Source organism: Podarcis cretensis (assembly GCF_951804945.1).
Source record: "Podarcis cretensis genome assembly, chromosome: 7".
Classification (NCBI taxonomy): Eukaryota; Metazoa; Chordata; class Lepidosauria; order Squamata; family Lacertidae; genus Podarcis; species Podarcis cretensis.
The window spans coordinates 66,688,224-66,832,402 of record NC_137176.1 but is presented as its reverse complement, the minus strand read 5'-3'; the positions used below and the strand labels follow the sequence as shown (position 1 = coordinate 66,832,402).

General features: G+C 43.7%; 1 protein-coding gene across 5 annotated transcripts; it reads right to left on the bottom strand.

Moving 5' to 3' along the window:
* Positions 1–55,664: 55,664 nt before the first annotated feature.
* On the bottom strand, positions 55,665–143,901 carry SLC26A7 (solute carrier family 26 member 7). Of its 5 annotated transcripts, none has more exons than XM_079983099.1 (19): positions 143,741–143,900; positions 128,382–128,616; positions 111,106–111,216; positions 106,367–106,539; positions 98,494–98,658; positions 90,024–90,176; positions 88,668–88,750; positions 86,923–87,070; positions 85,018–85,131; positions 82,203–82,280; positions 81,360–81,455; positions 77,631–77,737; positions 76,574–76,640; positions 75,609–75,749; positions 71,819–71,867; positions 66,204–66,307; positions 63,168–63,222; positions 62,967–63,070; positions 55,665–59,047 (listed from the first exon to the last, which is right to left on the bottom strand). In XM_079983099.1, exons 2-19 carry the CDS (start codon positions 128,572–128,574, stop codon positions 59,012–59,014), a joined length of 1,977 nt encoding a protein of 658 aa, XP_079839225.1. In that variant the 5' UTR covers positions 128,575–128,616; positions 143,741–143,900; the 3' UTR covers positions 55,665–59,011. The 5 variants fall into 5 exon arrangements, with proteins under 5 accessions (XP_079839225.1, XP_079839226.1, XP_079839227.1 ...); XM_079983100.1 differs by having other exon boundaries at positions 128,382–128,613; XM_079983101.1 differs by lacking the exon at positions 143,741–143,900 and adding an exon at positions 126,401–126,444 and having other exon boundaries at positions 128,382–128,483.
* Positions 143,902–144,179: the final 278 nt, after the last annotated feature.

Here is a 144,179-nt window from a genome sequence, read left to right as displayed (position 1 = left end):
CTCTCTTATTGTTAAATAAAGTGGGTGATTTATAAATTGTCAGTTTTCAGACTGGATTCCCTATCTGCACCAAGCATCGGAGCTGGATTTATTTGGGGAAAATGCTCAATAGCAGAAGGCTTTATGCGTTGCTGTTGTTCTCCTTGTAAGCATTAAGGAGAGACAGAGTATGTTATAAATCACGTGCTGCATATAAAGTGCCGTTTACATGCATTCAGCAATTTGCTAAACTAGTGCAAAAAAGCAAACAAACCCCACCACCCAATAAAGATTTTTAAATATAGATTTTGGAGGAAGGAAAGTGATGCTTTTCCTTTGAGGAGCATATTCATTAATATTTTTTGTGGTGGGAGACTTCTTGCCATCTTTGTTAGCTGATATCCAAAGCATGGCACAATTGTTCTCTTAATCTTTGGTGGCATTGTTCAGTTGTGGCAACAGTTGAAACTGCTCCCTTTAATTTTCTTGACTCTTCTTCCTGTCCTTTCCTAAAATTCAGCAGAACTCCCACACTTACAGACTCACTGGACTGGGGCAAATGATTAATTTATTTAAGAGGGGGAAATGAATAATCAAATCCACTTTCAGAATACTAGATATGAGTCTTCTTCCTGGGACTCTGCCCCCCGCCATCCCCATATCAGGTAAAGGTGTCTACTGAATCTTAACATCTTCACTCTGTTTCCTAGGGATAAATTATAGATCCATTCATAATGATTAAAAAACTAGAGGCCTCTTGGATTCAAAGCACCGATCATCTCTCCCTCCCAGTGTCTTGAATGCCATGAACTCCTTTCGGGAAGCTCTCTGTTATCCATTCCCTAGCTACATGCCTGGAAAGTGGAATCATAATTAAATGTGCATGTGGTATTCCTCCAACCCCATGATATGTTGTGTTGTGGTTTTAATCAATACCATATTTAATCCATGCTTCAGCACGTGAAAGCTCTTATCTGCTGGAAGGTTTCAGTTTGGTAACATACAAAGGTTTAGGTACTGTATATGGAAATTATTTGAGCTGGTCCTGGGTTTTTTGTGGGCTGGGTGGCGCTGTGGTCTAAACCACTGAGCCTCTTGGGCTTGCTGATCAGAAGGTCGGCGATTCGAATCTCCACGACAGGGTGAGCTCCTGTTGCTCGGTCCCAGCTCCTGCCAACCTAGCAGTTTGAAAGCACACCGAAAAGTTCAAGTAGATAAATAGGTACCGCTCTGGCAGGAAGGTAAAAGGGCATTTCCGTGCGCTGGTTTTGCCAGAAGTGGCTTAGTCATGCTGGTCACATGACCCGGAAAAACTGTCTGTGGACAAATGCCAGCTCCCTTACCATAGACATAGAGCATCTAAAAATGATCCAATCACTTTCCATGTCATGATGACATTTTTTCAAGAACGTTAATACCGTTTCGATTAATTTCCAAGTGCATTTGTCAGGGACTGCATTTGCATGGTGTTTTATCCCATTGCCCCCATCATTTTTCCTAAGTGTTAATTTCTCCAATAATAATCTAGAAAACAGATACCTATATAAGTAAGAAAAATTAGCATTTCCATAGTGCTCAAAGTACTTCAAATACAGTAACTGAGTAATGCTTATAAAAACGCTGCTTGGTAGATCACCATTATTATTTTATGCAGATGGGGGGGGGGGCTGATATTCAAAGACACAGTGGCTTCACACAGGATTACCAGCTATATATGACATTAGTACCTGGACAAGCAAATAGTGCCTCCAGGAGCAAATAGCTGTGCTGGGGGGGGGGGCAGTTTGCATCCTAATTTATGTTTGTAGTTAAGAAATTCTTTATATGTTGTAAGCTGCCTTGAGTGTGGTTTTAACTTTGGAAAGGCGGCATGCAAATAAAATGATTGATTGGTTGAAAACAGAATGTGGAGGAAAGCTTTAAGAAAAAAACACCATTTCCCCATACTACGGTGCCAGTCCAGATTCTTTGGCTGCCTTTTGTGAAAGAAAGAAATTAGGTAGTTGTTAGCACATGCTTGACCTGAGTTTATTGTCCAACTGAGTTTAAACTGGATGCTTTAGCCACCAGACACTTTGCCAACTTTTAAAGCAGATATCAAAGTAGGAGAACCTCAAATTTTACATAGATTGTGAAATCTGCATATAATATTGAAGCTCCCATATTCTAGAGTTTAGACCTATGTTCCATTGTGTAGCAGAAGAGACGAAAGGCAGGAATAGGTCATCTCTAGACAGTGATGACGTGGTAGGATAGAAGCAGAGAAAGAAACAGGTGTGCTGTCTTCTCTTCTCCTATGGCGACGCAGGTGGCACTGTGGTCTAAACCACTGAGCCTCTTGGGCTTGCCAATCAGAAAGTCGGTGGTTCGAATCCCCGCAACAGGATGAGCTCCCCCTTGCTCTGTCCCAGCTCCTGCCAACCTAGCAGTTTGAAAGCACACCAGTGCAAGTAGATAAATAGGTACCACTGTGGTGGCAAGAAAGTAAACGGCGTTTCCGTGTGCTCTGGTTTCCATCATGATGTTCCATTGCGCCAGAAGCAGTTTAGTCATGTTGGCCACATGACCCAGAAAGCTGTCTGTGGACAAACGCCTGCTCCCTCAGCCTGAAAATGAGATGAGCGCCGCAACCCCATAGTCACCTTTGACGGGACTTAACTGTCCAGGGGTCCTTTACCTTCTATAGTGCAATGAGCAGTGGCGTAGCGTGGGTTGTCAGCACCCGGGGCAAGGCAAGTAATTTGCACCCCCTAACCCGTGGATTTGCGCCCCCTAACCCGTGGATTTGCGCCCCCTAACCCTAACCCCCAGATGTTGCGCCCAGAGCGGCCGGCCCCCCCTGCACCCCCCACGCTATGCCACTGGCAATGAGTCAGTGTGTCTGGCTGTTAACCAGAAGTTTGGTGGTTCAAGCCCACTCAGGGCTGACTGTGGGCAGGATTCATGCATAGCAGGTGACTGGGCTAGATGAACCTCTGGGTCTCCATCCATCACCACTGCTGCCCCAAATATGCACATGTGCTCAGCAGACTGTGTCAAATCATGTTAAAGGTAAAGAGGGCCTTGACCCTTAGGTCCAGTCCTGGCTGACTCTGGGGTTGCGGCACTCATCTCACTTTATTGGCCGAGGGAGCCGGCATACAGCTTCTGGGTCATGTGGCCAGCAGGACTAAGCCACTTCTGGCAAACCAGAGCAGCACACGGAAATGCCGTTTACCTTCCCGCCAGAGCAGTACCTATTTATCTACTTGCACTTTGACATGCTTTCGAACTGCTAGGTTGGCAGGAGCAGGGACCGAGCAACGGGAGCTCACCCCGTCGCGGGGATTTGAACCGCCAACATTCTGATCGGCAAGTCCTAGGCTCTGTGGTTTAACCCACAGCCACACCTGCGTCCCAAATCATGTTAGGTTTCTTTTTTTAAAAGGGAGGGGTCCTTGCTTTTTTAAAGGAGAGGAGTTTAAACACAAGTGGTAACACAAAGATCTGACCTGTGGCCAGGTAACAAAATGATTTCCAGAATCCATTGCTCTACCCCATCAGCCGCACATCTAGAATCATTTCCAGACATCCAGTCAATGCATAGGGGAGGAAAATAGGATAATGCTCTCTGCTCCCTCTTCTGAGTTCCATGCGCCCATCCAAAGATCACAGCAGAGCCTATGCATGTACGACTGTCAGGGAATGTCTTCATACACTGACTTCTGTAAGGTCCCCAACTGCATGGAGAAAGCCCACTGTGCATATGCAACTTGTACACATGTGGGCTCTATTCAGCCCTTCAGATGAAAACTTTGAGGCCAGGTAGCAGGAGAGGCAGTACAATTCTGAATCAGTAAACCAGGCATTTGGATCATGGCTTAGACTGTTTGGGGGGTGACTTGTTATGTAGATATTTATTGCTGCCGCTTGGTTGCATTTTTATTCTGGTTTTGTGAATTTACTGATATTGTACCGTAACGGTTGTCCTAGCTTTTTGTTTATGCTAAGCTGCCCTCTGTGCCAGAACAGAGGGTGACTGGGATGTAAGAACATCACATAAATGAATTAATAAGCACAGGGAGCTACAGTTCCCAGAGTGGTTTAAGAATCAATCCCTCTTCGCATGGAGCTCTGGGAACTGTAGTTCTGGGAGGGGCATAAGAGTCTCCAAACAACTCTTCACATTTAACAAACTACACTTCCCATAGTTCTTTGGGGGGGGAGCCACACCTGTCTAAAGTGGCAGCATAGTGCTTTAAATGAATGGTGTGAATGTGGCTTGTGTTGTTGTTGTGTTTCCTTGCTGAACAAGGGGCCAGGCCACTTCAGCTGTAAGAGGTGGAGTGGAAAAAACAGTCAAGTTCCATGTGCCTCTCACAATGCAGCGCAAATAATGTTTCTGGCACTTGGGCAGGCAGTTTTGTTGTGAATTTAAGTATGCCAAGCTTCAGACACATGAGCCTCAGAAAATAAGAGCTTCTGTTTGAAGTGCTGGCACTATCTGAGGCATAGTGATGCATTGATAAATGATGCATCTAAGACACAGAAACTAAATTCCTTTGGTGTTATTAGTGAGCTACTGCCTGGTCTGAAGGCATGAACGAGAACAATATTGTTACTTATAATTCAAAGCTAGCCTGTGTAAAGGGGGGTGGGGGAGAGACATGTGGTATGAAGAAAATGTAATTAATTTGGTGGTGTAAGCCTTCATAAATTATCAAGTATTCCCAATAGCAGTCCTGAAAAACTTACAGAGAACATGAGCTGCCTTTCAATTACTCAGTTTGCCTGCTACTGGAATTCTTTTAAGGTGGGGAGATGCTGACTGTATTCAAGATGTTGAAACCATCATCACAGTTGACATATTGCTCCACCTTTAATTAAGACCGTAATGTTCCTCTGGGCCATACAGAAGCCAGTAATCTGCGTCCAGAGGCTGTCACTCTCTTCTCTAATGGACTGCAGCACACAAAAATTAATTATAGAGGAAAGGTTGCCGTTCCAGCTGGGACTGAAGTCTCTAGATTCCAGAGCAAATGTTTTGCTGCTGATCAAAATGAGAAGCTCTACTTGCTACTGTGCGATTCACATTCTCAAATCCAGTGTTTAAAAAGCCTCTCAAAAAATGAATTTCTATGAGTGGTTTGTCAGTGTGTTTGAACAACTGGAGTTTCTCTTTCCTCCCATAGGTGAGCAAAGTTCTTTCCGGGGTCTTTTCTTCTTTCACTAAAGGGTACCTTGGGATCTTATGCAAGGTATGATCTGAACACAGGTTCTCTCTCTGTTTCACTTAATGAACTATAGTTTCCAGGATTCTCTGGGGAAAGCCATAAATGTTAAAGTGGTATAAGAGTGCTTTAACTGTTTAGTGTCAGAGGCACCAGCTTGCAAGGGCAACTGGGGAACCAACATTGTGTGTGTGGTGTCAGGATGTCTGGAGGAGCCGGGGTGGAGCCAAGCACAACGGCAACACGGCTTCAGTGGCCAGCAGCTCTGCCTCCTGCTCCTCCTCCTGAAGCCACCATCAGTAGGAGGTTGCTTCTATCCTCCTTTCCCTCTGACTTACAACATGAAGAAAAAAATCACGCAATTACAAACATAACAAAAGTTGTTGTTGTTTAGTCGTTCAGTCGTGTCCAACTCTTCATGACCCCATGGACCAGAGCACGCCAGGCATTCCTGTCTTCCACTGCCTCCCGCAGTTTGGGCAAACTCATGCTGGTAGCTTCAAGAACACTGTCCCACCATCTCGTCCTCTGTCGTCCCCATCTCCTTGTGCCCTCCATCTTTCCCAACATCAGGGTCTTTTCCAGGGAGTCTTCTCTTCTCATGAGGTGGCCAAAGTATTGGAGTCTCAGCTACAGGATCTGCCCTTCCAGTGAGCACTCAGGGCTGATTTCCTTAAGAATGGATAGGTTTGATCTTCTTGCAGTCCATGGGACTCTCAAGAGTCTTCTCCAGCACCATAATTCAAAAGCATCAATTCTTCGGCAATCAGCCTTCTTGATGGTCCAGCTCTCAGTTCCATACTTCACTACTGGGAAAACCATAGCTTTAACAATATGGACCTTTGTCGGCAAGGTGACGTCTCTGCTTTTTAAGATGCTGTCTAAAAAAAAGTAGACATAAATAAAACATCAAAAGCACACAACCAAATTAAGCAATTTCCATAGAAATCATGTTGTTGTTGTTTAGTCGTTTAGTCGTGTCCGACTCTTCGTGACCCCATGGACCAGAGAACGCCAGGCACTCCTGTCCTCCACTGCCCCCCGCAGCTTGGTCAGACTCATGCTGGTAACCTCAAAAACACTATCCAACCATCTCGTCCTCTGTCGCCCCCTTCTCCTTGTGCCCTCCATCTTTCCCAACATCAGGGTCTTCTCCAGGGAGTCTTCTCTTCTCATGAGGTGGCCAAAGTACTGGAGCCTCAGCTTCACAATCTGTCCTTCCAGTGAGCACTCAGGGCTGATTCCTTCAGAATGGAGAGGTTTGATCTTCTTGCAGTCCATGGGACTCTCAAGAGTCTCCTCCAGCACCATAATTCAAAAGCATCAATTCTTCGGCGATCAGCCTTCTTTATGGTCCAGCTCTCACTTCCATACATCACTACTGGGAAAACCATAGCTTTAACTATACGGACCTTTGTTGGCAAGGTGATGTCTCTACTTCTCAAGATGCTGTCTAGGCCTGTCATTGCCCTTCTCCCAAGAAGCAGGCGTCTTTTAATTTCGTGGCTGCTGTCACCATCTGCAGTGATCATGGAGCCCAAGAAAGTAAAATCTCTCACTGCCTCCATTTCTTCCCCTTCTATTTGCCAGGAGGTGATGGGACCAGTAGCCATGATCTTCGTTTTTTTGATGTTGAGCTTCAGACCATATTTTGCACTCTCCTCTTTCACCCTCAATAAAAGGTTCTTTAATTCCTCCTCACTTTCTGCCATCAAGGTTGTGTCATCTGCATATCTAAGGTTGTTGATATTTCTTCCGGCAATCTTAATTCCGGCTAGGGATTCATCCAGCCCAGCCTTTCGCATGATGAATTCTGCATATAAGTTAAATAAGCAGGGAGACAAAATGCAGCCTTGTCGTACTCCTTTCCCAATTTTGAACCAGTCAGTTGTTCCATATCCAGTTCTAACTGTAGCTTCTTGTCCCACATAGAGATTTCTCAGGAGACAGATGAGGTGATCAGGCACTCCCATTTCTTTAAGAACTTGCCATAGTTTGCCATGGTCGACACAATCAAAGGCTTTTGCATAGTCAATGAAGCAGAAGTAAATGTCTTTCTGGAACTCTCTAGCTTTCTCCATAATCCAGCGCATGTTTGCAATTTGGTCTCTGGTTCCTCTGCCTCTTCTAAATCCAGCTTGCACTTCTGGGAGTTCTCGGTCCACATACTGCTTGAGCCTTCCTTGTAGAATTTTAAGCATAACCTTGCTAGCGTGAGAAATTAGTGCAATTGTGCGATAGTTGGAGCATTCTTTGGCACTGCCCTTCTTTGGGATTGGGATGTAGACTGATCTTCTCCAATCTTCTGGCCACTGCTGAGTTTTCCAAACTTGCTGGCATATTGAGTGTAGCACCTTAACAGCATCATCTTTTAAAATTTTAAATAGTTCAGCTGGAATACCATCACTTCCACTGGCCTTGTTATTTGCAGTGCTTTCTAAGGCCCATTTGACTTCACTCTCCAGGATGTCTGGCTCAAGGTCAGCAACCACACTACCTGGGGTATATGAGACATCCGTTTCTTTCTGGTATAATTCCTCTGTGTATTCTTGCCACCTCTTCTTGATGTCTTCTGCTTCTGTTAGGTCCTTTCCACTTTTGTCCTTTATTATGGAAATCTTTGTACGAAATGTTCCTTTCATATCTCCAATTTTCTTGAACAGATCTCTGGTTCTTCCCATTCTATTGCTTTCCTCTATTTCTTTGCATTGCTTGTTTAAGAAGGTCTTCTTGTCTCTCCTTGCTATTCTTTGGAAATCTGCATTCAATTTCCTGTATGTTTCACGATCTCCCTTGCATTTTGCTTGCCTTCTCTCCCCCGCTATTTGTAAGGCCTCATTGGACAGCCACTTTGCTTTCTTGCATTTCCTTTTCATTGGGATGGTTTTCGTTGCTGCCTCCTGTATAATGTTACGAGCCTCCATCCATAGTTCTTCAGGCACTCTGTCCACCAAATCTAAATCCTTAAACCTGTTCCTCACTTCCACTGTGTATTCATAAGGGATTTGACTTAGATTGTATCTTACCAGCCCAGTGGTTTTTCCTACTTTCTTCAGTTTAAGCTTGAATTTTGCTATAAGAAGCTGATGATCTGAGCCACAGTCAGCTCCAGGTCTTGTTTTTGCTGACTGTATAGAGCTTCTCCATCTTTGGCTGCAGAGAATATAATCAATCTGATTTCGATGCTGCCCATCTGGTGATGTCCATGTGTAGAGTCGTCTCTTGTGTTGTTGGAAAAGCGTGTTTGTGATGACCAGCTTGTTCTCTTGACAGAACTCAATTAGCCTTTGCCCTGCTTCGTTTTGATCTCCAAGGCCAAACTTGCCAGTTGTTCCTTTTATCTCTTGACTCCCTACTTTAGCATTCCAATCCCCTATAATGAGAAGAACATCCTTCTTTGGTGTCACTTCTATAAGGTGTTGTAAGTCTTCATAGAATTGGTCAATTTCAGTTTCTTCAGCACCAGTAGTTGGTGCATAAACTTGGATTACTGTGATGTTAAAAGGTCTGCCTTGGATTCGTATCGAGATCATTCTATCATTTTTGAGATTGCATCCCAGTACAGCTTTTGCCACTCTTTTGTTGACTATGAGGGCCACTCCATTTCTTTTACGGGTTTCTTGCCCACAGTAGTAGATATGATGGTCATCCGAACTGAATTCACCCATTCCCGTCCATTTTAGTTCACTGATGCCCAGGATGTCAATATTTATTCTTGCCATCTCATTTTTGACCACCTCCAACTTACCCATGTTCATGGTTCTTACATTCCAGGTTCCTATGCAATATTTTTCTTTACAGCATTGGACTTTCCTTTCGCTTCCAGGCATATCCGCAACTGAGCGTCCTTTCGGCTTTGGCCCAGCCGCTTCATCAGCTCTGGATCTACTTGTACTTGCCCTCCGCTCTTCCCCAGTAGCATGTTGGACGCCTTCCGACCTGAGGGGCTCATCTTCCAGCGTCATAACTTTTATATGCCTGTTGTCTTTGTCCATGGAGTTTTCTTGGCAGGGATACTGGAGTGGCTTGCCGATTCCTCCTCCAGGTGGATCACGTTTGGTCAAAACTCTCCACTATGACCTGTTCTTCTTGGGTGCCCTGCTCGGCATAGTTCATAGCTTCTCTGAGTTCTTCAAGCCCCTTCGCCACGGCAAGGCAGTGATCCATGAAGGGGATAGAAATCATAAGAACTATCATAAATGTGCAAACATTAAAATCAGTAACAGCAACAACCCACCCCCAGAAAAACCCACTAAACAATACCCAGTCCAAGAGTCTGTTCAGCAGCCTCAGCTTTTGTAGCTGGAGTCAGTCCAGTCCCAGCCTTCCCAGGCCAGGTGGGAAAAGGCCAGCAGGTCATGGAGCAGGTCTTTGAGAACCCACAGCCAAAATGGTTCAGTTGTTATAATACTTTGGTCCATATAGTATTGTGATGATGCTGAAAAGAACTAATAAACAAGCTGAACCTCGTTTAAAATGTGTTGCTTGGCACAAGAAATATGTGTAGATTATTTACATGACCACGGATTAAAAAAAAAAGATTGAAAACCCACAAAGATATGTGGGGATTAATTCATTAGCTGATTAGTCGTGCAAGCTAATTGGTTAATGCTTACAATCCTCATGAAACAAATATCAAGGCTTGTTCCTGAGTGCCCACTCTGCAAGTCTGATTCTAGATTTGCTCTAATCAGGGAAGGAGAAATGTAATATGTGCCTCTGTGTTGTTGATGTCATTAAGGTAATTGATTCCCCACCCTCACCCTGGGGAAACACATGTCCCTAGATGCCTTGTCATGAAGATGGGGCCAGGAGAGAGGGTGGAAGGTCTTACAATTAGTGTTGTGATCCTGGCTAGGGAAGAAACTTAATTTCCCATTGATCACATTTGCTTCTTCTCATAGTTTGTGCTTTGTGATTAGTCAGGCCTGTTAATTGCCATTGTGTTTCATAGAATCATAGACTCGTAGAGTTGGAAGGGATCCCAAGGGTAATCTAGTCCAACCCCATGAAATGCAGGAATCACAGTTAAAGAAACACACCACTGGAACAGTTGGAGCAGCACCATCGCTTTGTAATTCTGTAAAGTATCTAGAGCTATTTCGTATGTGAAGCTGTCACCCAGCAAAAGTGAGAGGGGTAAGATCTTTTGATGGAGGTAAATAAATCTAATAAATAAAATAAAAATTCCGCAGATCAAAGCAGTGGTCATATATAGGGTAAGGTGATATCACAGGTAAACTGGTCCCAAGTTGTTAAGGTATATTAATCGTAACACCTGAAACCTGGCCCACAGTAAATCAGCAGCTGGTGCAGATTTCTGAGCACACGTGTCATATGCCCATAAGGTCCCAATCCTGTCTGCAATCATGCTGCAGCCTTCTTCACTAACTGCAGCTTCCGGATCAGGTGCAAGGTGAAGCCCCACAGAGAGGGCACAGCGGTAATCCAGTGCACGCCCCCCCCCCCATCTTTCATTGGTTGACAAATACATTTTAGATTTTATTACGCTTTGCTAAGTAGCCACTGCTTTTTAAATCTGTGGACTTCCTCCCTTGTATTTTTGTTGAATGTTTTTATGGAATTGCAATTTTAAATGGCCAGAAGTCCCTCTGATGGGCACAGGAAGTGTGGGGCAGAAATCTTTACTCAAACGAAAAAGCAGCGTACGTAAGAAACAGAGTTACAGATGAAATGCCTCATATAGTGGGCCCTCATATCGCCTCACCCTCAATCTATGACATTTTCAGTAGATGCATTTTGCATAGCCAGGGTTGGCGCACATGCTATGAATCATGCCGCTGAAAATGGCCTCCCCAAGGCAAGTGACTCTAGCATTAGCTACAGCATTTGGAAGAGTTTGCGAGACGTATATTTGTAACCCCATTAAGAATCTCGGCACCCCTGACAGAGAGCTGCTGATAGGGGAATAAGGACTCTTAATGTTCACTGGTACATCCAGTGGAAACAGTTCACCTGGAGGGTGTTTTTAGTGGCATCCCCACATTAAGGATGATCTATGCATCATCCCTCAGCTGTGAAATGTCTAGTGATGCTCTGGTGATGAAATATACTGGAGGGGAATGCGTCTGCCTCATGAGGGAATCAGTCTTACCTGCTCATCTGTTGCTTTCCAACTCACTCCCATGCCTCTTGTCTTCATTTTGCATTGTGAAGCCATTGATTTCACATAAAAAAGGATGAAAAGAATGAAGGTTTCCAAGAGGAAAGAGGAATCCAAAGACTTGTAATGTCCCCCGTAGTAAATTTGCAAGGAACCTTAAGCCAATAGCATGTGGTCGTATAAAAGAGCCCATTCCACAAAGTGATGACTGCCAAAAGTTCTGATCATTTGTTCAAGAAGAAACAAAAGAGTCTTTTGGACAGGGTCAGCCCTACCATTAGGCAGAGTGAGGCAGCTGCCTCAGGTGGCAGAAGATGAGGAGTGGGGAGAAGACAGATCTGTATGTGCCACCTGGTCTACTCTGCACTCACTTAAGCTTATCGGAGTTCCTTTGGGAAGATGGGCAGGACATAAATTTAGGGTTAAATCCCACATATGGTTAAGTAACTCAATTCACTAGCGCAAGGAATAATGCTTGTGCAACAGAGCTCCCCCTAAATCTGTTCTGGGTCTGTCCGTCCCCCCAACATTCCAGAGCATATTTTGGGAGGCATGGGGCACACAGCGGGGAGGTAGAGAAAGTTCCATTGTGCAAGCATAAATCCTTGCGCTAACAAAATAAGTGCATTGGACATAACCCTTAACAAATAAATAAGATGATAAAGCAATAAGCTAGGCTGCTGCCATCATGCACAATGAAGGGTGTTGTCCCATTGCCTGTGTTGAAGTAACATTTTGTTTTCCCCACCAGTCTTATGTGGCCCCTAGGGCGCTGTGGTCTAAACCACTGAGCCTCTTAGACTTGCCAATCAGAAGGTCAGCGGTTCAAATCCCTGCAACGGGATGAGCTGCTGTTGCTCTTTCGCAACTCCTGTCAACCTAGCAGTTAGAAAGCAACTCTGGTGCAAGTAAATAAATAGGTACCACTGTGGTGGGAAGCTAAATGGCGTTTCCATGCGCTCTGGTTTCTGTCATGGTGTTCCATTGCACCAGAAGTGGTTTAGTCATGCTGGCCACATGACCTGGAAAAGCTGTCTGTGGACAAATGCTGGGTCTCTCCATAGTAACCTTTGACTGGACTTAACCGTCCAGGGATCCTTTACTTTTATGTGGCCTGTGTAAAGTTGTCTAGAAGGGAAAGTGGCTGAATATAGCTCTGCACCTCTGATGTAGCCAGAAAGGCATTAAAAGGGTGCTATCATTCTGAAAGATCAATAGTGAATGAAACTATTTCTTTTACTCTGCAAATAATAGAAAGGGGGGGATTTTGAGACTGATAGATATAGATATAAAATTCTTTCATGTGCAACCATTTTCCAATGCAAATTATTTCCTGCGCTGCATAGCGTTGGTGCTAAGATGATCTTTATCTCTCCCTGTTTTAAATTTCTGGGGGTCTCCTACTCCTGCCACTCAACAGCAGCAGCCCTACCCATTAAATCATGGCAGCACCTGAGATAATAATTAGACAAAGAAGCACAGCTGTAAGTGTTCAGCAAGGATGCAGTTTGCAATTTGAATAGTCTTAAGAAGAAATTAAATAGCAATGGAAGCAGCGCTCACAAGGAGAATGCAAATCAGATGCAAATTGACTCCTACTTTATTTGTCTGTTCTTTGTTTCTGTCTAATACAAGCAGAGGTAATTGATCATGTGTACCACACTACCTTTTAAAGCTCAGTGCCCCCATTATGCAAGGTGATTTCCTGGGGGAGGGAGGAGTGAAAAGTTCCCGAGAACAAAACAACCTCATTTCTCTTGGTGTGAAAAGGATTTGAGAAAATTACAAAGCAGGAATCAAGTGCATCACCATGAAACTATGGAAGTATCCATTTTATTAAGCTTCTCAGAAATGAGTCGCCCCTAAGTGTCTTCTCCAAGATGGCGTGGGGAGTCATCCTACCAAAGAAACCTGGGCATGAGTTGCATTTTGAGCAAATCAATATGTGATAGACTTTATCCATGTGTAAAGTGATTTCAAACATCTGGAACGAGATATTGTTGTTATTTTTTCTCTAACACCTTTAAAGTATGCCATCTTACACATAGGGATGGATGGATCTGTCGCTATTGGTTCCTTTGGTTTCTCTTTTTTTCAGCCTTTAATGCATTTAATGTGCAGTGCACACAAAATAAGTTCTCCACATTTCTGCTGCAATTTGTGTTTTGTTTTTTTGTTTTTTTTAAAGCATTTTAACATAAATTTATCCTAATATACAAATATTTGTACATAATTTTGCGTAATTGTGGATTTTTCCAAAACAGTTTCCTGAAATATGATGCATCTTAGTATGTTACATTTTCCAATATATGCATTTTAATGCAAGCTTTACCCTAGTGTACAATTTCCATCCGCATTATTTGGCTGAAGAACTACACTGCAAAATTCAGAGAAGTACAGATTTCAAAGGATAGATGTGTGTCTATTTGCTTATTGCTTTGGTAGATTCACCTTTAAATGTGAAGTGGATCAAATTCCTCCCCCATCCCTTCTTGCAGTTGACCAATGTTGTAGTAGAGGAGGAATGCAGGCTAACACAATTCTGGGACTCTCTTTCTTCATAGTTTCCAGTCTTGGAGCTGGACTGGGGAGAGAATACAGTGGTACCTGGGTACTCAAACGTCGGAAACCCGGAAGTAAGTGCTCCAGTTTTCTAATGTTTTTCGGAAGCCGAACATTCAATGTGGTTGTCGGCTATTGTTTCCGGGGCACCTGCACCAAACAGAAGCTGCGCCTTGGTTTTTGAACATTTCAAAAGTCAAACAGACTTCCAGAACGGATTAAGTTTGGCGCTTTTGTTTTTGCTATTTATTTTGCGTTTTTGTTTTTGATACTTTTTCGGTTAATTTGTTTTTGTGACTGTATGGAACCTAGTTCAGCTACTGGAACGAGGTAGCTCGTTCCAGTGTGACTGCGGAAATGGATAAAAGCCCCCCCCCCCGCTCCAAACAATGACTATCATCAGTACAGGTAAGAAAAAAGTTAATTTTAATTTTTATCATCCACAAAACTGTCTTATTTATTTTATAGTACAGTACATTGATTATTGCTTTCATTTTATGGATCAGTGGTCTCATTAGATAGTAAAATTCATGTTAAATTGCTGTTTTATGAGTTGTTTTTAAATGTGTGGAACGGATTAATCCATTTTGCATTACTTTCTATGAGAAAGTGCACCTTGGTTTTGGAATGGACTTCCGGAATGGATTAAGTTTGAGAAACAAGGTACCACTGTAATTTAAAGCAGCAGAACATGGTTAGGTGATACCATGTTTTGTGTATGTGTGTGTGTGTGTGTGTGTGTGTGTGTGATATGCAGGTATTGTTCCCACCTTTGTGTGCTCTATGTTGTATAAAATATAGAATCTCCAACTCCACTTTATTGCCCGATGGGCACACACATGTTTCATAAACAAGCAAATCTCTACTTTGGCTCTGAGATTCCCTCAGCTTCCAGCTCTGAGTTCTTGCTTTACATTTTGAATTACTAAGCACAACTGATCTGACTGTTCTAATTATCAAAAGGGCTGATGGGAAATGTTGTGTGGCTGTGCTTAGACAGCATTACCTATGAGTAAAAAACCATGCTCCTCATATCAACAACAGAGGATTTTGTTCACAACTCCAGTTGTGACATTCATGCAAGATGCTCCCAATTTAAATCCAAGCCAGCTGCTCTCAGACATGAGGTCAGCATGGCAGCAGAATCAGCCATCCACCCCACCAACATTCTGTTTCATTGACACTATCTCTTAATTGACTTTTCTTGTTTAGTTAAGGAACAAGATAATTAAGAGACATTGTCAATGGAACAGAACATTGGCAGAGGCGGACAGTCTCTGCTGCTAGATAAATGCCAAGGCATTTATCAAGTGAGCAAACAAACATCAGTGCAGTTGTTCCAGTGTTTGTTTATACCCATGTGCAGGAGAGTGATTCGATGGCAATGGTTTTTAGGCTACTTTTATCAATGGATGTTTTGAATGGCCGTGGCCAGAGTGATTGTGTGTGTGGCAGGCACATATAACTTTGTTGGTTGCTAATCGTTCTCCAGACCCAATTCAACATGCTTACACTTAACATTTAAAGCCCTGGATGACCTGGGGCCCAAATATTAAAAAGGACACAATCTCCTGTGACCACCTTAAAGTCAGTGTGTGATGCCAACTAGTGGTCCTTGTGAAGGATGAAGCTCATAATGTTAAGGCATGTGAAAGGGCCTTGTCAGTGGTGGCCCCAGGACTTTTTTTCCAGCCAGAACTCCCTGGAACGCAATTCCAGCACCTCTCAGGTGGGCGCCATTGCCATTCTAAGAGAACGAGGAAGGTGTTCATGGTGAGTTCCACTACCTCTTTTTCTAGAAAAATAGCATGGGGTGGTCCTAGTGGCGTAGCGTGGGGGTGCAGGGGGGCCCGGCCACACCGGGCACAACATCTGGGGGGCGCTCGCACTCGCAGCTCTCTGCCCCTACCTGGCCCACTCACTCTCTCTCACGGGTTAGGGGGCGCAAATTACGTGCCTTGCCCCGGGTGCTGACAACCCACGGTACGCCACTGGGTGGTCCCACACCTGTGGAACACTCTCCACACTGAGGTGTGCTAACCACGTCATTGTTAGGGGGAGGTTGGCCAAACTGCATGACTAGATGCAGCTCTTCTGGGTTTTGGAAGAGGGAAATTGTGACTGTAGGAATATACATCGCTTGACACTGATGCTTCAATTATCAGTTGCATTTAAATAATTGTTTTAAAGTTCTCGTATTGTATAGTTTTTATGTTGTAAACTGCCTTGTGATCTTTTGGTGAAGGGCAGTATATAAATTCCTCAACAAACAAACAAACATAAAATAAATATACTTATTTGTTAGACAGTTCCCTGCATTTTTGGACTCTCCATAGTTGTGTGGTTATGAGGGTTGTTGTGATGAGCTCTCACTTTTCAAAATTTACTACTGCCTCTTTTTTGTGTCTATTAAATTGTAAGCCATAATTTTAAACCCTGAGTGCACTGGCAGAAAAGGTGTCATTGAAGTGCAGTTAGAAAGCAAGTGAATAAGATTGATTGACACTTTTATAGTAAGAAACTCTGACATCTGGGATTTCTATTGGCCACAACAGTCCCTTTACTAGATAATGCATGTCATATTTTGAATGTATAAAAACCTTTAGCATTTGGACATATATAATAGGAGTCAGAATGATATTATTGTGCAAAAGTGGACATTATAAAAAATATTAACTTTGCTTTTATGAAAGCAACCTTGATATTGACTAAGTTTGATTTTTTTAAAAAAATTCAACAACCTTGACATTCTTGTTTGAAAGCATTTGAAACTCACATATACTACCTAATGCACTTGTATACTGCCGCAAGCCTATACAAACAGTTGCCAATGCCAAGAATGAGATGGAATTATGTTCTGCATTTATCTCATCAGCATTTCTGTTCAGCATAATAATGGACACTTGTCAATAACACATTGTTGTTACACCAGTCAGGATCCTCTCCAGCATGAAAGAAGAAAACACCTTGCAGAAAGGGGGCTTCTAGCATTTGACACCATTCAGAATAAATGTGCATTCACCTGGGAGCCATATTGTGGCTGCCTTATGGCTGAAGGAAAGCAAATGAACAATTTTCAAATGAACATAAAAATCATACTTAAAAGACTTCAAATGGAAAATATATATGTATTTTGCAGCCTCCATCTATAAATTAACATGTACCATCTGGGTTACATCTGGTGAAATAAAAGTGTTGTCTCATGAGTGGTTGAGGTGCGAGAACCATGAAGCAAGGCTGAGTTGTGCTGGCATCATTTATGCTACAAAGGCAACACTGCTCTCATATATATATATAGTAAATCACAGAACCATAGCACCAGGAGCATGAAAATAATAGGAACAACAACAATACTGAACATTTGTACGGCATTTTTAAATACTTCACTTGCATTATTCAGATGCAATCCTTACAACAACCCAGTAAGGTAAGCCAATATAATTGTGTCCTGTCGCTGGATTTTCTCTCGCTAGATGTTGGAGGTGCCGTGTCTTCATTGCTATTGGGTCTGCATCAATGTGTTCCCTGGTGGCTACAATGCAAGCATAGGGCAGGCTAGTGGACTGCCTGCCACCAGAAAGATGATCAACAGAAGAGCAGCGAAGAATCACACTACTTTTGGGTGTCCATCCACACACACAAAATTCTCATTGCATCTAACAGTGCAATCCAAGCCCAATATCCAGTGGGATGAGAGAGTTTGGATTTGAAAGGAACCAAACGCTGTATACATTTCCCAATTCTGGAATTAATTTTGGAAGTTCGCCTAACTCAACCAAAGGTTGGGAGGTCTAGAAAGTGAACTCATGGAAAAATAAGGGAATTGTCCTGAGAAAATAATATCTTTTCCCTCTTTCTAGATACTTCCCCCTTCCCCACTCCCATGGTAAACCAGTTGCCATCCCTGACCATAGGCCATGCTAGCTGAAACTGATGGGAGTTGTGGTCTGAACATCTGGAGGTCTCCATATTGTCTATCCCTGCCGTAGGCGATAGGATTGATAAAGTAGCTTCTGTAAGCAGACTTGGAACGTATTCACACATGCAGCTATGATGACTCACTTTCCCTGTTCATTTCATGTGAACAGCACAATGACCTCACTAATTCTCATCTTGTTCAAATTTAAATACCTTTGGTTTAATGGAAAATAATACAGAGCAGATTAATATGCCAATCAAAGATGAGTCCAAGCATTTCCCCCTATCAGATTTGAAAATATCCCAGCCCAAATCTGCTCTTCAGAAAAGCTAACAACATGGGCAGAGCTGTCTATTATTTTATATGGAGGAAGTAATTCCGCACAAGGAGGAATTCGAATTAATATACTAGAATTAAGTAACAGCAAAATGTGCAATTTATCTACTTAGGGAAGTTCAAGTCAGAAGGAGCATCTGGCTTTCATTGGGATCCTGGGTTTTATTTATACCAGTTTTCCAGATGGATTTATAGAGACTCTGGAAGGGCAGCTGGCTGGAGCAAGTGAGACAGTGACAGGAATAGGATCAAAAGAGCATCCTACAAGTATTCATTTTAATGGCAAATTAATCTCAGTGTTTCAAATACTTTAGTGTCGTTGTTTTAAAAAAAATAAAATGTGTTTATCCTGAACTTTCGGGCACAGAGATGGGTTAAACATCAGCCATGCATTCTTCATTTTTCAAATCATTTGGTATGGCACAGTAGTTCCTCTGCTACTTGTCAATCACGTTTTTGTAATTTGCAGTAAGACCTTGTCCACATCCACACCATGCTTTTCAAACGTCATGATACCACTTTAAACAGCCATGGCTTCCCAGAGAGTTCTAGGTGCCGTAATTCATTAAGAATGCTGTGAGTTGCTAGGTAAAGGTAAAGGTACCCCTGCCCGTACGGGCCAGTCTTGACAGACTCTGGGGTTGTGCGCCCATCTCACTTAAGAGGCCAGGGGCCAGCGCTGTCCGGAGACACTTCCGGGTCACGTGGCCAGCGTGACATCGCTGCTCTGGCGAGCCAGAGCTGCACACGGAAACGCCATTTACCTTCCCGCTGGTAAGCGGTCCCTATTTATCTACTTGCACCCGGAGGTGCTTTCGAACTGCTAGGTTGGCAGGCGCTGGGACCGAGCAGCGGGAGCGCACTCCGCCGCAGGGATTCGAACCGCCGACCTTTCGATCGGCAAGCCCTAGGCGCTGAGGCTTTTACCCACAGCGCCACCTGCGTCCCATAGGAGACCACTATTCCCCCCACAGAGCTACAATTCCTAGAGTTCCCTTTGAAGAGGGATTGACTCACCCACCTCTACCCTTCGAAACAGTCTTTCCCAATCACCCCCTCTCTCTACCAGATGGACGGACCGGGCTCTCTCACTCTAAGCCCCACCACCGCCCCCCTGCCCACCCAAGACTCCTCCATAGCAGGCTCATGCACTGCAAGCCCCTTCTCTAGCTCTCCACAACCCATCCTTTGTGCATGCAAAAACGCTTCTTCCCAAACTCCTCCTCCTGGCCCCATCCCACTCTGCCCATGCCCCATGATAACTCTCACTCACAAACTCCTGCTCAGGCTCTCCCTCTCTTCCTCCTCCCACTGGACTCACCCTCTGCCCACACAGTTTGGAGGAGGAGGAGCTTTAAAAGAGGGGAAAGGGAATCCCATTTGAAGTCCAAACAGGACAGGGGACACTTTACTCAGGAAAAAACAAAATTATCCCATTTTCCTAGGGACGGGTGGCAACCCTAGACGTGCTTCAGAACAAATTTGCAATAAAATGGATTTGCCATTCAGTAAAATCTCACCTTTACCTGTAAAGAAAGGAGAAAGAGTTTTAGAACAGTGGGAGAAGCAGGAATATTTTGGAGAAAGTATTGGAAAGACTTGGGAGGCGAAAGTGTTCCAGAACTAGAAGAGGAAGGACTAGAGTAGTGTGGGAGAGCAATAGAAAAGTGTAAGGAGTAATCAGATTGAAAGAGCTATCTGAAAATTTGTTTTGATAGGGTGAATTGGTTTATCTGAAATAAAAATTTATGGAACCAAGATGTCTTTCCTGGAATGTGAATGGTTTAAACGATAAACTTAAATAAAATTGAACAAATATTAAAGGGTGGGGGGAATGGGACATCATCTGACTGCAGGAAACCCATGTAGCCAGGAAACACAAAAGAGTTTTGAGCAACAAAAAATTATGTATGGAATTTATCGCCTCGGGTTTGTCAAAAAAGGGGGGGGGGAATTGTGGTGTATGCAAAACTGAATTTAGAACCTAAAATACTGTTTAAGGATGAAAACAGTAGAATCATGGGGGTGGAAATAACATATGAAAGGGGGAAATTAATTATTATTTGAATATATGCACCTAATGATAAAAAAGCAGAGTTTTACAAAAAGTTAGAGGAAAAGACGTGGGATTACAGTAATGAGAGTATAATACTTATGGGCGACTTCAGTGGGGTGACCTCAGTAGAAATGGATAGAAATGGATAGAACAATTAGAGAAGACATATCAAAGGAAGGAAAGTTATCCCTCTCCTTCTTCCAAATGGTTGAAAACTTTAATTTACATGACACATGGAGATTGAAGCATCCAAACGAAAAAGATTTCACCTATTTTTCAGAGGCTAAAAAAATCAGAAGGCAGAATCAATGGGATTTGAGTATCCAAAAAACTAACATTTAAAATGTTTTTTTTAAAGTGTATGGGTTTGAAGAGAATAATTTCCAAATAAATAAAAGCCCTTACAATGAATAATGAAATGCCTTGCTTTCAAAGAGAGACAAAAGACACATGCATCCTCAATGAGTGACATGGGAGGCATTTTGATTTTCAGTGTAGCTGCTTTGTTCATATGGGCCTGTCTTTCTTTATCCGGAGTCAGCACAGGCCAACTGATGGTTCCAGCAGATGGTTTTTCTCATTGTATTCAACTCATACCTGTATTTTTACAAATGTGATTTTAATTATATTACAAGTTGTTTTCTTTTCTAAAAGGGGGGGGGGAGCTTTTAGAGTTGTTTTCTTTTCTTTACTAAAAGGGGGGGGAGCTTTTAGTTCAACATAATGTGACAGAAGAAGCATGTCATGAGAAGCAGGTCCCCACCCTGCACCCAGCTCTCACCTGTGGCTCCTAAAAACTGTCAGCATGTGACAGCAACCACACTCCAGGAGACGGCTTTGGCTGGCCAGCTAAACCAAGTGAGGACAGTCAGTGGGTCTCAGACCCTCAGTGAGTTGGTGACTTCCCCTGTGTGCAAATACAGGCTAGGGTGGATTGCGTGGACGAAACCAATAGTGGGTCCAACAGTCAATAAAGCAGTTTCTACACATGCTGTAGAGCGAAATGAGGGGAAGGAGGAGAAAACCGCTGTTCCTAAACCTCCTCTGCCTTGCAGTATAGACTCATTCATGAAAGAAAGGCTTTGGGAGTAAACCCTGAGGGAAAATCCATACCAGCTGCCTTGTGGGACGTCTTTGGGAAAAGAAAGGCTAAACAAATCCAGAGAAGAGCCTGGATGGTGTCTTGTATTCCTCTTTCCAACAACTCCTGCAGCCAAGCTGGTGCCAAATGTATTGCTTTGATTTCTTTTGGACCACATCAGAAAGGCTGAGAGGGGGGTCCATTGTCCCTTGAGACAGAGTGAACAGTCCTAACTCCCCAGTCTGCACTCCTGGAGGTGGTCAAGTTTGGGTGGAGGTTATTTGGGCTCTGCCTGTAGGGGAGTTCAGGTGTTGTGGAACTTCCACTGTTCCTACTGAAGGCTGCTGCTGCTGCTACTGATGGCATTTATACTGGCAGTAGCCAGCACAAGGTGCCCAAACTGAGCATGGCCAGCCAAGAATCGCTGGATCCTAAACCAGCCCGTTACCAGGCGAGGCACCTGATCTGGCACAGCAAAAAGAGAAATGCAGAAACTTGATCTGTAAGTTGAAGTTAATGCAGAATACTGCAGCATGATTACTGACAGGAGCGAGGCCTTGTCAGCATATAACACCTGCACTCAGACATCTCTACTGCCTGCCAGTTTCAAGGTGTTACTTTTAATATATAAAGCCCTTAACAACTAGGGATCTGTTTACCTGTGAAATCGTCTTGCCCCATAGAGCTTTTAATTCTTGTCTTGTATTTGAGCTAAGCACTGAGAGTCACTGGAATTCACATTTCTCAACAAATAATTCCAAAATTTGGCAACACAGTTTCAGACTCACCTAGCTGCAGGTCTTCATTAGCTGATTAAATTCATATGTTATGTGCTTGCAAGCTTATATATCCCCCTGGTATGGAAATGGTTAGATATAATTTTATGCTGGGAATGATATATACAATGTATTTTTACAAACCATCTCCCTATCCTTGGGTATTGCCCAAACATCTGGTGGCCTAGTTCAGAAGGTTTCCACTGAATGCCCGAAGGCTAGTTCTGCAGGCTTTGAAAGCCAAAACCTCTCCAAGTATAAAGGCCTGGCTTGAAGATGCAATAGACTTGGCAGCAAAGAGAGAGTGAGATAGGACATATATTTATAAGACAGTCTAGTTCCCCTTTGCAGAATATTTTTTCTCTATGAATTCCATCTCATGCTGATCCTCAACAAACTGCCAGGTAATTCCAGCCACTCTCGGGAATATACGTTTTCCTTCTCTTTGTTCTCAGTCTCTCCATCCTTCTCTCTGACTGCATTCACATGGCAGTATATTCTGCTTCCCCAATGTTTCCCTGTTAAATTCCACATTATATTCAGACCTTCACACAATGTAACAGTCACTTCGGGAAATCTAGCAGAATATAGTAGTAGTCTAGTGCTCATTTCTGTGTTAACTGCTTTAAAAAAAATCCATTTGCAACCCCATGAACCCAGAAAATTGAGGGTGTAAACTGATTAAATTTTGGGCAGGGATGACATCACTGAAGACAAACACAAGCCATTACACTAAATGGGAGAGAAAGTGGGAAAATGCACCCCAGTTGTCCAGTGAGCCCTTGGCATGGATACCTCTGTTTGTTGCCCTCATGGTGGTGGGGCCCCCATGGCAGCAGGCAACCCCCTCCTCCTATTTCTTCTATCTAAGCACTTGGAGGCTAACGGGAAGAGGAAGGAAAAAGGTGGTAGTAGCGGTGCTCCTTGAATGAATGGCAGGCACTCACCATAATAATTGGTCAAAATGACCCTAGAAATATGTGTTGTTCCTGTTGGTGTTGTTGGGTTTATGAGCTGTGGAAGCTCAGTCAAATAGTTAAGCTCACCACAGAAAACAGTTGTTTACCAGATTTGTCTTTACTAGGCCAACACCAACATACACACGTGATTTACAGATGTTACAAGTGGTCTCTCTCTCTCTGAGCCCGGAGAGGGTTATTTGCTTCAAAGTCCTTGCTGTGTTAAAGTCCACAGCTAAGTCTTATTTCAGTTGCTTGCAAAGTCCTGCAACTGACAGAGTTCTCAAAGTTCTGAAGTCTTTTCCAACTCCTTCCTCAGATGATCTCTTCAAAAAGTCGAATCCACAGTTCTACCAGCCAGCCTCCAACAATTCCTGCCATTTCCTACCCCAACCCACGCAGCATCCTGTAACTAGAGTTACTTGCCAAATCTGTCGAGTCACACAGGTAAGAGAGTCACAAGATGCCTGCAAGTGCATTGTGGGGAATAAACCATCTCTGCTGACTCATAGAGAATTTTCCCATTAACTTCATTCTTTAACAGTTCCAGGTCATTCTGGGTACTTACAATGTTAGTTTCTCAGTACTTAGTGGAATGCCAGAAAAGGACCGCCGCCCCCCCCCCCCCGGCCCCAGTAGTAGATATTCTGAATTTTCCTGAGGATACTACCTGAAGAGGTGGAACTGCTCCTGTTACAAACAGTTTCTCATTCTTTCACAAAAAAATATGAGGGAGGCATCACCGAAAAGGAAATATGCAACTTATACATGCAGTCAAGCAATGAGCCTCATTTCAACTGAACATTACCATTAATGGCTAGAAGAATAGGTGGATGAGATTGTGCATGAATTTCTGTGCAACTGTTTCAATCTGAGCAAACCTTGGTCCAGGCTTCATATAGCTTTCTGGTGCTGTGAGCTAGAGAACATAGCGAAAACCTCTGAATCCAGATGCTCTCAGAACTGTTCTGAATGGCAAATAGTTGTTTGCCATAGATAGTATATTCCATGGGTTGACTTGCACATACAAAAGGAGATGATTTACTTTATATCTGTGCTTTTAGATCATTTTAAACAGCATCTGCACGGATTCTTCCAGCATTCTGGTCATTCTCTGTGAAAGAGAAACAGTGACATCTTGTGGAAGAGGCATTATTTGTCTGTATATGATTACTCCGCTGAAATATAATAATTTTATATATTAAGTGTATTCCACTGGATTTATTGGGTGATTTGACTGTACTTGGGTTTCGTTGTCATTTTTAATGAAACTCATTTCTGGATCAACCATGAATCTAGTATGAATCTATGGGAGGAATTCAACAAAGTGCTAAGAAGATTGTGACATCAGTGCAAACATCTTTGCTTGCCTGATAGAATGATCTCCCCTCTCCTCATATGCTGCTTTGGGGGTTGTCCTGACATCCTCCTCACAAGCCAATTGGGGGGACATTGGGCAGGGGGAAGTCCTTGTGGGGGCATCCACGAGTAGGACCCGTTGCCTAAACCCAACCCTATATTTCCTTTTAAAATAAATAAATAAATCCAGCTTTGATTTCCTGAAATGCAATCTCTGTTGGCTTTCATGGGGCATGAGATTGCAGCCAGAACCAGCAGTCTAGAGAAGCATCTATGTACATTTATTTATGTGCCGTATATTTACCCTGTTTTCAGGTAATTATTATCTCCCACAGCAGCTCTCATCAACCCTCCATGAGTCAGCAGCAGAGAGTGGGCTAAAACTGGATTCAGTTCACATTTAAAGGTGAATCTACCAAATATGCAGATTCCAAAACAATATGCATACCGAAACATAGCCACCCTTCAAAAATTTGCACTTCTCCAAATTTCACAGTCCAGTTCTGCAGCCAAGTAATGTGTTTAAAAATGCTTATACTAGGGGGAAGTGTGTGTAAAAATGCACATATTAGTGGAAATAGCATACAAAAATGCATTCTATTAAGGGAAATTGCTTTGCAAAAAATGAATAGTAAAAGAAATTCTCACTAAAATGCAGATGAATTTTCATGACTTTTTTTTAAAAAAACACGACCACTGATGTGGAAAAGTGGAGAACTGAACTCAAGATGAGGAAAATGAGTGTAGCGGGGTCCCTCCTGCACATGGCTCTAAATTGTTTAGGGGGGCTCCATGAGTACAGGGGGCTCCCTGCTTCACAGTGTCTCCACATTTCAAGTTGGGTTTGTTTGATTGGTTTTCAACTTCTGCATTAGGTGTTTGGTTTGGTTTTGGAACATAGGACAAGTGAATATGGAATTCTGGCTGAACGGAATACAAAAATACTGTGCTTTAAAGGCACAAATAAATAAAAGCTAGTTATCTTTCTTGATAGAAAAGAAATCTATTTGAACAGAATGGAGACAGCAGCTTGAAATATACGCCACTATTTGACCAGTATAGTGTAGGGGCTGCAATGCCATAAAATTTAGTGCTTCCCAACCTTTTTTGTATGCAGCATATATTATGCAACACATAATTCCTGATTTGAAGAATATGTACATCGCATTCATATTCGTTGTCAGATTGTTTCTTCAGTAGCTACAGTTGCAGAAACCAGAATTTCTGCTTATGTGATTTGTTTCTTCTGGCTAGGATATAAAATGCAAGATGGAAAACATGCCATTTTGCAGCTCCCATTAATTTTGGCAGAACTTACGCTGAACTCATTCCTGATGCGTTGTTCTCTGTTAATTGGCAGGCCCTGTAGAGTCATCCCCACCTTTCAGTAATTTAGCCAGACCCTAACCATGTAACTGCTGTCTTGCACATGTGCTTACTGCTTTTTTATGTACTGAAATGCGCGGAAGAACACTTTGGCATGCCTGCGCCGTCTCAATTCCACATCCTCTCTGTCAATGAAAATGACACATGGTGCCCTTGGAATCCCACATCACATCCTGTGAATTGTCACTGACTGGTACTCCACTTCCTGTTTTAATTCATAAAAGTTAGCATCTCATCAGACATATGCTGGTGGTCAAATCATACACGCTTGTAGCATGGTGCAAAAATCTCCTTAGCATAAATGCTTCTCACACAATGGCTATATTGGATTCCATTGACATCTAGAAATAGTAAGGGAGGACAACTGTCAACCAGGAGGCTTCTCTTAAAATGGAAAAAGCAGCTTAAGGGAGTGTCTTTATATAAAAAAAAAAAAACCTGTCAAGACCATAGAGGGAAGGGTTAAACTTCCCCTCCCCAGCCCTTGGCTGCTCAAGTTTTCCTATGTATGTCAAAACAATGCATGCTAATCACATTCATTCATTTAAGTCATACTTAGTTTGGTCCTCAGGATCTGATGCACCCTTTTAAAAGAAATGCATTTGGAGCAGCACATCTATAAAGTAAAATAAAATGAGTCTGTGCCCTAACTTGTGGGATTTTCAAGAAGAATTTGCTGTGAGACATTCCTGCCTTTATGTGGCTGGCATGCAGAGATCCATGGTCTTGCTACTTATATGCATAGATAGTGGGCTTTCATTACATTTTAAAGAAACAGGTAGGTAGCCATGTTGGTCTTCCATAGTTGAAACAAAATTTTAAAAATTCCTTCCAGTAGCACCTTAGAGACCAACTAAGCTTGTTATTGGTAAGAAGTGTGCATGCACACAAAAGCTCAAACCAATAACAAACTTAGTTGCTCTCTAAAATAAATTTTAAAAATCCTTCCAATAGCACCTTAAAGAAAGACCCTTATGTCTCTGCCCTAAATTAATTATAATCTAGTCTACTAAACTAATGAGAGGAAGGATATCGCTTCCCTGTATAATGCTTGTGGCGGAACCAAAAATATTGAACACATTGGAAGTCATTACCTCACCACTGCAATGCATTGAAAAACTGAAATGGATGGAGGTTGTGAGTTTTTAAACCTATAGCCAAGGATTCCCTACAGAAAGCTGAAACTGAGATACGCCGCAATGCAAAACCACAGAACACGTTGTTGTCAATTAGCTTTGACTCGGAGGGAGTCTGAAAATTAAGATTTTCATTTCTGTTTACCCCTGCCATTAAATCTGTCAGACTGTGAGCTGAGAAACCAAGAGAGGAAAATCAAGACTCTGTTAAACAAGGGCTTTAAAAATCCCCCAAGGTCACGGCGCATGTTATAAAAGGGAATGAAGTGCTGGTTCCTGGGCAACAGAGCAAACATCTGCATCCCACATCAGGCCAGGTGTTCCGAATCAGGACGAACCAAACCAAAGCCAGGCCAAGCATTAATAAAAGAAAGAAAGCGGCAGAAGCCAAGCGTAACTCTTCTGCTTCCTGCTTGCCTGCGTCCCCTGCTGCGCCCGCATCTGCAGCCACCTCTCAGCTGACTAAGCCACACCTGGAGTCGCTGATGGGCAGCAGCAGCTGCCTGACACCCACAGATGAATCCCCAGGAGACATCAGGTGTTTGCATTCCCCTGCCCAGGGGAAGAGGGTGCTTGTTCACTGCACAAACGTACAACATGTCAGGGTGAATTTGTGTGTCAGTTCATGGTGCTTAGGCATTGCATTGAAGCAGTTTGCAGAAAGGAAACATCAGGAACTAAAGCAACATGACATAGACAAAGGTTTCCGTTTTCTTCCCAGGTCATGTTTAAGAGAATTACACTATTTTCCGCATACCTAGGTAAGGAAAAACAGACCCTGATGTCTTAGGAAAATTTAAATGCATTGGGTGATTTATCCAATTAAAGAAGAAGTGTGTTTCCATCAGTGAGTTGCAACTGGAAATTCTCTGTTTGCTCATCAGCTACTAAAATTACCGTATTTTTCGCTCTATAACACGCACCAGACCATAACACGCACGTAGTTTTTAGAGGAGGAAAACAAGAAAAAAAATATTCTAAACGAAATAGTGGATATATGATCTTTATGCTTCATGCTGTGGCCACAGACATGTGATCTGACAGTGAGTTTGGAGTAGCCCAGTGCAAAAATCCTGAGGATCCATGTGGATCCATGCTTTGTAACCACGGAGGAGGGAAGGAAGGGGAACCATGGATCCTCTGCTCACGACTGCAGCAGATCCCCCCCGCCACCCGCAGGCATTCGCTCCATAACACGCACAGACATTTCCCCTTACTTTCTAGGAGGAAAAAAGTGAGTGTTATGGTGCAAAAAATACGGTAATTGAAGCATTGTTCCCTAGCATATTTGGGTCTAAGGATTGCTTGTGGTTTCATAATTGGAACTCACTGTGGTTTTTTAGCCCTCCATATACCCAAATACAGCAAAAACTGAGTCACTAGTACAGGCCTGCCAAGTGCCCTGGAAAAATGAGACATCCCGTTTCTTCTTGGGGGCCATTTTGGGTGCCCTGAACCCACATGCTCTCAGGCCATGCTCTAGCCCCGGAAAAGTGCTTTTTCAAGGTTAGAGCATGGCGTAGGTCACATGCTATGCCCAGGAACACGTCCCAGAAGTTAGACGGGATGCTAGCAACTTGTGCAAAGGTCCACACCCAAGTTTCTAATCAACTCACCTTGTATTACTACAAATTATGCTTTACAACCACAAAAGAACCGTTGGGATATTTGTGAGTAAAGCACAGTAGGCCAGCAAAGTTATGCCAGCAAAATGCTCCCATACAGGCTATGAAGCAAATCCTAGAGCTGCCAACAACATCTGAAGTGAATTAAAAGTTCCTACCCAAGTGAGACAGATGTAGAAATTTCAAGGGGAAGCTATGAAATCTTCAGAATCCTTTTAAAAACGGAAACAGACTTTGCAGCTCTGGAGAGAAGATTGTGCCAACATTAGGGGATACCCCAATAGACCTAATCAGAACTGGAGATGTTCCATGAATGTAATGTGTGCTTATTGTTCTTAGAGAAACTGCATGTACCTTCTTTTCACATGAACTGCCTTTACTCACCTGGAGATACTTACCCAAGGATTCACAACACCGTCTTTTCCATACATGTGACAGAAGCAATACTTCGTGTTTGGAATCCTTTGCAAAAGCCCATCAGGGAGGCAGCAATTATAACATCACGCAGTGCCTTTATGAAAGTGGGTCATGCAAACTGCTGAGCTTTATTCTGAATTTTACGCTGTTGGGCGCTACCTCGTGATGCCTCAGCTGGCTGCACACCTCTCCCTTCAAATGATTTGGTTCTCAGCTTGGCTTAGGACCTTTGTGCTAGAACCTCTGTTACTGCATCACATGAATTACACATTTCCCTCTCGCTCTGTAGTGAGGTAAAAGAGATGTTTCTGCCTCAGGGTCAATTCTTTCCCTGGTGGGGGAAAGCAGAAGATTGCCACTTGGGATGGAACTTGCTGCAAATGTAAATGTCTGAGGTTTTCCACAGCTTTGCCTTCTCATTCCGCCTCAGACAGAGCCTTAGCTAGGTGGGAGAATATTTGCTTTGTGTGAACGAAGCCTAAAGATAAAGGATTGTTGATTAAAATGGGCTATGGATCAGCAGCTGCCTTGCTGTGGCCTGCTGGGCTCCATGGGCGCTTAATTAAGTCCTTAGAAAAATGGCTGGAAGGATGTGGAAGGAGAACAGGTGGTAAAGGCAGGTAGCTGACTGTTAGTGTGCAGGTAGAAAAATCTTAGTTGAAAGCAGCTCCACCATACAATGGGGAGCAGACAGGTTGAGCCAACAAACTGTAGAGCTCAAATGAGCCTTGATGTTGTGGGTGAGGTGTTGGTGACTGTTCCAGATCCCACCTCCTGTGCAACGTAAACAAGGCTTAGTGGGCTGGTGCTCTGCTGTGGAGCCTGGCACACCCTGGGCCTGCTTACCAAATAGGCACAGTAGGCACAAGCCTATGGGCCCCACGTCTTTTTGGGGGGGCACAACAATGGATCAAAATAGTATTGATACAATATTGATTCATTCTTGAAATAAAATGACAATCAAGCTTTCTCAGTTCAATGTTTTGTGTAATAAAATTGGTTTATTAAAATTATTGGTTGGTAAAATCAAAAACGTATTAGGAGATCATTTGCAAGGCACCCCCCCCCCCAATATTTTGACTGTCTGGGGGCCTCTACAGGATTTAATCCAGAACTGAGCACATCTCTAGCTCTCTAATGGGTCTTTTGAGTACATAGATTCATTGAAGAGGATGTGTTTTGGTGTAGTTGTCAGAGAAGGTGTTTTCTTAAGGGAACTTGGATGAAGTGAACTACTGCTTTTAGAACCCCAGTCGAATGGGGAATATTTTTCAGTCCAGGGCTCTGTGGTCTGCTTCCCCTGAGATGGAGCTACTGTTCACTTAGGACATGTAAGTTCCCTAAAACCACCTTCTCTGGATCTGGGTGTAAGTCGCTGCTTACAACTGGTGACAACTGCCTCTCACGGGGAAACAAATACCTAGAGACTTGCTAGAACATTTGACTCATAGATAAATCCACTGGGATCTAGGCTGACAGGTCGCCATTACTACCTCTAACCTCCATGACCTTGGGATATAAGAAACACCTTTTTTTAACTTTTCTGTCTATGTCTGTGTGGCATCTGTGTGATGCTGAGTGTACGTGTTTTTGATAAAAACTTTTGTTAAACTTTTTAACTCAATGTCTTAACTGCGCCAGTGTAGCCATGACTCTTATAAGCTATATTGGGTGACTGATCCTGCCCCACAAGGTTGTTGTGAAGGTAAAATGGGGGGATGGGGAGAGAACCATGTACTTTGCCTTGTGCGCCACTGTAAGAAACAAAGGCCAAAAAATAGCTAGAGAAACTGTAAGTGAAATCGTATACCAGTCAAAACGATGCATAAAAGTCTGGATGCTGGTCATTCAGAGCAGAATTTTAAAGTGTCTTAAGCCACATTCCACCATCTGTTGAGTTTTCCAGGGCAATCTTGGGCAGCTAGCAACAGCCAGGATGGAGGCCAGGAAATTTCAGGGTATCTTAGACTCTCAGCTTTTAACTCTAGCAAAATCCAGAACAACTTTGCCACAATTCTTTTGAAATTCAAGCATTTTGTCATGGGAATGTTCACCTAAAGGTTCAGTGAATTAATAAAAATAAGCATAGAGAGCTCCCTGCCTCTCCCCCCCCCCCCTCTTATTCCTCCTTCCTCCTTTTTTCTGTTTGTGTTTTGCTTGGTGCCATTCCAAGTCCTCAACTTACACTCCCCAACATAGGAAGGGTATCTGTATACTCATTATGGACAGATGATTCTGTCACACAGCCCTTTCCTTCCCTAAGAGTGTTTTTTATAATGCAGAATTTATGGGCTTTGGGTGACGGGAAGAAAAATTTCCAGATGGTTTACTTGGTTATCTTACATATGACCTAACCGTTACCAGAGTAGTTAATAGTTTAGACGTTTGCAGTTAGAATGTTTGGCTTCACAATTTACTCAGCTTAATTAACATGTTTTTCTTTAGGGTAACAAACTATGCACTTGCTGGGGAAATTCAGAGAAGGCAGGTTTAGATTTGGATGTGTACCCCCTAGGCAACTTGGAAGGTTTTATTTGAAACTATATTTTCACATAATTACAAGCGGGGGGGTGGGATTGTTACAGTCTAGATAAAGTCTGGGGATATTAAATGGGACGTTGCAATAAGAAAACACAATAAATTTCTGAACATAAGGAGATCCCTGCTGGATCAGGCCAGAGACCCATCTTAGCTCAGCATCTAGTTCTCACAGTGGCCAACCAGACGCCTCTGGGAAACCTGCAAACAGGATCTGAGCACAACACCACACTCCCATCCTGTGGCTTCCAGCAACTGGTACTTAGAAACATCACCCTACTGTTGACGCAGAACATAGCCATTGTGGCTAGTAGCCACTGATAGTCTGATGAGATGAAAGTCGTACAAACAAGGCTGGCTCCTGACATTTTTTTTCTGCCTGAAGCAAAGAACAAGACCTCCCTCCATTCCATGTATAGAAGCTGACTGGACAGTGTCCTCCAACACACTTAAGGGCATTGGGTGGCTGTAGAGGATGCCTGACAGGCCATGGATGACGCACAAAGCTCAGAACAACCACCATCCCACAGCATCTGCTGCCTCAGGCAGTCGCCTCACTCTGCCTCTACCTGGCACCCTCTTGCTATCCAGAAGATACAATTTTATCCTTTTGTTTACACCACACATTTTGTGAATGGGATATTACCAATGCATGAAAATTCATGGGTGCATTGGTACACACTGACCAAAAAGAATCCTACTGGAATGCGATCAAATTGAGATTTGCATCTTTTTCTAGTGTTCTTTAAAATGGGTATGTCTTTACCAGTAACATGCAAGAGAGCGGGAAAGATGCAAAACACAACAAGGAAACCCCAAAGGGACTAAAAGCTTCAGCAAGCAACATGTGTGCCAATTCTGGAATTAATTTTTCCTGATTAAATTAGAATTCAGGAGGAGCAGAACTTGGGGCAGAGCAAAGCCATCGAGAAGTAAAAGAACAGAGATGTGTGGAAGCCTCTCTCACTCTTGCATCACAGCTGGACTGGTGTTTAGCCTGTTTCTTAGGGTGCTCAAAGATTTCATCTGGCCCACCTTTTAAAGTAAGCCAACCTGATCTGTCCCTGGACCAATGCACAGATCAGAACACAGTGATCTTTGGTTACAGTACTCTCCCACCCCCACCCACCCCAATACAGTTCTTAGCTCAAAAAGTATAGCTCAAAAATGTGTATTTGAGGGACAAAATGCATACAAAACCAATATTTTAAGAACATAACAAAAGCCTGCTTGATCAGGACAACGGTCCATCTGATCCAGAATCCTGTTCTCACAGTGGGTAATCAGATGTCTATGGGACCCTGCAGTTTCCCCACAACTGTTATTCAGAAGCATTACTGCCTTCAACCATGGAGAAAGAGTACAGCCATAGATACCTTAGGGCTTTCTAAGGTATCTAACTGTTGGAGATGTAATAGGGGTAATGCTTCCCTAAAACGTACGTTTTTTCATTGTCCTATATTGAAAGACTTTTGGCAGAATGGAACTGAAACCATCAACAGAACTGTACAGAACAGCCTTACTTTTACAGAGCAAAATATCTTCTTGAATTATATACGCAGCACCTGGAACCTTACAAAATGACAATATGAGTGGACTCTCCGTGTCTTTACCACAGCAAAAAGACTGATACTGATGAACTGGAAAAATAAAAACGCGGCTCCCTTCTTTGATTGGAATGAAGACTTACACAAACTCGCAACATATGAACAACTTGCATATAAATGCAGGCTTGCCATGGACCAATTCAATGATATTTGGAATCCATTCTTCCAAATACTGTAATAGGTTAAGATCTGGTCAAGTACAATAACAACTTTGTAAAATATACAGTTTTGGTTTGTTTGTTTTTCCCGCCCCCCCCCCCTTTATTTTCCCTTCTGCATGGGTTCTGTTTCTCTTCATATTTTTCTCTCTCACCATATTTAGTGCATATATAATTATGTACTTTTTGAATTTTCAATAAAGATGTTTTTTTTAAAATGGCTAGCAGCCATTGATAGCCTCCTCTTCCATGAATTTGTCTAATCCTCTTTTAAAGCCATCTAAGTTGGTGGCCATCATTGCATCCTGTGGGAGCAAAGTTGTGCTGCATGAAGAAGAGGTTTCTTTTCTCTCTCCTGAATTTTCCAACATTCAGCTTCATTGGCTGTCCCCAAATTCTAGCATTATGGGAGATGGAGGAAAAAACTTTTCTCTGCCGACTTTCTCCATGCCATTCCACTTCTAGGATAAAATGCATACCAAAGCAATGCAAATCTTGTGCAGTTTTTTTTTTTGAAATTGCAGATTGATGCAGAAAGAGAACAAAACACACCTATGAATGAATAAATGTGTATGACATTGACTACAGACTGGGAACAGACTGATCTACTTTTCCCTTGTCTTTGTTTTCTGCCCTTCTCATCACCTGTGTTGGAGTAAAAGGTTCCTGGCATTCGATTGTGGGTTTTTGCTTCCAGAAGAAATGAAATGGGAAGATTTCACTTCATTACAGTGGAGCATTTTTTTCCAAAGCTCAGTAATGTTTTGCCAGCACCAATCCCCAGATGTGTTTCTATCCAGATGATGACATGGATCACAAGTGAATTACAGGCGTCTCCTATCAGCAATGGCCCATGGTGATCAGCTCATGCATACGAAGCTTATGAGACTAATCTTATTGCTCAGTTCTGGTGCCAACCTAGGTGACTTATTCTGAACACGTCGGATGGCTGAGGAGTCTCAACTGTTGTTTTTTTTAAAAAAAAGAGGTGATAAGGTCAGGAAGGCAAAGAGAACCAGGACCCTTTGCAAATTTTATAGGTCAGTAAAAGGGATTTTCGAGCCATATGTTGCTTAACAGGAAAGCCGCATCAAGGGAACATGAGACTGGAGAAATATGATCTTGCAGCTCAAATCATGGTAACAATTCTGGCAGCGGCAGCGTTCGAAACCATCTGCAGCCAGTTTAGCAAACAATCTGGAATGTCACCAGGAACAAATTAAAATAGTCAATCCTGGAAGCAATGAAAGTCTACATGGGGGGAAGCATGTGGCTGGATGGAATGGTGTTCGGGGGATTTCTGGTCTCAAGCAGCCGTGCAGCAGATTTGAAAGCATTGCTAGGATTTTTCACCAGAGCTTTGTTATGAAGATGGAAAGCAAAAGCACCGGGCCAATGAGGGGAGAGGCTGAGAGAAGAGTTCCCACCGCTTGCCCGCTTGTGAGCCCTGAAAGTCAATCAGCCTCTTACGGCGCTTGTTGACAGTCCCGCCGTTAATGCAGGGAAGCGTATGCCGCCTCCAGCTGACTTTGACCCATCTATTCTCCTGCATTCTGCTCCACATATGGAGCAGGAGCACTTGGAAGGAAGTGTGCTGATAAATCCCACTGCGAGGAACGTGTGTTTAAAAAACACTGTACAGCGTTAAGGGCATGTGTAACACCTGTAATCCCAAGGCAGAGGGCTGCTGCAAGCATTAAGTCAGAGGTGGGAAAAGGCAGCCCACCAGGTAATTACAGGGTGGAAACTGGGTGTGTGGGTGGATGCATTCATTTATCGCTGTGCAGTAAATGGCTCCAGCGTGGCTGCTGCCTGGAAGCGTGTCTTGTACTGGCCATCGGACACAAGGGGTTTTATGCAAGTTGTCAGCATGGGCTTCACATCTATCTGTTGCCTATTCTGACCATGATGAGACAGGTTGCTCATCTTAATCCAACAGGGGAAGCAAAGTGTTGTGTGAAAGAGAGGTTGTGCGGGAGTTGTCGGTTCAGTCCTCAGCATCTGTAGATAAGGCTGAGAAATACCCTTGCGGGAAACCTTGGGGAGGCACTGCCAGCCAGTGTGAACATTACTGAGCTAGATGGACCAGGAATGAAGCAGCTTCCTATGAAATCAGATAAAACATTATGACTGAAACTCCCCATGTCCTGAAAATATGGATTCAGTCAGCAGATAGTGTTGTACAACAGTGTGACAGGACACAAGTCAAATTCAGTAAGGTGCTTCCTCAAAAAAAAAATCATCACCTTGTAGAGTCTTCACCACTTCAGTCATCAACTGGTAGTTGTTGCCGGACTCAGCGCTGGTGTCAGAATGAGGCTGTAGTGCCTGAAAAGGAATCTGCAGCCCTGCGTTCTGAAGTCCATTAACAGCCTTACACCGTATTTTTCCCTTTGTACAAGTGTCTTTGAAAACTACTTTCAAAGGCATCACATTGCATCAAGATAATTGAGATGAAAAAGAGATAAAAGTTTTTAAAAGAAAATAACAACAGTACTAGTCCCATGACACCCCTTTTTCTGAGTAACAACCCATTTCACGTCCGGAAGAAACAAGCAAGAGATGAACATAACATGGAGCTGGATGGTACTGTAGTGAAGCGTTGGGTCTCTGGGGAGCTTAGAGTTACCAAGAAGCTTTGAATTAAAAACCCAAAACCTGCCCTCGGACATGGAGTGCTGCCTGACATCAGAACAACTCTAATTGATTTCAGTGGGAGTTGCATTCATGTATCCAAAGGCAGAATTTAGCATTCTGTGTGGTTAAAATGCAATGCTCGATGCAATCTAGTGGGTTTTTTAAAAAGAAAGAAAGAAAGAAAAAAGAAAAAGAAAATGAATACGATGACTATAGGAGTCAGGTACAAAAGTGCCTATTGCTTCAGGATATTTTTCTCAAGAGCTAGCTTGATAGAAATGGTGGGTTGCATAATGTTTGGCATTTCTGAGCTAGGGAAAAATATCTTAAATATATATTGGAAATAGAGAACAGAAAGCACTGGAGGTTGATAAATAGGTTTCACTCCAATAAGCCCTGAAGGATGCAAGTACAGGGAACAAATAGCCTGCACCAATTAGGTGGCAAGGACACAGTGAGCTCCAGCCACTTGTCTCCATGCTAGTGATGGGGAAGACATTTGACTGGGTTCACATTTAAAGGCAAATCCACCTAATTTGCACTTTCTGAAACCATACGTAAACTGAAACACAGCCATTCATTGAAATTTGCACTTTTCTGAATTTTTGCAAAGTAGTTCTCCATCCAATCAATGTGTTTGCAAAAATGCATATACTAATAATAATAATAATTTATTATTTGTACCCCGCCCATCTGGCTGGGTCTCCCCAGCCACTCTGGGCGGCTTCCATAAAAACCAAAAATACACTAAAATATCACAGATTAAAAACTTCCCTGAACAGGGCTGCCTTAAGATGTCTTCTGAATGTCAGGTAGTTATTTATTGCTTTGACATCTGATGGGAGGGCGTTCCACAGGGCAGGCGCCACGACCGAGAAGGCCCTCTGCCTGGTTCCCTGTAGCTTTGCTTCTCGCAATGAGGGAACCGCCAGAAGGCCCTCGGCACTGGACCTCAGCGTCCGGGCAGAACGATGGAGGTGGAGATGCTCCTTCAGGTATACTGGGCCAAGGCTGTTTAGGGCTTTAAAGGTCAACACCAGCACTTTGAATTGTGCTCGGAAACGTACTGGGAGCCAATGTAGGTCTTTCAAGACCGGTGTTATGTGGTCTCGGCGGCCGCCCCCAGTCACCAGTCTGGCTGCCGCATTCTGGATTAGTTGTAGTTTCCGAGTCACCTTCAAAGGTAGCCCCACGTAGAGCGCATTGCAGTAGTCCAAGCGGGAGATAACTAGAGCATGCACCACTCTGGCGAGACAGTCCGCAGGCAGGTAGGGTCTCAGCCTGCGTACCAGGTGGAGTTGGTAGACAGCTGCCCTGGATACAGAATTGACCTGCGCCTCCATGGACAGCTGTGAGTCCAAAATGACTCCCAGGCTGCGCACCTGGTCCTTCAGGGGCACAATTACCCCATTCAGGACCAGGGAGTCCTCCACACCAGCCCGCCCCCTGTCCCCCAAAAACAGTACTTCTGTCTTGTCAGGATTCAACCTCAATCCATTAGCCGCCATCCATCCTCCAACCGCCTCCAGGCACTCACACAGGACCTTCACCGCCTTCACTGGTTCTGATTTGAAAGAGAGGTAGAGCTGGGTATCATCTGCATATTGATGAACACCCAGTCCAAACCCCCTGATGATCTCTCCCAGCGGCTTCATATAGATGTTAAAAAGCATGGGGGAGAGGACGGAACCTTGAGGCACCCCACAAGTGAGGGCCCAGGGGTCTGAACACTCATCCCCCACCACCACTTTCTGAACACGGCCCAGGAGGAAGGAGCGAAACCACTGTATAACAGTGCCCCCAGCTCCCAGCCCCTCTAGACGGTCCAGAAGGATGTTATGGTCGATTGTATCAAAGGCCGCTGAGAGATCCAGCAGAACTAGGAAACAACTCTCACCTTTGTCCCTAGCTCGCCGGAGGTCATCAACCAGCGCGACCAAGGCAGTTTCAGTCCCATGATGAGGCCTGAATCCCGATTGGAAGGGATCCAAATGGTCCGCATCCTCCAGGCGTGCCTGGAGTTGTTCAGCAACCACGCGCTCAATCACCTTGCCCAAGAAAGGAAGATTTGAGACTGGGCGATAGTTGGCCATACTGGCCGGGTCTAAAGATGTTTTTTTAAGAAGCGGTTTAATGACCGCCTCTTTCAGCGGATCTGGGAATGTTCCCTCACAGAGGGAAGCATTCACCACCCCGCAGAGCCCATCGCCCAGCCCTTCCCGGCTTGCTTTTATTAGCCAGGATGGGCAAGGATCCAGGAGACAGGTGGTTGGTTTCACGCGTCCAAGCAGCCTGTCCACATCCTCGGGGGTAACGGATTGAAATTGATTCCATGCAACTTGACCAGACAGAGCTCTAGCACTCTCCTGCCCCGGCACTGCTCCCACGGTGGTGTCTAGCTCCCTCCGAATATGAGTGATTTTATCTGCAAAAAACTTTGCAAAATCGTTGCAGGAGATCTTGGGGTCTTTACAAGGCCCCGGTGGTAAAGGTGGTTCCGTTAAATTACGAACCACCTGAAAAAGTCTCCTGCTACTATTTTCTGCAGATGCAATAGAGGCGGTGAAGAAAGTCTTCTTCGCCGTCGCTATCGCCACTTGGTAGGCTCGACGTTGAGCTCTAACCTGTGTCCGGTCAGATTCAGAGTGAGTTTTTTGCCACCGACGCTCTAGCCGTCTCAGCGATTGTTTCATCGCCCTCAGCTCCGAAGAAAACCACGGAGCTGTCCGGGCTCCATGCAATCGGAGAGGGCGCTTCGGAGCCAGACAGTCGATAGCCCTGGTTAACTCCGCATTCCAGCGGGCCACCAGGGAATCAGCTGAAAGGCCATCAACATGGGATAAAGCATCCCCTACCACTCTCTGGAAACCATTTGGATCCATTAAGTGGCGGGGGCGGACCATCCGAATTGGTCCCACCTCCCTGCAGAGGGGAAGGGTCGCGGAGAAGTCCAGTTGCACCAGGAAGTGATCTGACCATGGCACTTCTTTTGTTTCACTTTTACTTAGTGTCAGATCACCCACGTCACTAGAGGTGAACACCAGGTCTAAGGCATGTCCATGACTATGAGTTGGGCCAAACTTATTCAGGGACAGCCCCATGGAGGCCATGCTTTCCACGAAGTCCCGAGCAGCCCCTTGTAAGGTCGTGTCGGCATGGATGTTAAAATCTCCTAGGACAACCAAACTAGGTGTCTCCAGGAGAAAATCCGCCACGACCTGAAGCAGCTCAGACAGGGAATCCTTGGTGCAGCGGGGAGGTCGGTACACCAAAAGGAATCCTGTACTGCCCCTATTGCCCAACTTCCAGAACATGCACTCAGAAAACTGGATCTTCCCAGTAGGACGCCTGGTGCAAGCTAGTGACTTCTTAAAAATCAATGCAACCCCCCCCTCCCCGCCCACATGACCTGGGTTGCTGTGCGTAAGAGAAACCTGGTGGGCAAGCAGCGGCAAGGACAGGCCCATCTGCTTCCTCCAACCAGGTCTCTGTCACACATGCCAGGTCAAATCCTCCATCCACAATCAGGTCGTGGATGGCAGTGGTTTTATTCATCATTGACCTGGCATTACACAGCAACACCTTCAGGTCATGTAGGTTTCCCCTGTTGATTCCAGTATCCATCTGGTCAAGGCCAGACCCGGAGGCAGGGATAGTCTTCAAACAACGACTAAACCTGCCTCCTCGGTAATGACATGGTCTGGTCTTAGCGTAACTCCGCCTCCTGCCCATGATCACCGAGATCGGATGTCCCAGTGCTTCCCCCCCTGTGGAACTTGTCCCAGCCATCGTGTTGGCTGGGGCCCCACTCCCAGGCAGCCCTGATCCCGCCCCTTAAAAACAAAACACAAACTATACAGAACCAATAAAACAACAACAACAAAAAGAAACAAAACAATTATACTAAAATTAATCCCCAACTAAATATCCATCCCATCCACCCCCAACAATGGAAAAAAGGGGGGAAAAAAATAAAAATTTAAATTTAAATTTAAATTGCCACCGACTGCTTGAGGACATTTTAAAGCACATTAACCACCTGGAACAGGGAAGAATGGCAGAACACTTCCCACCCTTCCCAAAAAGTTTGTTCCAAATAAGTGCCTGGGCCACGCCCCCTGGGCCAGTTGGAAAAGGCCCTGGAAGGGAGCAGGCCCTGCAGTCCTCACCCAGCCGATGTTCCGAGGCCTCACTGCAGCAGGAGTCCCTTTATAGCCGGGAGAGAGGTCCTGGGCCACGCCCCCTGGGCCAGTTGGAAAAGGCCCTGGAAGGGAGCAGGCCCTGCAGTCCTCACCCAGCCGATGGTCCGAGGCCTCACTGCAGCATATACTAGGGTGACACGTGTATAAAAATGCATATATTCCAACCATTCTGTGATTCTATGTTAGGGAACATAATATGCAATTATTACTAGGTGGACTTGATTGGCAAAAATGTGTGCATTTTGGCAAAATTGCATACCAAAATGTTTATATTAGGAGAACAACACACTGAAATGCTGTTGAATGTGCACAATCTAAGATTAGAAAACTGAGAGGAAAGGAGAGAAGCTTGAATTGACAAAATTGTCTATCCTTACTCCAGGCTTGGGACCAGGTGGCCATATGCTGCTAGTAATCAGTGGAGAGATTGTACAGGCTCCTGAGTTGTTCGCTGTGTAGGAGGGGGAGTTTCAAAATATATTCTTCAGAACCTTCCTTGATCATCTTTCATAATGTGTAGGACACATAACTAGGCATTTCCTCAGCTGCAAGCAACATGGCCCATAAGGATGTGAATGATGATTGGGTCCTGATGGTGGGAATTTGTTTTACTTTCAAAGGTTAGGCAATACGCTATATGTGGTTATGTTTATTTTCTTTGATTGGTATCAGATGCTGAGTCAATAGGTACCAAATGCAACAAGAAGTCCTGTTTACTTCCTGTTTACATGCTGCTTTTTAGCATCCCTCGCAGGCAGTAAATTTCAAGCTTGCAAATGCCAGCTGTGAGTTTGGCCCATACAACTGTCTGTTGCTTCTCCTTGTGGTTTTGGCATGTCTGTTGTGCGTTAACTGAATCAAATGACTCACAGCTCCGTTTCCCCCCACAAACCTGTCACAAAAGCCCTCGTTTTATTTTAACTTTTAAGAAAAAATATTCTGCTGAAGAATCACTTGATGAAAATGCTCAAGCACCTTTGTGGAATGGGATCGAGACTGTTCCATTTGTACTCTGACTATACTCATCAGATGGACTGTCACAGAATCACCTTTGGGCAATAGGAGCATGTAGGTAAGACCTCAAATATATGAATTCAGTTGTTTAACTAGATGGCACTAATGCATTTTGGCAGGACCAGTTGTTAGTGGTTTGTAGCTATGAGGCAGCTCATCTTATGAAAATTTAGAGTTCCCGATAAGTGCCAAGAGTAGGGGAGGGAAAGAAACCATCTCATTCTTTGGTGAACCGCTATTCGTATTCAGAAACATATCCCCAAAATATTTTTCATCTCCCCAACAGGTAATCATTGACTGAAAGAATCTCAACCTGCATATCAGATTAAAAACAGATGGCCATAGATCTCTTTTTCGGAATAGTCTTCAGCCACAAAATAAACTTAAGAGAATGTGAGAGCATGTGATCAGGCACCATTGCAATCAGAATCAGTGAATGAATGGTTTGGGTTGTTCTTTTGTTCCTTTTCCCCAGCCCACGTTACACGAAATCACTTCTGTTAAAGCATTACGCTTTGAATGAAAATATTGCGTTAACTAAGATAACACATGTGAGGATAATGGAAGGAGGGGACCTTATAGACTGGGCACCGGTTAATATCTTTACTTTCAATGGCCACCATCCAACTAGCTCCATCTGTCCCAGAGAGTCTGGATTTGCATTTCTGGAACAGCAAGATCAGCACATGCTCACATGCCCATTTTGAAACTTGGAGGAGTTTCAGAAGTAGTTCATTACGTGGCAAGGGTGGGTGGCTGTTCAAAGGGTGGGAGGCATTTCAACACCAGATTTGGGGGCACAAAGTCTACCATTGCTCTAGGGCTGGATCTTGACAGTGGTTACAAATAAATGGGTGTCAATTGTAAGGATGCAAATTTTCACTAAATCACTAACAATGGTTTGATAGCAGAACAGACTGCCTCAGGTCCTCCCCTTTTCTGGGGGGGGAGGGTGGACATCCGCCAGGGATCCTTTGTTTGCAAGGTTCCTGTATTCAACAGGGGGTGGACCAGAAGATCTTAAGTTCCTACACATTCCTACACATTTTTGTAGTTACTATTCACAGGACAAAAACAATTCTCTTTTCACTTTGATTGATCACATAAGTTGACAGTTTAACAGATGTAAACAGAGAGAGGGCAGCTAGCTGAGCTGGCCAGTTTCCCAGGTATGGAAAATAACTGGTTCATATACACCAAAACTCCACCCTCATTCCAGCATGTTGGCTGGAACTGATGGGAGTTGTAGTCCAAAACATCTAGAGGGCAGAAAGTTGAGGAAAGGCTGGTATGTAGTATCCCGTTGAGTTCTGTACTGGCAAAAAAAAAAAAGGTCCTTGTCTTTCAGCGCTGAAGAGAAGATAGCTTGGAACTGATGAACAGAGCACATAGTTTTTGAACTCTTGTTTAGGAGCTGGACAACAATGAAGGCCTTTCATGGAATCAACGGTTGAGCCAAGTTCACAATGCTTCTTTGATTAGACAAAATGATTTTTGTATGTTATGCCTTGGGATGTTTCTTCAAATTCTTCTCTTCCTTTTCATTCCTCCAGTCTCCCCCTCCACCCCGAAATCCCTTTCTGTTATTTGGCTTCAATAATACCTTATGTGCTGGCTTTTATTTCAAATAATGAATTGTATGGTTTGAATAGATAAAGAGCCTGATAAATATTTGTGACGCTATGGTGCTGAGGCTGGAGGTAGGCACAGCAGCCTGAAGGCTTCATTGATCGTTTCCCCCTCTTTCAACTGTAGAGCGATTCTACATGTCTGTTACGGATAAGGAAATCTCATCATGGAAGGAAATCTTACCAGAATCACCTCCATGTTGTGATACAAACAGCTGGCCACCTCAAAACCCCTCTGCTGAACTCTAACAGTGTTTGATTCTATATTTACTTGCAATGAAAGGTCACAGAAGAAAATAAGAGGAGCTCTGCTAGATCAAACCCAAGGCTTTTCTGTTGGGTTCTGTTCTTACCATGGCAACCCAGATGCCCACAGGAAGCCTGCAAGCCCAGCATGAGCACAATAACACTCTCCTTCTCGTGAACTCCAGAAACTGGTACTGCCTCTGATACTGAGGTTTGGCAGGTGGGTTGCTCTGCCCACCTGTCAAAATCCCTTGCACTTGCAAAGCTCACCTGCCACTAATCCTTTCAACCTCTAAACCAGGCATAGGCAAACTTGGCCCTCCAGATGTTTTGGGACTACAACTCCCATGATCCCTAGCTAACAGGACCACTGGTCAGGGTTGATGGGAATTGTAGTCCCAAAACATCTGGAGGGCCGAGTTTGCCTATGCGTGCTCCAAACTGAAGATTGAAAGGGTCGGTGCAGGCAGGTTTTCCAAGCCTCAAACACCCCTCTTTTCAAGTTTTGCAGGGAGTCTGCCATGCACTGATCCAGTTTGAAAGCACCAGTGCAGGCTTTCTTCCATTGTTTACTCCAGCAGCAGCACTGGGAGGAGGGCGAAGGGGAGCAATAATTATTTCTGCCACTGGTTAACATGTTGAGAGGGAGAAGTTTCCCCCTCCTTGAGTGTTCTCCTACTGTCCATCACATACCCTCCAAGTGTCCTGCTTTTCCAGGGACCATCAGGAATTGTGAAAGCCATCCTGGCTTCTGATTTGATCCCAGAATGTCCCTATTTTCCCCACCAGTGCTGCCAGGGTAAAGCTCGGGGAGGAGGATGAAGTGACGCTTGTTTTCCAAGCGACGGCGATGGCAGCTGTGAGAAAGCATCCTGTTCCACATATAAGAGATGAACAAAGGAAGATTCTTAACAGCCAGATAACAGTTCAAGAATTACTAGAGGCGACAAAAAGTTCTAAAAATGGCAAGTCACCAGGCCCGGATGGACTCAAGGCAAAATATTATAAAAAAATTAAGTGAACAATTAGTGAACCCACTGAAAGATGTCATGAATGAAATACTGAACACAGGTGAAATTCCAGAAACATGGAAAGAGTCTTACATTACAGTGATTCCAAAACAAGATGCAGATTTGCGGCAAATTAAAATTTACAGGCCTATTTCTCTGTTAAACAATCATTACAAACTGTTTGCAAATATATTAGGTAGCAGATTAAAAAATATACTGAATGAGTATATACATCAAGACCAGGAAGGATTCCTTCCAGGTAGACAAATGAAGGAGAATAGAGGGGGAGGGAATATAAGGGGGGGAGTATTATATAAATTTAATAAATAGAATAAATAAGTAAAAAAGAGAGAGAGAGAGAGAGAGAGAGAGAGAGAGAGAGGGAGAGAGCATCCTATTGTCTCTCCATGCCGCTGCTGCTGGCCTTCTCCCTTGGGCAGCTCATAGCAGCTGCTGGAGAGCGGACGAGGAGGAGGAGAGGCTACCACAGACACCGTGGCTCAGTCTCACGTGACATGCTGGTTCTGAGGGGCAGGCAGAGGGCAGCGCCATCCCGGGCAGGAAGAAAGAAGTGGAGCAGAGCGCAAGTAGTCTTGCTTTATTTTGTTTTGTCTTGCTTTTTTAATGCTTTGTGCCTTCTTGTCTAATCTTGCCCCCTACTAAAATTTTATTATTGGTGCAATTTTTTTTTCCTTTTTGTAAATCTACCGAAGAATAAAATAAAATCAAGATTAAGGAGTTTTCTCAGGACAGTATAGGTGTGCTGTGCCGCACTGGTATAGTGATGGTGGCTTTCTTCTGATGTGAAATGCTTTGTGGGGTGAAGGACAAAAATGGCGAGCGTCAAGGAGGCTCAGTCAGAAAGGAGTGAGAAATTTCCCTATCCAAGGAATTTTGAAGGGTATGCCATCAGCTGATGGGTGGCTGGGAGAAAGCCTTGTTCCAGCACAAAGGAGAAATCAGGAGTCCATTTTGAGCTTGCATTTGTTCTGTGGATACCCCACCCTTAACTGCCCCATATGTGTATGATGCCAAGTGTGGGGAAGGGTAGGTGGGGCTCCCCAGAACAGCTTCATGGACTAAATGGGGAGGCCTGGCAGGCCATCTTTGGGCCACAGGCTGGAGGTGTCCGACCCCTGATTTAGAGTAAACTTTGTTTTCCTAAGCAAAATGTTTCATAAATTGTGCCTGGGCTAACAGTGCCTGTTGGGGGAAACTTATTCCCTGAGGGAACTGCTAATTATTAGTTTGGAATCCTTTCCCAGTATCAGCTATGGCTTGCAATCTCTGGAGTCAGGAAGTCTGCTCTCACATTTTATGTCACAAACAAGAGTGAGGGTCACGGAGGAGCTAACACCATAATGCAACGTAAGCAAGACGGATGCCTTGAGCCATCAAAACGAACCAAAGAAGAGTCAGGTCAATAGTTTCCTCACCACACTGTTTCCTAACGATCCCCAGTATGGAATCCTTAGCATGGATTCATAGCCGTGGTGTTTACAAGGACAAGTAAAGACAAAAACTGGACTTGCTGCATGGTAAGATCTCAGTTTTCCAGAGTCTGGAAACCTTTGTTGAGTTGAGCAGGCCTCCTTGATATGGGCAGTCACACTGTACACCAGTTGGAAAGGGCTCAATTAAATTGCCTGCTTTTGATGCCTACATGTTGTTGTTGTTTAGTCATTTAGTGACCCCATGGACCAGAGCACGCCAGGCAGATGCCTGTTGTCTTTGTCCATGGAGTTTTCTTGGCAGGGATACTGGAGTGGCTTGCCAGTTCCTGCTCCAGATGGATCACGTTTGGTCAAAACTCTCCACCATGACCTGGCCATCTTGGGTGGCCCTGCACGGCATAGCTCATAGCTTCTCTGAGTTATTCAAGCCCCTTCGCCACGGCAAGGCAGTGATCCATGAAGGGGGATGCCTACATAGGATGACCAAAACAGGGAACAGCCAGAACTCACTGGAACTGAATTCTGGTTCCTCTTTGGTGGGTGCTATTGCCTTTATAAGAGAATAAGGGAGGCATTCATTGTGAGTTCCAGCACATCTTTTTCTAGAAAAATAGCATGGGGGGGTACTGAATAGGTCACAAATAGGGATAGGCAAATCTGTCAGTTTTGATTCTCTTTGTTTCTTATTTTTCCAAACTTAAATTGTGTACCTTTTGCAGCAATTTGCGACTAAAAAAAATAAAATCCTCATAAACATTCATTGCTATTTCGCCTAACATATCTTTAATGCAGTTTTGGCTAATAAACATATTTTTGCAAGCAATTTCCACTAATATAATGCATTTGTGTATGTCATTTTCACAAATTTGTGCATTTCTCCCTAATAATTGTATATTTCTTTGGTTGGAGAACTGCACTGCAAAATTTGGAAATGTGCGTATTTTGAATGATAGCAGTGATTTGGCTTGCACATTAGTTTAAGAAGAGCAAATTAGGTAGTTTCTCATTACAATTCAAACAGAATTGAATTTCACCTACATTGCAATACAAGCAACAACCATTGTGGTGGGGTTGCGTTCCTGACCCCCGCACATGTCAGCGGAGCCCCGCTCCAGCCCCTTTTGTGGCCACTTCTGGGTTGTGGCACTGTACCTGGTTGCACATCAATTGGATGTGCATATATTGGTCATTGCCTGTATGTGGCTGTTGGTCAGGGTTTCATGCCAAAGGTCACAAATTATGGAAGCCCCAGCTAGGAGGTAGTGAGCCATAATTCTTTCAATCTCAGGATATACACTTTTATGCACAGGAGTTTGATGATGAAAAATCACACATGATTTAATTGTGTTTAGCAGTATGTAGTGCACTTAGGACTGCATGGTGAAGGATAAGCTATAAATGCACAAAAATAAATAACCTTCGGTGACCCTGGGTTCTAGCAATACAAGATGGGGGGAGGGGAACATTCCTCTATCCATTTTTTCTCAGCATGCATTATCTTACACTCCTCCAGCGGCATAACCTTGTGTGACAAAGACCTGAAAGTATTTTTTAAATAATCGGGGTTGCTAATTGGTATGCAGCCCAGTATGAATAAGATGGGGTTTAGGACTTGGATGGAAGAAAACATAGAATCAAAATACAGTGGTACCTCGGGTTACATACGCTTCAGGTTAAAGACTCCGCTAACCCAGAAATATTGCTTCAGGTTAAGAACTTTGCTTCAGGATGAGAACAGAAATTGTGCTCCGGTGGCACGGCGGCAGCAGGAGGCCCCATTAGCTAAAGTGGTGCTTCAGGTTAAGAACATTTACAGGTTAAATACGGACCTCCAGAACGAATTAAGTACTTAACCCAAGGTACCACTGTATGTTTATTGAGTGCATGCCCTCTCTGATATGGGTAGCAAGATTAAGACTGTGTGTCTCTCTGCATCTGATGACCACACATTCTCCCTGTTTGATACACCATCTGCCTGCAGGTGGAACTATCCCATTTTGGCCTGGAACTCCCTTCTGGTCATTGGAACAAAATGCAGGGCCTATCCTTAGGCTCACCTTTTCTCTGTGGTACAAAATGCAGCTAAAACTCACTCACGTTAAACAAAAGAGCTGTTAAGCAAACTCAAACGTGGATGCTGAAGTCATACTTGTAGGGTGATGAAAACCTGCAATCTAAATATCTGGCAGGAGGACAGATCACAATTGAAAAGCCCATTGCACTGCCAACTAAGAACACGAAACAACGGCCACTATTTATCTATGATCTTGTATGTTTTATACTCTCCGGAGCCAATCAGCCAGCCGAGAAAACACAAATTAGCTAACAAACCCTGTCCCTAGGGATTTATTGACATCACTGATGATGCAGGCGAACCGAAGACGGAAGTTGGCAAATCAGGACAAATAGAAATCATTAGCTTCAGTGTCACTGAAAACATGGGCTGGATAAAAAGGCTGGACACAGTTTTTTTAAAAAAACAAACAAACAAAAACTCCAACGTTTGACAAATGGAAAATGGACAAACACTGGAAAGGGAGAAAAATCTCCTAGATCACTAGTTTTTCAAGCTGTATTCTAGGGAACTGTGGGGTTCTTCAGAAGTTTATTAGGGGTTCCTTATACAAAGTCTAAGTCATTGCTAGACAATCTTTCCTAAAAGGAAACTTTTCTACCATTATATTTATTAAGTGCCTCTATCACTCATCTTTATTTTGTCATAGAACTGAAGGAAACATATATGAGCCAGTGTGGTGTAGTGGTTAAGAGCGGTAAACTCGTAATCTGGTGAACTGGGTTCGCTTCCCTGCTCCTCCACATGCAGCTGCTGGGTGACCTTGGGCTAGTCACACTTCTCTGAAGTCTCTCAGCCCCATTCAACTCACAGAGTGTTTGTCGTGGGGGAGGAAGGGAAAGGAGAATGTTAGCCGCTTTGAGACTCCCTTGGGTAGTGATAAAGCGGGATATCAAATCCAAACTCTTCTTCTTCTTCTTCTCTCACTGTTTCCTATCCAGCTCCTCCTTACCTACTTCAGATCTGCTTAGCCACAGCAAGGTGTCTGTATCATGTGTCCTCAGACTGTGCCCTCAGACCCTTACTACTCAAAACATTAAAATGGCACAGCTTCCGGGTAGTGCTAAGTGTTCTTGGGTCCCCAAACATTGTTGGACTACAATTTCCATCATCCCTGACCATTGGCCATGCTGGCTGGGGCTGATGGGAGTTGCAGTTCAACACCATCTAGGGGTCAAAAGTTGGGAAATGTTGCCCTAAGGTCTATTCCCAGTTTGGTGAAAACTGTGGTGCAGCCTGACAGACCTGCACAATAGGACCTGTGCTGGTCCCGGGGGGGGGGTGTTACCTTGCGGCGTGGTCCATGTCCGTGTCCGGTCCGAGGCTGAAGCGGGGTCCAAAGCAGGGAGTCGGTCGTTGTCAGGAACTCTGGCAGAAAACAGGACAGGGTGCCGGCAGGAACAGGTAACCAATGATGTTGCTCCTGCAACCTGGGACTGGGCGGGCTGGCCTTTATCTCTTCTGAGGCATAGGGCGGCCCCGGTCCACAGGTGACTCGCCACTCCTGGCCTGGAGGTGAGCACTCCTCCTGCGAGATCTTAGTTCCCTCCGCCTCTCTGCCCTGAGCCTCTGCAGCTCAGGAGAGGCTGGAGGGTTACTGGACCCAGAGGCAACCTCACCTTCCCTTGACAGGGCTGGGAGAGGAGCACCTGCAGGCAATGGGTCCTTGATCACCTCCGGAGCCAGAGCGGATTCAGCTGGTGTCTGCTCCTGAGGATCCGGCACAGGTGAGGGCCCTTCAGGTTCAAGCCCCTGCCCTGGCTCAGCCGGCCCTGGAGGCGGGGACTCCTGTGCAGGCTGTGATTCCTCAGGTTCAGCCTCTGAATCAGATTCCACAGCACCCAACCTAGACTGAGTGTGGGGCCCACCATAGTTCCCAGAATTCTTGGCAGAAGCTTCCTGAGCCGATGCACTGATGTGAGAACAGTTTGTTGGAAGGGAGGAGAAGGTTCTCAGGGGCTACCAACTCTGATGGGTATGTTCTACCTCTATGGTGAAAGACCATAGATATGCTTCTCAATACCAGCTGCTGGAAACCACAGGGAGGAAGAGTGCTGTTGAGTGAAGCCTGCTTACAGGCTTCTCACAGGCATCTGATCGTCCACTCAGGTTGCCTCAGTGGCATGGAATGCCTTCCACCAGCTTTGGCTGGTGGCCCAGCTGCGCTCCTATCTAGACAAAGCCTCACTACTGTTGTCTATGCTCTCGTAACCGCTAGGTTAGATTACTGTGACATGAAGGGCTGCCTCTAAATACAGGGGCCATTGGTTTGTTTTGGCTTTCTTCTTGTTTTTGTTATGCATTTTGTGTTTTTATCTTGTCTTCTTATGCTGTGAAGCATCCTGAGATCTACTCATCATCATCATCAATAATAAAAATAATGATATAATATACTGAGTCAGGTCAGCTGAGATACCTCAGTCGGTAGAGCATAAGACTCTTAATCGTAGGGTCGTAGGTCATTCCTCTGTGTAGCTCAGTATTTTCAGTATTGACTCAGTTGATTAGAGTGTGGTGCTGATAATGCCAAGGTTGCAGGTTTGATCCCCGTATGGGACAGCTGCATATTCTTGCCTTGTAGGGGGTTGGACTAGATGATCCTCAGGGTCCCTTCCAATACTAGGATTCTATTACTCTATTCCATGGGTAGGCAAACTAAGGCCTGGGGGCCGGATCTGGCCCAATTGCCTTCTAAATCCGGCCTGTGGACGGTCCTGGAATCAGCGTGTTTTTTACATGAGTAGAATGTGTCCTTTTATTTAAAATGCATCTCTGGGTTATTTGTGGGGCATAGGAATTCGTTCATTTCCCCCCCCCCCCAAAAAAAAAAAAATATAGTCTGGTCCTCCACAAGGTCTGAGGGACAGTGGTCCGGACCCCTTGCGGTCTATTCTGATTCTGCAAGGAGAGGCAGCAGCTCTCCAGGGTTTTAGACAGGGCTCTTTCCCAGCTCTCCCTGGAAATGTAGGCAATTAATCCTGAGACTTACTCCCTGTAAAGCAGAGGAACAGTCTCTGCATAACCTGTGCTCTTGTCTATTGATATTAGGCTGATACCCATGCTATATTATTTTATATGCCTGTGATTTATCCTCCCTCCACTTAGCCTAGCCAAATATGTAATTTAGTCACCTATGTTCATTTTGAAAAGTGTATAGATTTTAATTTGTGGTTTAGTGACAATTATTTTATGTAATTTTAAATAGTTTTGTGGATTTGGGCAGGGGTTTATCTACAAAGTGCAAGTAGTTAAATAGCTACCACTCCGGCGGGAAGATAAACAGCATTTCTGTGTACTGTTCTGGTTCGCCAGAAGCGGCTTAGTCATGCTGTCCACATGACCCGGAAGCTGTACGCCGGCTCCTTCGGCTAATAAACCGAGATGAGCGCCGCAACCGCAGAGTCGGTCACGACTGGACCTAATGGTCAGGGGTCCCTTTACCTTTACTTTACTTAACTACAATTTTATTACGCACATCATGACCTGCCCAAGCCCACTTTACAACTGAGAGGAGAGCAGGCCTGGATTTCTGACATGAAAAGCCAACCCCCTTGGAGCAATGGGAGTGTTGTATTCCACCATATTGCATTTTGCAGAGAAGTGATAATCATTAAACTTCCATCAGGAATCCTTAGCCTTGCAAATGCCAACTGGAAGACCCCCTCGAAGCGATGGTGAAGGAAGGGCTTCAAGAGATGTGGAATGGATGCTACTTCTTCTGGTTTTTGTTTAAATTTAATTGAGGCAGACGGTATAATGTGAAGCTTTCAACTAACGGCAATTTCAGCCTATGGATCTTTGCGATGTGGCTGATCGATCACGGGCAATAGCAGCATATGCTGCTTTCAGGCTCGAGTTTCCGAAATGCCATGAGAAGCATCCTCAATTAGCAACCAAGGCCATTTAACACATTAACTAAACTGCTAACTGGCACACATCAAGGCTCATTGTGTAGACAGAAGACCTACAAAGAAATCAGCACAATTCAGCATGTGGCAGGGAATGACGAAAAGGCAAAATAGTAAGGGTTTTAAAAATATATATGTGTAAGAAAATGTGCCTGTGGTTCTCTCTTTAAATGTCGAATCGGCATGTTTGTTGTCTGTCTCGCTCTTGCTGGCTTTGCCTTGGAGAACTGAGAGAGGCATTTGGCCTTTTGTGAGTCTGTGTCAGAACTTGTATGTCCTGAGGAGAAAAGTAGCTGTTTTGAGAAACTATAAAGCAGCAATGAACAGACAAATGGTTGGAATGGCTGAGTTAAATTTTATGGAACAGATGTTATGTCCCAGAGCAGCCCCGGGCTTTGTCTGGTGTCAGCCCTTTGGTAAATGGGTTTTCATAATGAATTTAGCTGCTAATTCGCACATAAAAATCTATGTTAAAGTAATGCTAAGGGACTGTCTCTTAAACCTACAAAAGCCAGACGGTTCAGGATGCATGGCTTCACCTGTCTCTGCAGGGCTCTTTCTTTCTGAAGGTAGGCCAAACACCTCATATATACGGATGATTTTGGGGGGTATTACAGAATGCATCTTCACCTGTAACGGTAAGATGAGCGAGCGAGCTTAAAGTCATTTTTAACCAACAAAGCTTAAAGCAGTGTTTAAAGCTTCAGTCCACGCGATTGTGATGACTAGGGTGTCCTTTTTATTGTGCGTTCCTGATCGGTGCACACAATGGTATTGGCGCAGTTATACACAATCCTGCGTTCAGCATACCCCCTAACCAATGTCCTTATTTTCCAGAGACAGTCCTGGAATTATGAACACCATCTGGGCTTCTGATTTGATCCCAGAATGTACCTATTTCCTCTGCCGCCACCGAGCTCGGGGAGAAGGATGAGCTGGCTCTTTGTCCTGAGCGGCTGTGGCTATGAGAGAGAATCCTGTTGCCTTTCCATGGCTGCCGTTGCTGGCATTCTTCACTGGGCATCTCATAGTGGCTACTGGAGAGGTGAGGAGGGGAAGAGGCTGTCACCCCTGAAAGCCAACCTCACATGATGCGCCGGCTCTGCAGGACAAGGCTGTCCCCTGTGCAGAAAGAAAGGGGGAGTGGCGTACAAGGAGCCTTGATTATTATTTTTTAATGAAAAACATGCTTTGTGTGTCCATGTCTAATCTTGCCCCTTTCTAAAATTCATTTATTGGTGCGTGTTTTTCTTCTAGTAAATCTACCAAAGAATGGAATGGAATGGAATGGAATGGAATAGAATAGAATAGAATAGAATAGAATAGAATAGAATAGAATAGAATAGAATAGGGATAAAGGGATTTTCTCAGGACAGTGAAGGGTGTGTGTGCTGTGACTTCAGATCAAGCTTTGTTGGCAGTAAACAAACCAAATCTAAGCTGCTGGACACAATGGCAAGTCATGGTTTACTAAGTCAGTTTAGTAAACCATAGTCTAGTATTATATGCAAACCAGGCAGGGCTGGATTTAGGTTTGATGAGGCCCTAAGCTACTGAAGGAAATGGGGCCCTTTATATGTCCAGCTGTCCTTTGTCAATAGCAAATTGTCACTGTTTTTTGTGTTGAATGTCTGCTATATGGTAATTTATGGACCTAATAGGTATCTAAAGCCATTTGCACATGTTGCCATGCAACCCGCCCATGCAGAATGTAGGCACCCTATATATAGAAATGAGAAAACCAGTGATATTTTAGGGAGCAGGCTAGCAGGCGGGGCCCATTACTTACATCGTAGGAGCCTACACAACACAAAACATTGTTGCTGTATGTAGGTTTTATTTTATTTGTTTTTTATTTTATATTTTGGAAATGTACATCCAGTTTTTTCCCCTTTAATTTTTTTTGGGGTCCCCAAGAGAGTGGGGCCCTAAGCTATAGCTTGTTTAGCTTATACATAAATCCAGCACTGGCTGTGACTTCAGTTCAAGCTTTGTTGGCAGTAAACAAACCAAACCTAAGCTGCTGGACACAATGGCAAGCCATGGTTTACTAAGTCATAGTTTAGTAAACCATGGTCTAGTATTATATGCAAACCAGGCCTACATCAACCCAAGTGAACTATATACTTAAAACCATGCTGAGAGTCAACATTCCTTTTTTGTGGAGTGGGTGACAAAGTAGCAGAAGGAATGTTTATACAAGATATGACATCCTAGCCTCTGGATGCAATCCAATGCTTTTATATTGCATCATCACTAAATTGTTAAAAACTCAGGACTGTTTAGCACAGGACATTATTTTTTTTAGCAGTGAAAGAGAGAACAACCAATTCCTCCTCCAACATAGAAATTATCTACATGCCAGTTTATTTCCATATAAATTTATTGTTACATATGCTAATAACAAACAAGGGAAAACAAACAAAAGAGAAATGCATTGTTAAACATACAGAAACGAGCAGATTGTCTGATCCTTGCTAAAATCCATCAGATGGATGAAAGCACCATTTCACATCCAGTCTGGAAATGCACTTATTTATGAGAAACATTTTATTATTATTATTATTCTTTTGGCAGACAGAAGGAAGTACTCCTCCCAGGAAGTGCATTCTTTTCTAAACAACTCGTTAGTATTATTTTGCTAGCCAGTAAATGTCAAACAATCTTAACAAATGCTTTTTGGCACATTAAGGTTTTCATTAAACAAGGAAGGTATCTTACACGGTAGATTTATACCATCCAGCTCTGTCCCAGCCTTCAATAAATTATAACAAGGTAGCTAAAGCCAGACTTTGTGGCACTTAATATAGGGATTTAGGGGGAAATAACCTTTAAAAGGGAAAGCACAGGATGAACATTAGGGACATTTAATTTGCATAGCAATGATCCTAGCAAGTCTCCCTTATTATGTATTTATGTCTAATTTATCATTTTCACTAAGTTTCTTTTTAAATACTTTATTGACATTCTCTCTGTGTGTGCGCGCACACACGTACAAGAGTTCATAAAAACAGAGGTTGTAGCAGTGCAGGTTTGTACAGTCTGTGCGGCTTAATTTGCAGGACTGCAGAGAATTTATGGGACCCTGGGCAATAATGAATGAGGTCCCCATTAATGTATGTCAGTGTGCTTTTCTCTCCCAGAGCTGATTGGGTGAACTTGTGGGGCTCCCAGCTTGTTTTTGTCACATTTTATGAGTTTTGGAACTCAGGGCATCACCAGGTCCTTATTTTGGCACATCCAAATGCACAATGTGTTCCCAATAATTCCAGTCAATCAACACAGAAGCCTGGAGAACCAGATCTATCCTTAGGAAACTGATTTGAGGTGCCATGAAAGGTTGATGTTGATCATACTGATCTGGGAGGGATCAAATGGTCTGACTCTGAATAAGGGAACTCCTTATGTTCCTATGCCAAAAATAACTTTGCTGGCCTTGAGTACTCTGGGGTGTATCTTGTGCTAGTCCTACTCAGAGGAGACCTGTTGAAATGAATGAACATGACTAATATAGGCCCATTCATTCCAGTAGGTCTGTCCTAAATTAAGCTTAGCAGGATACAACCCAGGACCAGCCACAAAATGCTTGGCCTGACTCTGCACACAGGTATCTTTTTTAGAGCACCAAAAACCTCCAAAATCCTGAAATCCTGAGCTATTGCTTCACTGAGTTCACCAACTTTTGGCACACTGTGCTTAAAAGAAAAGGGTGGGAACCCTCTGGAAAATTCTGCTTAAGGTAAAGAGAATCAATGCCAGCTGCATTGTTCCTATGGCTTCAAAGGTACATTAAAACAAGGGTTACCAATCTTTTTTGGACCAGTGGTCACATTTTGAATTTTGAGAGTATCCTGGGAGTGCCAGCCACAAAATGACTGCTATAGGGCAGCATAAAAGGTAAAGGTAAAGGTACCCCTGCCCGTACGGGCCAGTCTTGACAGACTCTGGGGTTGTGCGCCCATCTCACTTAAGAGGCCAGGGGCCAGCGCTGTCCGGAGACACTTCCGGGTCACGTGGCCAGCGTGACATCGCTGCTCTGGCGAGCCAGAGCCGCACACGGAAACGCCGTTTACCTTCCCGCTGGTAAGCGGTCCCTATTTATCTACTTGCACCCGGAGGTGCTTTCGAACTGCTAGGTTGGCAGGCGCTGGGACCGAGCAGCGGGAGCGCACCCCGCCGCAGGGATTCGAACCGCCGACCTTTCGATCGGCAAGCCCTAGGCGCTGAGGCTTTTAACCCACAGCGCCACCTGCGTCCCTATAGGGCAGCATGGCATAACACAAAATTAGACAAGACAGCCACCCCTGACAACTGTCGTGGGAATTCAGCTATGTCCTATTAGTCCCAACTATGGAGCTAATTCAATATTGATTTTATGCACACACTGAAGCTGTCTAATAGCAACAGGGAGCATTCCTCACAACACTCACTTTCATTTCACAGAAGTCACTTAGAAGTTACCTGCACATTTTGCCTTATAACTTTCTTTCTAGATGGACTAGGGGCTGACTTTTTTAAAAAGGCACCAGGGTGTTCTTTTGGGCACCAGGGTTGGCAACCTCTGTGTTAAAAAAAAAACAGTTTTTGCCCAAGTGGATTCTTAAAAGTTGTGTGTGTGTGTGTGTGTGTGTGTGTGTGTGTGTCAAATTTTTTTATGAAACATTCATCACATATTAGTTTTCTCCAGAACAGCTGACTTTTTTTCTCCCAAACCCTGATGGCATACAATGAAGATATTCTGCACACCCAATTTTTAGCACAAACATTGGTGCACATCTCTTAAAGTCAGATTTTTTAGGACTGCTGCTAGATTTCCTCAGAGAAGATAGCTTGATTCTCGCCTTAGTCCTGGAGTGGCTACCTTTGTCCACCCACACCCACCCTCACATCCCTTGCAGCAGGGCCAGTTGCACGGGATGGTGGGAGTTGTAATTCAGATACATCTGCACAGCCACAAGTTAGTCACCCTTGCTGCCATACCCCCCTTTGCAAGTTATCCTAGCTACATTTTTACTCCAGTTAAAACCCACTTCCCCACAGAGTCAACGAAAGCTTGTAGCAGATTGAGACCCAATAGTTTTCCTCCATATTTCTTTTTTAAATACACAAATGTATAATTTAAATGACCCCTTCAAACTTATTGCTTCAAAGATCTGCCAATTTGGAAAGTGAACCCAATGTTCTGCAGACATCATCATAAACAACCAGCATAATCCAACATAACATGAGGCAATTATTTAAGTGTGATTGCTTGGAGCTCTCGGGGCACAGCGCAGATCTCCTGCATTCTTTGCAAATAAGCAAATCATAACCACAATAAGTGCTAGCAGCAGAAAATGGTAACACTGCACATTGCAAAATTATCAACCTAACATGTCCTCCTATTCTACAAAAGTTTGTGAACCGTGTGATTTTAATAAAGGATTGCCAGCCATTCATAATTGTTATGGATTGCTTCTATTTATTTTTTTTAGAGCCAAGTCCATAATGTGTAGAAAGCTTGCTCATTTCTTTTGGGGAGGTGGGGGGTGAGGAGAGAGAATAACAATAAATTTTGCATGAATGATGAATTCACCACTTTGATAGAGATGCCATGAATATCAACCCCTGAAGCAAAAATTGTGTACTCGCTGTTTCAGACAAGTGTCCATTGCACATCTGTTTTATGAAAAGCCAATTGTGCATGCAATGTGTAATAACGGTTCAGATCTGCCTTAATTTATATGGCTTTTGAATGCAGATGATGCACAATTAAGGAAATTATGAAATGTGACATGCAAGAATTATTCCAATCTGCACTACTTAAAGAACACAGTTGTACAACTGCATATAATGAGAGGCATGCAACACAATGCAATGATTTAAATCAGCTTTGCAAACACTGCGCACCCACTTTTGTGGATTAGGATCCCAGACTCGTAATGCCAACATGTTGAAAGTCTGCAATATTCACCAAGAGAAAAGTGTAGGATTTTGCACACCCTGCACTTTCAATGTGTCTCCTATCTATACAGTGTAATTTACATCTCCATTGTCCTCCTATCACTAGAATCCATTGTGTCAGATGGAGAAATTTATCTCCTTATTTATTAACTGAAGTAATTAAAACTGTATGATTAGATATTAATAATATTATTTGGAGGGAGGGGGGAAATACAATTCTTAATGTCCTCCAGTTTTTGCAGAAACTTGGTTGTGGCTTGAATTATCTGTAATTAGCAAGCAAAAAAGATTGCAATCCCACTTAAATATCTATGACATTTGTCTAACTTTTGTGCATTGGGTTAGAAATACTTTCAATAAACTGTGCAGAATACTGCTAGTCAAAAACTATTTGAAACAATGGCACTTTTGCTTTCCACTTATCTATGCAGAATCTCCCGATCATTGTTTAGATGTAATACGAATACATAATTTAGCATCCTATGCACTAACCTGCAGTCTTCTCTTTCTTCAGTATGGCCATGAGAAGGAGACCGGCTGTTTAAAGCTAACAAGAGTTTGTTGCTTTGTCTAAACTCAGCACTGTGCTTAGTTTTATCCAAACAAGCCACGATGAAAAACCACTTGTCCCAAAGTGACAAACTGCTGTTAACTTAAAATACACATGGATGCAATAGCTACATTGAAGGAGAATGTGCAGAAGGGAGGGGATGAGCCTCAGTCTCATGCATGTAGCACTACACTATGGTTTAGGGTTACATCCTAACCCACCCACCCCGCCTTTGTGATTGCAAAATCTGTCTGAGCACTTAGATCTAGAGCCACAAACTGGCCCTCTCTGTATGCAGATACAGACCTATGTGAGCACATGCCATTCCCTGTAAAATGTGACACAGAATAACCCTCTGTTACAAGACCACCCCCCGACCACTGTAAATTAGCACCATTCTACTTAATTCAATGGAGCTGTCAGCATAGGTCAAACCTGAGAATCTTACAACAAATGCTAAACCTTTTCACAACGGAAGGGAAAGCAGGGGCTATGTTCATAACTGGAAATATGTTTTTAAAATTCATGAGAAGATACATACGGCAGTGTAGAACATAAGTAACACTCAAAATAGCCAGTGACCTTGGTGGTTTTGATAGAATATGAAAGGGGCATGGTGGGATTGCTCTAATGGGTGCCCCGCGTATTTAAGAAGAAATAATCTGGACATCACAGTTTGTGTTTCCATGTAACAAGCTGTAAATCCTTGGGATTAGATACCAGCGACTGCAGTACAAAATTCAGTAAGGTTGTATTCTCTTGTGCACAAAATGATACAACTAAGTTACAATAGGACAGAGTTAAAAACAATATACACTACTGAAATGTCCTAAATTGCTTTCTAATTATTATTATTTATCTAAATGCATACAAAAATATGTAGCAATCAAATAACAATTTTATTTTTATTTTTATTTTTTAAAAAACTGTCATTGCTGGTAACTCAAAGAGATACCTCCAGGAACGTTTTGACAGTAAACACTGTTGATGTTGGATTTGTTAAATAGACTTGGCATACAATTATCACCATCAAAATCCCATGTTTGAAGATCTGACGAAACACCGGCAAAGTTCTTTCTGTAGGTAAGCGGTTCAATATATCTATATCAGGTCAGCTTCAGACCTCAGTGTGTTCATTAAGCTTGCAGAAATTCTAAAATTGAAAGAAGAAGGAGATTTCACCCTACAGCTAGAGTTTTCTAGAATGCATTAGCATGTAAGTCATTAACAATCCAGGCATTTAACAATGAAAATAGACCCAGGGCGAGAGACCTAGACTGTAACTGTATTGTATCAACATTTCCAGAAGCGCTACATGAGTCTACCACATTTGCAAAGATACCATGATGTGGTCCGTATACAAAATGTCATTAGTATGATATGTAATGTAAAAGAGAAGATCTGGACAGAACTGAAATTTGAGAAACCTGTGCAATACAGAATACCAGGCATCCCATTCTTGATTCATAACCAAACTATCTTAGTAATGATAACAAACCCATTTGCAAAAGCGGAATTAAAGATCTGGCAATCCTAGATGTAGAAATTAACACCCCCTTATCACTATTGATTCCCTTCACATTGCATCACGATTCCCCTCCTTTTACAAACCTGATAGAAAACTGATTGGTATGAAAGGAAAGGAAAAGGCTGGTACTGCTTGATTCACTTTTATGAAAATGACACTTCTCTCACAGCAGGGCAGATCATGAAAAGAATGGAGGGGTGCTGGGTGAATTGGCTATCTGTTGATGATGCATTGTGTCTCAAATTCAACAGTTAAATCTCAAGCAAATTAGAACAATGACACCATTTGAACGAATGATTCTGAACATCCAAAAAAATGCTATCAATTTTATATAAAATATTCACTGATCTAGCCATTGGACTATTAACTTGGTTATTAAACAAAATTGGGAAATGGACCTAGCCATAGCAATTGAAGCAGCATATTGGAACAATCTGTGGACAATTAACCCTCTAAAATCAACATCAAACCACATCAGAGAGAATTATTTTAAGTTAATACATATGTAGCATTTAACACATGTAAGAGTCAGCTATATAGATAAAACATCCACTTTGGCACATGTGAGAAGCACATATCCTGCTGTTCTAGAAGGTTATTGTAGTATAACACAGGCACCAAAATTCACAAGACCGCCACTGCTAGTAATGCAAACCTGGCGTTTCATGGGAGTGTTATGTTGAGAGGTAATGACTTCTTAGCTTCGTGGAGAAGGACTCGTTTGTCTCACAGAATCCACGTTAAACACACTAGCACACATTAAACGTAGACTGTGAGGAATTATGGGAATTGTAGTCCAACAACTTCTGGTGGGTAGTATGCTGGCCACCCGAACATTAACGCTGACATTTGCCAGAGTTTATATTTGCCCAAGGATCCTGTGAACTGGCACTGTGTCTGCTCACTAGGCTAGGTCTCAAACCTTAGCTTGAGATCTGGAATCCCTGACAATAATGCAGCAGTTTGGATTGCAGGGGCTAATCTGGATGGAGTGCTGAACCCAAGGACTTGAGGGCGTGTTGGCTACTTCCAGCACTAGGATAGAAAGAACCTGCTGCACCACTGTTTAATCGTTCCTTTGATACTAAGGGAAGCTTCAGAAAATTCATTTTTCACCCAATGAGTCATGATCTCTAGGGCCACCAAGTGAGAGGAAGCCACTGCAAACAGGTGGTCTGAAACCAAGCCCAGTGTCAGCACTTGCATGGAGGAGCCAATGGGCTTGGAGAGTCCACCACAGCTGACATTGGCTTCCTTATACTTAATTTGTTTTTGCTTAAAATGCTTTTTTTTTTTTTTTACAGCACTCTTAAAAGATGTCCAAAGCCATCTAGAGAAATTAAGATAGTGGTGATAGCTACAGCCATTTCCCCCAGCATTTGTTCTCGGCCCAGGGCTGTGTGATACCATCCAATATTTCCTGCTCTTTGGTGCAACCTGGCAAGTTTGTGAATGTGGGGGGGGGGGGGAGCCCATCAGGGTGTTACTGAGAGGAGCATCTTGCCCAAGGCATCTTTATACCTGGCCACCACACTCTGGGCCAAGGTGAAGGAGGAACTCTGTGTGTGTGGAACCTACTTGCACACTAACTACAACAGCTGCGGGGGGGGGGGGGGGAAATTCCCCCCAACACAACTTGCTTGTCCCATAAATATGTAAAAACTAAATCAAAGAGAGCGTAAGTTTCAAATAGCTAAAATACTGCATTTCCCCTGTTCGGCATTTTGCTCGACAAACACCGCCAGTTTTTAGTCAATCAGCCTAAAGCGATGTTGGATGAAAAGGAGGAAGAAGACTTTTCTAAGTGAATTAGCAGAATGTGCCTATTCACGGTAATAGGGGAGGGGAGGGCAAAGAAACAGAAAACAACAGCTTATTGACTAGTATTAACTTTAATCTGTCTTGGAGGGGACTCGGTCTTGGACCCCAGCCAATGCTGTAGTCATGCATAAAACAATGGAAAGCCAAAACTCCATGCGTTGCCTGAACATTTGGTTTAATAAAAGTTACAGTGGAGAATCTTGCATGAGTTTACGCTATAAGCAAGTCTGCGCCCTTTGAAACCAGAAATGTGGAAACAGAGTTTATATAATAACGTTGGTTCCCATCCAAATACCCCTGAGCTGTGTCGTATAATATCGCCTTAACAGAGGCTGCAAGGGTGAGGCTGGACTTAGGCAGGTGTAGGCAGCCATGAATGAATGCAAGCGGGAATGGACAATCACACCACAGTAGATGACCCTCACTGCCGCTGTATATTGTTGCTTCCAACTACCTGCTGTTCCTGTTGTTGCACACACACATGTGTATGCGCTGATTTTAAAATGAAATGGCTACTATATGTTAAACGGGGAGGTCAAGGGGCTGTTTAGCTTAGAAAAGAAGAAAGGAACATAGGAAGCTGCCTTATACTAAATCAAACCACTGGCCCATGTAGCTCAGTATTGTCCACCCTGAGTGACAGCAGCTTTCCAGGATTTTAGGCAGGGTACATTTCAAGACCTATCTAGAGATGCCAGGAATTGAAAGTGGGACCTTCTGCATTCAAAGCAGATGCTCTACCACTGAGCTAAGTCCCTTCTCATATGTCTTTAGGGCTGAGGGGGCATGCTATAGGGTAGGAGTAGTCAACGTGGCACCCTCCAGGTGCTTGTGAACTATACCTCCCATCAGCCGCAATCAGTATTGTCAGAGATCATGGGAATTGTAGTCCAGAACCATATAGAGGGCCCCACTTTATAACCCTATATCAGACTAAGAGTGCCATGGACAGAGTAAATAGGAAAAGCATGACTCACCTCTTTCAAGGCATAAGATCTCAGGTTAGCCAGTGAAATTAGCAGGTAAGAAAAACAAAAGGAAATACTTTATGACATAGCCCATAATTTGTGAGATTTTGACCAGCTTCGGCCCATCTGAAGCTGATACAGGCTCGTTTCATCTTGAGCCCAAGCAGAGTAGTCCACACAGCAGAAGGATAAGCAGTATGTGCCACATTCTTAACTTTATTTCCACTCTATGTTGAGAGAATACAAACATGCATCTTGCCTCTGTGAGAGCAGAGAAGCAACACCTCTCGGAAACAAAGAACACTGAGAGAACAGTGAAAAACAGGAAACCAGTGAACGTCACATCCAGTCTCCCATTCCCATGGGAATCCAACAGTAACTCTGACTGTGGAATGCAAAACAATGTCTTGTGATTGCAGTTGCTGCTCAGTGAGGGAAATAGAAACCAACATAATTCACCTATGAACGTCATTGCTGCTGGTTACTGTGACTGGCTTTTTTTTTAAAAAAAAAGAGGCATAGAGGAATAATATCCACTGGGGTAGTGAACAGCAAGTGCCAGAAATGCAGAAATAAGTACCCCTCCTGACTGCTGGATGCTGAAGATGAAGAACAAGGTACAGAGATAACCATCTCACCCTGTTTGTGAATTTCCCACAGACATTTGATTGGCCACTTTGCAGAGGGAACTTGAGTGAGGTAGAAAATCATGATAGCTCTCTTATCTTCTTCTGTTCTCGTGCAGTGAGACTCACCTTGTTCAACTGAATGGCACCAACAGCTGATGACACCGATTCAAAGAAGACGGCATTCTCGGATTCCAGCTTTCCGCTGAGCTTCAACGCCTTTATCAAGGAAGCTGTAGTAAGACAGGAATGTGCGCACTTTAAAAGAGAGGAACGACACCCGGGAAAGTTAATTTTTAAAATTTATGCTCACCAAAAACTGATACTTGCCTTTGCAATTTGCCAGTAAAACATCGATGTTTCTTTTTTTAGATTCCGTGTAGATCTGAAAGAATCCAAATATTTAAACTACCTTACTAAAGATGTTGAAGTATCACATTCAGATGAAACGATGCTCCCCCTCCTTCTTCTCTGTTTTAGATTTTGATACCTGGTTGTTGTTGCTTTCATTATTTCATATAAATGAATTTAACACAAATTAGCAAGGCCCACTTTTGGCTCAGGAAAGATGTCATTCAATAAGAAACAGGTAGGGTGCATACACCCCATATCTTTAAAACATGTTTAAAGCTCATTCCCCTCCAAATAAGTTGGGAATTGTGATTTATCCCTCACAGAGCTATGGTTCTCAGTACCCATAACAAGCTGCAGTTCCCAGGATTCTTGGGGGGTGGGGGTTGCTTTAAATGAATTATGTGTGCCCAGCCTAAGTAATATTTAGTAAAAAAACCATACATGCTAAATTGCAAGTGTCCAGCAGAGGGAACTGTTCCATAATATAAACATCCCCCTAAAAGCTAAAATCCATTAAGTTTTTGTGGTATGAAATGGTAAGCCTCAATGCCACATTGTAAGGACAAACACTGCTGTGATCCAGGAGGATTCTGCTTAAGTTCCATCTAGTCCAGTATTACGTTCCCCTCAAAGACTGGCCAGTTGCCTCCAAGAAGGCCACAAACATGGCAAGAAGGCAATGCAACTGGTCTGAGCTTATTTTGACCAGTGATGCAATTACAAAGAGAGCACAGACCAGAGCTTATATTTGATGCATCTCCTGCCCTCTTCCCTTAGTCCATGACACATGCAGCACAGGGCAAGCTCACATGCACTTTGCTATGTCACGTGGATAAAGGGTCCTAACAGTAACACTGTGGCTTCATCGTTTCTTTCCTTAAAACGTAATGCAAATATTAAACCTATGTCAGTCACAACATCAGTACGGTTTTTAAGCATTGAATGTACAGTGGCCCAAGTCTGCATTCATTCCTAAAGAAAAAGCCTGTTTTCCAACTGGCGTGTAGCAGCTAGAGATTAAGGTTTCTAAAACCTTTTAGTGCCACTGGATCTCAAGGAAGCAGCTTTTGGTCTTTGCCCCTCTGTGAAGCCCTAATACAAAAGAAGCATATGGCATCTGCTTTCTTCTAACTAATCTTAAAAAGCAATGTGAAATGATCTATTTGATCTAGGACTAAAGGCATGTGATGTTATTCATGTGGTTTGAGTGCAATATTTTTCTTTCACAAATAGCCAACACACACACAAAAAACTAAGCAGGGCTGGGGGTGTCAGGGGATGCTTAAACCTTTTGCCCCATTTGATTCCTATCTGGATAGATCTAACCCTGTGTCTGTTTGCACAGGGAGCTTTTTTCCATGCACATAGCAGGCACAGGGGGGTATCTGGATTGGGAACACAGGAGCAAACGTCTAAAGTCCCTCTCCCCTCCCAATCCAGCTCGCCTCCACCCACTCACTGCCTGTTGTGAAAGAAAAATGGAATAGTTCCAGTGGGATAATACTTCAAAGGAGATTGGCAAGTGGGTGATGCCACCCATTTGCCCAAGTTGGCCCACTGAGGTGGGGGAAGATAAAGATCTGTCCCAATGGGCCAAAAAGGTTACCCACCCTGGCTTAAGGGCAAATCCAGCCAGTCCCACCTGGTCAATGATTTCTATTAAGTTTGGTGAGTGCAATGTCCACAAAAGCAATGTCCAGTCACATATGCTGTGACTGGTCTGGTTCTCTGACCCTTTTCTCTCTTGTGATAATACTTGCATGTTTGACTCATGACTTCTGAACACTTGTTTTGCTACTCCGTAAAGTATCCGATTGTTAACAGAGAAGGACAGCCAAAGGCTTTGGATAGGATGGTCATTTCTATGGGGAAGGAGGGGCAGTTTCCGGGAAAAGGTGAAAAAAGAAGCAATCTGCATTTGGTCAAAAGGGGGGGGGGGGACTTGTCTGAGAGGAAACTTCCTAGGAAAAAAAGGGACAACTAGAAAGTGAGCATAGGACCCTATAGGAAAAGATATGGGAGACAAATGTTTCCAAGCTGGGATCTGATTCCCATGTATGTGTAGGTCAGTTAATTTCACAAGATGACTTACAGTTTGGAGATTACTCCATTGGGAAGTATTGTGTTTGAAGCGACAAAGGAGTGGAATTAGTTGGTGATTGACCTCTGAGGGCTTATAACCCACATGCTAGTCATCACTTGATGCTGCAGCCATCAAGCGACAAGTGTGGATGTATGAATTTGGTCTAAAAAAAATTTTTTTTAAAGGAACAGTACAAAGATTCGTGCCCATTCTGCAACCATCAATGCATTCTGCATTAGACGGTTGTGATATTCTTGAAGGAGGAATGAATGTTTAGGAGGCCGTCTGCTATCCTAGATTATGCCAACAGTATATACTTGTTGGAACATGTAACTGGGAGTAAAATGAGTAGGAGATTCACCCACAGAGCACACACACACAGGTAGGTGTATAGAATCATATAACTGTATAGTTGGAGGGATCTCCAAGGGTCCTGCTACAATGCAGGAATCACAGCTAAAGATCCCTGACAGATGGCCATCCAACCTCTGTTCAAAAAATTCCGATGAAGGAGAATTCACCACCTTCCAAGGTAGTCTGTTCCTGCGTCACACAGCTCTTCTTAATGTTTTGTCAGAATCCCTTTCTTATAATCTGAATTCATTGGTTTGGGTCCTACCCTCTGGAGCAGCAGAAAACTGCCTTGCTCCATCTTCCATGTGACAGCCCTTCAAACATTTAAAGATGGCTATCATATCACCTTTGTCTTATCCTCTCCAGGCTAAACACACCCAACTTCCTCAATCCTTCCTCATAAAGCTTCTTGGTCTCCCTCCTCTGCACACAGTCCAGCTTGTCAATATCCTTATTAATAGTTCTACCTAGAATTGGGCACAGTACTCTAGGTGGGGGTCTGACCAAGGCAGAATACAGTGACACTATAGAATAGTGTGGGATACAATAAAATGAATGTGGTGAATCATAAATACCTGAGTAAGCACAGAGATGCCAGTGTAGTCAAAGAAAGTCAGGCCACTGCAGTCAAGTATTAGGGAATGCCTTTCGCTGGGCCATTGCTGTAACGATGATTCACCTATATGGTTAGTTAAAAGGTCTGTTATTTATTTATTTTATTTGTGGGCTACAGACAGATGCGATATCAATATGAAATAAGTGGGGATTTCTATGTGGAATCGTAGAATTGTAGAGTTGGGAAGCCCAGAGGTCATCTCATCCAATCCCCTGCAATGCAGGAATCACAACTAAAGAATCCCTGGCAGATTGCTATCCAAGCTCTGCTGAAAAATCTCCACCAACTTCCAAGATAGTCCATTCCACTGTTGAAGAGTTCTTACTGTGAGAAAGTTCTTCCTGATGTTAGTCAGAATCTCCTTGTCATTGGAACCCACTGGTTCGGGTCCTAGCCTCTGGAGTAGTACCTTTACTCTGTTATCATGTTTGTACTCTAAGATTCCAGGCACATCTTCTGGAATATTATACAGAAGTATAATATTGTTTATTTTAACTCGCCTGTGGAAACAACTCAGAGGCTATTAAGAAGAAAAAGGATAACATCAAGAAGATTGGAAGATGGGACTGGTGAACATTAAAAGCAGCACAAATATGAGATGATCGGACCCTACTGAACTCGAAGCATGGGAACCCCCAACAAAATTTATAATTTGGCAAAATATTCGGATTTTAAGATTTGCATTGGTATAATTTGGAATAATTAATGTGATATGATTGGATTGTTTAATGGAAAACTTAATAAAAATTATTATAAAAAAGGAGTAGTACCAGAAAACAAGCTTGCTCCATCTTCCACATGACAACCCTTTAGACAGTTGAAGGTGGTTATCATATCACTTTTCAGTCTTCTCTTCTCCAGGCTAACCATACCCAACTCCCTCACATGCTCTGTGTGCTGAAGGCCCCAGATTCAATCCCTAGCATCTCCAGGTAAGACGAAGAGGCTCCTGCCTGAAGTTCTGGAGAACTACTGCCACTCCATGTTGACATGAATGAGCAAGATGCACTATTGGTCTGATCTGGGATGAGACACCTTCCTGTGTTCCTAGACATGACTGGAGAGAAGCTGAGAAGACCAGAAATGAAGCCCCGTGCCCTCCCTATGGTGGTTTGATAGTATATTTTATGGTTTCCGTTCTTTATCAGATTCCCAGAGAGCTTTATGGAAAAGCCTTACTAGTTCCTTAAAATAAATATTAATTCCACTTTTAGTGAAGTTCTTTAGTAAAGGTAAAGGGGCCCCTGACCATTAGGTCCAGTCATGACCGACTCTGGGGTTGCGTCGCTCATCTCGCTTCCGGGTCATGTGGCCAGCATGACTAAGCCGCTTCTGGTGAACCAGAACAGCACACAGAAATGCCATTTACCTTCCCGCCAGAGTGGTACCTATTTATCTACTTGCACTTGACGTGCTTTCGAACTGCTAGGTTGGCAGGAGCAGGGACCGAACAACGGGAGCTCACCATGTTGCAGGGATTCGAACCACCGACCTTCTGATTGGCAAGTCCTAGGCTCTGTGGTTTAACCCACAATGCCACCCGCCTCCGTAGAAGTTCTTTAGCTTCCTTCAAAATTCCTCACATGTTTTGCTCAGGAGGACCTCCTGGATTTTGATTCAATTTCTGTCGGCACTTACCACCCAAATTTTCTATTAGGGGAACTGATGGCAAGTTTGAGCGCAACTGTCTCTTCATGGAATGTAAAGGAAACAGCTTCATAGATGCTTTCCAATAGGCAAACTTAGAATCATAGAATCTTAGAGCTGGAGTGGATCCAAGGGTCATCTAGTCCAACCCCCGGCAATGCAGGAATCTCGGCTAAAGCATCCATAAAGCATCCACTTCACTAGGTAGTTGCTCAATTCAGTTAGCAGGTGGTTAACCACTAAGTATCTTTAAACACTTGATGCTTCTCATAATAATGTGAGCTTTCTAAAAACATATGCTGAAGTTACTGCTTCTAAAAAGGTCCCATAGCAACCCCAAAGAAGCAGATTCACAGGCAGTGCTAAATAACCATCCCATGAGCACAAGGATTTCCACTTGCAAGGCAGAACTTCTCCCCTCTTCCTTCCTGCAGCACAAAGTCTGCCCCCTCCTCAAATCTGCTCCGGATGGTTGGAGGAAACCCCAGAAAAGATTGAGGGGGTGTATGGTGGGGAGTCCTGCTGCAGAAGTCAAAATCCTTACACTGATAGGATAGTAACTTTGCACTGCCCGAGTTACAAACCACAGTATTTGCTTTCCACCCCATTACGGTGATCTGACCTACGGGACACAAGTATCATTTGCTTTCTTTTGTTAAATATTGGAAGAGAACTAACCTTCTAAGTTATAAACTACAAAGCACCAAACAAAAGGATGGAGATACAAAATGAAACGGTTTAAACTAAATAGTTTTGACAAAGAATGTAAAGGGCTCAGAAATTCTTCAAGGGACTTAGGTGCTAACAATGTATGGATTTACATTGGCACGAAATCCTCTCAATGAGTAGCCAAAGATTTGGTGCTTTTTTTTCGTTTGCAGTTCTTGAGGTTTATTGGATTATTTAATTGTATATGCATAATGTTTTCTACTAGAGCAAAAGAGAAATTAATATCAAAGCAAGTAAACTCCAGCCAGACAGTAACTAAAAATAGAATCAAGAGAGCTGCTAGGCCTTTAATGCAATCCTCTCCACAGCCCATACAAAAATACAAAAATGTCAAAGAAAATCTTTGCCCCAGAGAGATAATGAAAGATCAGGAATTATGGGAGAATACATCAAAAGCTTGGAAAATTCTCCAGTATTTGTTTTACCTTGTAGTTACTGATTTACCTGAATAGAAAAAAAACATTGCTGGCATTTCAACGTCTCCAGGTGGTCACATTGCCCCACAATATACAGTACTTTTCCATGTATAAGACTATGTTTTTTTACTCTAAAATAATGTTCAAAATCTGGGCTGGTCTTATACACGGATAGTATCTCCCCCCATTTTCTTAAATCGGGGTCCCCCAAAATAGGGGGCATTTTATACATGGGGGCGACTTACAGGTTTATTAATAGGTTTTTTATATCATATAATAATGTTTGTATCTTTGTCGCAAAATACAATCTTTGGACATGGAATTCAATGGGCAGCGAGTTAAAGGATTCTTTTGTATTTAAAAAGCCTCCTGGCCCCCACCTTAGCATCACAATTAAATGAGAAAGTCAAGACATGGAACAAGAGATGGGGAAGAATTTGTTGAGTTTGCATTTTAATGAAAACTACTTAATTTGCACTTTCCCCAAATAATATGCAAGCTCAAATGCGGATACTTCTTCAGCTTTTAAAATTCAGTTCTCCAACCAAATAATGTGTGCAGAAATGTGTATATAACATGCATTTATTAGAGAAGATAACATTCAAAATGCAGTATTGTAGGAGAAAGTAGTTGAAGAAATGTGTTTATCAGGTAAAAATGCATATAAAATGTAAATTGGGAGGAATGAGCAGTAAAATGAGAGGTTTTTTTATAAACCGCTTTAAGTTTTGCTTTGTTTTTACAATCAAGTGGAATACACATTTTATAAAATAAACAAAATACTGATTAATTTAAGTGAAGCCTTTAAAAAAGAAAAAAAAGAAACAAAACTGATGCAGAATAGTGGAGATGAGAACATAAGACTATAAAAATGAGAAACTGAAACAGACAGATTCTTCCAGGCCCAGTAAGAGACAGCCTGCTCTGCCAAGCTAAGGTTCCATTTGCACTATACATTTAAATCAGTATACCAATTTAAACAGTCCTGGCTTCCCCCAAAGAATCCTGGGAACTATGGTTTCCTAAGGGTCCTGAAGGTTGTTAGAAGACACCCCCGCCCGGGGGGGGTGTGCAACATAGCATGCTGTTCTGAGTCTCTTGTCCAGAGGTGAAGGGGGGCGGCAGTTGGAAGACCAGGACTGATTCCTGTATTGCCGGGGGTTGGACTAGATTACCCTTGGGTCCCTTTCAACTCTACAGCTCTGTGATTCCCCTCACAGAGCTGCCAAGGTGGTTTAACAATCAGTCCCTCCTCCCAAGGAACTTTGGGAACTGGAGCTCTGTAAGGAGAAAGGGGGGGGGTCTCCTAAGAACTCTCAGTACAGTGGTACCCTCAGGGTTAAGTACTTAATTCGTTCTGGAGGTCCGTTCTTAACCTGAAACTGTTCTTAACTTGAAGCACCACTTTAGCTAATGGGGCCTCCCGCTGCCGGAGCACGATTTCTGTTCTCATCCTGAAGCAAAGTTCTTAACCCAAGGCACTATTTCTGGGTTAGCGGAGTGTGTAACCTGAAGCATCTGTAACCTGAAGCGTCTGTAACCTGAGGTACCACTGTACCTTTAACAAACTTTGCTTCCCAGGATTCTTGGCGGTGGGGGGGGGAACCATGATTGTTAAAAGTAGCTAGTTACTTTGAATGTATGGCATAGATGGGAGCTAAATGTGCTGGTTCTTGAAGAAGAAGAAGAAGAAGAAGAAGAAGAAGAAGAAGAAGAAGAAGAGTAGTAGTAGTTTGGATTTGATATCCCGCTTTATCACTACCCTAAGGAGTCTCAAAGCAGCTAATATTCTCCTTTCCCTTCCTCCCCCAACAACAAACACTCTGAGTTGAGTGTGGCTGAGAGACTTCAAAGAAGTGTGACTAGCCCAAGGTCACCCAGCAGCTGCATGTGGAGGAGCGGAGACACGAAACCGGTTCCCCAGATTACGAGTCTACCGCTCTTAACAACTACACCACACTGGCTCTCACCATACTTGAGCTTCAGGAAAGTCATCTTCCACCCTGTTAACCACCCTTTGGCCAGTCAGGCATCAGGAAAGCTCTTCCCTTTCACCTCCTCGCTGGCAGCCATTTGTATACATCCTACAGAACTCATGCCTGCCTGCCTCTAGCCTTTTGGGTGATTCTAAGTGACATCACATCATGCTCCTTGCCTGGACATGTAAGCATCAGGCACATTCATGCTACCTTCTCCATTGCCATCTCTTAGGACATGCACTCAAGAGAAGCCCTGCATGTAATGGGAAGCTCTTGCTTTGGTTTTGGGTCCTGGGTCTTGCAGTCACAGCACACACAAACAGCTCTCTGCGACTGGCGTGCGGAAAATTGAGAACAAAGCTCTCAACGAAGGCACAACACCACAATTTGGAGCTTTTGTAGTGCAAAGGTGCAATGCCGACAGGCAGGTATATTCATTTGAACTTTAGATTCTAAAGCAATAAAGAACCAGGGGGGAGAAATATGACCCAATCATATAATTTTATGGTATTCCACTGATCTCCAAAGTGGTGCAAACCTGGAAATCTAGATCACCTACGTTTGGTAACTGTCCCACATGTTTATTTTACAACACATTTCGAACACCTAGTTAAATCAACACACTCATTCCAATACATTCACAATCTTCAGACCCTTCACCTCCTGCCATGTCAGAGGGAAGGTATGTGGGGCAGTGAGATAAGTTTGATTCCTGATCAAACTTTAACTGACATGGGTCCTGGAATATGATGGGGGTAATCTAAAGGCCCGTCAAGTGTTTATGTCTTAAATGATAAACTCACCATGGCAATTTCCATTGGATAATGGGCTGAGCAATGTGTTCTGTTCATACTGTAAGAAATAGAAAAAGGAAGTGATGAGAGAAAGAATTGTCCCTTGTTTCACTGCCTTAAAAGTTTTGCAAATCCACCGTATGCAAAGGTAACTGAAGTTACGTTGTATTAAGCTCTGTGTTTCTTTACTGGGCCTGGAGACCAACCCTTTCTTCATGAGGCAACTACAACCCAGCCTCAGCAGCAATAACATCCACACTTTAAAAGGGGTGTGATGTAAAGATTAAACAATATATAAATATTGCTTAATACGGTACATTTATACTCAAACTCTCCATTAAAAATGCCCAAGGTGGCTAACAGTAACACCCACAATAGAAAATAGCTAAATAAAAAAAACCATACACAGTATTACAATAAACCTAGGGGTGGCCCTAAATTTGCCTCAGACTACAGAGGGAGAGGCTCAAGCACACGAGGGGAAGGCATAGGGAGAGAAGAGAGTACATGAGCCCAGAAGGTATTTGAGCTGAGGACACGTTTATTGTACTGCCATAGCATGGTTTGGCTAGCAATGACTCAACAGAATAGCAAGATGAGGGAAAGTGCAGCGGTGGCGGCGGCAGCAGCATATATACTAAAGCCACGTTATATGAGCCATAAAATAACTTTGGTCAGCTTCATTTATGCATACATTTGCCTCTGTATCTTAAGAACATTAAGAATGCTGCTGGGATAGACTTAAGATCCTGGTCCAGAATCCTATTTCCCATAATGGCCAGTTAGATGCTGTCAGAAAGCCCAGAACCCAGGCATAAAGGCAATATCTTTTTCTCTGAATACTGCTTCTGAACATGGAAGCTCTATTTATCCATGATTGCTAATAGCCATTGATAGATCTCTCTTCCATGAATTTGGCTAATCCTCTTCTATGCTCGCTGAACTGACACCACACACACACACACAAGCCCACATCACACTTGTAGAATCCTTCATTTACTGTGCACAACTCATTTTCTATTTGTGTTTGGCTTCAGTAGCAAGCAGTGTGTCTGTGTGTGCGTGTTGAGCATCAGAGCTACCTGGCTTAACTAGTTGGCACACGGTCTACCCTGGATCCAAGCACTGGCTGGCTCTGACTAGGTCACTGTTTTCTTAGGCGTGCTTTGAGTCATGCTCCTAGGTTTCTAATCTGGATCAATTCCATAGCTTCGAATGCTGATTTGGTGGAGGGGCAGGGGAAGTGGCCAGGCAAGGAGTATTCATATAAACAAAGTCTTTGTTAAGAGTGATGGATGGACCACTGTTCTGAAAAATTAAGCTTTTGCTTTCTCAATCATATCTAACCAAAATCAACAGAAGGACTCCACCACTGTAGCGCTGGAAATTGGCTTCTGTGTTGCCATATCACACAACCTCACTAAGCGGGAAGGGGGAATAAATAATGTTGTGCTTTCAATTTCTTCAACTATGGAAGTGTAGCTTTGCATGGTCAGTTTGCTTGAGAGAAGTGGGAGTCCTGGAGACGTCTGGTGGTTCTGTAATATCCAGTATTGGCTTGCAAGACTCACCAGAGCAATCTGAGGAGCAATCTGAGGAGGGTCATAACCAGAAACATTCAGGAGCTTGCGAGAGAGGCAGAGGCTGTCTCATTCAGCACCATAGTGACATATTAGCTAGGAACCCCAGGTTCAGAATGCTGACATTGGTGGGGGCTGCCAGTCAGCCAGCAACCATGCACTTGCATATAGGTGACTGAGACACCTCCTGCCTTCACTGCTGCCTCTCAAACGTCTCAGGTAATGAGACAATTTTCCTTTCTGCAGCCACCACCAATGGTGCAAGCGAACCACAACACTGGCCTATACAGACAATATCTTCTTATAAGCAAATATATTGATTGAGCAGGTTAAGAGGACAAAAGGCAATGAGATATCCAAATTATCATTGCCCTCCCGCCCCCTGCAATTTAGTATCAATAGCTGATTTCTCTGGCAAACTCAAATCTGCCTTCCTCCCCCTGTCGCTGCCCAGACCCCACATTCAGACAAGTTAAGCCAGTTTCACTGCTTCTTCTCACTCTGCAGGTGGGTGTCAGCTAATTATCAAAATAGCTGAGTTGACCTGCTGCCTTGATCATCCACAATAAATTACACGTGGAGTAGCACATGTGGCAAATGCCTGTAAAACGAACTTAAAACCTTCTTTGTTGTTGAACTCTTTTACCTGCAGAGCATATTTGCAGGAGGTACAATGCCCACATTTAAAGAAACCACATGGGGGACCAGACAACAAACATTGTATGGGTACTGATTTTAAATCCGTATGCACCAATATATCTTTTAGTGACTTGGTGCGTCATTTGGCAAAAAGGGGGGTATTATTACACCCAGGGATATCCTTAAGAATACATCAATGACTTTCTTTCAAAGTGAAGACGATCAATTGTTTAAGGAAGATATGTCATTACTTAGTTTGTCAAAACAAAAAGTACGTTTAGAAATGCACACAGCAGCGTTAACTAGATATGTAAAAAATAATTTAATCCCTAAGAACACTGCCGGTTACGTCTCATGTGTTTACTGAGTATGCTTTACGTGACCATAGGCTTGTTTGTTGTTGTTTTGCTTTGATCATCCATGCACAGTCAGCATTCATGGTTAAGCAGCCATGCCACTAAAGGGATGCTCTGAAGATCAAGACAAAGTGGCCACTATTAATAATCCTGAAATTTGCTGCTGCATATTTGCTGTAAGGTTCCTCCATCCAGCCATAAAGGAATGGATTGTCAACTTTGATGGTCAGTAGCAAGGTAAGTGCTTTCCCCCCCCCCCCAGTCAGAGCACACCAAAGCCCCTCTCAGGTGGGTGTCATTGTTGGCCAGTGCTCCCCCAGCAAAATGAACATTTCAAGTCAAAACAGAAGCTGGCCAGCGTGTGAGAGTCTACACTTTTATTTAGATCTATGACTCCACCTGGCTACAAGCTGCTACATGGTGGAGCCAAGTCCTCCTTCCTTTTCCTCAACCCGTCTCCTGTGTAGCTACAGCAGGCTTTAAGCTTTCCAGCCAGGCCTCTACTGTTGCAGACATACATGTTGGTGTGAGGGCCCTTCCGACCTGCCCTAGCCACCTACCTGAAACTAAGAGAACAAGGCGGGGAGGGAGGCACATTTATTTGACCTGTACCAGAACCAGGGGAGACTCCCACACCAGTTAGGGAGACAGCCTGCCATAGTTTTTAGACCTCCGTGGATGGTGAATGCAGCTGTTGTCAGAAGTGGCATTTGTTCAGGGCTCCCCTTAGTCACCCAGTGACTTACTGTGACAACTTTGTGATGAGTTCTGGAACCAATTTTTCTAGGGGGAAAAGTGCCAAGCAAGATCCACAGATCCTGTTTCCCAGTTAAGAAATTTATGTCTCAAGCAACAAAAGGTTTTATTCTGCTTATTTTAATTCTTTTGACTAGATTTGCCAGAGACCAAACCTGACAGCTCAGTAATAGAGAAAGCACATCCTTGTATAAAGCCTATGAAGAGCCACTGACAGTCAATGTAGACTGCTGCGTTAGATGTGCCAACAGTCTTACTGGGGATAAAGCAGCTATCTTTGTTCTAAAGTGTGTTTTCTACCCCTGAGGCATTTCCTCTTGGCAACAACACAAAGTGCAATCACCATGCTTTGAATCTGCAGTACAGTTTGAATTTCCTCTTTGCAATACGAGCGGGTGGAATGAAAATGTGAACCAAAAGTACAGAAAAACACAAGCAACCCTCTCTCCGTGAAGAAACATGCCTTACCTTGTTCATATCTTCAGGTAGCTGCTGTGCACACGTGCTTTCCTTCTGGATTATTTTTAATATGTCCATGTGAAACTTCTTAGCATTCAGAAAGACAATTGGGTTATTCACCGAGACAATTTTTACTGGTTGTAAGGACTCCTTTGAATTAAAATTAAAAACAGTTTAGCAAATATAGTAATGCTTGTTAACCAGCAGACATAGCATTCTTTACAATAGACTAATGGAGCTGAGAGTTGCAAACTCTATAAAGGCCATTTGAGTTCTAAGAACTTCCTGCTCAATGCAATGCAAGAGCCTCTAGTAAAATACCTTGGCCAAGAGAAAGCCGACCACATACCGCCCCACAAGCAGTGTGCAGAAGTTTCTCCTCATGTTTAAGTGAACTCTGCTTTCCTGCAATTTTCCGCCTTTTGGTTCTCGTTCTGCCCGCTGAAGCAATATCTTCTTCATGGCAGTCCTTCAGATATCTGAAGACAGCCATGCCTCCCCTTAACCGTTTCTTCAGGTGAAACATACTTAGCTCTTTCAACCACTCCTCAAAAGACTTGGTTTCCAGGCTCCTCTGCAAAATCAGGTGGCACCAGGAGTCATCCCTCAGGCTGAGCCTTCTAGTAGGCCCCACAGCGGACAGGAAATAAATGTATGGAAACTGAGAAGTCTGAAATGTCTCCCAACGTTTTTTAATGCCACTTAAAGCATTCTGCACCCTGGACTCCTGAATGCCAAGATGATGCCAGGTTCTCGTTAGGTTGTGTGCAACAGGAATAAGATCAGGTCCCTCCTGCTACACCCCTCCCCTGCTGCTATAGGTATAAGCAGTTTCCACATACACTCTGAGGAAGGTGAAATGGACACATGTCCAGCAAGGACAAAGCACAGAGGAGGAGGAAGAGGGCAGGGATTTCCCCATGCTGAAATATAACTCCCTTTGAATGAAGAGAGAATAAGAAGACTAGGCTTACAGAATCTGCTTCTGTTTTGAATCTGCATTCCACTTCTTTCATATGTTTCAGGCTTAGAGTCGTTGCTCTATAACAGATATGTGAAAGCAGCATATATAAGAGTGCACACTGTGACTGAAAATGCCAAACAAGCTTTTGAAAAGTGAACATTTTCCAGGTGGTATCTGGTTATTCACATGTTCCAGATTCTGCAAATTACTTACTTCATACATTGGACAACCTGTGTTTGTTGATGGGTGCTAAAATAGAAAGGGTTCTATAGCTACTTGCTCTCCTACTTTTAAAAAAAGTCAGGCTCAATCAGTGGCATAGTGTGAGGGGGCCCGGGGGGGCATGGCCCCAGGTGCACATTTTTGAGCCTTGGCAGCTGAGGCGCGGCAGCAAGCAGGTTGGTCTAGTGGTCAGGTGGATGGAGGCAGCAGGCGAGCAGCCTGTTGGAGGTGGGTTCTGTTCACTCTCCACATGGACTCCACACATGCCCTCCCCCTGTGTGAGCCCCCACCCCAGCTGCCCAGTTCACTGGGGGGGGTGCAACACTTGCCCCGCCCCAGGTGATGGCAACCCTTGCTACACCACTGGGCTCAATAGTTAAATTAACAGGATTCGTTCACCTATATGTAGACAAACAAAAAAGACATTGGACAGTTTTTCCAGACACATTTGCAAGGCAGCAAAAATGAGCAGAAGACAGGAATTAACCCATCCCCAACTACCAACTGGCTCCTGCTAACAACATCCTCAGATCCCATATTCATTTTACAATGGAAACACAGGATTGGGAATCCCGTTTTCCCCTTACATCATGCTTATTTTAATCCTGAAATTGGTTGCATAATCATAGCCTATACTCTGAGCATTCTGTGACATGGGCTAGGAATTTGAACCTTCAACAGACTACAATTCCCATGATTCCTGGGAGGTAGGAATGACAGCTGAACTGGCATATAACCTATGTAAGTTTGCAATGTATTTTTGCCCTAAATGCAATAGAATGATATATTTCACTGTTGTGGATACAAAATTCTTTGCCTCTGAGAACACTGTAGGAATGTCTCACCTTGGGAAACGGAAAACCACTATAAGTATTGTGCAGACTACGCCGTACAGCAATCCCACATTAGCAGCAAAACAAATTGTAAATATGTAAGTGCTAACCCATATACTCTGTAAGGAAAAGAAGAGAAGACAAAAAGGAATTAGTTATACAAACTTAGCAAAAAAAAGTGTGTGGGAAGAAAGGTTATTAACCCTTTCCCTGCAAGCTGATTTTTGTCCAAAATATCCCTTCCCCATAGGGATCATCCTATAATATTTTTCTTCTTTGGGATAAATAAGTACACATTTATTGTAGCAGCACTGGTCACACTACTGGGAGCCAGCATAGGCTTTTCCTAGGCCCTGGTCAAAGGACTAGAGAAACATTCAGAACCAATATGACCACAGCAGTGGCAGGACAAGGGGGGAAAGAGAAAAAGAAAGAAAATCAGTACCATGGACAGTTACAGATTTATCCTACCACATGTAGTGGTGTTGTGCTTCCTGTATAACAAAAGTCATGCTTCTTGTATGATACAATAGAAGTCAAGCAATGCACACCTGTGATTACATTTTGATAGTCCAAGAAACCATGACTAATAAATGGTTGGATTTGGTACACAATATAGCCTAAAAGATCTCAAGCCCTGACAACGAGCCTAGTGAGCTATTTTACATGTTGCTGTTTACAGAGGCTGTTGTAGCATTGTGAGAGATCTGTGTATTTAAGTGCACTGGTGCAGTGTATGGAGATCATCATCAGTGGGAGTGACTTTTAAAAGATATAAAACACTTATCAAGATGGTGACACTAGATGGTAGGACTCCAAGCCTGCGGATCTGTATCACACACACTTTTAAAGAGAAGTGTTATATTTTATTGATCACGTTTCTTTCTTAACATGCCTACAAGGATCACAGAGAAGTATATAAGAGGTTCCCCATTTTATTCTTACCAAAAAAAAAGCCTTTGATGTAGGTTATGCTAAGAGATAGTGACTGATCTGAGGTAACCCAGAAAGTTTCATGGTTGAAACTCAGTTGCTGCTTTGTCCCATGCTGTAACCAAAGGATTTCTGCAAAAATCTACAATCTGTAGCAGAGCAATCACTCTCAAGTCTATACACACTATACACATATAATCCAAAACATAGTAATTTTATATTCAGCTTCAGTGCTAGCACTGAAATCTCATAACATTCTGATATCTCATTGACTTCTACTGGTTTGAACCAGAATACTGACGTATGGAGGGGGCAAGGGGGAGAATGATTGCAAAAGGTTTCCTTTTACAAAATTTGATATTAAAATCTGTTCATCTTTGCATTTGTGTAAAAAGATCTGGCTGCTTCTTAATTTTACTGAATGTCGTTCTCTTCCTTATTATTTCTAAGCATGGTCCAATGCTGAAGTTTTGCTCCTCAAAAAAAGTAAGATTTATAGTGCAAATTGAGAAGAGAACGAGTAAAATATTAAACCCAAACCAGCAAAATGCATATGTATGTACAGGGAAGAAAACAGAAAGGGGGGGCAGGATTCAGGACTGGGGAGTTGTTTTGTAAGAAGATGGATGAAAAGGTCTTTTTCATCTCTATCATGTTGGTTGTAAAGAAAGCCAAAATGATGGAAAATTATCCCCCGATGACTAATTGGTACCTGGCTGAAGCAATTTGATTACGGTATTTCAAGTTCCTTCCATAGTGGTTGTGTTGCTACATAAATCATACCACAATTCACATCCCTTAGAACAAATTAGCCAAACTGAAATTACAATCTCGTCTGGAATGAAATGGTTTCTTTGTAATAGCATTGAAGCACACAGCCTGGGAAAACTGCTAGCTCAGCACTTGCTTTTGAAAACGATGACTCTGAATTCCAAGGAGAAGGCAAGGGGGAAAGAAAGAAAAGGGCAGGATAATGCTTTATACAAATCTTGAAGAGCAGGAAACAAAGGTAGGAGGTGAGAGGAATACTTTGGATCCAAGGAGAATTTTACCACCCAGACAAAGAAGATCTTCTCTAAACAATGAGTGTGAACTCCAAAACATTTCTGGGAGAGCACTGTTCTCAAACCAAACCCCTAATCCTAAGATATCAATGATATCACTTGCGTCAAAGTGCCCATCTAGCTGCAGCAACTACGGGCTTGATAGCTGCTACAGCCAGCCAAAGAGCTTCCCACCTGCCTGCCTTCTTAGGGTCTATACTTCCTCTTATCCCATGCTGAGAAAGCAAGGATCTGAGCAGTTTTCTGCTTGTCCCGTGCTCTCTAGGCATGGGTCTGAGCGGTTTTCCATTTGCCCTGCCACTTTCCCTTGGAAAACCCACTCTTCACCCCAGAATTGGAGTGAACATCAATCCATGGGAAACCCAACTGAGGTTTGCTCCGATTCAGCAGTAAAGAATGGGTTTTCCCAGGGGGGAGCAGTCCCAATGGGCAACAAGACCTGCTATCCCTCACAGCAGTGTCTTTCTGTTGCTGTAGAAGAAAAGTAAGCAAGTAGAGGTGGCAATAGCAGTGGCTGTAATAAGGCTCTCCAGACACCATAGCAACTATTACAGGCAAGTAGAGGTTTCTCAACACACAAGGGCTAAACCGCAAGCTACTTAGAACTGACGTATTTGCTTCTACATAATAAGATTTGGCATGTGACAAAGAATCATATGTAACTGTTTCTATTTCCTGAATTCATTCTTGTTCTATTGATGTTCCACTGAGAGTCCTATGGAGTTTTAAACATCCAACCTAGAATGCAATTGTAAGTATAAAACCAATATTTATTTCAAGAAGGCTCCTCCTTTGGCAATGGGACATCTTCACTTCAATCATAATACAAGGCACTAATGCCTGGGAAAGGCTGGCCAAGACAACCATATCCCCACCTGTCAGTTACCCTTTCAGAGGTTTGTTATGGCTCTCTGTCAGAACTCTTGTTAATAAGGACGTCAATAGGCCACCCTGACACAGAGTGAAGCAGGTTTTCTTTTTATCTTCCAGCTTTTAAAGGAAAATCATAGAAGAAGAAGAAGAAGAAGAAGAAGAAGAAGAAGAAGAAGAAGAAGAAGAAGAAGAGTTTGGATTTGATATCCCGCCTTTCACTCCCTTTAAGGAGTCTCAAAGCGGCTAACATTCTCCTTTCCCTTCCTCCCCCACAACAAACACTCTGTGAGGTGAGTGGGGCTGAGAGACTTCAGAGAAGTGTGACTGGCCCAAGGTCACCCAGCAGCTGCATGTGGAGGAGCGGAGACTCGAACCTGGTTCCCCAGATTACGAGACTACCGCTCTTAACCACTACACCACACTGGCTAGACAGGAACAAAGTTCGGTAAAGACATTACAGAATATACAAAGAGTACTTTGGCAAAGTATTTTTATAAAGACAAGTAAGGCAACTAATAGAAATCAACACATCATCAGCTTGTCAAATAACACATTTAACCATCACCCAACTTAATTATTTGTTCTAGGACCTTTTCTGGTCCTAGAACATCAAATGAGAAGGTGGATTCTTGAGAGCACATGGCAGAAGAGAAAGGTGCTTTGTTAGCAGGAAAAAAAGGGTAAGGGAAAGAAACAGTGGCAAAACTTTAATTCATATGTAAAAGAATGGACCTTCCTCTCAGTAAATTCCTACACAGTTGGCTGAGGGACAGCAAGAAAAGGGAAGACTTGGTAGTGAAGGCATTTAGGACATTATCCCATACATTGAAAGGCCTGGAGGAGGGGAATCCTTAGATTCAATTTCACTTACCCAGTCTATTTTATCCACATTCCAATACTTTTTTAAGTCACGGAACTGCACCAGCATCCCCTTCAGCCCCACCACAATGATACTTGCTAGAACACACTGCAATGAAAGAATCCTTTGTCAGAAAGTGAATTCAGCATTCCCCCCCCCCCCCCAAACATGCAGGGAAATAGATTTCGGCAAGTTAATTGGCAAATTCCCAGGAAGCCTGAAGACACCTCTTCACTACAGTTATCAACACCTCCAAATATAAATAATGCCAAAGAGAAAATATCTTACATGTGCCTTTTGTGGATTCTGAAATTGCAATGCACTATACATTTGGGTGGCAACTAGAAGGATAAATTCAAAGAGTCTTTGAAATACCAGGCATTTTTTAAATCCAAAAAATAATAACCAGGGACAAGAACAGGCTGTGAGTGAATATGCCACTTTCATTTCTTCAGACAGTAGAAAGGCCTCTTTCCTTGAGTGGAGAATAAGGGTTTTCCCCCTTACTCATGGGAAGAAGAGGGTAAATTATCCCCTAGCACTGGTGCTAGAAGCCCTGGCTCCAGTCCTATGACCTAGTGCAAAATTATACCCTAGGTGAAAAGATTCAAAACTTCTGCAATAAGTTCCATCGAAAACAGGCAACCCAGTTCATATCCAAGCAAAACAGAAAGAAAGACTCCCCACTCCCTATTTGTTCTTGGCACATGAAACTGGTGTGTTCTCTCCCTTCTATGAGAGCATTAATAATCATGGAATCATAATGAAAGGCGGTGCAGTCATTTTCAGAAAGAATAGTTTAGTCTATGAAAATCATATGATCGCAAATAATAGTAATTAAAAAAAGAACTGTACCATGGGCAGCCAGTATAGCATTGGTCCTACTGCATAGATGACCACAAGCACCAATATGCAAGATATTAGGCAAGCAACCTAAAAACAATGGGAAAGGAGAAGCATAAATAATCACATTATTCAAATTCTAAAGCATGTCTAAAATGAAATGAAAGTGCTTGGTTTGCCGAAGTTGCTGAGCATAACAAAACACTGCAGACACATAAAAATTCTAGGAGCCAGGAAAGGGGATTTTGGCTCTCACATGGTTATCCTTAGCCCACCTAAAGAACAAATACATGTATCAAATACCAATATACACAATATACAAAAGGGGGGGTTACTGTTTGATCCCAAATATGCAGGCAGAAACCACTGAGCTTCTGGAAAATGTACTTTTGTGCCTGTATTTATTACACAATGGTTGCAAACCAAAGAAATTCATCCACACCCAAGTCACACTGATTTCTATGAAATTTAGGGTGGGACTACGTGTCATCCACATACCTGTTGGTTGGCAGCTTTCCCTAGGGGGGAACTGTGGCAATGAAGTGGTAACTGGGGAAATGTTTAGGCACTCTGTTCCACCACTTGTCTCCTCCCAAGTTTCTCTCAAACCTGATTGCTTTATTTATCCCAACTTTCCTCTAAGGATCTCAGAGTGGCATACATGGCTGGCTTCTCTTCACAACAATCCTATGAAACCAGTTTGGCTGAGAGCAACTGGCAGAAGGTCACCCAGTCACTGGGAATTTGAACACAAGGCTCCAGCATCCAACAGTGGAGAACAAGCAAGCAAGCATGGATTGCTGGCTCTTTCTGAATCTTTTGCATTTCATTATGAAAGTTGCCCATTGCAGTTTTTTCCCCCATTCTACATGGAGGGATCTCTAAGAAGCCTTTATTTTGTCCTCAGGGATCTAATACTGCAATTACACATTACAAAAGATGGAGGACTGACACTAAAAACAGCAGTGCTCCCAACTCTCCATCTCAATCTCTTCCTTTTCTTGCATATAAATGAGAATGTGTGACACCACACCTCTAGTTTTTGCACTAATAAAGCGGCACAAGTGCAGAAAAACTTGGAACATGGTACCATTGTGTCATTCATTCCGTTTTACTGCACAACGGGAGGAAGAGAAGGAGAAGAGGTGCAGAGAAGCTACTTTCAGCAATAGCCACACATCTCTCATAAGACGTTGTTCCAGTCTAATGGAGAATTGCCGCAGGATTTGTTTGAGTGGAGACCAATTTGTGGGGAGTGATTGGATCTGTTTCTTAGCCATACCACGACCTGCATGATTTTTAAATATTCTCTATTTTGTACATATTACTCTTCTGATTGGACCTGTGATTCTTCTTGGGTGGGAACTTTTTTTGTCTGTATTTGTTGCTTTGCTTTGCTTATTTTATGTCAGTCTGATGACCAGACTTGGCTTGAGATAGGAATGTAATAGATCAGTTTTGTTTCCCAAAATGAAGGACTGTTTGGTTTGTCAGGGACTTTTGTGTGTGTGTTTAATGTCTGTGTCTAGTCTCTAAAATCACTATTGTCATTTGCTTTTGTCTCCGTTGATATTTTCTATGGATAGCTCCAGCGGCTGATCATACACCCTTACGTATCAAAGCATTCACTGGTCGGTACAAATGGGTAAGAGTTTTGGTTTGGTTTTCTTTGGCCTTCATCAAGAGAAGGAAGACATCAGCTGCTTGGGTCTAGAGATACTTTCCAAATGAGCACAGACAGTGTCTCAGGAAAGGGCAAGTACTATTTCCCTTCCCCCACGGAACATGACAACCTCACTTCAGAAACTTCCAGTTTGGTAGTGTGGGCATGCTGTTTTATCACCTTTTACTGCTGTTTGAAGGGATCACAGCACTTATTCCACACATGTTCTAACTGAATGGCTACTTTTTGCATTTCATTTTCGTCCGATGTCACTCCTTACAAATCCCATTATCCCCTATGTATCATACACCTGCAACTGAAGATTACACCATGCATCTGATCAAACGGACTCAAGTCCACAAAAGCTTATTCCACAATAAAAATGGTTAGGGTTTCAAAGCACCACACGACTTCTTGTGGACTGTAGGCAGAGACAATCAATACAATTGGAGGCAGGCTCTTACTGCCCAGCAGTTATTAGTCTGATTTTCTTAAGGTGAAACCAACACTCTGACTGTTAACCTTAATGTTATATTTATATCTTTGCTAGGTATTGTAAGATAGTTTAAACATTACTGTGTTTTCCATTGGGAAATGTAGAAAAGAACATGTGCTAAAGGTAAGATGAAGATCCCAGGTTCATCTGCTGGCATCTTCACTAAGAGGGTCAAAGGCAGAAGAGCTGGGAGAGACTTTTTGCCAGGAGACCTGCTGCTGGTTAGGATAGGGCAGCCTTCCCCAGCCTGGTATCCCATAAACTCCCATCAGCCCACACCAGCACAGCCAATGATAAGAGATTATAGGAGTTGCAGTACAAAATATCTGGAGGCCATCAGGTAAGGGAAGGCTAGATAGCCCTATTGACCTAGACAGTCCATTGCATCAGTTCAGTGTAGGCAGCTCTTAATATATTTTCATTCTGGGATCATTGCCCCTGTATTTGATTGGTCGGTATTACTTTTCTGAAGCATCTTAGGAGAGTTAAGCTCGCTTCCTTTCCCTTTTCTTCTGCCAATGTAGCAGGCACCTGTGCCTACAACATTCCCTTGAATGGTTATGAAGGATCTCACACCTCATTTTCAGCATTAATTACACTGCAGTGCAGGAGATGCGAGTACAACGGCCAATATTTCTATTCTGCCCTGACAACACAAATAGAGTTACCTGTGTTTTTGCTCCAGTGCTGAATAGGAGAGCAGTACGGCCCATGGCTGCTGCACTGGGTATGCAGAAGAAAAAGGATGGGATCACGTTGCTGAGGCCGTGAGCCAAGAACTCCTGGAAAGTTTTTGGGGGAAAGAGCATAAGAACCAAAGTAGAGTCCTGCTAGATTGGATCATCTCAACAAGCATCCTGTATCCCAACAGTGGCCCACCATATGCTTCTGTGAAGCCCACCAGCAGGGATTAAAGGCAACAGCCCTTGGCAAGTGGTATTCCACCAGCTATATTGGAGGTTCCATATAGCTGTGTTGGCTAATAGCTAATGATAGGGCTGCCCTTCATGAATTTCTTTGTCTAATCCCCTTTTAAAGCTGTGTAAACCAGTGGCCTTCACTGGGGCCATGCTTAACTGGCATCTCATTCCTACAATTACTGTGGGCTACCAGGAAGGGACAGCAGCTGATAGGTTGGTGTAGTGCAAACATACCAGTGGGAAAGCCAGATTGGACTCACCGGTTGGCTTGCACTGCACCAGCCTCACGGCCACCGCACCTTTCTCTGTCTCTCTCCTGGCAAGCCACAGCAACAGTGGGGATGGGAGGTCAGATGAGCCCTGACACCCTGCCAGCTGCTACTGTGATTTACGCAAGTTAATCATGCATTGTGTGAATAAATTGTTTTGCCTGTTCTAAGCTCACTGCCCATCAGTCTCACTGGGTGACCTACCCAAGCTCAAGTGTTGCAGAAGAAGGAGAAAAAAGAAATGCTCTCTATCCACTGTCTTCTATCCACTACTACTAAGACAAAAGAACTCCAGAAGCAGCCCTATCCCCCAGGCCTGGATATTATCTGACCCATTTCCAAATTTGGTCTTGTGGGCTCAGTGGGTAGAGCATGAGACTCTTAATCTTAGGGTCATAGGAGCAGCTGACAAATTTGAGGTGGGGGTTGCTTTCCAAAACCAGAATCTGTGTAACTATCCAGTGTAAAGTGAGGAAGTCTGTTCTCTTGTTCAGTGGTGGAAGATCTAAATGGAAAAGCCCACACGTGCTCAGATTGTAAGCGAATTTGCTTAAACCTGTTTGCAAGCTACTTTTCGCTATGCAAATGGCTTTGAGAACATTTTGCCAAAAGCTGGAAAACATTCTAAATCAATAAACAATGCCATGCAATAATTTTACAAATCCTTCCCCTCCCTCCCATTGTCTGCATACCCTTATTGTTTCTTCGCTGGTAGTTTAGAGGTTCCCTTGGGATACCAAACAAATGCAAGAGTGATCAATAGCCCTTTAATATAATATTGTAAATTCGCATGACTTTGGAGCTGAAGGTCTTGAGAATGGACATTGGCCTATCTCCGTGGCCTACAGGAAGCACAACAGTTTATCCAGAGTGGGTAGAGATGGCAGGAGGGACATGGTAAGGTGTAAAGCAGTGGTTCTCAACCTTGGGTCACCAGATGTTTTTGGCCTACAACTCCCATCATCACTAGCTAACAGGACCAGTGGTCAGGGGTGATGGGAGTTGTAGGCCAAAAACATCTGGGGACCCAAGGTTGAGAAAGGCTGGTATAAAGTCACTAGCTGTGTGGAAATGAGGTCATCACTACAGCAGGGTTTATAGGCTTCTTGGCATGCCTAGCATAACCCAAGAACCTAGACTGAAAAAAAATGTCATAGTTTGAACCAACTTTCTCAATTATTCCGAAGTCTTTTTGCAAATTAATCAAAGGACTCTCACTTGCTTTTGGAGAATTTCAACCAGCTCTAGCAGAATCATGGCAGTAAAATTGCACCCTTAAGACTAATTGTAAGACCACGATAAGCATGTCATGATCCTGGTAGGTTTCTACTTGGAGCATGTTCACCAAAACTTCATCAGCAGAAAACAGTGTACAAACATTTACCTGGTTATCATCCACAGAGTAGTTGAACTTCTTAGCAGAGGCCTGGGCGAGGGCTAGTGAAGCTACATAGCCAACCAATGCCACTCCAAATGCCTCTGTGATGACTTCAGGGAGGATATTCATGGGTGGAGACCTTGGCAGTGGTATGCTGTAAAAGTAAGGACAATCCTATGTGGTGGAGGGTGTTATGCATTAGAAGACAAATGTGCCAGTATCAGATCAAAACTGTGAATTGAAAAGTTCCCATTAATTCAGGGTAGGCACAGAAATCTCAATTCTGATGGAATTTCCTCATTTTATAGCCACAACATCACAGTCTATTCCAGCTTTTCAACTTTAAGTTTAGTTTGAGAAGGGTCACTTTTAGGAAGGATTTGCATTCTTCGGTGCTACAAAGTCTGCCAAATACCAAAATGTGCTGTCTGGCCTGCTGTTATTTAACAAAGCTGCACTGATGTACTGAAATGATACATATTGGAGGTCTTTACCTCAGATAGCTTATCAAAGCTTCTTCTCAGTATCTCTACATTTCACATAAATACAACCTGTGCATTTCTTCCAGAGGAAAAAAGGTGCCTGTACTCACTATGAAGTTGTTTCAGTAAGTGTCACACTTTTAACCAGTGCTTTTATTCTAGAAAAAATGGTGCCAGTGCTGCAGGCCCTTGAGTACCCTTGGAAAACAAGCACTAATGCCAACCAGCTGTAGCCCTTATTCAGAGGGTTAGCAAAAATCTCAAACATGTGAGCAGGAGGAGGTATCATGGCCACTATTCTGGATCTCCACACATGGCCAATTTGTTTGTGAACAGATATGCATATGCAAATTGTATGTGTATAGGTTGCCTCCTTGGTAGGATTCTCAAATCACATGGTATGAGCTTAAGTTCATACAACTTAAATACTTAACCTCTGATTTCAAAGGAGTGGCTGCTTACGGAGGTTGATGCTAGGACCACAGACACCCTTCCCCTCTTTAAATCCACAAGTTTAGTATTTTCAGATTCCGATCATCTGAAAAATGACTACATGTAGTCCCACAAGCCCAGGCATAAAAAGAGGCTGGCCATTCAGTTTGTAAAAACCAGTCAACATAAAAATAGATGTGTCAATTTAGTCTTCAGTAGCAGCTTTAGAAAGAAATAGAGGACAAAATCAGACAATAAAGGACTTGTGGTTCTTATTCTACAAAATAAAGCAGCATTCATATTCATCAGAAGAACTGGACCTACATTACCTACACAGTGTTCTCAGTCTGCTAGCAAGTGGATGAGTTTAATGTTGTGCAACACAGGACTCCAATATAACAGTTGCGCTAGCAGAAGCTTGTTGCGCAACAGATTCCATAACCTGTTGTGCAAAAAAGTTACCAGCAACCTGCTTGTGCATTCTCTTATGCAGCTATGTTCCACTGGTGCAAAACATTTCACCAGCAAAACAAGAGTATAGTGCTAAGGGATTTTAACTTGGCACTTTGTTGGATACGACCCACAGATCCCCAGTATCTGATGTCTGGTTCTATATAGGTTCCCTATTCAGTAAATCAGCCTTCTGAAAACCAACTTCGTTCTTATCATCCTTATTAAGGCAGAATTCATGGTTTCATTTTCATTTTTCAGCTGCTGACCATTTTATTGCACAGGATGAGGGTATGCAAACAAAGATTTTAAAATGCAAAAATCCAAAACACACTGAATATACATATTTATGTATCAATACATACAAGCATATAAAGATCACGTTACCCTTCTGGAATGTGTCCCACAACTTCCATGCCATAGCTGTGCTTCATATCAGCATAGTAGCAGGCAGCAGAGGTAGCAACTATCTATTGGTCAAGCAACAACAAAGACTTAGAGGAGGAAGGCAATAAACACTTCACACTTTTTAAAGAAATCTTTATGTTTCTTTTGGCACAGGGCTCACTACTTCAGAGAACAATATGAGTGGAATCAATGGAATAGAAGCAATATTGTTAAGTTACAGAGATGAGACCATTGGGTCAGCTTCTTCTCAGATGGGGATTGCCTAGGTTCACGTATAGTTGGGTTTACATGATAGCATATAGCTACACAGAAGCTATGTGAATATTGGCTCTTCTACACACCCTCAATTTATCTATGGTTATTACATTGAATTAACAGTTGAGAAGCATGGAATGTATTGAAAAGGAAGGGGATGCAATTTCCCTACATTAAGAGAGTATGTGTTCCCACACATCTCAGGTGTATTGAAATGAAGGTGAGGAGCACCCTTCAAACATACCTCTCTATCCTCCATCTAGATAAGTAAGAAGATTATCAGCATCCAAGGACACATTTCAGTCGGGCAACGGCATTTGGGGTGCAAAGCAGAGCCAGTAAGGGTGTGGCCTGGGGAGAGCTCCAAGGGCAGATGGAGAGGCCTGGAGTGCCCAACTTGGCCCCCAGGCTGGGGGTTCCTCACCCCTGCCCTATATGTTTTCATCTGGCACATGTACACATCCAGATTCAGAGTCCTAAGTGTGTACTCCTATGCACACAAGGCATTTATGTGTCTATAAGCAGACTCTATTGATACAGAAATACCCAATCAGCTCACATTAAGGTGTGCTAATGAGGCTTCATCCATTGAGATCAATTGGGGGGGTTGGGGAGGTTGAGATCTTGAATCAAGCTCCCACACCTGTAAGGCTTCTTTGCATCAGAGCCACAGTATGCATTTACAAAGCACAATCCCAGAATTCTTTACTATAAAGACAGTAGGCCAATATACCGTACCTCATTACTACACCATTTTGAAAAACAGCTGGGCATTACAAAAACTAAACATCATAGCTGAGACACCAGAAGCTTGCATGGCTACAATTAATGAGCCCAAACAATGTTTTTAAACCTCACAACTGAAGCCAGTCTGTTGCCATTTTCCTTTGTGCGGTATTTGTTTGATATTATACTTCTATCAAACTTTTCCGAGAAACAGTACATCTGAATTTATCTAAACTGGTCACACCATTATCTAAATGGCAAAACCATAAATATTTGCCCTGCATTGCATTAACAATGAGCACCACCGGCTGCAGCAGATTAAGTAGTGCAAAACAGTCTTGTGTTTATACTTACCAAAACCAAATCAATAGGAAGAACCACCTTGATTTTCCCTTTAAACTTTTCGTTCAGTTCTTTAACAAGAACGAGAATCACAATGCTCATAACAGAGAGCAGCAAAGCTTCCAACTGAATGGACTTGATGTTTTCAAAGATGTAGGCATAAATCTATAGTGGAAAGAAAATCAGAAGGTCAGTTGAATATCAAGGGTGTAAGTGCTCAAAGAAGCAGGTCCACAGTTTTGGAACTTATTACTGAATACAGTGGATTGTATCTAGACATGCCTTTCAGCAAACGCAAGAGCTGCTTCCATGATATATATTCCATTTATATTCCAGGAGAATATAAACTAGTTCTTTTCTGAACTCAAAAGTCACCATCAGAACATTTATATCTGCTGTTTTCTTACACAAAATGATAACAAAAAATGTTGACTATGTACATGCAAAAAGTTACAGAGCAAGTTATGATCCCACTGTCCTGGAAAGCCACAATGCCACAACTAAGGTCATCATGACCTAGTCTAGATTATTTCACTGGCGGACATTTGTCACTAAAACAGGGATGCAGCTTTTCCATGCTTCATCTAAGATTGCGGGGTGCACATTTTGTACATGAGTCAGACATTTGGAAGGATGGGCAATGAAACCACAACCTTGACCCACATGTTGTCCTTATATAATCAAACAATGAAGATGTTATACTAGAGGGCTTGGGATTTGGCAACTAGAAAGCCATGCCTATCCAGAAATGTGCGTTGAAGACAGCATGTGGCTTTGGCTCAGCGCCCCACCAGGAGCCAAGACTGACTAGGACAAAAGACAGAAACTTGGAATGCCATGACAGGATGTCAGCACAGTCATCAGCACAGGCTCAGAAGCTACCCAAAGCCAGATCCAAAGAGCAGCCAGCAAGCAAAATGAAGAGCTGGACTAAATCCCACCATCAACTATTTAAATATGACATACACAAAGACTTGCAAGTTTTATTTCAAACATCTGTCTTTTGTTGAACATAGGCTGTGTTTGCCAACCCATTCTGATACACTATGCTGTTAAGGCTTTATGAAGGTATTCTGAAATAACAGGAATTGATTCGGGAACTCGCAGACAGTCATTTTTGTGGATCATCACACTACCCAGTTTGGTTTTGTTAGCCATGGATTACCATGACCCATTTTGCTGTGGTGTGCTACTTGTTTTCCCATAGCAACACACATGGAGCCCAAACTACTTGTCTGAAGGGCCTAGTCAGGGGCATACCCAGGGATTGGCCAGGTTGGCCCCTGCCAAGGGCAAAGGCCCAGGGAGACACAAAAATCGTGCCTCTCCACTCTGGCTCCAGGTGGCTAGGAGCTTGCCTGCCCATCAGCAGGCTCCCTGGTACACTCCCCTGTTGCTCTGGCCAGCCACATCTCTTTGCCAAGGGTGCAAGGGAAGGACAGGGGGCACAAGGGAGCTTAGGTACATCTCTGGGCCTAGTAGAACCTTGTGTCCTCCAGATGTTGTTGAACAACAGCTCCCATCACCTTTGAGTCAGCATGGTGGAACAGTATTTGTACCACCAAACATTCATGCTACATAGTAGCATTTTTCTGAGATATACTTTTCACTTCACTGCCAGTTTATTACTGGCTTAACTGGCTGTGGCAAATCTACACCCAAGGCACAGTTCAAGAAGTTCTCCCGAACTGTACTCAGAACTCTATGGAACTGATAAATGTTACATTCCATATCTCTAGAAGGACCAATGGGATTAGATAGATAGGAAAGAATGGATATAATATGCACTGCTATAATATTAATAGTCTTGCATTTTAGTAGATGTTTATCAGACAATGAACACTAGGAATTACCAACTCAATCACTTAATCTAGCATACCATGTATTAAAGGTGCAGGCTCTGAAAGAAATTTCAGGGGCTCAATGAAACCAACCTCAAAAACTCTTCCCTAATTCAGATTTTGATCCAAGCTGGAGTAGACTGCTCCCCTCCCAAGCACTCTCCTCCATCCCCAGCCTCTCTTCAAGCACACTACCCTACTCTGGGATCTCGTGGATCAAAGCTGCTGCGCTCAGTCCCTCTGGGGGGATGTAAAGAGGCTACAGGGGGAAATTTGGGGATTGAGGTGAGGAGTGCATGTGGGGTGGAATCTGCCCTTGGTGTGAGCCCCATCAACTTCTCCCCATGGGACCTCTCCATTAGGGTTTACTGGGGTTGGTTGAAGATATCATAAGGGCAAAGTAGGGTTGGGAGAGGCCAAGTCTCACATTCTTAAACCAATTTCAGTTTCCAAACAGTTCTCACATAAGAGTGTGTTTGAATCATTTTATTTTAAGGTTTCAAGAGTATCAGGGTAGCCAAATGGCCAATTCTCATGAGCCTTTAATCCACTTTCATTTACAGGAGTATAAAAAAATATTGGGTGACACAAGTTATATGCACATCTAAGTGAAAGGCTGCCAAAAAGCTCTGATGGACTTTTGAGATAGAACATACATTTTAAGAACCTCAATCTACCAAGATTTCTTGGAAAACGTGAATACAATTTTCTGATTAAAGTTTTCCCAAAAGACGTGCACCTTCATCCAGTGACTCCATGGCACCCATGAGGTTTTCTGGTGTCATGGAACTCTTCGCAAGCTGCATCCTCTTTGGTGATAAGACAGGGATGGCACAGAAAGAACACTCTCGGGCAGAAAATGGGACTCCCATCCACTACTGACATATAAACTTGAGAAAGTACATTGGATTGCCAGATTGCAGCCATATAATGCAATGGTGCAAAGGACAGACGTGCTGATACATCAGTAAGTTAATAGGTCAGCAAGTATAACTGTAAAGGTAAACGATTAAGGCTAGAGTTCCAAACAGGCACAGCTATTAAAATACACAAATTAGTCAAAATACTAGAGTATGCTCTAGGATCAATCCAATTTTACAGGCAAGAAGTCTCTATTAAACTGCTGAAAAGTGCTTCTCTCCAACAATTGGCTGCCAAATGCAACACAAATTGGGAATAAAGTTGCTTTACAAAAACAATTCAAATCTAATACCTGGACCATTTAGTTAGGAAACTTGTTCATAAAAATTAAGAGACCCAGATTCTAAACAAGAACATTTAGTTTTGCTTTCTTATTTTCTCTCTTTTTCAGAAAACTTACCACATGGCATTCCAACCCTCAGGTGGCATCTTGCCACCCCTTGTTCTGAAAAGTAGGTTTGGAAGCCGGAGGGTTTATTTTTAATACTCTATTTGCTGCATTCTTCAAGGATACGCAGGGAGCTGAGTACAGTTTGAGGTAGCCAGTTTGAAAAATACATGTGGCATGATCCTTCCATGTGTAGGTGAAACACCAACACACGAAGGGATCGCCAGAAGGAATAACAGAGCCCTATATATACATGGGCACTCAGAACACCAGGCCATTGTGGGAATATGCTGAACTTCATCAAGGAATACGAGCTCCAAACTTTAATGGAGTGGAGGAAGTGAGCTAAATGAGATGGGGGGAATGCACGGGGGTGGGGAGGAATGGGGATGGGAGAAGAAACTAGCCATCTTGTAACTCTGCAGTACCATAGGTACATGGATGGTAGAGGAAGAAATCTAAGAGGCTGTCATATACCAAGCCAACTACTGTATTTGGGATCTTCAGGCTGTTTGTTTCCTTACTGCAAGTTGTACAAGGGAGTTGCGGGGGGGGGGGGAGTCCCTGAAATGTAATAGTTATACAAAAGAGCAAGTATTTTACCAGGCACAATTGATTGTGCTAGGGTGAAAAATGCTATAGCTGCCAAAATTCCAATTCTACACCCCTGTGAAAGATACAGAACTCCCCCCTTTCCTTCCATCCTCACATAGTTATCACTTCAGGCCCATCTTGTAATGGGGAGCCAAGCAATAGCCAGCAGGAATTCCCTATCTGAGATCACACATCTACTACAAAATTCTGAGTAATAATTGACATTGTTAATAATGCCAATAAAATTAATTTTTTTAAACCCCAATACTGAAGGCAGAGTTAGTGGAGAGGAGATAGCCATGTCAGGAGCTTGTCCTATTCTAGAGTAGGACCCTGGCAGAGACACATGCCCGACTGGCATATTCTCTCCCTCCTGGTCGTTCGTTCGGGAGCTTCAAAAACTTCCTTCAGCTCAAACCTCACAGCGACCGATGCCAACAGACACCGGCAGACTTAGGGATCTGCAGAGTGTACACAGTTTGCGTAACAGTCCTCAGCAACTCAGCATTTTGGCTAATCTACTTTATTTACATATAAACGCACATGAAGCACTGCAACATGGCTCCCCCTCCCTCTAGCATCAGACAGAAAAAAGAAAAAACAAAGGACAATAGTCCCACTTCACGGAACACAGTAGTACAAACATCCTGTCTCTGTCACTTCCCACTCTGTGGAGTCAAAACATACACCATCATGTGATAGACAACAATCCCATGACTGCAATCATGGAGCAGGAATTCTAACAAGCCATACCATCAGGCAGAGTGAGGTTGCAGTCTTAGGTGGCAGATTTGGGGGGACAGGGCAATAGTGGCAGCCCTCAGCTGCTCTTCTGAAGGTGCCCACCTGTTCCCCTCTGTTGAAGAACCCCTTATTGCCCTCAGATGCTTGGAAGGAAACTGTTCTATTCTCAATGTCGAAGTAAGTGTCAACTGCTAGTTAAGTTGGCCCCTGTGCATGCAGTGCAGCTGGTCTTGTCCTCAGATAGAAAATTGCCTTGGTCTGGTGGTGTTGTGTGGGTTCTCCCAGCCTACATACTGCTCCTTTCTGCTAACTTATGAAGTACCTTAACTAGTGAGAGGGTCATACTTCAGTGGAAAAGCACATGCGTTGCTTGAGGAAGGTCTTTGTTTCAGTTCCTGGCAACTACAGGGAAGACTAGGAAATATTTCTGTCTGAAATTCCTGGAGAGATGCTGTCAATCAGCACAGATAATACTAACTTGCCATGTGGCAGCTTCTTATGTTCTCCCAGTTTCATCCAACAGTGAATGCGGCATACGATGCCCTGGGAGAGGCATCACTTGTGCAGCAGGCTAAATGTGTGGTTAGAGGAGCAGAAGGGCAGAACTTTTTGCGTGGCTCTCTACCCATGTGGGAGCAACCACAGAAGAGGTGGCAACCACACTGAGAATTTATAACAAGTCTTATATTTAGGGAAACCTTGATTGGACAAAACTCTGGCTTCATATAAATTGCAAGCTGTAACGCTTTTGTGATAATTATGTATCTCATGGGATCCTCAAAGTAGGTTGGTTCTCTCATTTGCTCATACTGAATTATGATCTCATTCTATAAAAGAAAATGTTTCATTGGCTTGTTTCCTTATGACTCTCTTACTCCACTTTATTAGCAGACTGGACTCCTGCATTGCTCCACTCACCCCTGCCCTGGGTGTCGAAGCCAAAAAAAGAGAGAACTGAGTAAGCTGAGGTTGTGAAAAAGAATATAAAACAAGGAAGAATTAGGCAACAGGCTAAACTTACAAAGGTAAACATTTTAAAAGAAAAAAACAAAACAGACCAATGAAGTGGCTGCCAAATTTGCCTTTTGCAGTGCAGTTGTGCCTGCTGAGCAGCGCACAATTACTTAATTCTATTTTTTTTCATATAAAACTACTACCATGGCAACACAAATGATCAAAGTTATTGCATGGTGATATTGGCCCCTCTCCAAAGCAACCCATGTGTGGAGACATGCACATGGATTTTTTGTCTAATTTTTAAACAGCCCCTTTAAGAGGGAGGGATCTTCTCTAATAAAAATTAAACCACCATTTTAAACAAAGATGTCAAATATAATGCTCAGTAATATGTCAGTGTGGTTTTTAAATGTTATGTTTGGAGGGGAAATGCAAGGTGCATTGACTGTTTTTGAATCTTTTTGCAAACTTAAAAAAGAATCAACTAGGATGTAGCGGTTTGCAAATTGCATTCTGACAAACTTGTTGAGGTTCCTCAGCGAGAACATCAGGAATGGTGCTTTGCTTCTCCAAATTATAGCTTGTCCATCACTACTCATTTTCTCCTGCAATGTTGGGTGTGCTATTGGTCACATTCTTGGTTCAAGTGAAGCTTCAGATGGTGTTGCGTGCAAACCGTGCGTGCAACACATAATATTCCCGTGTTGCCTGGTGGATACGTTAATGTGGAAATGACTCCCCAAATGTAAAGTATATGAAAACCATTGGATGAATGTGGAAAAATCACTATCTATCTGCAACCGTTCTAGCAAATAGCATAAGTTTGAAGAAGAAGGAAAAGAAGAGAGGAGCTGCTGTCAAATAGAGAGCCTGGGTCGATTGCTATAGATTCTCGATTTTCTATAATATAGAAAATTAGCAGATGACATAAAACAAGGAGGCTGAAAGTATTAGGAGCCAATGGCACTCACAAGAAATGTTAGAATACAGGCAAGTCTGGGTTAGAGAGATGAAGGAATGTGGGGCAATACATACCTATCATTTTTAGCATATCATGCAATCTAGGGTCCCTTGGCTGCTGCATTTAAATATCAGTATCAACCACCAGATGGCATTGCCTATTTCCTTGTAATTTATATGGAAGGAATGGTTTACAGGTGATAAAGGTTTACAGTACACTGAAGTAAGTTAATATGCAATTAATAATATTAAGAGAGAACAATGTATTAGTAAAACATTACTGGGTCTTGAGATCATGCTTTCTATGTATCTGTTTGGAGTACTAATGAAGACCATTTTAAGGCTGCAATTCTATACAGTATATTCTTACTTAGGTATAAGTGCCATTGAACTCAACATTTTTATGCTAAGATGTTTTTACCCTGCCATAGGCCACAGAATTTAACTTACTGTCAAAAGCCCAGACAAACTGGACAGACCTATCTTTTAGATAAACAAGAGTTTTATCTTTTAGAAGCTATCGATGCTGATGCCTGAAAAATTCGACAATACGATAGCCACCACAAGAAAGGCTCTCTTTCAAGCAGCTACCCACCTAACTTCCAAAAGTTGAAGCACCCAGAGAAGGGCCGTAGATGAAAATCATAACTAGAGGGTAGTTTAATATGGGAACAGCTTGTTCTCCAGATTCTCTGTCCCTGGACCAGTCAAAGTACATCAAGTGCACCACAACAGCACTTCACACTAGTCACATTACAGGTTGTGTAAGGAGGTTGGGAATTAATTGCTGAATAACCATGATATACTTGCCCCACCACCCCAGTCAGTCACAGGTAGTAAAGATGGGAAAGGACAAGAAAGAGAGGGAGATACAACTGGATTGGTTCTGAAAAGTGAAGGACAATGGAGTTTCCAGAGCCAGAGTTGCAGTTGGACTACGGGAGATTGTAGGAAAGTAACTGCATTTCAGTCTAACATACCCCACAATATTGTTTTGAGGATTAAAATGGGGTAATTGCATGCATTTATTTATAGACTGAGACACAGCAATAAAAAACTAACTTTAAAAGACCGTTTAAAAAAACAGCATTAAACAATTCTAGCACTGGGTATCATTAAATGCAGCCAAGTCCCTCATTTTCTCAGTTCAGATTGAAGCTGATTCGAACCAAAACACATCAAAATGAGGTATTTGCTAACGAAGAACAGGATAAATTCAGGACAGATATGAACTGTGACTAACATCATGTGTACACCACTTCCCAAACCAGTGGCGAGAATACACTGGATGCAATGGGACTGTGTACACAGCCTATGTCAGAAGATGTTAAAAGCTTGTGAAAGTAAAAAGATCTTTGCTTAGCACTAAAATACATGAGTATATGGACGAGGCATGAGTCCGATAGGAGGGTGTATTCCACAAACAAGGCACCACAACAACAAAGAAGGCCTCTTTCTCATCACTGCTGGCTTCATCTCAAATGCCAGGATACAGAGATGGTAGCTGTGCATGGATGGATTGATGGAGGGAGATGTAGCCTTAGGTACTCAACTCCCAAGTCACATTGAGGTTTCAAAGGTAAGCTAAGCACCAGCACTTTGAATTGTGCTTGGAAATGGACTGGGGACCAGTGGAGCTCCTTAAGCACTGGAAATATGTCTCTGGCAGCTCTGCAGGTACATTACATGCAGTCTTCAAAGGCTGCCCCACATAAAATGCATTGCAGCAGTCTAGCCTGGAGGTTATCAGAACAAGGATAACCATGGACAGGCTCTCTGCATCTGGGAAGGGTCTCAGTGGGTGAAAGGCACTTTGTGCCACAGGCGACATTGGGGCCTATGATAGCAAAGCAGATTTGATAAGGATCCCCAGACTGTGTACCTGCTGCTCCTTTGATGGGAACGACCTGCATCCAGAGTTGGATTTAGATATACATTGGATTTAGATATACAAGTTGGATATACATAGACCCAAACCCCACCAGGACACCACAGTGCCTAGGCCTGAGCCTGCATCTTGAGCGAAAATGCAAACTGTGAGCAACACGGCCAAGCCAATTTTCAAGAATTAACTTACATAAAAGAACCCCAGGGGTCCCGATATATACGGCATTTTCATTCCCAAGAGGTACTTGACTTGTGAAGTTACGACGTGCGTAGCTGCTCCCGTCGTCATTGCGCTTATCACCGGCTCCGTGAGCAAGAAGGTGGCACTGCCCAAGTGCAGCACAAACATTGCTACCTGAGAAACCAAAGATATATTAACAGCGATTACATGTGAATATGGGTACCAAGGCTAATGTAAGGAAAAGATATGCCCACCCTTTTAACATAAAAGGGACAAGATAACACCACGAGCTAATCAAACAGTTGTTGTTTTTTTAATTATGCATTGCATACCATGAATAAACTTTCGACACATGTCCACTTTCATACATTCATTATATGTTATCTCTCCCCTATCACTGGTTTACCAGGCTCTGGGTTAAGATTAGCTATAATAACAGCTGGCTCTGCCAATGTGTATTTAGTACGGTGACTTTTCTGAAGCATTGGCTCAAATGTTGTTGTTTTTCAGTTACTCCAATATATAGGCACAATAAGCTCTGCAGGGCTGGGGGGGGGGTGGGAATTAAGCCACGAAAGTCTGGCTGAAGCTACTTTTAAAAAACCATTCCATTCATACCGTTCTCTGTACAGTGTCTGACAGATTTAAAGTCACAAATGGCCAGGATTTTAGGCCCCACAGGTTTAAGTGGAAGGAGCTATGCCTCTCAACCACGTTTCTATTCCTTTGAGATGTAAGCAGACAGAACTAAACAGGCAAAATAAAGTTGTTATGTCCTCAGCTTTGTACTGACACCAAAATCTTTGACGGCTATCTGAGGGCAGTCTTCTGTTTCCCCTATTATATGCAGTTTTGTACCCATTATTTGGTTTGAGAACTGTATCACAAAATTCAAAGACTAGCTGTGTTTTGGTTTGTGTTGGTTTAAGAAGTGTGCATTGCAAACTGTCTCCTGCCCACTTCTTAATCTGTGACTCTCCTCTTATTCCAAAGCTGCTAATGTTTCTCAGGTGTCTTTGGTGAGAAACTTTGTAAAACTTTTCAGAAAATCAATGCATACAATGTCAACTGGATCACCTATATCTATCTGTTTGTTGACACTTTCAAATAACTTCCAGAGTCCTGGATACTCCTTCAGATATATAACTCCCTGCACAAAGAAAACTAAATCAGGAATATGGGTTCTAGCCAAGCCTCATTCCTGATATGCCTGTTCTCTGTATGTAACCATGCCAGTTCCCACAGGGAGTATTCCATAATGAAAACCCTCACAAGCAGTCAGGTGCAATGAAACATGGTTATTGTCTCATCTACTGTTTTGTCATAAGTAGGCTGTAGGCACTGCTAAGGAACAACCTCATATGGTGTGAAACTAAGCAGGATATTGACACCCATGTTCCCAAAACGGCTTTGTGAAATAAAGTTAAGTTGCTACCTTGACAGGGGGTTGAGCTCAGACCAGGTCCATAATGGAGCCAGAGGGCATAACTCAGGTTTTTCAGAAGGGCTCAGCAGTATGAAGTCAATAGCTCAAGGTTTTTGAGTGGAACTTTGGGCGAAAGACGTCTATTCATATAAAAGTGTGTTGCTGGAGAAAAGAAAAATGGCTAAACAGATGAAAACCACCCTTTCCTTTGTTTGTTTTTTGACCATGCCTACAAAGAAACAAGAAACAGCCATCTCTTTTCCTGAGGGAAAGGCAACTCCAACTGGAGAAGCCCTCCTAGGAGATGTGGAGTGTTGTTATGGAAACCATGAACCTATTTTCTAGCCACCATCTGGTTAGTATGGTTCAACTTGACCCACTGGGCCTCTCCAGTTTTCTATTTCCTTAGTAGGTGCACCTGTGCCCCTTTCACATACTGACAGCACCAGAGAGCAAACATGAATCCGCTGGCACTCCCAAAAAATACAATGAAGTTCAAGAACACTGTGACACTGAATCATAAAAACATCTTTGCCACAGTCACTGGTTTACTTCAATGGCCAAGGCAAGAAACCAACTCTCAAAGGCATTCCTAACTGAAACCATCACCAGGATGATACAATTTGTGCAATTTATGCAATTTATGGTAGGGACATTGATGCTGTTTTCTGATCACAGCCAGGATATCCTGAAGAATAAACACTTCCAACATCTATTATTTAGAGTATAATGGCTAACTGGATTTTCAATTTTATTGAACTGTTAGCCTGAACAACATATCCTGCTGCAAATAGCTTCAGAGAATGTATGCTGAATTAAAGACAAACTTGCTTTTACTAGCCCAGGCTTTTTGCCTTACATTGACTGTGCTGAACGTGCATTATTTTGCTTTTCTTTAACTGTGACAAAGACTTTTAAAAAACATTTCTATCTGTGTTCTTAAATTTGCTCTGCAGTTAATTACTTGTTGCGTTGCAATCTAGATAACATTTTGTATCCCAAGTCACTCAGCACCGTCAACAAACTGTTGCTCCTGACCTACTTTTACTTATTTTAGTTACAGTTTTACTATTCTAGTGACTGGAACAAAACTTGGGTCTGTTTTCAGTGTCCTGTACTGACTACAAGTCCCAGCCCATAACTTTCATCGCTGTAAAAATAATCAAAGTTTAAACATTTAAACTAGGGCTGATTTGAATGCTTCAAATACATGGATTAATGCTTTCATTTTTGTGTGTGTAACACGTAAAAAGGCAACCCATACATTTCTTCCAGAGACCGACATGTGGGCTCATGTAATTCTCTATGGGGGAGCTATGGAAGCGGTTTACACAAGAAACAGTTTCTACACTGGAAACCATCCCCTCCCCCAAATACTGCAGCTAATAGTGGAAGGAATATTCCAAATGAGAGAACAGTGCAGGTAGATCTCAAAATGCAGGATGAAATGTGTATACAAACAGACCCTCTTTGACCGAGAAGGCACAGGGACATAAAGACATGCACATTTCACTCTGCATTTTCAGATCCGAAGGTGACAGTCCTCTGTCTTTACAAGCATGCCATATTTATCAAGGAGATGCATATAACTAGATACAGTTATATACAGACTTTAACATACCATTGTAGCAATGGTAGGCAGCAACCTTCCACACGATGGCTTCCCTGAATATGTGGGGCAATCGGCAAGACCACAGCCTATCCAGGATAGTATAGAGACAAACATATCGAAGGAGAGTGCAATGAGGGATACATCCCATAACATGATAAATGGGTGCGCACAAAAGTATAATTATATTCATCAGTGGAGCCACTGGCCACAATCCAACACAATAGTTGCCAAAGCCCCTTGGAATTAAGCATGGTTAACTCTGTTGAACTCCAGGCATCTCACAGCAATATGTAGCCAAAGGTGAAACCACTTTAGCACGGCTACAGCCACAAAAAGGGAAAGATTGTGAAATAAAAAGGAACAAGTCCAAGGACAAATGGACATGGGAAACGCACAATGTCCTTCCAACATCAGCAGTGTGAAATAGAAATGATTTGTTAAGATGAGTATCTGGCCAAGAGCCATCCTGAAAAGGAAAGGGCAGGGCTAATTATTCGAAAATATGCTATATTCTACTAGGGCGTCACTCACTTTGACAAGCCTGTTCAATAACATTGGTCTTTGAATGGCCTGAGATATGTTCTTAAATTGACACTACTTAATGAGGGTCAGGAGATAAGACAGAAGTCACATCTTGGACATTACTGTTATCTGGGTGGAGACGATTTTGGCTGTGTTAAATGATGCACAGAACTGCATCAGTCTGTATTATGAGAACTCTCTTTCCAGCAGCAAGTTCCTTTAAATATATTTAAAGGAATGCAATTGGATTAGTTGGAAGGAATCAATTTTACTAGTTAATGTTTATACCATAATAATGTTTCATAGTCTTTAAGGAGTCACAAGACACTTGTCTGATTTTGCTGCATCAGGCTAGCATGGCCATCTCTCTGGAAGTGGAGCAGGAATGTGGTACTAGTGGGTGGGTGGGTGTTTTCTTGTGCCATTTGCCCAAACTAGGGACATTTATGATACCTGTATGTTTTGCCAAGCAAGTCAGACAAGAACTTTGCAAGGGTTTCATTGATCTCCTGCATTCCAAACAGTTTGGCCCTTGGAAAGGAAGTTTTCCAATGCCAGATTAAAACAAACAAACAAACAAACAAACAAGAACTGGTAGGCAAATTCATTATTTTTTGGGGGGTGGAGGTCTTAAAGGAAAAAGCAAAGTAGTGGAAAGGCAGAACAATGTCCAGAGTTGGAGGCTAGCAATTAAACATAGAAAAGGTTATTTACCTATTTACTATCTTTTGTGGAAAGAAGCCTAAAGTGGAGCACTAACTAATGAAGACAACACAAGGAATTGAAGCATGGAGTGCACTAGCAACTTAAGGTACAAATCACACAAAACTAAACATGCTAAAGATATAGCCCAGGCATAGGCAAATTCGGCCCTCCAAATGTTTTGGGACTACAACTCCCATCATCCCTGACCATCTGGTGGGCCGAGTTTGCCTATGCCTGATATAGCCAATTCATAATGGAACGTTCTGCTGGGTAGGGGAAGGTTAGGGTCAGGGTGTCACCTTCATTTGATTTGCTGTGATTTAATGTGACTTGCCTGGAGCTGGTGGAGAAAAAAGAGGTGGGGGGGAAGGGGGAGAAAATATGACAAAAAATATTAAAAAGTGAAATCCTGCCTCTGTTGAAAAACTGAATAAAACAAAGCTTTGAAGAGGAAAGACACAAGATTTTCCACAGTTCAGTAGCTATTGTGTGTTGGTTCAAAAGCATTCCTTACCTCTCCATTAGATAAATAGTGATTACAATAGAATAGCCTGATTAGCTTTTGTTGCCATGCTAAATGAGAACAAAAGATGTTTTCTTTCTGATAGTGTCCATTGGCAACTAATAACAAGATCTGTCAAGCATATGACTGTTTACAAAAGTTAGCATAGAAAAGTATTTTTTTAAAAAAGTTACATGATTGTAACATAACTCAGGGGCAAATGTATATGCCATGGGTCCTGACAACCACATAATACAACATCAATTGCAAGAATCCAACACGCAGTTCATCAGCCATGGGATGCATGCCCATGACTCTATTTTGTCACACGTGCAAATGCCCTGAATCACGAACTCTCTCCTGTGTACATGTAACAAAACAGACACATGTGCAATTGGGACTTAGGTCTCAAATAACTGAAAGCCCGCATTCTTCCCTACAGATGCTCTTTGAGTGTTAAGGGCAGCAGCTGGAGCCATGTTGGTAGTTCCACTGTCCTCAGAAATTCAGAGGGTAGTGGCCCAGGAAAGGGCACTCTCTGTGGCAGCCCTTCAGTTGTGAAACTTCCAGCTGTGCTTGGCACCTTCTTTATACAGCTTTTGTCATATGCGTATCATCACCCTGGTCTTGGACACCTGAAATATATATTTCTAGTGACTGTGATTTGTTTTAATATGTTTTTAATAGTTTTTAATAGTAGGCCAACATTTCGGGGGGGGCACCGAGTTAGAGGAGGCTACACTATGGTCTTAAATGTCTGGGGTACACCAATATCCACTTTCCACAATGACAAGAAAACTAAGGCATGTACCTCACCACAGAAATGCCCCAAAGCATGCAGTAACATAAGCATCATATAATAAGGGTACATTTACAGCAATGTACCTAAGTGCAATAACTGACTGATGGTAAGGAATTCTGAATACTCTAGTTAATAGCTGATTCTCAGTATAGGCCATATTTCAGTTCAATTTCAGTTTTGTGGATTCAGCTATTAGCCATAACAACAACAGTCTACAGTGACAATGAACACTGGTTTGGCACATGCTCCAAAAGATAGCACTTGACAAAGCACACATAAGCTTTGGCCAAAGCAAAAGCTAGAGAGGTTATTTTACGAGTAGCAGCCATATTCCAAATGGCAAGAAGGAAATCTGTCTTTGGGAGTTTTGCCAGGTATCATTTAAAAATATAAATCAAAATAAGTGTATCCACTGGGCACTGAAACAACAAAAGAAATACTGATTTAAAAAAACCAAACACCTCAATTTGGATGTTTCCACAGACAAAAAAAGCAAATTATGATGATGATGATTATTATATGGAATTGCATGCAGCACTTAGATATCTACCCACTAATACAGAAGCAGTCATTAACTGAAATGTGATCTCAGTAAAGAATTTTGTTTACAGTTCGCTCCACTTCTTTTTTAAAAAATCGTTTTACGTAATTCCTATGCACAAAATACCATATACAATCATTCCATCTATGGGCTCCTTATAAATTTTGAACAGTTAAAGGTACGTCTCATAAACAAATACATTATAAAGAGTACATGCATAATAGGGAAAAAAATAAGATATCACATTTTATCTTTCCTTATTATTACTTTTCACTTGTATTACAGTAGCATGAGGTTTGCTCCAATTCCAGCTACCTCAGGTTCTTTTCTTCTGTATTGCACTACCAGCCTCCAATCTTTTGGCCTTTCTTTATTATCCCTTATTACAAATACATGTATAGCTGCCCAGTGAGAGTAATGTCTTGTATCTTATGAAGTCCACAAAAGCTTACACCTTAATAAATGTGTTACACTTTAAAGCGTCACAAGTCCCCATGGCTATTACAGACTGTAAGTCTTTCTGAAGATCTTACAAGCTGAAAAAGCAGGAGACAAATGTTTCCAATTGATAAATTAATAAAATACAGTCTGCCCTCTGCCAAAATTCTGCAAAGCAGAACAGGGTGGTTCCATCTATCCATTGCCACTGGACCTTCAGTTTGCCCCTTTTAAAAATTAGTTGCCGCTGGTGTTCCAGGGCATGCTCTCTGTTTGCATGCAGCCTGTTGGGCATATCAGCTGTGCTATGTAAACTGAGAGTGCCAACATGAACATACCTGGGACTCTGCTTAAAGTGCATTAATAATCAGATTTAAAAGAGTGGTGGAACCTGCTTTCTTGGTTTAACCTGAAAAGCGGCAGGTAAACTTAGACGGGTATGTTGAAGCCAGAGCAAGCGATGTCATGTAACTTTGCACCAAACCTGCCAGCAGCTTTCTTAAGGATAAGGAAACAATTGCCTGTGCTACATGAAACTCCAGCTTCTTCTCTGGCCCAGATCAACTTCATTTGCAAGCTGAAAACAGTCGCAGTGGAATTGCTTGCCATATGACTAGATGCTGGGAGATGCAAGAGAAGGGATGCTGGGAAATGGTCACTTGAAGACTAGTTCCAATGTTATTATGCCATGTACGCCATTGTCTCCCAAATGGCTTCTTTGTAAGGATTCATCATGTAGGATGGGGAGCCCGTGGTCCTCCAGAAGTTGCTGGACTCCAACTCCCATCAGTCCCAGCCAGCATGGCCAATGATCCGAGATGGTGGGAACTGTAGTCGTGACTATAACATTTGCGTGTCAATTAGCATGTGATTTGGCCCACCCACAGGCCCATGAAAGTAGGCCTAAACACATAGTAAGCCACTCATTTTTCAGCAGACTCCCATCTTGATTTGGCAGAATTTTATTTCATGGAGCAGATAGGAACCCTGGTGGATAAAAGGGAACATTTTCCCTTATATTCAGTAAGCAGCAGCTTAGCTGAAATACTGATCATGTTTTACATAAACCTCAGCATGTTATGAAATGTATATTTCATTTTTAAAGATCGTGTACAACTGGCAGCTCCCTCTGATCTTGCTTTTGTGGCATCAACACTACAGCAGTGAGGTGTCTTCCATGCTACTTAGGCCACATCAAACTCCAGAGCACATGGGAGGACTCCATGCTATGGCTCCATCACAATCCAGTTTTGCTTCTTCTAGGGGCTCTGGATGCATTATGGTTTACTGCTAATCTGATTTTCTATATGTATTGGCTATTAAGGGATACCTACTTGAATGAGTCCTCCTAATAATGAAACTGCTGCAGCAACTCCAATCCTCTGCATCTCAAACTCAGATAATCCCAAGACCGTGGAGTTATTGTTTGCTGTGAAGTTGCTGCTCATGGGAGGAACAAGACGCTCGACAGCATTAGCTGATATCAAGGAGGTCAAAGCAAAGGTTCCTGCAAAAGAAGAGACAGTTCAGTTTCTGTTCGGTAGAGTTCCAGTTTGTTTTGCATTGTGCTTAAAACGAAGAAAGTGCTATTGAAATCTATTGACTGGGTGCAGACTAAGTCATATTTCAAGCAGAAACCAATGAGTCAAGTTAGTCATGACGAATTATGGACGTAGCCAAGGGGGGTGGGGGCAGCTGCCCACCCTAGATCAAGTAAAACAATAGAAATACTTAACTGAACAACCATGGCAGTTCTGCCCCCCCCCCCCACACACACACACCTGCCCCCCTAGCAAAAATTGTGGCTATGCCCATGTGACGAACTTAAGTATTATTGATTTTCAGTGGGATTAAATTGTGAACAACTTAGCTGGGATCCAAACCTATGAGTGTTGTGTCCACATGATTGTGCTTAAAATGTGCTGAAAGCTGCCTTGCTGGCTCTGTATTCAGATAGTCCAACTACATGTCTGTTCTCCATGTGTTGTTTTCTGCACACACCAATTTTAGGCATCACCTCTTACCAGGAAAATGTATTTCTCTATTATTCGCTCATCTGGGGCACAGCGGCTGGTCCTGGGAGGCCACCATCTTCCTGTTTAGTCAGGGGAGGGGGACTGCTACCTGCTGCCACCCACCTCTGGTCATGCTGGATCTTCCAGTTGAGGTGAGTCTTACCCGCAAGGCCAATTGGGGCAGAGGCATGGGGGCTGTGCCCTGCCTGATCCTGGTGTATTTAAGAGGGCTGCCAAGCACAGGCCACCCTCTTTGCTGACCGCAGTGGGATTTTCCACCCATCCAGTCTGTTGGGGGTCCGCCTAGTGGGGGAGCGGGCAAGTTAGAGTATGGACCTTGCTATATTCAGGGCCAGGAAGGAATTTTCTCCTGCAAGCTGGCTTGCCAGTTTTCACCTACCTCATAGCAACTGTCACAACTTTGGTGGATAAGGATTTGGGCTGGATACTGAGTGGTGCGGATACCCTGTTAAAGGGGTGCAGGAGGGATGAGATTGTCCAGGAGTCCACATAGGGACTGATGGTCCAATACACCTCTCCCAATGGCGGGCTGTGCAGGGTTGTGGCACTCGATCCATGTTGGGGGGATGACTCCCCAGCACAGGGTCGACCCCACTGAGTTCTTATCAGGCAGCATGTGAGCTGCCTGATGCTGGATACATGCCCAATGCCTTAGCCAAACATACACTTTCCTGTAATCAATAAAGCTGTGGCCTAATTTGACCCAATACCAGGCTTCTGTGTCCATTCCTTCGGCCCTTCCCACACCAACCACAAACATCATGCGCCTGCGGCAGCAATCAAAGTTACATTTGTGTGTTACTGAAATGATAAACAAAGGCTGTTTATTCAACTCCTGCTTTGTGTGTATATATGTGAGTCATCCTGCTAAATGTACATGGGATCCTTACATAAATGCTTGAGTGAAATATATATGAAATGTTGTTAATGGATGTTGTGATAGTCACCAACCCAATGGAGAGATCTGCAGCAAAGGAGTAACTTGTACAGTTAGGGGAAATATAAATTGTATGTCTTGGATCCTAAGGTGTACTTTAACATTTATACTTCTCTTTAAGGTAAATGTTATAAGAAATATGTGGGGGGTATTAATATTATTATTGGAGGCATTATAGAATCGTTTCAAAACTATAAATTCACCCAGATCTATAAAAGATTACAAATACTGATCACAGAAAGAAGATACTTTACAATAACTACAAAGCGTTTTTTTAAAAAAATGAACGCCAAATTTCTCCACTGATTAAAATTTTCTAACCAAACACTCTACGCCTTCATTCTGGAAATCTTGTTTCATCTAAAAGCAACATGAATAGCACAGAATGTGCATCAATTACGCTGCTCAGATATCCCAAACCCTTTAAATATATCAAACTGCATCCAACATTTATTCAAATTACCAGATGTCCTAAATGCTTTGCTTGAAGAAACCAATAGTCCAGCTTGTCCCTGTTGGGCAATTACTACACTTTAAATGAAGTAACTACGTAATGTCTACTTTGCTGACTCAAGAGTTATGATCGCTTCCAAGGAACTTGCCACAAGATGCAAATCCAACTTGCCAGTAAGTTGCAAGGGGCCTTTGACAATAGGCTTTGCATACGTCCTGATGCAAATTCTATGTACTTTGGACAGAATGCTGCTTTCCCAGCAGACCACATGGCTGCTACAGAGCTGTTAAATGTAGCACTGAATGCACATTTTGGCACAAAGACCATTTCCAAAAAACCACGCAATTACTCAAAAGACAATGATTGCTCCTTAGAAAGCATAATAACAACCAAAGGGAATGTGCATATACTTGGGCTTTTCAAACCCCGAGGGGATAGCTTTGTGTGTGGTTCCACGCAATTCAGAATTTCCCCTCCCCTATATCTGAAAGGCTCCCATAGCTCTTTCCTTTCCTCCATCCTTTCCAACCCGTATTATCTAAAGGGAGGCCATGACCCCCGTACCCAGCTCCATTGTTTTCTGCAACCGGGACCAGATGTTCTCTGTAAAAACCCTGCTTCTTATTTTGAGAGATCAGTTCTCAAATTAATATATTAGACGGACCCCTTCTTTGGTTCTGAGTAAGCATCACTGAGATGCCCATATGAGCTTGAAAATTACCTAAGACCGGGCTGGGCAACTGGTGGGTTCCCAGATTCCCATCAGCCCTAGCCAGAATAGCCAATAGTCAGGGATGATGGGAGCTGGACTTTCTAGAAGCAATCACCTCTGCAGCAGGAGGAGGAGGAGGAGGGGAAGGAGCCAGCTGCTGGAGTTGTGCCATGGTCGGCTCCACACTTTGCCTCCGTGATTTGTGGGGTGGGGGCCCAGCCTTACCCCCAAAATGTAGGGACCCCCAGAAGGACTCAGCCCCCTGGAGCTGGCACTCTGGAGCATGATCATGATCCCCCCCCCAAACTTGTATTCTACACGTACTGTCAAAGAGGAAAGCAGACTCTGGTGTTTACAGAGTGAAGATTTTAAATTTTGCTCACCATCTAATTAAATAATAACAATAGAGCAATTTTTAAAAAAAAAAAATTCATCAGTAAGCACAGGAGTCTGCTCTCCTCTCTTTGAGTCGATGTTTTCCTGCACATTCAAAGCATTTAGCCTTAGATACTGGAGGAAATATAGCTATCCTGACTAACAGACATTGATGCTGTTGTCTGTAAGCTCTTGTTATTTTTAAAGCACTCTCACAATTGAAAAGAACATTTGGTGTCAAGGTAGATGGAGTGAATCAAGTGCTTGAGGTGAGGCAGTAGAATGCGCACTGACGCCATCCTGACTAAAACCCGGCCAGGAATTGCTTAGTATGAGAGTTGGGCTCCAGTGCCCTTTGTAAGGGATGAATGATTTGGATGATACAGTGCAGCTGCCTAGAAGAATGGCAAAATGTCTGATGCAGGATTGCCCTTTCTTGCTTAACTATTCTTCTGTTGTACATAATATGGATTTATATGTTTACATCCATACATAAAAAAGACCTTTATGTGTATGTGTGTGAGAGAGAGAGCCAGGCAGGGGACACACACGGGGGGAGGGGGGAGAGATTATCTGGATATGAGTCAGCCAAACGATAACAACAATCTCTTCTGGTTTCAAAGCAAGCGAACATTGTGCAGCTCTTGTTTTTTGTTTCTGGAAATAAGCAAATAAACTGTCTTTGTCTGAGCTCTCCCAGGTGAAAGTTTCATCTTAGAGCAAATTTTATAGAGCATTATATATAATGGTATAATGTATTTATTTTGTTTATTTTTGAAACTTAAGAGCCTGCACTTCATCAAAAGACCCCAGGGAAGATTATAGCAATGAAACAATAAAACAAAACTAACAAAACAATACAATACAACACAGTTAACTAAAACTACACCATCCATTCAAAGGCCAAAGGCCAAACCTTAGCATCCAAAGGCCTTCTGAAAGACACAGACCTTTAGCAGGCACCAGCCAGGTCTCGAAGTGGAGAGTCCTTATCGAGATAGTGTTGGCGCAATATTAATGATGCAGATACAGTTCCAGATTGATCTTCATCATGCTTCCCCCAACCCCAAATAGTTTTATTACACAGGAAAAAAATGTAGTTGTAAAAGAAATGCACCAAAAAAATACCAAATTCATTTCTGGAGGGTGATTTCTATCTTCTCCAAGCTGCAAGAGTTCAGAATAGTCCAACTACTGAAGTCCACAAAACTACTGCCGAATTTGAGTGTCACAGAGAGCACAACCCATCAAGCGCTGCTGTTACCCAAATTCCATTTACTTCCACGGAACTTACATGGGGTTCCTACAAATGAATGGAGTCTGAAAAGTTGCAGAGCTTTGTGCATTGACCCTCGGGGACTCTTTGATTTTTCAGAGAAGCCGAATGGAAGCTAATTCTGCATTCTGACCTTCCATGCAAAAACAGCTTGTTTAATTTTTATTCATTGTACATTGCAAGCTATACAAAACACTAACCTCAAAGGCAGCATTAAGAGAGAGTCAGCCAACAGACCTGTTGAGTTCTTGGAACTGGTCCTCAAGGATCCAGAAGCACTTACCTGTGGCAACATGGCGTCCCATTCCAAATATGGCATAAATAATAACAGGGAAGAGAGATCCGTATAAGCCAAACACAGGATGCACTGAAGAGAGAACAGCAAAGGCAAGCCCTGTAGAAGAGGTAGATGGAAATTATGAAACAAATCAGGTTACGTTCTGAAGGACTTTAAAAAGGGATTAGAAAGGTTCATGGAGCTATCAGTGGCTATTAGCCATGATGACAACATTCTAATTATGCCTCTGAATACCAGTTTCTGGAAATCATGAGCAGAAAGAATGCTGTTGTGCTCAGGTCCTGCTTGTGGCCTTCTCGCAGGTATCCAGTTGGCCACTGCGACAACAGAATGCTGGAGTAGGTGGGCCATTAGCCTGATCCCTCAGGCTCTTCTTATGTTCTTAATATCAATCTGTAATCAGAATCTCATTCTTTTGACCATTTTTAGAGGTGGGGTAGCAAGATACATAAGAACACAGGAAGCTGCCCTATGCTGAGCCAGGCTACTTGCCCTCTTGGCCCACTGATTTCTAATCATACCAAGACAGGCTATGCCCATGTTCCCAGGATGTTGAATCTATGAAGCACATTTTGTTATACTGTAGTCTGTATAAAGGGACGCGGGTGGCGCTGTGGGTTAAACCACAGAGCCTAGGGCTTGCCGATCGGAAGGTCGCCGGTTCGAATCCCTGCGACGGGGTGAGCTCCCATTGCTCAGTCCCAGCTCCTGCCAACCTAGCAGTTCGAAAGCACATCAAGTGCAAGTAGATAAATAGGTACCTCTCCGGCAGGAAGGTAAATGGCGTTTCCGTGTGCTGCTCTGGTTCGCCAGAAGCGGCTTAGTCATGCTAGCCACATGACCTGGAAGCTGTACACCGGCTCCCTCGGCCAATAAAGCAAGATGAGTGCTGCAACCCCAGAGTTGGTCACGACTGGACCTAATAGTCAGGGGTCCCTTTATCTTTAGTCTGTATAAACAGGTTAGACAGCACCTAATCAATTCAATATTAGCAGAGCACCCTTGGAATTTGCTGCCAAGGAGTGTGGTGGAGTCTCCTTCTTTGGAGGTCTTTAAGCAGAGGCTTGACAACCATATGTCAGGAGTGCTCTGATGGTGTTTCCTGCTTGGCAGGGGGTTGGACTCGATGGCCCTTGTGGTCTCTTCCAACTCTATGATTCTATGATTCTATGAATGGCTGACTCTTTTCATATCAAGGCTCTCCTTGAGAATAAGCTTGATACTGGCTGTAGCAAAATTCAGTATGTACAAGCTAAAGCTCCTCTGTTGGCTAGCAAGGCCAATCTTACACCTGAATAACTGAGATATACTATTGTACCATGTCCTTTTGGTCTATGGACCACAATAAAGCTGTGTGTGTGCTTTCTAATCTACCAAGCATCAGCTCTGCAACGGAGGACTTTCCCATCTTCTTCAACCTGATCCTTTTATAGATGGAGATGCCAGAGATTGAACCAGCAACCCTCTGCACACAAAGCAGACTCTCTACCGCTGAGCCACAGTCCCTTCCCTATGGGAATTCCATCTTAGCCACTGTACTATGAGGAAGTCTCTGGTTTGAATCCTTCATCATCACAACTGCCAATTAGTGGCCAAAGACCTGTCCAAACAAAAAAAGCTTTTGCCTGCTGGTGAAAGGAAAGCAGAGGGGCTTTCCCTAGTCTCCCATGGGAGTAAGTTCCAGAACTTGGGGGTAGCCACCAAGGAGGTAATCTCACAGGTCCTCCTTGCCAAACATTTCCTTAAGAGTGGTGAGACTGAGAGAAGGTCCGTCCCTGAAGATCTCAAAACCTAGGCAGGTTCAAATAGGAAGATACAGTCCTTTTAAATGGGTGTCCTGCATTTAAAATTTAGTTAACTACTCAGTCTATTCCAGCTGCAGAATCTGGAAGTCTCAGATATTTCACATCACTAGCTACCTGGTTCTTTTTTAAACCAACAAACAAATCTAGAAATGGCAAAGCAGGAGCCTGGGACCTTCTGCATGCAATTCATGTGTGCTATCAGTTAGCTGCTGTTTATCCCATAGAGAGTTTACAGATTGTTCCTGCTGGACAGATCTACAAATCTCAAAAACACAGGTCTTATTCACACCTGACTTTTAAATAGGATCAAGAGGAACGTAAGATAATTTTCTTGCCACAATCTTTCCTAAAGTCAATACAACATGAGGGAAAACAAGTAAATCATTAACAAGAAGTAACAGCCTACACATTAAGGTCACAATCCAGTCAAAGCTAAAAACTTTGAAATCCCATTGGTTTCCATTGGTGAGATGCGCTTGTCTTGAAATAAATGGGACTTTAAAATGCATTACTTTGGCTGGATCATACATTTTATCATTAATGTCCATAGTGCTTTAGAGTAATAATGAACCCTGAGCTGTAACATGAGCTCTGAGTGGAAGAGCAGAGTTCTGTTAAGGTGCTAACTATTCTTCAGTGTGAAGACCAAAGTCAAGTTAATCATTTTGCCAGATTTAGAATGCATGAGTGGACAAATTACATAATATGGCAAATGTAAACTTTCTGTACCTAAAGCTAAGTTTCGGTGTTCTTTGGTGTCTAGCTACAAAACCTGCCATGGTCTAAACTGTGAGATAAAGATGCATGATCAAAGTGATTACTTTTACCAGTAAATGTATTTTTTTTTAATATATGAATTATAGCCCTCCAAACTCACTGCAAAAGTCAAGGCATTTGAGCACTGAATGAAGTATGAAAAGATTAATCCTCAGTTATTGCCTCTTTGTCTCATTAGCACCACTGTCCATTCTCTCAAGTAGTTTTGTCTAAGAGTCCTTGTTGAGAATTGATTTATATTTATTATACGTCTCCCACCTCTTTTCAATGGAACCAGAAATGGGTCACCAAATGGGATATAATATTCCAAATGTGAACCTATCAGAGTTATATAATAGCATCATAGTTGGCAGCCTCAGGATGTTTCAGGTGAATGAAGCCTTATGTAAAGCACCTGCAAAGTCTAGGCAAGAATGTAGTCAGAGAGCACTGTGTACAGTCACAGGAAGAATTTTTATTCTTGGCTCCGTCCAACGATCCCATAACACCAGGCACGATCGTTGCTAAGCTTGAAGGACTACATAGTTAGCCTTCTTACCTGCGTGTGTTTTTACTCTGTGTGTGAGAATTCGTATTTTCAATTTCATTGTTCTGCATGGGACAATGACAATAAAGATATTGTATATTGTATATCGTACTTAAAGCAGGAAATCCTATTCAAAGCCAAGCTGATTTATTTTACCTTTTTAAATAAACAACTTTTTTTATTTAACAATAAGAACACTGTTGTTCTTAAAGATGAATGCTGACAGGAGTGGAAGGGCTGCTTTAAATAAGAGTCCACCCCTTGTGTAGATGAGGGCCAGTGTGGCATGGCAGTTCAAGTGCTGAATGAGAGCTGAGGAGACCCAGGTTTGAATCCCCTCTCAGCCCCAAAGAACTCAATGAATGACCATTAAGCCAAATTAGCCACTATGTCTCAGCCTAATCTACTTTACAGGGCTGTTGTTATGAGGGTCAAATGTAGAGGGGAGGGATCATATATAGCACTTAGAAATCCTTGAAGGAAAGACAGGTTATAAATTAAATGAATGAATGAAATGGGAGTGCTTATAATAAATAAGCGTGCACAAAGAAAAGGGAAGATAACTTTAGCAGTTTTGGTATCTGGCCACAAAATTACTGACCCAAACGTCCATTTTGTAACTGGTGCAGAATTCAGCAGCCAGATTGCTGACCAGTGCAGGATGGTCCGAACGTACAAAACAAATTCTGGCATGAAGGTACTAGCTACAAATTAGTTTCCAGGCACAGTTCAAAGTACTGGCTTTGATCTATAAAGCCTTATGCTGTTCAGGACCTCAATACTTCAGGGACCACTTCTTCCCACATAAACCGATGTGGAGCCAGCAATCATCATCTTGACCTTCTTATTGAGCCCCCTCCATGGAGGTCCAAAGGATGGCAACATGAGAACAATCCTTTTCAGTGGTTCAAACTGGGTTGAAGAACACACTTAGGCTGCAATCCTATACACACATTTACCTACGAGAAAGTCCAACTGAACTCACCTGGGGGTAATTCACTCTTGGTAGGCATGCATAGGATTATGCTGTTAAGCATATAAATATAACCAATTTCAGAGAAATGTAAGCATTCTGGGTGATGTACCATGGGACAAAGAAGCCAGCATATTTAACAGGAGTGCTTGCATCTACCAAGAATGTTCCTCTGCATCTTTCAAATTTAACTGATATCTTTAGCCTTCTGGAGTTTCAGAAGTTGCTGGATGGAAGACTCATTGAGACACATGATCCGTCTTTCTGGTTTTTAAGTACAAGTTTCAATCATGTACACCAGCAGCCTAAGAAAGACTGCCAATTTTTAGGTTTTTTGCCAGCTCATGAAGTCTTAAGTTTCTTGGCTTTCTGAGAAACCCACAAGCCAAGTACAAAATTTAGAACTACCTTAGGTAATACATGGGCTTTGTCCCACAGCCCATGGCTCTAATCCTTTGCAAGCTAGCTTTGTTTTAAGAGCAATGATTCCTCTTGTTCTTCTGTTTAATTATAACTCCACAGTTCAAGTTTAAGGGCCATTTTTATGTGAGGCAAATGAGTTAGTAAAAACTACATAAATCGTCAGCCTCATGGGAAACCAAGAATTAAAAGCAACTTCTCTACCTGGCACTTGTGGCCAAAGTCTTCGAGACGGTGGTAGTGATATAAGTAGAATAAAACTTGGGAAGCGTGGGACGCTATAAAATCTCTGTCCTCAAGCCAGAACATCTGGCTAGATCCTTGGAGAAATTTGAGCTATTAATTTGTAATTAATTAATAAACCTGTAATCGCAGATTGATAAGTGATGCCAAGGCAAAGGATATGAATCTTTTGAAAGATGTGCAACCATATAAGCAAAAGAGACGTCTCCCTTTGCCAAATAGGATGGAAATCATGAAATGAGTCCTTCCAATGTGTATTCAAAGCTATTTCAGAACACTGAGCTGCCTAGCAGTTCTTCTTCATCCATTCTTCGTAGTTCCATGGCCAGTGGTGAGACCTTCTCAACACCATCCAGGCTATTAAGAGCTAGCCATACTGTCTGAGCTCCTTGGTTTTCCTTCTCCGACTCTAAGGACCAGCCATTAGAACCTAATAGAGACTTATCATATTTCCAAGCTCTCTAATCCAGCAATGGACTCACTAGATTCCTCATATGTTTCCTTCCACTGCTAGGAATCTTTGCTTGCTACTTTCCCTCTCTACTTTCATTTGACCTTCCATCTTCCTTTTATCTTATTCCCCCATCCCCTGAGCAAATTTATCCAATTATTCAACCACAGCAGTGGAAAATCCCCCACTCTATTCCAATAAACCCTCATCCAGAAACAAACTGGTGCTACAAAGACCAGGCCATGCAAAAGCATAAAGGTAAAGGTAAAGGTACCCCTGCCCGTACGGGCCAGTCTTGACAGACTCTGGGGTTGTGCGCCCATTTCACTTAAGAGGCCAGGGGCCAGCGCTGTCCGGAGACACTTCCGGGTCACATGGCCAGCGTGACATCGCTGCTCTGGCGAGCCAGAGCCGCACACGGAAACGCCGTTTACCTTCCCGCCGGTAAGCGGTCCCTATTTATCTACTTGCACCCGGAGGTGCTTTCGAACTGCTAGGTTGGCAGGCGCTGGGACCGAGCAGCGGGAGCGCACCCCGCCGCAGGGATTCGAACCGCCGACCTTTCGATCGGCAAGCCCTAGGCGCTGAGGCTTTAACCCACAGCGCCACCTGCATCCCTATTTATGCAAAAGCATAGGAGGTCTCAAATGCTGCTAAGAGGTCCAGGGAAAGCAATGGGATTAAATTTCCGTGTCTGCCCCACTGAGCTATGAAAGCTGTTTCCATAATATAACCAGGCCTGAAAACAGATTAATATGGGTCTACATGATCCCTTTCATCCAAATGGAAGGTCTACATAGCGGTCATGAGTAAATAGCCTTTGGTGGATTTATCTTCCATGAATTTGTCTAATCCGTTTTTTAAAAAGCTATCTAAGCTAATATATACCTCTGTCTATTTATAGTGTCAGGTAACAGAGCTCTGTTCTCTTCAGGGAATACAAAAAGAAAACACGCATCAGTGTTACATCATCCATCAGTTCAAATACAAACAACAAATTAGTCTTGCAATTATTATTCCTCCTACAGTGCTTATGAAACCAATTGAGGGATGGATTTCTATGTTTCTTAAAATAAAGTTTAGGGCACTGGTGTAGGGGGATTAAAATGGATGAGAAATTGTGTTAGGAAAAAGTCTCTCCAGATCCAGTCTAAGCATGCACTAAACAAATATGGCATTCCTTTGAGAATTGCACCATTTCAGATGTTCACGTACAACCCCAATGAAGCAGGAATGAGGATGGCTAATGGCTAATAAATTTAAATTCAGTACAGGTAAGCTGTCACTTATTCATCCATATCAGTGACTGAATTCCCCCACATTCTGACCAATCCTCAAGTAGTTCTGCCACAGCTGGACCCATAAATGTACTACCATGTGATCACTTTAACAATGTGGCTCTCTGAATTGGTTCTAAATTCAATGAAACCTTTTGTACAGGCAAGACATACGAGTAGATTGAGAGGCATGAGCCATATGAGCATCAGAAAGAGTAGGGGTGAGGAACCTTTTCAGTCCAAGGACCACATTTCTTTCTGGTCCATTTTCCAAGTGCCATGTGCCAGTCATGGGCTGGGCCAGAGCAAGGGGCCACAGCAACAAATGTATATTTTGCCTTTGTACAATAGGCTAGTGTGATGGGACAATGAGCTACTTGTGCGTAAAAGGATTGGTCCCTCAGAGTTTGCTTAACCTAGCAAAGCTCTGCCTTGAGCGGAGCCCTTGGACATGGCTCCGTTAGTCACTGGTAGAATCCGACAGTGGGCGCTTGCGGAAACGTTTCCAGCATAAAAGCTGCTTGACGGAAACGCGTCTCCTAGATTCCCTGCGTGACAGCTTCCGGCGAGGGGTGGGGGTCGCTAAAGGGAGCCTTGATACCTCCTCACTGTTCTCGCTGGAAGTGTCCCAGAGCCTCCCCTCCGACTTCCTGTCCCTGGAAGCTCCTGCTCCCCCCCTACTGGTTCCCTCTTCGGCTGCTGAATCTCTTCTATCCTCCTGGAGCCCTCCCACCACCTGTTCTTCCGATGGCAGTTCCCTGACATCCACCTCCCCTCCAGGCCCCCCTCTATCCCCTCCCGCCTCCCCTTCTACAGGCGGTGGGGCTGGAAAGCCTCGGAAGGAACTCTCCTCGTCCTCAGATGATTCAAACACTTCTAGCCACTGCCTCCCATTTCCTTCCCCGTCTTCCTCTTCTTCGTCGGAGTATGCCACCTCCTCACTCCCTGACTCTGGGAACCCTTCAAACACCCCTTCCTCATCAGTGGTACCGAAGTATTCCCTCCTAAATCGCTCCATCGGATGCGGTTTTCTTGGGAAACGCTGATGGAACGTTTCTATCAGAACCTCGTCGTGGACTTCTTCCGCCGGTACCCATGTGTTTTCTGACTCTTCCTCCCCCCCCCCATTCTACCAAGTATTCCACCCGATTCCCCTTCCACCTGGAATCAATTATTCCTGCCACTTCCATGTTGCGTTCTCTCTCTTCAATGACAGGTGTTTGGGTGACCCCCCTCTCACTTTCCCCCCACTCCCGTCCCTCTCGGTACGGTGACAGTAATGATCTGTGAAATACGGGGTGCAATTTCATGTGACTGGGCAATCTAAGTTTGAAGGCTACTGGGTTCACCTGTTGTATGACCTCAAAGGGTCCCAACCGTTTGGGTCTCAATTTCTTACACCCTCCCTTAAACGGCAGTCCTTGGGTGGATAGCCACACCCGGTTTCCCACCCTTATGGTTTCACCTTCCCTCCTATTTCTGTCTGCTTGTTTCTTATATGCTTCTTTGGCTTTCTCCAAGTTGAGTTGGAGCTGCCGGTGGATCGCTTCCATTTCTTCCACAAAGCGTTCCGCTGCTGGTACACTCCAGTGCTCCCCTCCTTCTGCTGGGAAGGCTCGAGGGTGACACCCATAATTGGCCAGAAAGGGACTCATCCCTGTGGACACGTTTTCCGCGTTGTTGTAGGCAAATTCTGCCAGAGGTAACTTATCTACCCAATCAGTTTCTCTGTCCTTTACATAACACCTCAGATATTGTTGCAAAACCCCGTTTGCCCTTTCTGCTTGCCCATTTGTTTCTAGGTGCCTGGCGGTGGAAAAACTTACCTCCACATGCAACAAGCTCATTAGTTTCCTCCAGAACCTGGAAGTAAATTGTTTCCCTCTGTCGCTCAAAACCCTCAAGGGGGCGCCATGCAACCTGAAAATATGCTTCACAAACAACCTTGCGGTTTCTTCCGCTGTGACTGCATGTGAACAAGCTATAAAGTGGCACATCTTAGTTAGTAGATCTACTACCACCATGACCGCGGTTTTCCCTTTGGATCTCGGTAGATCGGTCATAAAATCTATGGATACCATCTCCCATGGCCTTTCTGGGGTGGGTAAGGGTTCTAATAACCCTGCTGGCGCCAACCTCTCTCCCTTTGCTCTTTGGCACCTGTCGCATCCCCTGACATACTCCCGCACGTCTTCCCTCACCTTGGGCCACCAAAACTCCCTGGTAACCAACCACATGGTCTTGTGCTGTCCGAAGTGCCCCGCCGTGGGGCTGTCATGCAACTGTTTGAGCACCCGCCCTCTTAGTTCCCCATCTGGTATGTAGAGTGCCCCTTTGTAATATAGTTTTCCGTTCTTTTCCTCAAAACCCCCTGTGTTCTCACCTGTCTCCCTGAGTTCCCTAAGCTTTTCTTGGGCATATTCATCGTTCTCAATACCCTCTACCAGTTCTCTTTGCCCCACCAATGCCGCCCCACAAACCCAGTGGTCCTCCGAGATGATATGTCTTTCTTCCGCCCCTCCTTCCCCCTCTAAGTACTCAGGTTTTCTGGAGAGAGCGTCCGCTCTGACATTCTCTGCCCCTGACACGTAGCGAATTTCAAAATTGAACTTGGAGAACTCTTGCGCCCATCTTACTTGTCTCTGGTTCAATACTCGGGCTGTCCTCCAGTATTCTAGATTTTTGTGGTCTGTCCGCACTTGAACCTTGTGTTGCGCCCCAATCAACAGGTGTCTCCATCTCTTGAACGCTTCATGGATGGCGAGTAATTCTCTGTCGTACACGGTATAGTTCCTCTCGGATTTGTTCAATTTCCTCGAGAAGAAGGCACACGGTCTCCATTCTGACGTATCCTGTCCCGGCTGCAGGAGTACGGCGCCCACCGCTCTGTCAGACGCGTCGGTTTCCACCCTCATCGGCTGCTGCAGATCCACGTGTAAGAGTTGTTCTTCCGAAGCAAACGCCCTCTTTAAACTTTCGAATGCTCGCTGCGCTTCTTCCGTCCAGACAAATTTCTTCTTACTGCTGAGACAATCCGTGATGGGGGCTGTTAAGTGGGCAAAGTTCTTGATGAACTTCCGATAGAAGTTTCCGAACCCCAAAAACCTTTGCACATCTTTCTTAGTTTTCGGTGGCCTCCATTCCAGTACCGCTTGCACCTTGCTAGGATCCATGGCCAGCCCCTTGTCTGACAACCGGTACCCTAGGAATTCCACCTCCCTGGTGTGAAACTGACACTTCTCCAGTTTCACCCACAGCTGGTTTTCTTGCAGTTTGCTCAGTACCTCTCGTACATCTCGCACATGCTGCTCTTCATCCTCTGAGTACACCAGTACATCATCTAAGAACGCAGCGCAGTTCTTGTAAAGCAATGGTCCTAGGACGTGATTCATGAATGATTGAAATACTGCCGATCCCCCCTGGAGGCCGAAAGGCATAACGCAGTACTCAAAGGCCCCCAAGGGGGTGAACATAGTGGTTTTCCACTCATCTCCCTTTCTCATACGTATCAGGTTATACGCCCCCCTCAGGTCCAGCTTGGTAAAAATCTTCCCTTTTCTCACCCGGGTCAGAATGTCATCAATTCTGGGCATAGGGAAAGTCACGGGTTCGGACACTGCGTTTAGGGCCCGGAAGTCCACAATCAATCTTGGTTTGTCTGAATTTTTTTTGTCCACAAAGAACACTGGGCTACCCCCCACCGCTCGTGACTCTCTGATGAACCCACGCTTGAGGTTTTTGTCAATAAACTCCCTTAACTCCTGCATCTCCCTGTCTGACATTGCATACACCTTGCCCACTGGCAATTGTGCTCCTGGGAGTAAGTTGATTTGGCAGTCAAAGGGTCTGTGCGGGGGTAGTTTATCTGCTTCCCTTTCGCTGAAGACGTTGGCAAAATCTGCATATTGTCGTGGTACCCTACCTTGATCCGTTGCTTCTATCTTTGCTAACGTGGCCCGGGTACCTACTTGGCCCCCCTTTTCCGTGCAGTGTCCCATACAATGTGCTGACCCAAAGGAAACCACTCTCTGATGCCATCCCACAAGCGGATCATGCAGCGCTAGCCAGCTCATCCCCAAAATGATGGGCGCTCCTCCCAAAGTGGCTATATTAAACGCTATCAGTTCCGTGTGTCTTGCCACCCTCATTGTCATGGGGACAGTCTGCTGGTTTACTTCTCCTCCCAACAGCGCCCTCCCATCAATCGTGGTCACCTGCAGGGGATTTTTTAAAGGGATGGTTTGTATCTGGTGTGCGGCTGCAAACTCCTTACTCATAAAGTTGCAGGAGCTGCCTGAGTCTAATAGCGCCTTAACTTGTAGAGGGTGTCCGTTTGCCAGCTCTAACAACACCTCTATTACTAGCGCTGGTTTTGGCGGTTCCGGCGTGGGCACATTCACTGATCCTTGGCCTGGCTGCTGTGCCCTGATGGTCCCAGCCAGGCGTTGGCTTTTACTGACTCCTTAGCCCCCTCCGCCTCCTCCCCAACAGCTCCCGCCATTCCTTGCCATTCCTTTCTCTGTGGACAAACCCTGGCAAAGTGACCTGGCTGTTGGCAGAGAAAACATTTCTTGGCGCCTTTCCCCTCCTTCTTCCGCCCTTCGCTGGGGTTTGAAACTGCGCGCGCGCGCGCTGTTCCGATTTCCATCGGCTCTGCTGGCTGGGAAGGCTGCTCTGGAATCTCTGGAATGCGGAAATCCCTCCAACGCTCCTCTTTCCCTTCCCGCTTCTCCAGGGCTCTGGCTTCCTGGCGTGCTCCTATGGCCAGCGCAGATTTAGTCAAATGGTCCATAGACTCTGCCCTGGGCGCCCGGGAAAGTTCATCTTTTACTGCCGAAGATAATCCTTCTTCGAACAGCATTTGTATCGGTTCCGCAGACAAATCCCAATTTAATTTATGGATCAACATGGTGAACTCAGTCCAGTACTCACGGACAGATCGGTTCCCTTGCTTACACGCCATTAACTGTCTGCGCGCCACTCCCTGCTCAATCTCACTGGAGAACATCAGATCCATGGCGCGAAAAAACTTCCTTGTGTCCTTTAGGACCTCGTTATTGGCTGCCATCTCTCGCCCAATCTCTCGCCCCTTTTTCTAGATGGCCAATCACAAATCCCACCCTCGATTCCTCATCAGGAAAATCATCAAACTGCAGATTAAGGGCATATTGCATTTCTGTCCTAAAGGCTTGGTAGTTCCTGGGATCACCCCCAAATTTCTGCACCAGTCCCGGCACCTTCCTTGAGACTTGGGTGGCTTTTCCCTTCTCTGCATCTTGAGCCCTCCTCTCCTCCAGCCTAGCTGTTTGCAGGGCTAACTGCATCTCCAACATCCTGTACCTTTCTTCCAGGCTTGGAACGGCTGCAGCTGCTCCCCCTTCTCCGGCTCCGGTTGGGTTGCTCATGATGCCTCTCCTTGCACAAGCGCTTTCAGGGACTGTCGGATTGCTGTGATGGGACAATGAGCTACTTGTGCGTAAAAGGATTGGTCCCTCAGAGTTTGCTTAACCTAGCAAAGCTCTGCCTTGAGCGGAGCCCTTGGACATGGCTCCGTTAGTCACTGGTAGAATCCGACAGTGGGCGCTTGCGGAAACGTTTCCAGCATAAAAGCTGCTTGACGGAAACGCGTCTCCTAGATTCCCTGCGTGACAGCTTCCGGCGAGGGGTGGGGGTCGCTAAAGGGAGCCTTGATACCTCCTCACTGTTCTCGCTGGAAGTGTCCCAGAGCCTCCCCTCCGACTTCCTGTCCCTGGAAGCTCCTGCTCCCCCCCTACTGGTTCCCTCTTCGGCTGCTGAATCTCTTCTATCCTCCTGGAGCCCTCCCACCACCTGTTCTTCCGATGGCAGTTCCCTGACAGCTAGTTTCTTGACATGGACTGGTTGGATACAGAGGAAAGGTGGAAGGAACCGGCTGGGGAACCCCCAAGAGAAGAAGGCTCAGAGTCCAGGGAGTGGTGGTGGGATGACAATGAGGGGTGAGAGGGAGAATAGGGAGAAGACTAGGAAAAGGAGGTGTCAGAAGCTGAAGGGGTTAACAGGGCTCAGTGAGCTGTGAGAGTCTGTGGCAGAGAGAAGTCTGGAATCAGAGGCAGAAGCTGAAGCAGAGGAGGAAAGAGGTCAAGAGGCCTGCTGTGGCAAGCTCCCCTCCCCTCTGGTCTCCCAGGACCAGGAAGGGCTTGAAAGGGGTGGAGGAGGGATTGGTAACGTGAAGACGCAGTGTCTGATTGCTTGGGGGGGGGACCCCAGAAAGGAGGGGACTTAGGCAGCTGTGAGGAGGTGGATACCATTATTATTATTAACTACTTATACCCCACACATTTCACTGGGCTGCTCAGCAACTGCTTCATGGGGACAAGGCCAACCAGTGATGAGTTGCTCTGTTCATTAGGCTTGACACTCCTGTGTGGATCAGGTTTTTGCTAATAAAGAGTTAATTCCCACTTGCACAGTGCGATGTACTGCTGGCTCACCTCTGACATTTCTACATTCTCACACTCCTCTCTATTCTCCATTCAGACAAGCAAGAGGCATTAGCAGGGCTCAAGAACATATTATAGCCACACAAAAATATCAGGGGTGTGAAACAGAACCTGTGAAGGGTGTGAGCTGGAGAAATTTCCAAAGGCCAGAGTGAGAGCCTGGAGGACTGCATTTGACCCCTGGCCTGAGGTTTCACACCTCGGAGCTGGACTGTAAACCTCCTGCCTTCAAAGTTTCTATGGCAGACTATGGCACTCTTAGCTCACTCCACATAAATTACTGACTCATCTGAAGCAAAAGGAAGCAAAAGGATTAGCCTATCAACAGCGCCCATTACTACAATATCTTAAACATCAAACTCTTTGCCATCCTTTTATATTAGCAGCCCAAGCATCAAAAAGGACAGAGAGTGCACTATTGGCTATATGCTGACACGAAGCCAAAAGAGATAGGAAGCAGTTGTCTATTGCACTATTGTCTATTGCACTATTGGCTATATGCTGACATGAAGCCAAAAGAGATAGGAAGCAGTTGCCTGTAGCCAATGGAGGAGATGTTTAGGTGCCATGATTGGTGAAGATAGCTGCTTTGAAGTATAAGAGGATTTTGGAGGGCAAGCAGTGGTATGTGGACTTAATGGCACTTCCACATGGCAGTTTTGGTGCTGCTCAAACATTCAATTTTTTTGCCGTGTTCACACAATGCCATCCTCATCAAAATGATATCCTACAACATCTCCTCATTTAATCCAGACCATTTTCATAGGTTTTGCTTTCTTATCAGATTTTCTGCGTAAATCATGGTTAAATAGGAAAATAACACAGGGCAGCGTTTTGATGAAGACAACATTCTATGGATGCTGAGCAAAACTTGCATGCAAAACAGTGCAGAGTCCATAACAAACTGCAGGATGGAAGCACTCTAAATGATAGGATACTTAGAATTGCAAGGAGGTCTTAAGGTCTGGGTGGAAACTGGTGATTAGGAGCAGCAGCAGTGTTGATGAAAGTTTTTTTTTGCACATTGGGATTGATGGTAACGCGTGTACTTAGTAATTAACTACTGGTCTTTTTATTGCCTCCCACACCCCAAATCAAATACTGAAAACTGAGTGCAGCCCTTGGACATCTTCTGAATGAAGAGTTTAGACTCCAGTTTGACACCCCTTCTTTGTGTGTCTGCTATGGGATTAACATCCATGCTATCTGATTCTGTCCCCCTCTCAACGTTTTGAATCAAATCTCTCATTAGCATTTAGATATTGCACAAGTTTTTAAAGAACAAAATCATCCTGTGCCAGGGCAGAATGAACTGTAAAGCTTGACAGAATGGCATCTGAACATTCCATAAAGGTAATGATCCGAAGTCAAAAGGTGGAAGGAAACGCTTGGGCAAAACCTGTTTGGTTAACAGAATAATTCCATGGCTCAGACAGCCATTTATCCTGCGGATTCCAGCAAATATCAAAGCAGATGTAGGCTGCAGATACCAAGACAGTGCTTCCTTCTCAGAGAACAGTTACCAATGGAATAAGTTGCTTAAGGAATTGTAGAATCTCCTTTAAATGGAAGCTTAATTGGAATCTGCTTTATATTAAAGCCTCGCCCTCTTGTATGATCCTCATGATTTCCTGCGGTTCCTTTCTACATCATGATGATATCATGGGAAGCTCCTAGCCACATAGGAAAAGCTAGATTTGGGTACCCAAATGCTATGTTATCCTGTAAACTATGACAACATGGGATTTTGCTACATGACCTAGGGCTTCTGACATTCTCTGATTGGCACAGGAAGCAGCCACACTGCAATGGCCACCGTGCCACAAGCAGAAGTGGGGCCAAGAATAGACTGGGTGAGAATAAATATATATAAATATATAGATACACACACGCACACACACACACACACACACACACACATTCCCATCCTCCTTGACCACTGGCCATGCTGGCTGAGGCTGGTCACAGTTGGAGTCCAACAACGTCCTGAGCTAGAGAATGCTGCTGTACTAAGTTTATAGAAGACTAAATGAAATACTGTGCTGACAACCATTAGCTTAGGCAGCTTTCAAAGAAGTTAGCCAAATTCAATGAGAGCTATCAGCACCAGTAGCATAAGGTTACCAGACGTCCCCGTTTCCCAGGGATAGTCCCCGGATTTACAAATCAGTCCACATACAAAATCAATTGAAAAGTGCCCCTGGATTCATTGAAAAAAATCTGGTAACCTTACATTAGCAATAACAGCCAGGTAGAATCACTATGCTCCAAAATAGAATACCTTTGCATTCACAGGTGCTGAGATTCAAAGACTAGAGAATGCCGTTACCTTCATCCCCTGCTTGTAAACTCTTCTTGAGCATCTGATGGCCTCTGGTGGAAAGAGAATGATCCACAGGACAGACCTTCGGTATAATCTAGTGGGTTTTTCTTATGTTCTTATATTTGTTTTATTAAAATAATCAAGGCCATAGCTTCATGGCAGAGCACCTATTTTACACACAGAAGATCTCTGGCATCTCTACTATATTAGATATGATGGACAGGATAGCAGGTGATGGGGGAAAGTCCTCTGCCTGAGTCCTTGGGGAGCCACTGCTGACGGGAAAATATTGGGCTCACTGGATCAATGGTCTCACCTGATGTAAAGGCAGCTTCTTATGTAATGGAAATGGTAGTTTTCTTTAGCATCACCTGTGTATTCTAAGCTGTAGACAATAAAGTCCAAGAACTCTTTTGTGGAAATCCAAAAAAGAAGGCTGGAGAAAAGTACTACCTACTCTTGCCTGCCTCTTAATTCAATATTTTGGTTGGCTTCAAACATGCCATTGTTAGCTGTGTTTTAATTGCAATTGTTGTCTATGAGTGTACCAGTGAAACAAGATCCTTTACAGTACTACAGTATTAAGGTCTTTAAAGTTAAATCATGCCAGCACAGATGTTCCTAATTACTCCAAAAGCATAAATACTTACACAAACCGGTTGGTTCCAGCTGCAGAATAATTCAATTAAAGGAGCACTTATAATTTTCAATGCATGAATGAGGACTAAGGCTAGCTGTTAGGAAATCTGTAAAAGAACAGCTATCATAAAATGTTTGCCTCTGAATGATCTTTCAGCTGTTTTCACAATACACTGAATGGAGGATTTTTCTGAAATATCATATGTAACATGACAGAAACCTTAATTTCTCCAAAAACTATTTAAGCAGTTTTGTACTTTTCACATCTGTCCCCCCCCCCCCAGGTATCAGCCAGGGGGAGATTTCTTCGCACCTATGGCAACCAAACTAAATTGGAGCTCCCCCCTGATTTTTATTACAGCTTTCATTGGCAATTTGCAGTACATCTCAGAAGACAAACATGCCTGCAAAAGGCCACAGTTTTGGCTACCATGATAAACATGTAACAAGGTACTATTTTATGTGCTAAACTCTTTGTGGCTTGTTGGCTGTTGCTGTCAAGGAAGTGGCAGGTAACACTAGGGGGTAATGCTAATGTTTGTCTGTCTCTTCACTGTTTCTCTCATATGAGCAGGGGAAGAGAAAGATGCTACTTTCAAGGTGAATTGCTAGATTTTTCATAGAATAATTATAATAATACTTAGCATTTACGTTTCAGTTTATGGCATTCAAAATACTTCACAACCATTATCTTGGTAAGCAGTAATCCTCACAAGAACCCTGTAAGGTAGGTCAGTATAAGTGTGTTGTTCTCATTGCAAACATTGTGCAATAAAGCACAGCAACAACCAACAAAGGAGGGTAAAAGCAGATTAGTAAAGGGTTAATGCTACAATCCTACTATACATCCCACTGAACAGAGTGGGATGTACTTCTGCATCAGCATGCATAGATCTGTACTGTGAATTTCACTTCATAATTAAAGGGTTCTGCTGTGAGTAGCAGTAAACCTCTCTGCACAGGTATAATTATTTTTTAAAGGAGACAAGCAAGAATCGCTCTTATATATGCCATCGGATGGCACCCAATTTATATGCCATATGTACATGCACACACAAATTCTGCCAAACATATATTGCTATTGTTGTGTGCTTGCATGTTCAAGGCGAGAAATGCCCATTGATTTCAGCAAGGTTAAGGCACATTTAATCTGCAAGCAAGCCCCCTCGAGCACAGCGGAATTTACTTCCACGTAAACACACGTAGGTGTCCGCTGTAAGTTACACCGAATGGGTCAAGGATAAGGAAAGGGGATTGGGAAAATCAGTTCTGGTAGGAGACAAGCACAGGCTTGAGCAGTTCAACCTGTACACTAAACAGCTATCAGAGCCCGTTTCCAGCACAGTACCTTGAGTCACCTGCTGAACAGCCAGCATCATCCCAGAAATTGTGTCAGGAAGCAGGTCTGCTTTCCAGTTGTAGTTTGGCGCCCACTCCAGAACAGGGAGCCTCCTTACACACCACAGTTTGAAGTCTTCGTAGCGAAGTGCATGGATCTTTCTCCAGATGGCATTTTTCCTTTTTCGCTTGGCCCCTGCCATGCTGTGTTCCCACTACCCCTTTCCTTCACAATGTTCCTTCTTCTGTAGCAGAAGAAAATAATAATAGAAAAGGGGGGGAGAAAACACTGCCTCGGTTGAACTGCACCCAGTTGGTATGAAATTCGCTTATTCTTCTGTCAGGTTATACTTTCAGATCTGTGAAAGAAACACCCGTTCTTTTATCTCCCTCCCCTCCTTTCTTCCAGTGTCAGAACCTTGCTGAGTATGTTTTGCTTTCAACCATGCAAACTATCTAAAAGGCTGTTCATGTTCAGCACAATATTTTTTCTGCCCTAGCCAGAGATGTGGTCTAGCCTTATGACAGTTTATGGTTCTCTTTGCAGTCATTCTCCTCCTTATATTCAGTGTAGTGCTTGCACGTTTGGCCTGGGTCCAGCATTAAAATGAGGTAGTGCTGGGCGTTTGTTCGATGTGGGTTGGGCTATGCTAATGAAAGCAGGAAGTGCCCAGGCAGACAGGAGTCTCCTTGCCAACCATTTAAAAAGAGAGAGAGAGAGAGAGAGAGAAGCAGCAATTTGTCTTTTTTTGCGAGGGAAACACTACACAGAACTTCTCTCCCTCCCTTTCTAGCCAGAGGAAAAACTCATCAGTGCATTAAAAAGTTGCTCCGAATCTCTGGTGCTGGCAAACATGCTCAGTGAATTTAGCTAGACCTCTTGCAACATGACACTTTAATTAAAACATTCTCTTTGGAACAGCAGCTCGTGGATTAGACTGCCCACACGTCTTGGCACAGTTGATACCAGCCGAAAACAAACAGGGAGACCTTTTCAGGTAAGCTTGCAAGCTTACCAATTGGCTATGCACAACCTCCCTGATTTAGCCTGTTCCTTCCCCTTTAAGAAGGGTTTTGATATGCAGAAATGATCAGGTGAAGCTTTTTATAGCCAGTATGGTCTACATTTTGTGATTAGGAGCTAAATGTGATCCCCACCTGCAATTGCTGCAGATTAAATCGCTGTTAAAGGAACAGCTAGGGAGGCTGCATCAGAAACTGGCCATCATGGGAACATTGGGAGCTGCCGTCTATTTGGCCCCAGTACTGCCTATGACTGGCAGTGGCTCTCCAGGTCTCAGACAAAATACCTGCTATGAACCTCTTTAATGCAGATGCCAAGGACTGAACCTGGGACCTTCTGCAGTCAAAGCATGTGCTCTGCCACTCAGCTATGCATGCCTTCTAAGGGCTTCTACACACATTACATTTCTGAGGTGTGACACATAGGGTTTTTACAATAGACGCCTAGAAACATAATGTGTGGATGTGGCAAAGTGGTATGTGAACACACAAGCATCACACAAATGCAATCTTCAGAGCACCATGCTGACTACCTTCTCCTCCCTCTTCGATGTACCACAGGCAGCAAACCCAGGTTGCTGCTGTGTAATTTAAGCTCCCAGTGTGGTGTGTAAAACAAAAGTTGCAGGGCATCCTCAAAGAACCAAGGTGCTGACCAGGCGCTTGCCCTCCAACTGGAAACATGGGCAGTGCACACTCACACCCCATTTCCCCAGTAAATTCATATGCCTGGTATGAGTTACAGGGAGACTGAAAGAAACCCAACGAGACTGTTCTCATCACAATGGAAAAATTGGGATCTACATGCCACCATAATGTAGCTAATTGCAGCGCTGCACTAGATGGTATGGTGGTTTATCTACTTCTGATAAGTACAGCTAGATATCTATTCAATTCCTAATATGCAGTTTGTGCTCACCATCCACATTTTACAGCTGTTTAATCTGCTCTCTCCTATTGCTGCTGTTGGCAGTTTATACAGCTAATATGCTCTCTATGGAGACTAGTCTCTAAATATTTGTAATGCCTAGTGATTTCTTATTGTTCCTGTACTCATATTTCTTTTTCCAGGTGCTCAGATGCTACCCTACTGAATATATTACTCTGTTATAAATGCCTAGGTATTTAAATATCACACATTTTATAATGGCATCAAAGAAACGGGGAAATAATGCCTTTTTTTCTGTTATAAGTATATATTCTGCATTTATGAGTCATGGAAACCATTAGGCAACAAGGTGCTAGTCCACAGTGCATATAAAGCATTATGAATCCCCCCTGCCTCAGCCCCAGAGAGTAATGAGTAACATTCAAGCTAATCTCCGCTGCATAACGGAGCCATTCATCTCTTTGTAACATGGGGTTTCTAATTTTGAAACCCGGACATCAACTTATGCACTGCAACAAGAAAAAGGCTTCAATGAAGGGAGAGAGATGCCCACTAGAGAGATGGATCCCACCGCTTCATCTGCCATATACATTTTTTATTGGCTATTCATAATTAAGGATATATACTAGTGGTATACACAGACCCTATGCATTAAAAAAACAAAAACCAATCTGTGTCTGAGTCACTCTGTGTTTTCTCTCCACTTTGAACTGTGTTTCGAGTTCTGAGCCACTCTGTATAAAGCAAAGCACCGTGTTTCCCCACTAAGTATAATGCAAAATCTAAAAATGGCTATGGTTTTTTCCCTTTTGGCCAAAGTTGATGAAGTTTACAGGCACAAGAAACACTCCAGAGTAGATTGAGGCTGCCAAATTGCAGATAAATAGGTCCAGGGGCTTTTTGTTGTGGTGGTAAAAGGAATTAGCTTTCCTCCATTATATCTTATTAAGGGGTATCACTTTCTTAGTTTAAGATAATTAAGAGGTGGCTGAATGGTGGTGTGTATTCTTTATAGTACCTTTTTAAAAAAAGAAATTAAAAGCCTTTCTTCTGGTGGTTGTTTGAGTCCTCAAATAGGTCTTTATAGGTCTCAGATGTCATAATGCTGTTGTACAAATTATGGTGTGACTGCATTTGAATGCTGTGTACAGTCCTAGTCACATCACCTTAAAAGGGATATTGTAAAACTGGGTGAGGTTGCAGCATATGGGGATTTTTAGTCTAGGAAAAAGGCATAATCTAACTTGATAGATTATGAATGGCAGGGAGAAAGTAGATACGGGGTTTTTCCCCTCTCTCGTAACACTAGGACTGATGAAGCTGAATACTGGAAGATTCGGTACAGATATTTTTTTTAAGAAGTATTTTTACACAGCACATAAACTATGGAACTCTCTTCCACAGGAGGCAGCAATGTGGTTTTAAAAGAAGACTGGACAAATTCATGGAGAGAGCTATTGATGGCTACTAGCCATGATGGCATTGTTCTGCCTCCACAGTTGGAGACAATGATGCTTTTGAATACCAGCTGCTGGAAACCACAAGAGGGAATAGTGCTATTGTGCTTGAATCCTGCTTGCATGTTTCCCACAGGCATCTGAGTAACCACTGTGAGAACAGGATGCTGGACTAGATCGGCCACTGGCTTAATCCAACAGGGCTCTTGTGTTCTTATGTTCAGATGTTTATTGTGTTTTCTTATGGCAAGTTCCCATTGGTAAGGGTTGTTGATGCTGCTGTTGATCAGTGCAGTATTGAGTGGTTATTTGCATGGGTGGAACAGCTACCACAGTTCAAACTCAACAGACAGAACTCAGCTTTCCTGTTTCCTCACATCATCCCAACCACAGTGCTTTCCAGTGGTGTCTGTTCATGAAGGCAAGTCATCCAAACCCTCTACAAAAGTCCAATCTGTGTAGGATGAATGTGTGCTGGAAGTGCAGGGACGGCTAGGCATAGGCAGGCACTGCCCCAAATGCATGCATGCTTGTTTGAACTCAAAAGAGAACCTACATGCATAGGCTCCCTTCAGATCTTCAATTATTGTGGTGAGGGCTCAAGCTTTCTGCTTCAGTTCCCTCCCTCCCACATCTGCATGTTGTTGTTGCTTAGTCGTTTAGTCGTGTCCGACTCTTCGTGACCCCCTGGACCAGAGCACGCCAGGCACTCCTGTCTTCCACTGCCTGCCTCAGTTTGGTCAAACTCATGTTAGCAGCTTCGAGAACACTGTCCAACCACCTCGTCCTCTGTCATCCCCTTCTCCTTGTGCCCTCCGTCTTTCCCAACATCAGGGTCTTTTCCAGGAAGTCTTCTCTTCTCATGAGGTGGCCAAAGTACTGGAGCCTCAGCTTCACGATCTGTCCTTCCAGTGAGCACTCAGGGCTGATTTCCTTAAGAATGGATACGTTTGATCATCTTGTAGTCCATGGGACTCTCAAGAGTCTCCTCCAGCACCATAATTCAAAAGCATCAATTCTTTGGCGATCAGCCTTCTTTATGGTCCAGCTCTCATTTCCATATATTACTGGGAAAGCCATAACTTTAACTATATGGACCTTTGTTCTATTCAGACTGAACATTTGTAAAATGCTCAAGCACTGAGCAATCAAAGGATCAGAAATCATGTGTGAAATGGTTTGAATCCCCACCATAACTAAAAGCATACATGAATGTTTGTGAGAAAATAAGGACGTAGGTTCTGTAGCTGAACCAACGCTTAGAAAATGTTCTGAATGTCAGTCCCAGAACTTTATAATAAAGAGTGTCTCTGAGCTGGTGCAAGGTGAGTTTATTTCCCTCCTAAGCCAGCCTAGTGCATCCTCACTCTTCTTAAGGTGAGGGAGGCAGAGTTAGCAAGTTAGATGGGGATGCTTCTAAGCTTAAGGGGGGAAAGCTCTCTGAAGAAATTAAGCACTGCAACCCATGCTAGTTAACTTTTGCAATCCAGACTGATCACAAAAAGATGGTTAACGTCAATGGAAATTAATTCCCATATGAAACAAGCTTTACAATGTGCTGCAGCAGGAAATGTTTTGTGGGTATGTTTTAGTTGTTGGATCTTTAAAAGTCCCTGCAATCATTTTATGGATAATTTTACTGAGTATCTCTACAGAAGAGCTAGCAACAGGGGGCACCAAAGCATTAAAGATTCTGCAGCATCCACTACTGATGACATAGAATCATAGAATCATAGAATGATAGAGTTGGAAGAGACCACAAGGGCCATCGAGTCCAACCCCCTGCCAAGCAGGAAACACCATCAGAGCACTCCTGACATATGGTTGTCAAGCCTCTGCTTAAAGACCTCCAAAGAAGGAGACTCCACCACACTCCTTGGCAGCAAATTCCACTGTCGAACAGCTCTTACTGTCAGGAAGTTCTTCCTAATGTTTAGGTGGAATCTTCTTTCTTGTAGTTTGGATCCATTGCTCTGTGTCCACTTCTCTGGAGCAGCAGAAAACAACCTTTCTCCCTCCTCTATGTGACATCCTTTTATATATTTGAACATGGCTATCATATCACCCCTTAACCTCCTCTTCTCCGGGCTAAACATGCCCAGCTCCCTTAGCCGTTCTTCATAAGGCATCGTTTCCAGGCCTTTGACCATTTTGGTTGCCCTCCTCTGGACACGTTCCAGTTTGTCAGTGTCCTTCTTGAACTGTGGTGCCCAGAACTGGACACAGTACTCCAGGTGAGGTCTGACCAGAGCAGAATACAGTGGCACTATTACCTCCCTTGATCTAGATGCTATACTCCTATTGATGCAGCCCAGAATTGCATTGGCTTTTTTAGCCGCCGCGTCACACTGCTGGCTCATGTCAAGTCTGTGGTCAACCAAGACTCCCAGATCCCTTTCACATGTACTGCTCTCAAGCCAGGTGTCACCCATCTTGTATTTGTGCCTCTCATTTTTTTTGCCCAAGTGCAATACTTTACATTTCTCCCTATTAAAATTCATCTTGTTTGTTTTGGCCCAGTTCTCTAATCTGTCAAGGTCGTTTTGAAGTGTGATCCTGTCCTCTGGGGTGTTAGCCACCCCTCCCAGTTTGGTGTCATCTGCAAATTTGATCAGGATGCCCTTGAGTCCATCATCCAAGTCGTTGATAATAATAATAATAATAATAATAATAATAATAATAATAATTTATTATTTGTACCCCGCCCATCTGGCTGGGTCTCCCCAGCCACTCTGGGCGGCTTCCATAAAAACCAAAAATACACTAAAATATCACAGATTAAAAACTTCCCTGAACAGGGCTGCCTTAAGATGTCTTCTGAATGTCAGGTAGTTATTTATTGCTTTGACATCTGCTGGAAGGGCGTTCCACAGGGCGGGCGCCACTACCGAGAAGGCCCTCTGCCTGGTTCCCTGTAGCTTTGCTTCTCGCAATGAAGGAACCGCCAGAAGGCCCTCGGCGCTGGACCTCAGCGTCCGGGCAGAACGATGGGGGTGGAGACGCTCCTTCAGGCATACTGGGCCGAGGCCGTTAAGGGCTTTAAAGGTCAACACCAGCACTTTGAATTGTGCTCGGAAACGTACTGGGAGCCAATGTAGGTCTTTCAAGACCGGTGTTATGTGGTCTCGGCGGCCGCCCACAGTCACCAGTCTAGCTGCCGCATTCTGGATTAGTTGTAGTTTCCGAGTCACCTTCAAAGGTAGCCCCACGTACAGTGCATTGCAGTAGTCCAAGCGGGAGATAACTAGAGCATGCACCACTCTGGCGAGACAGTCCGCAGGCAGGTAGAGTCTCAGCCTGCGTACCAGGTGGAGTTGGTAGACAGCTGCCCTGGATACAGAATTGACCTGCGCCTCCATGGACAGCTGTGAGTCCAAAATGACTCCCAGGCTGCGCACCTGGTCCTTCAGGGGCACAGTTACCCTATTCAGGACCAGGGAGTCCTCCACACCAGCCCGCCCCCTGTCCCCCAAAAACAGTACTTCTGTCTTGTCAGGATTCAACCTCAATCCATTAGCCGCCATCCATCCTCCAACCGCCTCCAGGCACTCACACAGGACCTTCACCGCCTTCACTGGTTCTGATTTGAAAGAGAGGTAGAGCTGGGTATCATCTGCATATTGATGGACACCCAGTCCAAACCCCCTGATGATCTCTCCCAGCGGCTTCATATAGATGTTAAAAAGCATGGGGGAGAGGACGGAACCTTGAGGCACCCCACAAGTGAGGGCCCAGGGGTCTGAACACTCATCCCCCACCACCACTTTCTGAACACGGCCCAGGAGGAAGGAGCGAAACCACTGTATAACAGTGCCCCCAGCTCCCAGCCCCTCTAGACGGTCCAGAAGGATGTTATGGTCGATTGTATCAAAGGCCGCTGAGAGATCCAGCAGAACTAGGAAACAGCTCTCACCTTTGTCCCTAGCTCGCTGGAGATCATCAACCAGCACGACCAAGGCAGTTTCAGTCCCATGATGAGGCCTGAATCTCGATTGGAAGGGATCCAAATGGTCCGCATCCTCCAGGCATGCCTGGAGTTGTTCAGCAACCACGCGCTCAATCACCTTGCCCAAGAAAGGAAGATTTGAGACTGGGCGATAGTTGGCCATACTGGCCGGGTCTAAAGATGGTTTTTTAAGAAGTGGTTTAATGACCGCCTCTTTCAGCTGATCTGGGAATGTTCCCTCACAGAGGGAAGCATTCACCACCCCGCAGAGCCCATCGCCCAGCCCTTCCCGGCTTGCTTTTATTAGCCAGGATGGGCAAGGATCCAGGAGACAGGTGGTTGTTTTCACGCGTCCAAGCAGCCTGTCCACATCCTCGGGGGTAACGGATTGAAATTGATTCCATGCAACTTGACCAGACAGAGCTCTAGCACTCTCCCGCCCCGGCACTGCTCCCACGGTGGTGTCTAGCTCCTTCCGAATCTGAGTGATTTTATCTGCAAAAAACTTTGCAAAATCGTTGCTGGAGATCTTGGGGTCTTTACAAGGCCCCGGTGGTAAAGGTGGTTCCGTTAAATTACGAACCACCTGAAAGAGTCTCCTGCTACTATTTTCTGCAAATGCAATAGAGGCGGTGAAGAAAGTCTTCTTTGCCGTCGCTATCGCCACTTGGTAGGCTCGACGTTGAGCTCTAACCTGTGTCCGGTCAGATTCGGAGTGAGTTTTTTGCCACCGACGCTCTAGCCGTCTCAGTGATTGTTTCATCGCCCTCAGCTCCGAAGAAAACCACGGAGCTGTCCGGGCTCCATGCAATTGGAGAGGGCACTTCGGAGCCAGACAGTCGATAGCCCTGGTTAACTCCGCATTCCAGTGGGCCACCAGGGAATCAGCTGAAAGGCCATCAACATGGGATAAAGCATCCCCTACCACTCTCTGGAAACCATTTGGATCCATTAAGTGGTGGGGGCGGACCATCTGAATTGGTCCCACTTCCCTGCAGAGGGGAAGGGTCGCGGAGAAGTCCAGTTGCACCAGGAAGTGATCTGACCATGGCACTTCTTTTGTTTCACTTTTACTTAGTGTCAGATCACCCACGTCACTAGAGGTGAACACCAGGTCTAAGGCATGTCCATGACTATGAGTTGGGCCAAACTTATTCAGGGACAGCCCCATGGAGGCCATGCTTTCCACGAAGTCCCGAGCAGCCCCTTGTAAGGTCGTGTCGGCATGGATGTTAAAATCTCCTAGGACAACCAAACTAGGTGTCTCCAGGAGAAAATCCGCCACGACCTGAAGCAGCTCAGACAGGGAATCCTTGGTGCAGCGGGGAGGTCGGTACACCAAAAGGAATCCTGTACTGTCCCTATTGCCCAACTTCCAGAACATGCACTCAGAAAACTGGATCTTCCCAGTAGGACGCCTGGTGCAAGCTAGTGACTTCCTAAAAATCACTGCAACCCCCCCTCCCCGCCCACATGACCTGGGTTGCTGTGCATAAGAGAAACCTGGTGGGCAAGCAGCGGCAAGGACAGGCCCATCTGCTTCCTCCAACCAGGTCTCTGTCACACATGCCAGGTCAAATCCTCCATCCACAATCAGGTCGTGGATGGCAATGGTTTTATTCATCATTGACCTGGCATTACACAGCAACACCTTCAGGTCATGTAGGTTTCCCCTGTTGATTCCAGTATCCATCTGGTCAAGGCCAGACCCGGAGGCAGGGATAGTCTTCAAACAACGACTAAACCTGCCTCCTCGGTAATGACATGGTCTGGTCTTAGCGTAACTCCGCCTCCTGCCCATGATCACCGAGATCGGATGTCCCAGTGCTTCCCCCCCTGTGGAACTTGTCCCAGCCATCGTGTTGGCTGGGGCCCCACTCCCAGGCAGCCCTGATCCCGCCCCTTAAAAACAAAACACAAACTATACAGAACCAATAAAACAACAACAAAAAGAAACAGAACAATTATACTAAAATTAATCCCCAACTAAATATCCATCCCACCCACCCCCAACAATGGAAAAAAGGGAAAAAAAGAATTAATTTTAAATTTAAATTGCCACCGACTGCTTGAGGACATTTTAAAGCACATTAACCACCTGGAACAGGGAAGAATGGCAGAACACTTCCCACCCTTCCCAAAAAGTTTGTTCCAAATAAATGCCTGGGCCACGCCCCCTGGGCCAGTTGGAAAAGGCCCTGGAAGGGAGCAGACCCTGCAGTCCTCACCCAGCCGATGGTCCGAGGCCTCACTGCAGCAGGAGTCCCTTTGTAGCCGGGAGAGAGGGCCTGGGCCACGCCCCCTGGGCCAGTTGGAAAAGGCCCTGGAAGGGAGCAGGCCCTGCAGTCCTCACCCAGCCGATGGTCCGAGGCCTCACTGCAGCAGGAGTCCCTTTGTAGCCGGGAGAGAGGTCCTGGGCCACGCCCCCTGGGCCAGCTGGAAAAGGCCCTGGAAGGGAGCAGGCCCTGCAGTCCTCACCCAGCCGATGGTCCGAGGCCTCACTGCAGCAGGAGTCCCTTTGTAGCCGGGAGAGAGGTCCTGGGCCACGCCCCCTGGGCCAGCTGGAAAAGGCCCTGGAAGGGAGCAGGCCCTGCAGTCCTCACCCAGCCGATGGTCCGAGGCCTCACTGCAGCAGGAGTCCCTTTGTAGCCGGGAGAGAGGTCCTGGGCCACACCCCCTGGGCCAGTTGGAAAAGGCCCTGGAAGGGAGCAGGCCCTGCAGTCCTCACCCAGCCGATGGTCCTATTGATAAAGATGTTGAATAAGACCGGGCCCAAGACAGAACCCTGTGGCACCCCACTACTCACTCTTCTCCAGGATGAAGAGGAACCATTGATGAGCACCCTTTGGGTTCGGTCAGACAGCCAGTTACAAATCCACTGAGTGGTAGCATAGTCAAGTCCGCATTTTACCAGCTTCTTTACAAGAATATCATGGGGCACCTTGTCAAATGCCTTGCTGAAATCAACCAAATGATCCATAGAATTACCTTTGGCTTGTAAGAATTCAAAATTTCCCTGTATGTGGTTGAAGGGCCTGAGCTCAACAGCGCTCTCCTCATTTGCAATTCCCAGAAACTAATATACAATGGCACACTGTCTCTGACAGTGAAGATAGCCAACATAGCCAGGCTACCAGAACTTTACATAATATTCCAGATCTGATCTCACCATTTGTATACTGGCATTATGATATTTGCAGGGGGGTTTTCAATCCCTTTCCCATGATTCCTAACATTTAATTTGACTTTTTCACTGCTGCCTCTGGGGCCATCTGGGTATCCACTATGACTGGTCAGTCACTGCCAGTTCAGATCTCATTAGTGTATTTGTGAAATTACAATATATATTTTTCTGTTGCCCTAATGCATCTCATTTCACACTTGCTTAATTTGAATTGCATTTTCCATTTTACTGCCAATTCACCCAGTTGAGAAAAATCACTTTGTAGGTCACCACAATCTCTTTAACCACATTGAACAACTGAGTGTCACCAGCAAACCTGGTTACCTATTGCTCACCCATAACTCTACATCATATGAACAAGTAAAAAAGCACAGGTTCCAACAACAGTCACTGAGGGACTCAGAAGATGAGTTCGTTTCCTTCCTCGGCTTGGCCTCTTCAACAGTTTATCATGGATGCAGCTTCACTCTTCCTCTTGGATGAAAATGGGAGACAATTCAGCGTTCGTAGAACTCAAGCCCCACCTTGGTTTCATCAACATTCTGTGGGCTGTTTTAAGATGCTCACTCAGCACAGTATGAAATGAAGACATCACTCCTAACTGCATTTCTTAGAACCGGGCAGTGCTTCCAAATTAGCATGATGTGCTAATTTGCTATGACACAGTCACTTCCTAGAACCTAGCTGATAGGATAAGCCTACTGTATTACTGCAAATCATGACAAAACTATTGCTCCTATCGTAGGCTTGTCCCAATGTCTGTTTCACGTGAGCTATCGTGAAAAACACTGGGAGGAAATGCAAATATGTTTTAAAATATATTAAAAGTTCTAGCAATTTTTTTCTTATTGGAACAAGAGATGAGTGGAGCTAACTGATTAATGGCAGCTCAAGTTGTGGACCATTTTGGTTTAACAATCCATAGCGACACTGTGCTCTACTTCTCTATCTCCCTTCCTCCTCCACTCACCCACAAAAGAACCTTTTGTACAAGTTACAGATCCTGGTTCATCTATGGTTGAAGATGGCCAAGTTCTTGGTGAGTTTGCTCTGTCGGTCTACAAATTACATACTACTGTCACTCAGGACTCTGTTTATGGCCTTTATTGCATACTGTATGTTCAGGGCATGCCATTTACCAGGAATAAGGGCCACTCTTCTGTAGTTATTAACACTGCATAACCTATCCCATATGGCACTTCCCTTTGTTGCTGTTTGTGGGAATATGGTCATTTGTCCATAAGAGCATGGGCAAAAGTTTATTATTGCAAGGTGATTTCATAGCAGAAAGCATTGCTTGGAAGCATGAGCAGCGCGTGGACAGCTCATGCCATCCGATGATTGGTTCACGTAGCATAGCATGATCAACTGCGTGGTCTGGTGTGAGAACATGAGACTAATGTATTGTATTGTATTGTCTTTTATCTGCTGACTGAGGCAAAGCTCTCTCCTTGAATTTGTATCTTTTCTTGGGCACACAATAAAGGTTGGGGCTGCAGCAGCTTCTAGAGAGAGCTGCGGCGAGATTTCTGCAACCCATCTTGGTGTGAGACTGATTATTTACGGATGGCGAGCAGGTTCTCGTCAGCTGTTTAGTCCTGCCCGATTCTTCGTGACCCCATGGACCAGAGGAAGCCAGGCACCTCTGTCCTCCACTGCCTCCCACAGTTTGGTCAAACTCATGCTGGTAACCTCGAAAACACTACCCAACCATCTTGTCCTCTGTCATCCCCTTCTCCTTGTGCCCTCCATCTTTCCCAACATCAGGGTCTTCTCCAGGGAGTCTTCTCTTCTCACGAGGTGGCCAAAGTACTGGAGCCTCAGCTTCACGATCTGTCCTTCCATTGAGCACTCAGGGCTGATTTCCTTAAGAATGGATACGTTTGATCTTCTTGCAGTCCATGGGACTCTCAAGAGTCTCCTCCAGCACCATAATTCAAAAGCATCAATTCTTCGGCGATCAGCCTTCTTTATGGTCCAGCTCTCACTTCCATACATCACTACTGGGAAAACCATAGCTTTAACTATACGGACCTTTGTTGGCACATAATTATTCATAGAAAGAAGAAAGTACTCTGTGCCATACGAACAGGAAAACATTTCATTTCTATGAGTTCCAAACAACAGAGGCGTCACAATGGAATTTAATTAAACAGGATGCCTCTCTGCATCTTTGCAAATACAGTTCTCTGCAACACAGGCCAAGCAACTTGCACTTCTGTGCCATTACTTTGTGTTATATCTCACAGATGACCTTACCAAAATACCAACAAAAGGCTTCAAGTCTGAAAACAAAACTATGAAAACTTCCACATCCCACCTTTAATCACAAAAAACTTACCAAACACTTCTACTAAATGCACACACCGTTGTCATGTGCTCTTTTCACAGACAACCAAGTCACAGTGCAAGCACTGGCTATCTGCATATGGCATGAAATCGTACCTAGCGTGTTCAGTGAATGCATTAAATTTTATCACAAGGACACACATTCTGTGCATAGCAATCTCTCAAAATTATTTGTTCAACTAATCAGAGAAACTTGTTTCTGATAACAAAGCAATATTTTGTATATAGCTCTGAGGAAGCTTAATAGCTCTAATAAAACTCTCTCCAGAATTCTGAATCTAACACAAAACTGCATGGCTTGTAACCCAAGCTGAAAAAAATGGAGCATACTCCCACATATAGAGCAATATATGTGGTTCACCTTTGACTTGAACTTCTAGCTAAAAGAAATGTTTTCTCCATTCTGGTACTAAGCTAACTTCATTTCACAAGAGGCATACAAAGCAACAGTGACATCCAGTGGCTTCCATAGATAAACTGCTAGTCATTTGTCCTTGGATCACAATGGGTAGCATCCTGCTTTCTCCATCAGTAAGATTCTCCGACCTTGACATCATCCTCCAACTACACAATGTACCATCACAGATTGATACTGGAGTTTCATGGATAAAATGGAGAGGTTGATTACTCATGCTTTTGTCACACAGCCAGTCAAGAGAAACTTTAAGTGACTCCAAGAAAATAGGAGATTATGCAAGAGGCCCTTGGAGGGTGTAAGCAAGAAATTTGAAGTTCTGACACCCTTTAGTATTACAATAAGCCCACAACCTATGTGGGGGTTACATTCTGGGAGTCGAACCTAAAGCCAAAATCACGTATAGTGGTACCTTGGGTTACATACGCTTCAGGTTACATATGCTTCAGGTTACAGACTCCGCTAACCCAGAAATATTACCTCGGGTAAAGAACTTTGCTTCAGGATGAGAACAGAAATTGTGCTCCGGCAGCGCGGCAGCAGCAGGAGGCCCCATTAGCTAAAGTGGTGCTTCAGGTTAAGAACAGTTTCAGGTTAAGTACGGACCTCCAGAACGAATTAAGTACTTAACCTGAGGTACCACTGTATAGTCAAAACTCATTGCGTTCAACAACGGGGGGGCGGGGGGATTGCCAAAGTCATTTTCCCCATAATCCTGCCCCCTTTTCACCACCTTTTTTTTTATTCATTTTTTTTGCCATGTACTTAAACGTGCATAAGTTGCGGGCTTACTGTATTAGATAAATAAGCTATAAATGAAAAATATTGACCTAGATAAGTTATCTTGATCTAACGCGAGTTGTGTGCACACAAGTGCAGCTGCTTGCACAAGTATGTGCATGAGGCTGCACATCAGAATGCTTGGTCAAGCCAAGGGTGGTGTAGGTGCGAGAGGTTCATCCCCCCCCCTCACAACAGCTGGTATGCATGTAGGCAAGTGCAGATGTGCAAGTGAGTATCTTCTTGTGAGTTGGGGGGCAGTAGGCCATATGCTGAGACATCTCTAATCCCTGGATCCAGCAAGTGTTAAAATATCAGCTAAGCTCCTTTCCTGGTGAGGCGATCACATCGGTGATAGGCCATTAACATGGGTATGTGTGTGTGTCCCTGCCAAGGTCCTGTTTCCCTGACCTATGCTTTTCTGACACACATAGAATAATGTGAGAAAACAAGTCAGGCACTGACTCTGTTCAATCCGTACAGCTGGGGGAATATACAAAGCTCCCAGAGTTCTTTACAGTGGCACCTCGGGTTAAGTACTTAATTCGTTCCGGAGGTCCATTCTTAACCTGAAACTGTTCTTAACCTGAAGCACCGCTTTAGCTAATGGGACCTCCTGCTGCTGCCACGCCACCGGAGCATGATTTCTGTTCTTATCCTGAAGCAAAGGTCTTAACCTGAGGTACTGTTTCTGGGTTAGCGGAGTCTGTAACCTGAAGCGTATGTAACCTGAGGTACCACTGTATTGTGGATTCTGGGATTACCTGTGGATGGTGTTTGAAATACGAGCTTACTTGGGTGGAACACCTACACACGTGTTAAAAACGTTGCGAAAATACTTTTTTAAACAAAAAAATTAAAAACCCTTTTGAAAAATGCATTGAATTTGCTATAGCTCACAGTTGCCGTCTAGTGTCACAACTGTATATTGCACTTTTTACAACACATTCAGAACATTTTATCTGCAGCTGAGTCCTTGGTACCTCTTTCTCTCCCCCCTCACCCACTAAGTCCCAATCTCTATATTCAAAATAATCACACCGCAAGTAGGGGCCTGCATTTTTGAATGGTCCTCCTTGAGTGCAAACTCCCTACAAAGAGAAAAGTAGCACCTCAAGGAAGTGACTGTGGAAGAACCAGAGTGGCCCAGTATAAATTGGTAGCAAAGGCCTGCCCTCCCTCTCATTCCCTTGTTTTGAAAAACTGAAAACAAAGGCCTTGTTCATTTTTTAAATTAGGATGCTTGGTTGAGGCAAGGCATGCGTGTGTGTCTCTCTCTCAAACCCAGGCCTCTAGCAGACGGTCTCTCCCCCCCCCCCATCTTACCTTCCTCCACAAACAGCATCCTGAATCCTTAGCAGGCCAGACAACTAAACTCTGTGGACCAAGGTTGCCTTCCAGGCTCCTCTAGTGGCCTGGATACTGTCAGCTGACCCACAGAAGCCAATCAGAACCCACCAGGCCCTATAAGATCTAAGTTGGTGCCTTAGTAGGAGTAATAGGACATGAGGGGATGATGCTCACCTTGGCAGCCAGCTCACTCCAGCCTTCCCATATGCTTGTCTACTTACCGTTGATTCTAAATATGGGCCCGTTTTAAACTTTGCAGCCTGCTTCTTGCTCTCTGGGCCTCAGCCTCCCTGCATCAGAACTGGGCCACCAGAACTGTGACCTTTCCCTGAGCTTGGCTAAAGCCTGACAATTGTTTCCTTTAGAAAACTGATTTTATCTTCTTTTTTTGCACTCGTATCGCTCCGTTCTTTGG

What these genes read in the sequence shown, in the direction of transcription:
- SLC26A7 (XM_079983099.1), bottom strand. Translation starts at nt 128,574, where the DNA reads ATGGCAGGGGCCAAGCGAAAAAGGAAAAATGCCATCTGGAGAAAGATC. An exon ending in ATCCAATGGAAATTGCCATG is followed by an intron (nt 66,308 to 71,818) that starts GTGAGTTTATCA and finishes CTAACCATATAG; the next exon opens with GTGAATCATCGTTACAGCAA. An exon ending in TTTACTGGCAAATTGCAAAG is followed by an intron (nt 63,071 to 63,167) that starts GCAAGTATCAGT and finishes GTCTTACTACAG; the next exon opens with CTTCCTTGATAAAGGCGTTG.